Genomic DNA, 144,179 nt, shown 5'->3' with positions numbered 1-144,179 from the left:
ATTTTGGTGGCCATTTCATAGTTGGGCGGCAACTCATTATTTTCATGTAGCTCTGTATCGGTCAGCGATATGGTGTCATCGCTAAAATAGCTATCGCTAATTGCATCCATTGCCACATTATATGGCTGTCCACCATCCAGTGTTATTGTAGAAACTGTCGATTGATCTGTTTGTTGTCGTTGGTGTCGTTGTAGTGTTGGTGATATTGGTTGACAAATTTGACACGAGGACACCGACCTACCAGTGCGGTCAATAGTAGTATTAGTATCTATGGTTATTTGATGCCGGTGCCTTCGACGACAACACGATTCTGTACACTTGCAAATGTAGCGCAATTGGCATAACAATAGTTTGAATAGCATTTCGCATATTTTAAATACACATAATGTGAACAAACTTAACAATAACATTGTCATCATTATTATAAATGTTAGAAAATATAATTGCGATGCCTCGGACATTGTTTGTATTTTTTTTGTAACAAAAAAAAAATATTATGATATAATTTGTAAATAAGATTTAAATATTAAGATTATTTATCTATCAAAAAAAAACTTTGATTGATTTTTTTTATTAAAAAATTCACTCATTTATAACATAGAGATAGAAACCACTAAAACATATATACATACACACACACAAACAAACATATATTTTTATGTGTTGTAAAATATTTTTTGGTTAATAATATATAGAATATTCTTTTTTTTAAGATAAATATGCGCATGCTTAAAATTATTATTTCCAATTTTTTTTTATTTATTTATCTATATCTATAGTAGTTAAATAATTTAAGCAATAGATATATAACTTAATTTTTTGTTGGGTTGAAAAATAAGTAAGATAATAAATTGAATTGTAAAATTTCATTAATATATTAATAATATTAGTTTATCAAGTGTGTGTGTGTGTGTGTGTAATATGAGATATTAAAAGCAAAAATTAAAATTACTAATTAGAAAATATATCTGTTTTCAATTTCTAAAACTTGAACACAAATTATTAATTATTAATTTTTATTAAAAAAATTATATTAAAAAACTTAGATTAAAAAAATATTTTGATATATAACTTTTAAATATAAAAGATTTTTTTTTAAAATTTTGATCTAAAAATCATTAAATATCTAAATAACAGATTATTATTATTTAATACTAATGATAATCATTAATAAACAAAAATTTGTTAAATAAATTAGATTCAATAATATTAAAATAAATATTATTTTTTATATATAATTACTGTAAATACTTTTAATTTTTATTTTGTTTTAACTTTATATATTCGCAATAGAGTGCGCTAACAGTTTTAATAATGAAATACTTTAGTTAATAATGAAATATTTTTTATAATAAAATGATTTTTTTTAAAAATAAACTTAAAATCAAAGTCATCAATTTTCAAAAAAAAAATTTGCCTATAATTTAAAAAATGATATTTTGAAAATGTTTTGTCATCTGAGTTATTAAAAACATTTTTTATTAAACAAAGTTTTAATCCAATTTATCATTATGTTATGCAATTTTTTGCTATTAAGTTATAATACTACAATATATATGCAAATTTAATATTTTGATTTTTCTAGTATCAAATTTAATTTTAGTAAAGAAAAATTTGTCGCCAAAAAATAAATTGTTTTCTGTTTAAGTGTTAGTTGAAATAAATATATTAATCATCTAGATTATTTATCATAAAACAAATGCGTCATATAATATTTATATTTAGATAACACATTTAATTTAAGAAAAAATTTGGTGAAATGCATAAATAATTTTAATTGACAGTAATTAATGCAAATTAATTTTATATATAATATAATATAATATATAAAATGATGTGTTGTCTAAAACCTTTTTTTAAAAACATACTTAAATTATATTGCTATAACTAAACTAACTATAATATATATGTAAATAAAATATTTATATTAATTATATGATTGTTATGGGAAAAAACATAAATCTAATTTTTCTATATTTATGAAATTTGAATGCTATATAATAGATAAATAATGAAAAAAGTTTTTAATTAATTAATAAAAAAAAATATAATTTACTACTAAAAGTCATTTCATATAAAAAATTTTAGTATAACTTTTGTTAATGTCATTAATGTCTGCTTTTTATAGACAGTACAGTAAAGTATTATCTATTGGTGTACTTGAATGCAATTAAGTATTATTTAGTGTGTCATTCAATGGGTTTTTACAGTACATATTACTATTATTTTATACAGGGTTGCTAAATGGTGGAGTAGGGGTTAAGGCATCTTACCCCCCCTCCTGGCCTTAAGCCAAAAAGTTAGGGGCCCTACCAATTTTACATCTATATTAAATTTAATATTAATCGAAAAAAATAAATGCTATGTGAGTCTCAATAGAAATATACTGTATAGCTTATATATATATATATATATATATATATATATATATATATATATATACAAAATAAACTAATAAAAACTAGTAAAATAATGAAAAAAATAAATTAATTAAATCAATATAACATAATTTATAATAAATAAATGTAACAAAACAATTTTTTTAAATATTTAATTTAAAATTTAAACCAAAAATTATAGCTTATTTATTAAATAACGCAAAATATGTTTTAAAAATAATAGGAAATTAATTGAGAATTTATAGTAAAATTATATAGAACTTGTTGGGAATGTATAGAGAATTTTTAGGAAATTTACTAAAATTTAAAAATGCAGTAAAAACTGTATACCCTCTATAACCCCAATATTTTTCGATATTATTGTCATTTTACTTAACCCTTCACTAAACCCCTCCATGCGATCGAAACCCTTTAGCAAACCTTAAGATTTTATATTATATTACTATTTAGTCACAGACAGTAAAATAACTCTTTATATTTGATTTGATAATGACGTTATAGATATCTAGTATTATAAGTCCATGGATTCAGACATTATGTACTGTACTATTCAGTGACTGATTGATTGTACTATAAATACATTTATTATTATCAGTAATTGTTATTATGATAGACTTAATGATAAAAAAATGAATGAATCTAATGATTACAGTTACCATAGAATATTCTGAGAATTTTTTTTTGATAAGAGAGAGAGAGAGAGAGAGAGAAAAGAGAGAGAGAAAAGAGAAAGAGAAAGAAAGAGAGAGAGAAAAAGAGAGAGAGAGATTAAAATCAACTCATTATAAATAAAAAATTTAAGTTTTAAAAAAATTGCTATTAATATATTAAGTTAGTAAAGTATTATATAATGTATAACATTTAAAAAAAGTGTCAATAGACAAGTAATCAATTTTAGTTATATACAGTTTTTGTTAAGTTTTTTTTCATTTCACCGGTATCAGCACCGGGATCTGGGCCTACATGAGTGTGTGTGTGTGTGTGTGTGTGTGTAATGTTTCTGTACAAAAGTAAGGGAAATTAGTGTAAGTCACACAATAATTAGTATTTAATTGTAAATATTTCTATGGTAACAAAATAAAGCTAATTAGCTAGTTAATTCCCCATGTTGCAATTTATTATAGATTTATATTGTATAATGTTAGTACAGTAGTATAAGTACACTTTATTAAGTTTATCATGCATTAAAATAATTAAACTATTCAATATAAATTGTATGATTGTATATACTTTATATAATCTATAATCAAGTAATACAATACAATACAATTCAATACAATTCAATACAATTCAATACAATTCAATACAATATGCCAATTTGTCAATAAATAAACTTTCATCAATAATCAAATATATTATATATGTTATTATATATATACTATTGATATAACCAAAAAAAAACTAGATTTAGCTTATATTAATGATTTTACTAAAGCAATAATATCATCATTTGTGATTAATATTTGTGTACTAGTATATTATTTATAGTAAATATGATTAAATGTGTACAATAATACAATGAAATTCAATGCATTGGGTTATATTGATATGTACAATACAATGTCAATACTTGCACTTTTTTATGAACAAACATACAATATTATATACAGTATATATAATATATTTATATAATATCTTGCAATATATACGGTATATATATATTGATATATATATATACTAAACACTGATTTTTTTCTATCTCTTTCTCTTTTATTTGATTGTACAGTCAATCCTCATGCGATTTGTACTGTAAATGTCAAACGCTATTTTTAGTCACATTTATCGACATGTGCTTTAATAATACACAGTGTATAGTATAGTGAGAGTGTACAGTATGTAGAAATATAAACTCAGTTATATTGTATTTATCTATTTATATGATCCGGTTTTTTTCATTCAAATCTATTGTCAATTTATTTTTTTGTTGAGCACTGGTAGCTTTTTGGTGAATGACCCGGCGACATTTCCACTATTGCTTTTTATGACGCTATGTTTTAACTAGGTTAATGCTTATGCGATTGTGTGTATGTGCATGTATGTATGTATATGTGTGAGTATGTATGAGTATGTGTGTTTGTGTATGCATGCATGTATGTGTGTGTGTGTGTGTGTGTGACTTGCATTTTCTATATAGATTACTATATAAAATATACATTATACTACAGTATATATATAATATAGTATATAATATTGGAAACAGGGTTGGAAAATGCAAGGTTTTGACTTTGTATAATACTGTAAAATGCAATATAATGCATGTATTATACAAATATTAAAACTAATATACTGTATATTATGCTAAAAACTACTTTAAAATATTTAGTAAAAATATAATTTCTAGAAAATGCATTATTATTATTATAATCGTTATTTCTAAGTTGTAATAATCAAATAATTAAAAATATAAAATGAAATTCAATAAAAAAATATTAAATCTATAGTTATTATAAAACACGATTTACTTTGTTTATATCAATCCTTTTAGCAATAGGTGGCACTATTTTTTTTGTAAACCAAATTGGTCATGTATTTTATATTGTATTATACGCTTTGTATTATACAAACATTTTTTCTCTGCCAACATTGACTGAGACACTAATAAAATTTATTGCATATTCTCTTTCTCTCTCTCTCTCTCTCTCTCTCTCTCTCTCTCTCTCTCTCTCTCTCTCTCTCTCTCTCTCTCTCTCTCTCTCTCTCTCTCTCTCTCTCTCTCTCTCTCTTGACATTTTCTATTGTAAACTATATAGTTTTTTATTTTGCTATAAATTTTTTATACAACAAAAATGTGTAATTAAATTTTAAGTACAATTAAGTAATAATTAATTTAGTTTAGTTTGTGTTAATTATTTAAATAATTTTCTTTCAAAAAATGTTTGGCTATTAAAATAGCTACACATTTAATAATAAGTTTTTTTTAACAATTTATTATACTTTATATAAATTTTTGCTATTAACTTATATATATAGGTATAACTTATATATGTACAACAAACATAGATAGGGTAGATAAATGATAGTCATTTGCATTTAGCATACCAGTGCTCACTTAGAGAGTCAGTAATGGGTTGACATTAGGTGACATTTAGTACAGTTATATTTGTAATTATTTAAGTGAAAATCTCTTGACTATCATTGTTTTAAATTTATAAAAATCACTATACATTTAATGCAGTTAATGCAGTGAATTGCGAAACACATAACCATATAATCAAAATAAATGTTTCAAGAATATTCTGTATATATATACTAATTAACGCAAAATAGTAAAAATAAATAATATATTATAAAAATTATATACTGTGTGTATATAATATATAACCGATCTTTTGGTTATATATTATAGCTTAAAACATAGAGTGAGAGACTGTCGTCAAAATTGAGAGGAAAGATATTTCGTACAAAATTTATTTTTTTATTGTATTATTTGGTTTTGAAGGTCTTCCTCAATGTCTTTCTCATTACTGGATCGATACTATCCAAGCAATACACGAGTGACTATTATATTGATAAAAAAGGGACAATAAATTCAATTACTTTAGGTGATAGATATCATATCATATCTGAAAATATAAATAAAAATGTTTTGCAATATATTGTTATATTAAAAAAAAATTTAATAATGATATTGATAATGCAATCTAACAAATTGTCTAAATATTATTGCTAAACTTAATCTAATATAAATATAAATTTATTAATTGCATCAAAAAATATCTTATTTATCTATGAGTTCTATTTAATTAAATAATAATGAAAAATAATTATTAATATAAATTTATATACTTATATTTAATATCATAAATCACTACAAATAATTTAATTAATTTTTTAAATCTAAAATAAAAATTATATAAAGAATTTTTTAAATGTCTTTTTTGCTAAATAATTTTAGCAATTTATTATAATTTTAATAATTTATATTAATAATAGACATTATATAATGATTACTATTTTTTATATTTTACTGTATAATTTAAACTATAAGTTAAATAAATAAATTATTTTTTTTGTATTTATTCTAAATTACATTTTGTTATATATATATATAAAATATAATAATAATAAAAATAATTGTATTAAATTATTATACTTACAATTTATTTGTTAACAAAAACACTAGAAGTAACATAAAAATAAAAACAATAACACTTTGGACTAAAATAATACTAATAACACTATAAACATATACAATAAGTTATATAAAGTATACAAATGTTTGTAATATATTAAATATTAATAAAAATTTCGTCTATGCATAACATTAATAATTCATTAAAAAAAATTTTATATAAATATAATATAAATTATACGGTATATTGACATAGGAAACAAAAAAGTATTTTTTTAAATAATTTTATTATACTTAATTATACAATATATATACAATATATATACAAATATATACTTATATAATACTTAAAATTCTGTAAACGATTTCTTTATTTTTTTTTCTTTTTAAATTATTGTTGAAGGAAATGACACAAAATTTTTATCAACTATTTTATCAGTTTTTTAGTACTGTATTTATCTGTACAGTTTGTTTGTGCTATTTTTAAATACAATGGTCAACATTATCACTAAAAATAAGGTCAAAGGCTATGACCTGATATGACGACTGACTACCCACACATACAAAAGTTTAAATATATAACTGTATATAAATATCTATATTATTATATAACTATTTCTCCAGGGTAAACTAAATATATACTTTATATAAATTATTTGTTAGTTATATGATATTTTAATAGATACAATTTATTTTACTATAATATAATAGTATTTATTTTTTATTTATTTTTAGCTTTGGTTAGAAACCCTTATAAAAAATTAAAGGTTAAATAAAAGTTATTTTTAGTTGAAGAGTAAAAAAATATAATAATAATAAATTGCTTTAAAGATCATTTATCTATAAAAAAATTATTAAAAAATTATATATATATGTATATATTATATATTGTCAATTAAAAATACTATATTTATTCATAAATAAATTCTACAAATAACAGCATCAATAATGAAGAGTAATTAATATTTATTAAAGATTTGTCTTTTTAATTACATAATTTGATAAATTGCAAGTTTTAAAATTAATGTTAATATTATACATTATTGATTTAATAATAATAATTATAATAATAATAACAATAGATAATTTAATAAAATAATTAAATTTAGTTTACATTAACATTGTCAACATGCATAATATTTTTAATCAATATATTATTAATCAAATTTTTTTAATAATAAAAAATTTAATATTATTCCCATATATCGATTTGATTGCATATGTTATCACATATATAGAAAATATGGTAACATTTATAATTTAATAATTATTGTTTTATTTTATAAGTTAAATTTTCGTTGTACAGTATATTTTTTTATATATATTTTAGCAAACTTTGTAAATATAAAATAATATGTTTTTCATATACAGAATCTAATTAGTTTACTATACATATATAAATAATGTTTTTTTTTAAATTGAAAAACATCACGGTGGTAATTATTATATTTTAATTATCGATTTAGTATTTTGAACATTCAAGTTTTTAAATAATCAAATATTATTGAATTTATTTCTATATTTTATTTAATGATAAAATGATTATTATAATAATAAACTTAATATTTTAAAAAATAAGTTTTAAATCTATATACTATAAATTATGATATTGAAATAAATATATAAATTTATATATTCATGTAATATTTGTAAGTTATACTGAATAATAATCAGATATTCAATTTTGAGCACTCAATTGATTATATATAGGTCACAATAATAGACAATTGAAATTAATTAATAAATTAAAATAAATATTATAGTACTGAATATACAGTATTTTACATTATTTAAGTTCATTAAATTTAAACATAAATTTACTGACAAAATGTCAAATACTATATTTTGAAAGACGTTTATAGTTGTCAATAATTATTGATTAATATATATAAAATATAAAATACATATATTTATATGTTTTAATCAATAATCTATTGTAAAATAAATCGTTGATTTTAGTCAATATATATAAATACAGTATATACTGTATTAATAGTTTTATAGAAAAAAATCCAATAAATATTTTTTTAGTAGACGTAGTGAATAAAAAGGACACACACCTATACACACATTTCTATTATATATATTTAAACACAGTTATGATATATGGGAAATACAATAAATAAAACTTATATTTTTATGATTAATAATAAATAATGATATTTTTTTAATAGTAGTGTTGCACTACTAGACATATGACAGCGCCTTAAAATGATGGCGACCTCCTGGGCGGCGGTATTGTGATTGTATATACTTTTGACGGCGTCGGCGACGAACTGATGGACAACTTGTGGTCGCTATTATGAGCAGCCATTGACTGCGAGCTATGCCGGCGGACATCGTTTTTGGAGATGAAGGCAAACTCGTAGAACGGATGGTGACTACCGGTGCCCATATCGTCGGCGTGTATGTCTGGGACTGGATGTGCCAAATATTTTCGCTTAAATTGATTGAATAGTATGACTAATATGAAAACCAAGGGCAGTATGAGAAGCAATGAAAATGCTATGTAAGAGGCTTGTGGTTGTACGGAGTTGGGCGCCAATAACAGAAATACCGTCACCAGTATTATGGATGTAATGACAATGATTGAGCCGTATATTGGATTTTTGTTGACCTGACCGTATGTGTGCGGTCGCAGAAACTCACGCGTACTCACACCAAAACTATAGGTGCAAAAATGATACCAAAAAAATTAATATATGTTAATACTATTATAGCTTAGTTTAGTACTAAAACTTATAATAGACTATCTATTGTATTAAAAAAAATTTATTGATAAAATATAATTTATTGAAAATCAATAATATTCAATTACTAAAAAAATTTTACTACTGTACAATATATGCAGTTTTTTTAATTTTCTATATTTTTTATTTTTAAACTTGGCATTCATCTATTTTATTTTTAAATAAAAGATTAAAAAAAACTATAATTTAACGTTAATTTCAACAAAACTAATGTTTATGTACTGTTCAAAAATAAATTGCATTTCATATTATAAATATAGTATAAAAAATACAATCATACTTTAATCTAAACATTATAAATTGATTAATTATGTTGTTTTGCTGTTATTAAACTGTACTACAGTTTAAATAGAAAAAAGCATAAAAATTACATTTTTGTTATGTTTTTTTTGAAATATTACATACAAATGCTTTTAGTTTCGCATTACAACTAAATATTGTATATATCTATAATATAGTAAAAACAATTTAATCATTTAAATGGATGGTTAACTTTGATTGCTTACAAGCAAAATGTATAAGATTTTTATATAAATTAATGATTGTATGTAAGTAGAGGACAGTTGTATTTTTTTACTGGTTGTGTGTGTGTGTGTTGTGCTAGTGATAGGTCTTTAACTGTTTTGTCATTAACTGCTTGTTTACAAATGTTTCACTTAGACTAATGAAGTCCAGTGTGTCTATACAAACAAATCTATTATCAGTCATATTATTTAGACAACTATTAAAACAGTAGTCAAATATATATATATAATAATTTATCAATCTTTTTGGTGCTGACCTATTGTCTACATCAGTACAATTGATTAGACATATATTGTATAAAATTATATTATATAATATACTATATATGGAGGGCACGTAATGTTTACAATAGTAATATATTTTAAGTGATTTATTGGCTAAATGAAAAAGTATTTTATTATTATTAAAATCAATGGGTCATTAGCCCTATCTATACTTACTGATTGCCATTTACTCATTAATCTACTAACAAATTGTAATATTAAATAAAATCAATAAGATTTTTTAATAAATCAATAAACAGTACTATAGATTGTTAGGTATATTATTAAATATTATTGATTGTTATTATTTATTATTTAAATATTAAACTATAGTTATTTTTTGATATTTTAAATAAATAACACTAAATGTAAAACATATTTTAAATACATCAATAATAATTATAATAAAATATATTAAAATATAATAAAATTAAATTATTGTTTGAAAGTTTAAAATTCAGAAAAATATATTAAAAAAAATAATTCAGTTAATATTCTTCTATAGAAAAAAATTATTAAATAAAAAAAAAATTCTATTATAATGGAGATAAACAAAATTTAATGTAAAGAAAATAAATGTTTTGTAAATGAAAAATGACTTTTTATAAAATTTATTATTATCATTTTTTATCAAAAAATTTATTATTATTATTTTGTTATACACAGTATAAGAGATGCTCTCAATTTTACTCTCATCTCAAGACATTGAATTGTATATACAATATATTAAATATAAGTGAATGAATGAGAGAGAAGAGAGAGAGAGAGAGAGAGARAGAGAGAGAGAGAGAGAGAGAGAGAGAGAGAGAGAGAGTAAAATAAAATTCAAAACACTAGTAAAAAATTATTTTTTCTCTTTGACTATACATCACAAATAAGTTTAATCGCATTACTGTATTATTATTATTACTATAAAGTATAAATGAAATTATTATTATTATTTTGTAAATGCATAACAAAATTTTTTGACAAATAGTAACTGTTATGAATTATCAGAAAATGTTTGGTAAATGCTATTTGGACTGCAATCGCGATTTTTTTCAGTCAAATTGAAATAAATCACTGTTTAATAGATTTATCATATTTTTTTAGTTTGTAATACACAGCTATAGAATTTGTTGTAAAAGGGCCTTACATTAATCTCGCACACGCGGTTTTTGCTATAATTCTTAAACGGAGTGAGATATATTAATTTTGTAAAAAGAGTATTAAAAAGTGATTTACGCGTGATATTATAAAATATTAAATTTTTAATTTTGATCACGTGATCATTTTTATTCTTGGATCTTTGCAAACCACTATATCACAACCTAAACTATAAATGCTAGAATAAAATTTCAATGGTAAGTTTGTAATGCCTAAACTGGAAATTTATAGGAAGAAAAAAATTTTAAAATTGGTCGAAGAATAAATTTTTTATGGCTTTTAAAACTTGTGGAAAAACACATTATATAAAATTGTGGAAAATAAAATGACGTTATTTATGGACAGTAGACACTTATTAGATAGAGATTTTAATACTATTGCTTATTCTAAAAACAAAATTTTTATATGTCAAATATTTTTTTAGATAATCAAATTTAATTAAAAATTGTATTATCGAAATATAATGTTGTGTTTTTTATTGTAATTTAATTATCTAAAAAAATATTTAACATAAAAAAATTTTGTTTTCAGAATAAGCAATAGTATTAATATCTCTATCTAATAAGTGTCTACTGTCCATAAATAACGTCATTTTATTTTCCACAATTTTATATAATGTGTTTTTCCACAAGTTTTAAAAGCCATAAAAAATTTATTCTTCGACCAATTTTAAAATTTTTTTCTTCCTATAAATTTCCAGTTTAGGCATTACAAACTTACCATTGAAATTTTATTCTAGCATTTATAGTTTAGGTTGTGATATAGTGGTTTGCAAAGATCCAAGAATAAAAATGATCACGTGATCAAAATTAAAAATTTAATATTTTATAATATCACGCGTAAATCACTTTTTAATACTCTTTTTACAAAATTAATATATCTCACTCCGTTTAAGAATTATAGCAAAAACCGCGTGTGCGAGATTAATGTAAGGCCCTTTTATTTATACACAAAAAAATATTTAGTAATAATAAAATATTGTTTGATCCGTCATATAATAAATTTCTAACACTTTTTCTATACATTATTTTGTCATATAATCAAAATTTGTTACTTTTTTTAATTTTTAAATTTTATAATAATAATAAGAATAAAATATTCTTATTTTAAGAAATATATTTTGAAAATATATATTAAATAATAAAATGATATTGTATTATATATACAAAATATAGATATATATCGTTTATAATAAAATTGTAACTTATAAAAGATTATAATAAAAAATTCATATTGCAAGATATTATTTTTTAATAAAAATTTTAATGATTAAATTTAACAATAAAATATGGAATTAACTTTTTTTCGATTTTTTATAATACAATTTATAAATATTGCTAAATTAGAGTTATTATAGATTAATACGGTATTGTATATTTAGAAAAAATAATAATTTTTTATTTCTAATATTTTGTCCTATTGTTGACATTTTTTGATCATTAATTTTTGATATTTTCAATAACTATAATGATGTCTAAAATTTAAAAGTTTATTTTTATTTTAATAACTTTTAATCTCAATAAAATTATTTGACAAACTTAGTGACAATAGTTTTAAAATTTATGACTTATATCTTAAATTATTTTTAATTTATTTTTCAGTTAGTTAACAGTCAATATTTAATGTACATTATTGATCAAAATATTTTTAAAAATAATATTAATAGTTAATATATATTAATATATATATATATATTTAAAAATAATATGACATTATTTTTATTTAATGAGAAATTTTAAAAAAAAACATTGATGTTTGCATTTTTAATAAACTGAGTTATAATATTAATTTAAAAATATATTTTGTTGTACAACTATTTATTGTATTATAATTTTATAGTCTATTTGTAGACCAATAATAAATTTTTAATTATTAATTGTAATTGAATAATTATCAACTTTATAAAAACAAATAAATATTATTTGAAGTTTATTTATTTAAGTTAGTAAATAGATTATCTACTCAAGTAAAATATTTAAATATAAAACCAATTTTGACAACAAATTTTATTATAATTTACTATTAAAAAAAATTGTTGTACTATACAATTGCGGCATCCTATTGAGTTTATAATTGTAAAAGCTCCGGGATATATAAATATATTTATATTTTTTTTAATCAAAATACACAAACATGCAAACTATTTATTCAATGGCTATACTTATATAATAAATAATAAAATATATACTCACAAGAATCGGGCCCCACTACCTGAGCCACGGTATGAAATCAATGGCATTACAATGTGTATGCGTTTACAGCTGTGTATTCACATGACAATAGTCGCCAAATTTTGTCTATATTTGTCCATATAATTGAAGTCATCATATTTTGTAGTAGTAGTTGTTGTTGATGTTGTTATTTTTGTTGTTGTTGTTGTATCGATTAGATATGTCAATAGTTACAACACATATAAACAACAATACTAGTTTATTATTATACGGCAAAAAAAATTTAATGGATTTTTTACTTTTACTCTATAATAAAAAAATAAATAAGTTGTTTGAATTTGAAACTTAAGATTTTTTGTTTGTTTTTATCACAAAAATAATCTAAGATTTCTATCGATTAGAACAAATAGATTATAATATAAAATTATATATAGATTTAATTTTTATTTGATTTAGTGTTACAATCTGTATACAGCTATATATTTTCTATATATATAATGTATATCTACTACATATAATAGTAAAGTGATGTAAATCTATATGTCATTATTATATATATATATATTGTCACATTTTGTTATATCGATTTTTTTATAATAAATTATATAACAATCTGATAGATAGTTAGAAATAAATATAATTTTGTTTTTCTATCTTTTTGGACCTAAAAAGCCACAAATTTTCGTTATCGTTATATAGTTTATTGTTATAGATATATTATTTTATATATATTAAATAACTATCGTTAAATATTAGTTTATTACTGTATATTATTTACAAAAAAAACACACCACTTGATTGTTTGTTTTTTTCAAATAGTTTACACAGTATATCTTTTATAACTTATACTAATATATATATATTTTTAATAAACATTTCTAACAACAAAAAAAACAATTCAATAATTGCTTTATCTATTGGAGAAAATTACAGTACAAAATACAGTATTATATTGTATTTTATTATTATTATTATTATTATTATTGCCTTTTCCCATCAGAGACAGCACTTTAAAAATTTATTTTAACAATTAATCAAAAAACTAAAAACAATTTTGTCACATATTATATTTTTTGGTAGACTTTTTTTATAACAAAATAGATGAGATATCGCTTTACACTTTAATTTATATTGTTCAATAAATTAAAGTTGAAATAAAAGTTTTTATACTGTATTATTGCAATTATTATTATTATTATTATTTTCACTAAAGTACATAAACTGCGATAAACTTTTACTTTCAATATTTTTTTATAAGTTTTATATTTGTGATGAAAACTTGATTTTCATAAGTAATAAATTTTGAAGACAGATTTTATATATAAATTATATAGTTTATACAGTATAGTACATATAGATATAAACTAATAAATCAATAGATATCTTATTTGATACTATTTTTTTACTTGAATGCCCAAATGCAAGTACTGTAAGTAACGGTATGTGTTTGCACTAGGATTAAGTGGGGATTGGTATGAGCGACTCGATAATGATTATGTGTTTGCGATAATGACAGCAATGATGTGATGACACCATCGATGTTGGCAATGATTGTCTAGTATAGCACTGGTCAAGCATTTTAATGGCACACTCATCCACACTAGAGTACACAAAAAAAAATAGAAAGAGAGAGAGAGAGACAGAGAAAGTGAGATAAATAGATATTTAGATATTAACAAACAATACTATAACTGTTCACACAATACAATAGGACAGACAAACAATACATACATACATACAAACATATACCCTATAAACAGCTGCAAAATTAAAGTACGGTTTTGTCAGTCTATGTTTGTGTGTTAGTCAACCACCAGACCAGTTGTTGTCTGACTTTTGTGTTTATGGGTTGCAGTGATGAGCGACTAATAAAACATGGGATAAACAACATGGATAGGGGTAATATTACTCCCGGTCCTCATCTACACAAACACATGCATTAAATCTCTATCTTTCTCGCATATTATGAGCCTATTTCTCTCTCTATATATATATATTTTGTGCGCAAAATTCACATCCAATTGATTTGTTTGCGTCAAATACTAGTGCAGAAAAAATGAATTACAAGCTATGAGAGAGACACAGATATCCCATTGAATACAAAGATATGTTTTTTGAGGACTTTTTTGTTAAATCTCTCTCTCTCTCTCTCTCTCTCTCTTTATTGATTGTGTAATAAAAGGATAGAGAAATAGCTTTATGATATCGATTTAACACAGGATGCACTTTAAGTGTGAGTTAGTGAGAGAGAGAGAGAGAGAGAGAGAGAGAGAGAGAGAGAGAGAGAGAGGAGAGCTGTATAACCAAATTAAATATATATATCATTTATGCCTTTTATTTGCTTTCATTCTCCACCTCTTTCTCTTAAATTTTTATATTTAAAAAAACTTTATGTACTATTTGTTAAATATTTTATCCTCTTAAATGTATATAGTTTTTACAGTACAATAAATAGCATTTAAATTTAATGTTTAACTTTAACCTATAAACCAATATATTTTGTTTTAGCATTTTTTCCTTTATTCACATAATGTTTTCATTGACTTATTTTTCATTTGGTTTCACTGATTACTTTACAGTATTTTTCCAGTAGTTTACTATTGTTTTGGTTCAATAGTTTGCTTGTTTGATACACACATTCACCAGAATATATCATCAATTATTTTAATGAATCTTTTATATATATTATATAACAGTTAATAGTCTATGTATTTATATATTTATAATATTATAACTAAAGTTTATTTTGTATCTTATATTATATAATCAATATATTATACAATACATTGTATATATCTGTATATAGTCTACCATAAGTATAATATAAAAATTTACTGTACATTTCATTTAATACTTGATGGCTAATAAACATAATAATAGTTTTAATACAATAGGAAATCTTATTTTGCCATTAACTCCTTTTGTCAGCAAAACATATATATATATATATATATATTGCAAAAAAGTAACGGACGTACGAGAAAATATATAAAGTCATAGAAATAAATTTAATTATGATTTCCATTAATATTATTATCAATAATAATAATACTATTTAATAATACTATTATTATTATTATTATTATTATCGGTCTTTCTATTTATATTGATCTGGATTTTTGTTTTATTTTTCTATCACTTTAACTGTCCATTTCTATTAGTCAAACATAGCATAAGTCCTATTAAATCATATATATATATTTGCTATTTTATAAGATAATTATATATAAAAAATCAAATTGATCAAATTCAATTATATTTTCTAAAATAAGTATCAATATACTTTAATCAAATAAATATAAATTAATTTTATAATTTATATTTACTCAACTAATACTACTTAAAATTCAATTTGGTGTTATTTATTAAATGTTATAATGTTATCATTTTTAATATTATTAATTAAATAAATAAATTTCTAATGTTTACACGTTTACAAAAATATTAATTAATACTTCAAAATTTATTTTTAAATAATAATTTAAGTATATATATATTTATATATATACTGTGTATATTGTTAAATATTTAATAAAATGATAATATATGTGTAATTTATTTCAAGGCTATATCAATATAATAGCAAAATTGTACTTTAACCTTTTAAAAAATTATACAATGCATTCAGTAATTTATGAATTAAATTTGATTATCTGTGAATTGACTATAAAAATGTTTCAGTATTTTACAATATCTTTATATACAGTAAATAATAATATAACAATCATTATACTATACGATATACTTTATTAATAATATACAGTGAATAATAAAACATTACATTTACTGTATATTTTAGAGCAGTCATTGATAATAAGTGTTATTATAATAACTTTATTTTATTTAAAAGTCTGAAGTTTTTTTTTTTTAAATAACATTTGTAGATAAAACAATTGTATATAATATAATATAACAAATTCTTGTATAATAATACTTTTTGACAAAATATCAATTTAGGATAAAAACAAATATGGGATAAACAAGTTATCTAAGTTGTATTTTGAGTATATAAAAGCAAATTTATAAATATTACTAAAAAAATTCTCATTTTTTAATGTAAATAACTTTTGTTAAGTAGATTTTTATAAAATTCAGAAACCACTTATAAATATTTAGACTCATTTATTAAAAGTCCTATATTAACGGTTAAGATTAAAACAAAAATATATTTAAAAGATCTTATAAAACAATAAATAATTTATTAAATAAATACAATTAAATAGATTTCAATTAATTTTTTTAGTATTTAATTTATGAAAGTTTTTTTTAATGAAACTATTAGTGAAAATATTTGAAATCAAGTAATTAGAGATTAAGAAAGTTTTACATTTGTTTAAGGATTAGTAATATTTTTTTTTTGATACAAGCTATGAGTTTATAATTGGTTTCAGACTTTAAGAATTCAATTATTGTATTATAAATTTTTATATTTCAGTCTAAAATTAACGGCACTTATTAAGTATATTTGAACTAAGATTTTTTTTAAATATATAAATGTATTTTATTTCTGTAAAATATACATTACATTTGTTTAAAGTGCACTCTAAGTGTTGAACTCATTTTATATATTATTTTTTATTATTGTAAAAGTAATTTAGATTATGTACTATATTTTAATGGAGTGTACTGGTTCACTATCTTTAAGCAAAATTATATTATTATTATTTTTATATTTACAAAGCAAAAAGCTTTACATTTTTAATATACTGCTGATATAGTAATAATAAAAAAATGAAATCTTTTTATATATATATTATATATTTTATAATTTTGTATTTTGATAACAAAGTATTAAGAAGAGAGAGAGAGAGATCACTAAAAGTAAGTTAAGAGAGCACTAGTATGTGTTACAGTAGTTAATGATTTGTTTAGACAATGTTTGAGATTTAGCTCATGAGATGCCCTCGCGTTACAAGAATTTCGGAAAAATAATATAAGAATATTCTGAACACAAAAATGTATTATAATTTCTAAAATTCAAAGATTCCTAGAAATGAATACCATTTATGTGTCAGCAAATAAAAAATAAGTAAATAAAATTCAATCAACAAAAAAATATTTCTATAGTTATATCCAAAAAATATGTTTTTTTTTGTTAAAGAAAATATGATGACTAAGCAATGAATTATATATTTATTAATTTTTTTTATAAAAAATATTAGCATTATTATTGTGATGATAATAATCGTAATAAACTTTTTTATTATATATATATGTTTTACTGAATATGTTTATAAAAGAAGATTATCAGTAAATAACTTTCACTATTCAATAATAGGACTGTCATTATTATAATGATTGTAGTTTAAATTAAAATTATTTTTGCCGAAATTTTTTTTTATTAAACAAACATTGAAAGTAAATATTAATCTACATAATTATACTGTAATAATATTTCTCCGACAATACTAGTGTACTGTGCAAACACTGGCTACTCATTTGCATAGATATAATCTGGGTTTTATTTATTATGTGTACTGAATAACAACAATAATTATTTTTATTAATATTATCAAACTTTTATATATAAGTTTTAATCTATGTTTTATTCTAAATATAAAATAAATTTTGTAATAAGGCACCGTTATTATTATTATTATTATTACTTTTATTTATTTATTATTATATTTAAATCTAGCTTATTTATATTAGGCAATGTCTAGATTTAATGTTTTCATACATTATCATCAAGCAGTTACCATTTTTTATATACAACATAACAAAAACAATAAATAGCAGTTACTTTAATAATAAAACACTACTACTTTATCATAAAGTAATATAAAGAGTAAAGTAAAATAATTTAGACATTTTATCGCGTTAGTTAAAATGGTTTTTATTATTATTATTATTATAAATAATTATTGTCAGAAAAAATGATAAATATTTTTCATTTATTATAGTCGTTAACGAGACTTTATTTTTATATATAATAAATATTTATACTTTTACTAAATCTATAGACATCATATATATATTGTGTGTGACCATTAGAGTGACCTATAATTTTGACCTATCCGTCCGTATATATATATATATATATAGAGTAAATAAATAAATTATTTTTCTATTATAATATAATTATCAGGATATAAACAATAATAAGTATATGAAAACAACAAAAATTGTAAACCTGTATAGAAATACAAAAAAATATTGTATCGATTACTAGACACTAGTATTAAGGTTAATACCAGTAAATATCTTAAGCAACGTACAGACAGTTTGGACAGTTATTATTATTATTACCATTTTAAATGACAAAACACATACGTTTAAGTCGTTGCCGTCATATAGTTAATTATATATATATATATATTTGGGTCCATTTGCTAGTTAGCTCAGTGAAATTATATCCAGCTAAATAATAATAAAAAAAGAGCACTGTTTAGATTACTTATGCACAGAATACCACCAATCGGGGAATCGTAAAATATAATATAACTGTCCTAATGATAGCACCGGGAGCAGCAGCGCCTAACGATAACTAATAGTAATAAGTCATTAACAATTGTAATGATATACTATAATATATACTACTGTATTATACTATTTGTTACGATAAATAGATTGATAGTTAGTCTAGAGTTCACGCATACAGACAACATGTTTAATGGTAATGATAAAAAAACATTTTTATTTTATTTTTTCATTTATAAAATATATATACTTTATATACTGTATATATGATACTGTATATACATTTCAACACACAAACCATTAGAAAAGAGTGTGTAAATCATAAATGTAAGATATACTGTATATAAAGAATATATATATTTTTTATTTTATTTTATATATACACACATTTCTTAACACATTATATTCAATTTATTTTATTATTATATGGTTTGTTGATTAGGCAAAAATGTAGTGTCATTAGTGTATGTGTTTGTAATATATTGTTAGTACAAAAAAAAATAACTATTGGGTATTAAAGAAAAAAAAGTTTATATGTAATACAGTATAGCTTACATGTCGATTGATTTTTTGGTATTATTATTATTATTATTATATATTACTATAGAATATTCTGAATTATCTAAAAGAAAATAAATTCTTATATTACTTGTAAATGCATCAAAATTTTCGTATTTATTTAAATAACAACAACAACAAAAATATTGGAAACCCATTAGAGACGACTGTATGCTAATAACAACCCTTTAGAGAGAGAAAAAAACCAAAATAATAATAATGTCTCAAAAAACAAATTATGGCCAAACGTTAATGCATTTGCTTAATGGATATATCGGGTCTGGTATACTGGCAATGCCCCGTGCGTTTGCCGACGGCGGACTGATTATCGCCTGTATAGGTACACCTATTTTTGCCGTTTTGATGAACTACTGTATACTGTTGTTGGTATGGATTAACGCCCACCTGTGTCGTGAACTAGGCTCACAACCCATGGATTATGAGGACGTATGTATTAATAAATTATTGTTATTCACAACTAGCTATCACTTTGTTGGTATCAAATGTGATATTATTTATTTTTATTTTTTTTGAATAGGTAGCTGAAAAAGTGCTATTAAATGGACCGAAACCGTTAAAACGGTTTGCCAAAACTGCCCGTTATATTGTGATGACATTTTTGGTTATATCTCAAGTGGGCGGCTGTTCCGTATATAACGTGTTTATTGCCGATAATCTCAAAATTGTGAGTAAAATATAAAGTACATGTACTGTACTGTATCTAAATTGATTAGTTAACTAATAGTTTATAAATTAAATGCACAAATACATACATATAATACATACATATAATACATACATACAACACACACACATATATATTAATTTATATGAATTGTGTGCACCGGCAGTAGTATTATTGTGCAACTAATATACAGTATAAGTGCTTATCCGGCTTAGACATAATGATTAAACCGCTGCTACCGACAGCATTGCCAGTATATTAATAACAATTTACTGTTACTTTTATATATATAAGCTGTTGTAAAAATGTATATAAAACTTATATCTAATAATACATATTACTATAATTACTGTAGACAAAAAATAAACAAAACAAGGCTGTAGTTTTAAAATTAAAGTAAATTTATTAATATTATGTTTATCACATATTTGCACACATTTTGCTAATATACTGTATATGCATTTGTTGTATACAATTTTGATGATATTTTTTTATAATAATAAATTGAATATCCTGATTGATAAAATCAAAAATTAAAAAAAAATAAAACTAAAATAATATTAAAGAAAATACTAAAATTTTGCTATATTTCTGGTGAAAAAAATTATATTTTAAAAGTAAAATTTTGACTGTGTTTTTTTTGAAAATGACAAAATTTAATTGATAATATTAGTATAAATGATTTATACATATTTTTCTATATCTCAAACAGAAATACAAATAGATTTCAGTAATAAATAAATAAATTACTAAAAAAAATTGTTTTAATATCATTGAAAAATTAAATTAACTTTTTGTTGATTGAAAATAGCTTAAAATTTTTATTCCTAAAAGTATTCATCATCAGAAAAATAGTGATTTTAGTATTATAAATGTGTAATATATATTTTTTAGTTTTTATTTTTTAAAAAAATTTTCATTTATAATCAATCGGGGTATTCAACCTATTAATATGTAAAAAATCATCAATATTCAATACATGGTTTAAGATATATTTAATTTTAAAGTGATAAAGTTAGACATGCTATCGCAATACACACTGTTTATACATATATTAATAATTAATGTACTTGATAAATTACTGTAAAACATAATTTCCTAAACATTATTAACAAAAAAAAATGTTAGTTTATTTTTGTTGTTGACTAATATTATTATTATTACACATTTTTTTTAATTGATATAACATTTGTTAGTTTTTGATTCGTGTCAACTCAGACCAGAATACTACTGCTCCGGCACTTATCGGTGCCAACTATGATGGCTTCTGGTCCATGTCCATCGAGTACTACCTACTAATTATACTACCGATTCTTGTAGTGTTGACCTATGTCCGCAACATACGTACCCTATCGATAGCCAGTCTATTGGCCAATCTCTTACAAGTGGTAGCACTATGTATGCTATTATACAATCTGTTACGCGATATACCCGATCCGGTAACCATACATACTGTTCCCGTTGGCAACAAAATACCATTCTTTTTCACTACCAGTGTGTTTGCCTTCGAAGTAGTCAAAGTGGTATGCATTTCATAATCAGATAGAATCGACTGTACTTTAAAATAATCTAACAAACAGTAATTGGGGGGGTTTTCAGGCCATCCCATTGTACAAGAATATGGAAAAACCGGAACAAATGAGCCAAACGTTTGGTGTCCTCAACGTCGCTATAGTCATAGTATTGGCCTTTTATTTTACAATCGGTTTTCTCGGTTATGTCAAATACGGTTCATCAGTCGAGGCCAGCCTTACGCTATCACTGCCAGCAGAGATACTCTACTATTGTGTTCAGTTTATATATGCCGTAGCAGTGGTACTCACGTATCCCATACTGTTGTTCGGTGCCATCGAGATGTTGTGGCCATTGATTGACAAACGGTTGATCGACAATAAGGCCAGTTATTGCAAACGTGAGATATCTAACTATTTATTCAGAACTCTTATGGTTTTACTCACGTGTAAGTAATTTATTTACAATATTTATTATTTGTTTTTAGTGTGTGTGTGTGTGTGTGTGTGTGTGTGTGTGTGTATGTATGTATGTATGTGTGTGTGTGTGTGTGTGTGTGTGTGTGTGTGTGTGTGTGTGTGTGTGTGTGTGTGTGAATGAGTGAGTGAGTACTTTATATTTTTGTAAGAATTTACAAAATGAACTATTTTTGTTTTGTTTTTAACTAACTGTATATAATATACTATGAATACTACTACTACTCTAAAATTTTATCTAATTTGTGATTTAATGAGAAATGTTATTAGTGTTATCAGTAAACCCAGTAATGAAAAACAATAAGAAATCATAAAATCTTAAACTTAACTATTTTATTATACTGTACTACTCATATCATTGCTTACCTAATTTTATTTGTTATATTTATTTATTATATGTTTCATCGGTTGGTTGGATTTTGTGTGTGTGTGTGTGTGTGTTGGGTCTAACCAAAAAAATGTCTACAATAACAACAAAAACAAAATAAATGATTTCAGTTGCTTTTGCCGCACTCATACCTGAACTGGAGCTCATAATCTCATTATTTGCCGCTATAAGCATGAGGTAAGGTATATACGATACGATAAGGTTTAGTATATAAAATGTATATCATATGATTGCATTATAACCCAAATCAAAAATTTATCTTTACCTTATAGTCTATAGACTATCAATTTACTAAACTAGAAAAAATGTGATTTATATTATTCAAATTTAAAAAAAACAAATAATTGTTAATTTTCTATTAATAATAGATAATTCAATGATATACAGATGCAAAACAATAATTAAATTAAAATAGTTTAAATATGACAATTGTTGGCTATATTTAGCTCAAATTTTTATATTATTTAATGAAATATTTTTTTAATATGAATTTTTTTATTTCGGTTATTTTGCACATATATTATATGTAATTTATATTCTATATGTTATATTAAATAATATAAACTATAAGTTATAGTAAATATATAAAACAATACATAAAATATTACAAAACTAATACATAATAAATATAAAGTATACAATATATTTTTTTTTAGTATACATTATCTGAAAAAAAACATTTTTTGATACATTTATACAAATAAAAATTTATTATTTATTTAAGTTATAATTTATTTACGTGAATTCAATGCATTCAAAAAAAAATAATAATATTTATTTTTTTTCATTTGACACAAAAATAGTTTCATAGCCATCATATTCCCACCGATTCTACATTTGTTGACATTTAGCTCTCAAAAGCAAAGTAAGAGATTTTTGTCTTTAATTTTATTATTTTGCTTAACCAATAATAATAATATTAATACATTAATAATTTATTTATACATTTTCTAATATAATTTTAGCATAAATATTGTTTATTAAATGTAGTGAAATAGAAAATTCTATACAATATTAATAATTTATATTCATATTTTACAAACACCACAGTTTTTTTCACTAACATATAGTATATACAAAAATTAATGCATTATTTATACTATTAAACATATTTAATGTGATTTTTTGTCAATATATAAATGTCATATATTTTATATGTGTATACATAAATGACACATACAATACACAAATATAATATGTATAAAATGTATATATAGTATAGCATAAAATGTATGACAAAAAATATTTTATATATTAATATATTATTATATATAATTTTACTTTATATGAAATATTATATATATATATTGATATACTAAGATACTAAGTATATATATGATGAAAAAAATCAATGTTTTAGTGGCTAAAAATACATAGGCATTGAATGTTTTTGATTACTTATTGAAATATCACATATATTATAGATATAATGTATAAAACTAAATAAATCTCTCAAAACATACATGATATACCATATATACATGTATATATATATATATATATATATATATATATGGTTTCATATACATATAGTTTTTATATATAATATTTTATGTATTTTGTAGGTCGGTTCACATTTATTTGGATGAATGCAATGAATGGTATACTTATAGTGTTTGGTCTCATTGGGTTTGGTTTTGGCACATATTATAGCATTAGTGATATTATTAATGAATTCTCCAAAGAGGATATACATATTGAAGGATAGTTAGATAAATAGATAGATAAACAAGTGTTAAAAATCCATAGTCATCCAATAATAGACATATATCAAAATGTTAGATACAAATTTTATTTTAATAATACTATAATAAAATTTTTTATGTTATTCTATAATACATTATATCTTAAGGATAAGTTAAAAATAACAAAATAATAGTGCCTTACATTAAAAAATTTCGTTATCTATTTATTTTTTTAACTAAATTTTAATGTTGTATATAACATAAAAATAATTTAGCAATTTGCATAATAAAATTATTACATTATTATTTTACATAAATACTAGTATATATTTGTTTCTAGTATTATATTAATGCGATGTGTTTTTTTATATAAAAATTATCGATAAAACATATAATTTGACTAATATTATGTAAAATACGCTAATATCCGATATTTTTTTATCAATATTATTGTCAAATAACAGAGTGAATGTAGTGAAACAAATTTGTTTCAAATAAAAACTATTATTTTCAGACATAGAAAGAAAAATTAGAGAAAAAAGAGTTTTATTTAATCAAATTATATAAACCGATGATTTGTATTTCATTAAAGTCTTTTATCATAAGTTATATATCGGTTTTTTGCTACTTTTATTTGTAAAGTATGGGTATATCTGACATATTAAATGATAGTCTTGTTTGAGTAAATCGATAGTCAAAAACCAAGAAAAACTGATTTCCTGTCGTTTCCATAAAATACTAGTAATTTTCAATCCTTTGCTCTCTCTCTCTCTCTCTCTCTCTCTCTCTCTCTCTCTYTCTCTTTCTTTCTCAACCATTAATCAATAAATGCAGCCATAAGTAGTGTGTCATTTGACAACAAATAAATAATGCCATCGACTTGAAGTACCAAATCTTATATTAGTTGCACATCCAGTTGTGTGTATGTGTGTTAAAAAGTTAAGAAAAATTTGGTATATTTCCTAAAACTAATGTGAATATCTCTCTAACGGTTGTATCGATTTTTTTTGTTGGTATTTATGTTCATTCAAACAACACACACCACTGTTTCTACTCTCACTACTTATATGTCAAGTATTTTTAGTATTTAAATAATAGCCTCTACTTTGTGTTGTTATTTGGATATATTATATTATATATATATAATATGTGTGTTTGTTATATATATATATATATATAAATTTATATATAGATTTAAGTAAACTAAACTATACTTAAACTCAATTACTGGCAAACTTCTGTTACATTATATATTGTACTTTATATACAGTATTTATACCTTTATATTATATACAGTATATTACAGTATATTTAATGTTTAGTCTTTTCTCTATATTGTTATCGTTGTATATGTCGTTAATTTTCTTATAGTATTTTATATTGTTTTCGTCCATATCTTATATTCAATAAGTTAGTGACAATTCTGTTAATTTTTTTATGCATTAACCCCTTGACATTTGATATAAAATAAAAATAATAAAATCAATGGTTAAATAAAATAACAGGAAAAACATATTTATTAATAAATACTATTATTATTTAATAATAAATCAATGAAAACACATATTATTATAAATTTATAAATCAATTTTGTAGATGTGTTTACTATATTTGTTAAATAAAATATTTCAAATATTTATTGTTTTATTATTATAATAACACATTAATAAATGTAACATAATATTATTGTATGATAAATTATTTATATTAGTTAAATTTTGCATACTATTTGATAAACATTTTTTTAAACTAAACAACCTATTATTAGGTTTATTAAATTATAATTTATTTATCAATATTCATATTTTAATTCAATGTCAAACATTTCATAATACCATTAAACTATTTTTCAAAAAATAAAAATAAAATAAAATAAATTACAATTAACATTTACATAAAATGTGAATATAATAAACATTACAATTTTAAATGTTTATTTAGCTGAAAATTAATTTATATTAATTTTTGTTGCATATCATTATAGTTAGATGTCATCAATAATACAGTATATATATATATACCTGTATTAATATATATATATATATATAAGATTATATACTGTATATTTTAGTTTTTAATGATCTTTAAATTTTTCATTTATTGTATTATATATTACTGTAAATTACAAACATTGCTGTAAATAAAAATAATATTTATAATTATGTGTAAATATTTTACACTAAATTTGACATAAATTATAGTTTATTTGTAGTAAATATTGTTGTTATTTTATAATATGAATTTATGTTTAATATAATTGTGAACTCTAGACTTTACAAAAAAATTATTTTTAAAACAATTATTGACAATACTATTTGTTCATATGTTAATTAATTAATATAATTAAAAAAACAATTATTTAATAAAACTAAATATTCATATATTAATTGTCATAAGTAACAGATTGTTTTTTATAAGTTTTTTTGTAAGCAATAAATTCTACAATTAATTTTATTTTAATTATCAATAGTCCATTAAAATAAACATTAGACATGCGTTGAAACTACAATATTATAATCATTATTATAAATTATAGTTTTTTAAATGTATATATTTAGTAATAATTTGCATAGTATTTTAATATAAAATTTATTTTTAATCTGTATTATTATTATTAATATAACCATTGATATCAATTGAAGGTAATCAACAAAATTTTATTTATGTCTATTTATTTATTTGTACCTGTATATTATTTTGAATTACATTTGTATACAAAATTATGGTAATTATTAATTGTATGCAAATTATAATAGAAATATAAAATTATGTGCCAATAATACAAATATCGTAAACAGTATATTTATAATATCAGTATATTAATGAACCACAAATATAAATATAATAATTACATATTATAATATTAATTTATTTTTCTTATAAAAAAACATCAACCATAATAATAATATACAGTAATAACACTAATATAAACAATAAGAAAAGTTATTTTATTTTATTGATATTTAAATAGAATAAATCATTTGGTTGGGAATATATTTTATTTTATTTATAAATAAATTGTTTTTATTTAAATTTATACAGACAAATATATCTACTAATATATATATATATATATATATATACTCATACACATACATACATACATAAATATTATACATATACTATTTGTTAACTGTTTTATTATTTAATACATAATATTTTTATATAGTTATTTTAATTTAGCATTTTTAAATATATAAATATATAAAAACCAAAAACAAAATGCCAAAACATGAATTACTATTGCAAAATAATAATATCTATACATATCTTAAAAAATAATGTCTATTTTTAGAAAACAATTTGTTGATTTCAATTACATACTGTATATAATAGTAATTTTAATTATTTTTCTTAGTATTATGTATTTAATTTTAAATAAAAATTAAATGTCACATAAAAATAGTAATTGAATTTTCAAAAAAAAAAAATTTATTAATAAGTTTTTATTTGCAAATTTGAGTTTTAACATTAAATATAAATTTTAAGATTTTGTTAATAATATTAGATATAAATAATAAGAAAAAATAACTCATATTTATAAATGTCAATAAATGATATTACAGTATAATATTATATTAATATTATAAATTTTGTTTCATCAAATAAATGTGCAAATAAAAAGACAATTAATTATAACACAGAATCTGATTATAATAATTATTTAATATACAGTAAAATATGCATTAGATTATAACTTTTACAATATAATTTGAAACTAACATTTTTTTAAAAAAAAATTTAAATTATTCAATTGGACTTTTCTATAATAAAATCTAAGCATCTAAAAATTAATAGCTTATAATTTATAGCGTTCATAAATAATTATATTTAACACATAATTATGTGCCGTTAATGTGATAAGCATAAAATATAATGTGTGTTTACTTAAATTATTAAAATTATATGATAATTTATGTATTTATTGCTTAAAAAGTAAGCACTAAAACTTTAATTTAATAATAATATTATTTATATTTATTGATATAATCAGAGATTAATTATAATATATTAGTTTGAATATTTTTTTTAAAACAAAACTAATATTATATTAATACATACTATGAAATACACAAATATTTTGCTTTATATATATATAAATTTAACATTATAATTGGTAAAAAATAAAATTCAAAAAAAATAATTTCATTAATTAAGTTCATTCATTGAAATATTTTCTAAATTATGTCAATTGTAGATATTTCTAAATATCTTTATGCACTAAAATTATATATTAAAAGTTTAAATAAACATATTATTATTATTATTATTATTTTATAATTAGATATTTGCCCTAATTTTTACATTAGAAAATATTTTCTACAAATTTGTTTAAATTAATAATACTGTAAATGTTGTAATAACTGTATTTAGTATATACTATTTAAATATAAATCTAAAATCTGTTATTAGTAGATTTCAAGAAAATGTATATATACTGTACAGTATATAAATATAATAAATAATTTCATATACTGTAAGTTTGAGAGATATATCATATTATATTAAAAATAAATTTTTAATTTCAAAATATTTTGTTAAGCATCATAAGCAATAATTAATGTATTTTAAAAATTGTCTATACAGTACATTACGCTAACATTTATCATAATTAGAAATTTAGATTTTATACGATATAAGCATATATACTGTAAATATATTATTCATTAAATATTTAAAATTAATTTTAAAAATAATCAATATCTTACTTTTGAAAATCTAATTATTAATAGTATATAATGTATTATATAAAATTAATATTTAATTAACTTAATATATTATATTAATAATATAAATAAAGTAGAATAGACCAAAGTTATAACAACAATAACGAGATATTTTATTTCATTACTAAAAAATTTAATTTTATTTCCAAATAAATCAATTTTATTTATTATCATAATAGTAATTGAATTAGTTTTTTTATGTTTATGTAATTGTGATGCGTTTTCAAAATTTATTTTAAATATAAATGAATAATTACGTGTTTTATTTTGATGTTTGTTTTGGTAATTTTATCATTAACTGAAAAAATTATTTTATTTTGAAAACATACGTGTACGTATGTATGTATGTGTGTATGTGTGTGTGTGTGTGTGTGTGTGTGTGTGTAAATGTGTAAGTGTGTGTGTGTGTATGTAGTTAGTTATCTATGAATTTTATTATAATCTATACTAGTATGTGTAATACCTATTTTAAATTATATAGTAATATACTAGAACTACTAATTTAATAACTAATCTACAGTAAATATTCAATGAAAATAAAAATTTTTGCTAAAAAATAAAAATAATTATTGGATGAATGACTTTTCATTATCAATTATAAAACTATACACCATTAAACACACCAAATTTATTAATGATAATATTAATAATAATGATAATATTTTAGTATTTTAATAATAATACTCTTACTTATAATAATTTTTCTACTACTAGTTGTATTACCGTATAGTTATCGAAATAAACAATTTAATTTAATAAACAACACCACAAAAAAAAATAAAATATTAATAGTAATGCAATTTTACTTGAAAAATATTTTTCAAGTTTGAATGTTGTATTTTATCGCATTGTTTGTTTGTATATGCGATTTGTTTTTGTGAATCCATGTATTATATTTTGTAATCAATCACTAGTTTTTATTTTTATTTTATATATATATTTTTAGTTTTTGTATTTTTCATTGTAATACAAATAACTAGTATTTTCTATTTTGTGGATTAATTTATTTTATTATTTACATATACAGAGTACACACATATACAGTACTTTGTTTTTTAAGTGGTTTTCAATAAATTTTTATTTATTGTATTTCTTTGAAAATATTTTATTTTTATTTGTGTTTGTTGTGCAATGTAAAATCAATTTAAAAATAAATAATAAATATATTTATATATATAAATTATTTTTACAGCTAACTAAATAAAATACAGTACATATGTATTTATAATTATCAATATATATTTTTAAAGTATTTTTATTTTATTTTTTAAAAAAACATTGCATCGATATTTAATTTTAAATATCTAATTTTTCTTAATAGATATTCATTTTGTTTAATTTAAATTATTTCTAAAATGATTAAATTTAAGAATTTTTAAGTTTATTGATTATTAATTAAAATAAAAAGTTTTATAATATTTTAATCTTATTTATATAATTTAATTATTTTCACAATAAAATAATTATAATTATAATAATAATTAATAAATGATTTTATTTTATAATTTAATTATCATCATCATAATTCAATTTTAAAATTACTAAAACTATTTATATATTAATATTTTTTAATTAATTTAATTATAATTATATATAATTTTTTTTAATTAGTTAATGTATATATTTATATTTAGATAATTGTTTTGTGCTAGATAATTTGTTATTTTTAAAAATTTGATATTTGTTTATATATTAGATTATATAATTAAATTATTGTTAATAAAAATGAACTAGCTGCAATTATATATAATATATAATCATTTAATACATATGAGAGACAGAGAAATAGAAAGAAAGAAAGAAAGAAAGAGAGAAAGAAAGTTGTTTAGTGTTTGGTTTGTTTGTGTTGGTATCGGTGACGGTATGTTGAATCGCTAGGATCAGGTAATGTGTTAATGTATGTGAGTGTTTGTGTGTGTGTGTGACCAACAATCGTAATAATAATAATAATAATAATAAAATCAATAATATGTCTCCAATTCAACCCAACCGCCCGGATTTCGGCGCAAAATGAAACGTCTGGCCTCGTCATAGAAGAATATTAACAGTGAAAAAGGCAATGCTGGGAACCACCACGAAAACCTACATAAGCGTAAAGATATTTATATTTATATATATATATATATATATATGGTTAGGGCATCGAAAGTCTTTTTTTCTAATTTTCTCTAATATAGCGCAATCAATGACAACAAAAAAGACATTGAATATCGCTAAATGTCAAATAATCTTAACACACGTTTTTGTGGTAATCATATATATTGTAGTTTTTTTTGTAGTTATCGGTTTTGTTGTCTACTATCTATAAAAAAAAATACATTACCACTACTGGTATGTACCAGTGATAGAATTTATATATATATATAATGTATATACTATATATATATATATATATATATATGATTTATATAAATTTATATTATGTTATAATACGATACTATGCTATGCTATCGATGATAATATTGTTCAAAGCTTTTAGTAGCTAAAAACTTGTAGTAGTTTTTCAGTGACTACAAAACTATATATATATACATATATATTACTATGATATAACTGTGAGTAAAAAAATACATCAATTCATTGCTATTATATTAAACTTTTTTATATAAGATAGAAGAGATAAATGTGAAAAGCAGTCTATCCGTGAACTTTAACACACCGTTCCCATTAAATACAGTGTCTAATGACGCACAGCTGCCTGAATGTCCCACAACTTAATATATATATTTTCAAAGTTTACTTAAATTTTTGTTGTTTAAAAGCAAAATGCATTACTATATTCTATATATAATATTATATCAATACTTATTATCTATTAAATATCTGTTTATAACGCTAAAGTAAATAACTGACAAACTAAAGTATAGTATATTTACAAAATGAAAAAAATGTACTAAAAAAATGATATAATAAATAATATGAGTAAAAAATAACATTTATAAAAAAAATTATATTTACTTTAATGGATATAGTCTGAGAAGTACAGGCATTCCCGGACAGTACGATAAAAACGCTGCTAAACATGTCTCAAATAGTAGACCAATATTCAATACATGATTCCTATATGTGTGTAAAGATAGGTATAATTTAGTATCGGTGCCATTGGTTTGTAGTTGTTGTTGTTGTCGTCGTTGTCAATGGTGTCGACACAAATATCCAGTTTATTAGTCGTATGTGATGTCCATTAAAATGTAAATTAAGCGAAACATAAAAACAGACGGAGAGAGAGAGAGAGAGAGAGAGAGAGATAAAGAGTTAGTGTCGATAAAAACATAAATAAAAAAAAGTTATTACATACTAATACTAGGGATTACTATAGATAACTAGTACAGGGAATTCAGTATATTTATATATGTAGTTTCCAAATGTAAAGTAAATGGGAGTTTTTTTTATTAAAAATAAAGATACTTTTCTCTAAGCTTAATATGTGTTATTTGTAATTAAATTACAGTCTACCCCAAAATCATCAGGGACATTGACGAGTCTTATCGTATCATCATTTGGACAGTTAGATTCAGAGATAGATTAAGAGAGAGATAGTTGGGCCGCGAAATTAAAAACTACATTTAATTTGTTTGTTAGTTTGTTTTATCTCTATCACTGATACAGTATGTACTCTATTTGATGTGTGTGTGTGTGTGTGTATAGGGAATGGCATATCAGTTGAAATGAAGTAATTTTAATGATGTAAAGAGTATATTATATAAAGTATATATATATATATATAAATATTGATATATTTGTAGGACAAACCTCATTCCTTGATGTATAATAGAGTTGCGTCGGGTTTTACATACGATAAGATCGGCCCATTGGACCACCACTATGGACACGAAGAAGGCCGTGTGACACGTATACTCTACTTGTTTACGAGCTTTATATGTCTGTCCACATCAACCATAGCAAACACACACACAGTTCAGACATATGTATGACAGATATACACACATGTGATAGGAATGGGTAACATATTTAGAGGAAAAAAAGAGATAGATATAAAAGTTTTTATATTGAATTAGATAATAGTACCATAAATATGATTTAATACAAAATAATAATAATTAATAATCACTACAATTAAAACTCAAACTAACCCATTCCTGTCCGTACGAATCGGTCAAATCGTTGACACCCTTTGAGTCCCAGTCCTTCCTGAGTCCGAACAGTAGGTCCGATTTGAAGCCATACTCAGCCATAATGACAAAGTATGCGTAAAAACCGGCGGCCGCCTGAATCATACCGATCTGGCCGTACGATACCGATATGAGCCGTTCGTTGACCAGCTTATCCTTTGTGGGATCTCTGGGCTGTCGTTTCATTATATCACTTTCGGCCTAACCATTATTTACACAGCAAAACACATATATATTAATAAGCATAATCTAAATAAGTACTACCCGAGTACTGACCTGTTCGTAGGCCAATGAGATGGCGGGCACCATATCAGTGCCCAAATCGATGCACAAGATGGTAACCGTTCCCAATGGTAACGGTACGTTGAATATGATAAAGAACAGGAAGGGCGATATTTCAGGTATGTTTGAGGTCAGTGTGTATGCGATTGACTTTTTCAAGTTGTCAAATATAAGTCGGCCCTCCTCGACACCCGTCACAATGGACGCAAAGTTGTCGTCCAACAATATCATATCGGCCGCCTGTTTACTGACATCGCTGCCGGCGATACCCATCGCCACACCGATGTCGGCCTTCTTGAGCGCCGGCGAGTCATTGACGCCGTCACCGGTGACGGCAACAATGGCTCCCTGTCGTTGACAACCTTCCACAATGATTAGCTTCTGTTGGGGTGACGTACGGGCAAAACTATCTCTGTATGATATCTGAGCAACTCATCCAACTGGTCGGAGTTCATGTCCTTTAGATCCTGGCCGTGAATCACCGCCGCTTTGGCGTCGCGCGGGTTCACGTCCTCAATGGGTATGTTTAGTCGTAGCGCAATGTCTTCAACCGTTTCGGTGCCTGCAATCAGTAGACAAAAGTGAATTATTTTTATTATTRGACAATAGGTATAGTTAGGTYGACTTTCATTAGGCAATAATAATAGATAATAAAAGTAGATGTAGGGGTAAAATTGCCCGGGTAGTTTSATACATAATTATACTCAATAAAATAACAAACAAAAGCACATATAGAGTAAAAGTATAGATACATAATATAATTATACAATATATCAAATTGCCTGTTATAAAGTAGAGTAATTGGCCCCCAAAAAATATATTTGATATTGAATTACCAAAGCACCGGGAGTAAAGTTATGAAGTACAGCATTTTTTTCTATACGTAGCTATTATATAATGTATTACAATTACTGTGTATAAAATATAAATATACAATATATTAATAATTGTATAGTTTAATATAAGTAAACATTAAATGTAATGATTGCTTAAGAGTTATGCAAACAATATATTATTGTAATATATTTATTAAATAATAGTTATTTCATATATAATATATCATAAAAGCATGATTTTGTGTTATATTAAACAAACTTTTTAGTGAGCTCTCTCTCTCTCTCTCTCTCTCTCTCTCTCTCTCTCTCTCTCTCTCTCTCTCTCTCTTTCTCTCTTTCTTTCTTCTATGCAAATAAATTACATTTTTATGTTATAAAATAATTAAAGTTTTTTATATTTACTAATAATATAACAATAACAACGCAAAAATTTTGCATTTATTATTCACATACATAAGCAAAAATCATGTTTGCGATTTATGTTATGGTATTTGCTGTTAGCTTCAATAAATTAAACTTTTTTTAMTGTATATTATATATTATTATAATTTATACCTATGGTTGGGAGGTAAGGTTAGAGGACATTTTGATATGAAATAGAGGACAATTAGAGGACTAATTTTGTTTAATAAACTATTAAAATATTTTATTAGTATATTTGAAGTCATGTAAAATATTATTTTTTTAATTTCATTATTTTAGATAATATAAATAATTTTTATATTAATAGCAAACAGTATACTATTACAGAKGATTAAAATAATATTAAAATATTATTTTAATTAAATGTACTTGTATTATATATGTGTATAATAATATTTATATATAAGAAAATTAAATAAATTTATTTTTAAAAAATAAAAATCTTAATATTAGAAAAATCGTGTATTTCTGATATTTATGTTTTTTCTAATAAATCATAAATTTCTAGACAGACACTAAAATTGGATGACAATATTATTTTTTTWAAATTAATATCTTTCAACCCTAGACAAAACAAATATTTATTTATATAGTAAAGTTAAATTTATTAATATTTTTAATGTTATAGATAAAATTATATCATATATTGTATTTTTATACCCTATATAATATATTATCAATACTGTAGTTGACTGTAAGCTATTTTTATTATAAATATGCAAATCAATGAACGCATAGATAGATATAATGAAATATTGAATTGAAACACAACAGCTAATAATAATAATAATAATAATAATAAATAATAATAATAATAATAATAATAATAATAATAATAATAATAATAATACATTAATATAACTGTATATACTGTATACTAATATATTACAGTATAATAGTTTTGACATGTACATTGTTATACTAAAATGCAAATGTATTGGGGCATATTTTTTTTTGGAGCACATATACTATCATCTACCAGTGCCAATATTAATATATAAAATTATATAATATTTAATGCAGTATAAGTAAAAATATATATCAATATTATTGATGATAAAATATAAAAATTATTTTATTGAATATAGGATAAATTTTTTTGTATTTTATTTTTTTTTTGTTATTATAAATTAATATTCAATTATTCTCTGGGAGTCAGACATAATTCCCAGCAATTCACATATAATTAGTAATTTGTTTTATTTTATTTCAAATGCTTTTTTTGCAACGTTATACTGAATTGTATTAAAATAGAAAAATTTATATATTTTTCCATTGCATTCAACAAAAATTAGTTATAATTCAATTGTCACTTAAACTTTGATATTTAGCCATTTTTTTGCTCCATAACTAATATTATTAATTTTTATAGACGAAAATGAAAAGACAAAAATCTAATTATTTTATAATTAAATAATCAATTGGTGCTGAAAATGCCATTATATTAGTTCACTGAGGAATGTCTTGACTTTTAAGAAAAAGAGAGACAATGAGAGAGAGAGAGAGAGAGAGAGAGAGAGAGAGAGAGAGAGAAAGCAACAAAAATCTAAGACAATACAAATATATATATCGTATAACAGTGTATATACAGTACAGTACTACTATTACTATACTAATACACATATACAGTATAATAATACATATATAATTTAATATAAATTTATATATAAATAGACAACAATTGAAAATGCAATAAAACAGAGCTTCAAACCATTCTTCAACTTCAACTTATTATAAGAGGAAAAAATTTAATTAAAAAAATTATTTTTTTAATATAAACTACAATTTTAACTAACAATAATAATTGTAATCTATATATTGAATAAATTTCAATCTATATTTATTAAAATAAAACATTGGGTGTATACTAAAAAACAGCATAGTTGGCCTAATAATAAATATACTAATTATTATTTAGAAATTTATTATAAAATAATGTTTTGCCATAATTGAAGATAAAGTATAAATTAAAAATTATCAAATATTTCTCTAACATTTATAAGCTATACCGCAGTAATGTAATTAAATCGACTTTTATAATATCTATGAAATATAAAATTGTAAAACTATTATTATCATCATTGCTGCTGCTATTGCATTAAACAACTACTACTGAATAATTTAATATGTTTTAAATAGTTTGAGTGTAATTAGCTTTTTTACAGTGAAAACTCACTGTTAAATGATTGCCAAAACCCATAATTAGTTTTTCGGGACCTTCACTATAAAATAGATACAGTACATAACTGTCCAACCCTTTTTGCTTATGTWTATAATACTCCAGTACAGCATACATACAATTTCGTAAATGATAATAATTTTATCATAACATCATTATAGTTTATATAACTACATATTGTATATATATATATATATATATATATATATATATATATATATATGTATACCGTATTATATATATATGTGATATGAACAAAAATTATTATTTGTTTCATCAATTTATTAATGGCAATACTAATGTATTTTGTCAGCAGTGAGAGTCAAAGAAAATCTATATTTATTTAATTGCATCCAATAATATGCCGCACCGGGCTATGGTTTATATCAATATATCGTACAAAAATATAGATATATTCAACATATATATATATATAAAGCCCTAAAAACTAATTGTTTTCAGGGTTGCACTCGTTATCGTTAACCAGCCATATATAATATAATGTATAATAAAAATAGAAATTAATTTAAATTAATTTTAAATTATTTAATTTATTTCATTGTTTGCTATTGCTTTTATTATCTCATTTCACAGCTATAATATAATATAATAAAATATAATAAAATGAATAATACAAAAAAGCGCTGTAATTATAGCACCGGTAGAAAATTACAAAACACATGCAATAATACTGTAGTTAAAATGTATGTGTATTTATGTCTATAAATATAAAAATCTAGAGTTGAAAATACCTACTAAAACGATTACTTATATAATAATAGCACATATAATAAAACTTGTTATTTACAATATTATTAATTAATTAATTAATTAGGAAATTTTTATAACTTTATCTATAAATAAAAATACGGGATTTTAAAAGATATAAAACAAATGATATATTTATACAGTATATATAAATTTATATATACATTATATATATATACACTGTATATATGAGTTCAATAGATAAATGAAAAAATTTATAATAATAATAATAATCAAAACTTCAAATTCCTATGAAAAACTAGGATTTATTAGAGTGAAAATAAAAATAAATAAATAATAATAATTACTAATACGAGTACACCATAAATAGTCTATTAATTGTAAGGAATGTCATAAAATATTCAGAGCACCGGGCAGTCAATGTAATAATGACGATAATAATAATAATAATAATATTTGATGATAAAAATAAAACAATTTAATAGTTTACACATACCTTCCGATATGATGCCGACAGCTTTGGCAATGGCTTTGGCTGTAATCGGATGGTCGCCGGTAACCATAATGACTTTGATGCCGGCACTGCGACACTTGGCCACAGCGTCGGGTACGGCAGCGCGTGGCGGATCAATCATCGATACGAGTCCCAAGAATCGCAAATTGTCCAACGGAAAGTTGGCCTCATCGGCGTCAAATGGATAGCCGGGCGGATACTTATCGGCCGGCAATTTCAGATCACACATTCCGATAACCCGTTCGCCGAGACCGCCCAACTCGAGATAAGCCGCATTGAAGGCGTCCTTCATGTCTTCGTCGAGTATTTTTTCTTCGCCGTTGATGAATATGGTTCCCGATCGGTCCAGTATGCGTTCGGGCGCTCCTTTCATACACACCAAATAGCTCGGGTCGTTCGGGTCTTCCGTTTCATGAATGGTCACATGATATTTGTTGGTCGAGTTAAAGGGTATTTCGCACACTTTGTTGTTACGTTTMCGATAAGCGGTCACATTTCCGATTGCTATTTCCATACACTTGAGTATTGCCGACTCGGAGGCGTCACCCGCGCACTCACTGAATGATTGATAGACAGATGGAGAGAGAGAGAGAGAGAGAGAGAGAGAGAGAGAGAGAGATGATATGAATTAAACAAATATATTCAATAAAATTAATCGCGAAACAGACAGGTTAGACAAACAGTACATACATATAGCATAGATCAGCACAATATACAGTATACAGTATATAATATATATATATATATATGTATAAAAAATATATATAAATCAAATATTTTTTTGTTGTTAATTTTTTTCAGTTGACTTAAGCCTATAAAGTATATCCAATAATAATATATATATCTTATCTGTCTATCTATTTGTTTCATATGATATATACAAATATAAATTTATAACTTATATATCGATATACTATTTGATTGATTAGTCATGTGTAATAGGATATATCATTTTACTATTATTATTATATTCTTTGTATTGTCAAAAAATATGATCACAAAATGGACTAACCGTTTCAAAATGGGAATGTTATCCTGGCCACCCTTGAACTCAGCCCGTGAGCATAGCATACATGCCCGGCTCAGTGCACGCCATCCATCTGAACTTTTGTCGTATTGGACACCCGACTGATCTTCAGTAGTGTCGGCCTCAATGATATGATTGTCAAACCACATGTGCGCGACAGTCATCCGATTCTGTGTCAATGTTCCCGTCTTATCTGAGCATATGGTCGATGTCGAGCCCAATGTCTCGACGGCCTCCAAGTTCTTTACCAAACAGTTCTTACTGGCCATACGTTTGGCAGTCAATGTCAGACATACAGTTACTGTAGCCAATAATCCTGTATTTAATTTATTAATACAATTATTGTCATTATTATCGACTCGTCAACTCATTGAAACATAATAGTGCTAATATACTGTATATATCGTACCTTCGGGAACGTTAGCCACAATAATGCCAATGAGGAAAATGACGGCATCTAACCAATGGTAGCCCAATACGAATGCAATGAGAAAGAAGGTAATGCCCAGAAATACGGCGACACCAGTGATAATATGGATGAAATGCTCGATCTCTCTGGCGATCGGTGTTTCACCCATAGCCAGACCCGACGCCAAATTGGCGATTCGACCCATTATTGTACGATCGCCTGTGTTAATGACGATGCCGGTGGCGGCGCCCTCCACACAATTGGTCGAGAAAAATGCCAAATTGCGGGTCTCGAGCGGGTTATCACTGGACATATCGAATGACCGTGTTTGAGGTTCGGACTCGCCGGTCAACGATGAGTTGTCAACTTTGCATCCGTGAGCTAATGGTTAAGTAGAAACAGACATTAAATTTTATATAATATATTTAACATTGATTTAAAAAAATAAAAACAATTGTTTCTTACATTTAATAATACGAATATCGGCCGGAATTCTGTCGCCGCCCTTGACTTCAACAATATCTCCGACCACTACTTCTTCAGCCGTAATGGTGTGCTTTTGACCATCTCTGACGATTGTGGCGTATTGGGGAACCATATTCTTGAATGACTCCATAATGGCTGATGACTTGGCCTCTTGATAGTAGGAGAAGCAGCCGGTAATGATGACCACAGCGGCTAACACTATACCTAAATATAACTGTTTGACACAATAAAACACATCCCAAATGAGAAAATAATACCAGATTATATATATATATTGTTTTATGTGGTGAAACCTACATTATCCGGTGCCGGTTCTTCGAAACTACCGGCCTGTATACCATAGGCCAGGAAACACAATATGGCACCAATCCATAGTAATAGTGCAAAACCACCGAATAGTTGTTTGCAAAACTTGACCCATTCGGGTGTCTGCTTTGGCGGTGTCAGCGCATTAGGTCCGTCCCTTTCTAGCACCTTCTTGGCCTGTTCAGCGGTCAGACCAACCTCGGGATCCACAGTCAACCGTTGGTACAGTTCGTCAATCGGTATCTTGTGTTCATCCATCGAGACCTCCTGTTTGAGGTCTTCGAGGTTGTCTTTTTTCGCCTGTTTTGCATCTTTACTCTTACCCTTATTTAGAGGAGGTATTTGTGAGTATAATATAAAGCACAGAGAAGTTAATTTTATTTAATGGATTTTTATTAGTAAATATGTAATGATCGCAAATGAGTATTCCGTATGCATTATATAATATATAATAAAATATAATTATATGAAATATGAGAGGAAAACTCATATATCGATATATGAATATATATATATAYAAGAAAATATATATATTAAATGTAGGAGAAGTCGATTTTATATATATATATATCCATTATGAATATATACTATATATACACACAAAATGCATTTATACAATATATTGTACATAAAAAACACTAACACATTGACTAATGAAATACAATGTTGTTAAGTATTATATAAAACAAAATGAGAGTTAAAAAACAAACGATTTTTTTCTCATTTAAACATAATATGTGTAAATACGGTATATATTTAATACGATATATATATATATATGTATTGTATTTTTTAATAATATCTCAAATTTCATACCATTTCTGATAATAAAAAATTTCAATTTAGTAGCACTTGTATTGTGTATGTACACACACACACACACACAAACACCGATAGATTGAATTTCAACAATTTTCAAGTATTTTAATATATAATACACAGTTTTTTTTAATATATATATATATATATATATATTACAAAAAAATAGAGATTTAATTTTAAAATACACTTTGAATTTCACAATTCATTGAATGATGAAAAATGGGAAACACTGTAAAATATATATATATATTCTCACTCTCTATCATTACAATACATACACACACTATATTCAAGTAACGGTGCTCTCAGTGTTCACTCTCCAGCTATCTCTCCAAACTCATTCATTCACACAACTCAGAGCTCAATCCAACTATCACTGATGACTGTGCTGGTTATGGCACACATACACACACTCACTAACTTTATACACTCAATGGTATGTGTGTCTCTCTTTCTCTCTTACTATCTACCAGTGCTCAGACATATACACACATTTCTGATATGAATTTATAGTTCAGTAGAGAGGTTTGTGAGAGCAAGAGAGAGGGAGCGAGAGTGAGTGAGTGAGAGCGAAATGCATCAGTGCTTCGCCTGATTTTTCAGCCGTGCCTTACATCTAACACGTGAGAGGAAGAGAGAGAGAGAGAGAGAGAGAGAGAGAGAGAGAGAGAGAGAGAGAGAGAGAGAGAGAATATTCTGTATGCTGTAATACAAGTGCTGCCGGTGCTGTTGATGGTGTCGGCGCAGACACACAAATACACGTTGGCAAATGTCATTGAGTTTGCGTCACCAGCTCTCCCATGGCCAGGCATCAGGATTCAGTTTCCCATACTATATGAACACAGTTATCTAAACTCTCTTTAAATCATTCATAGTCTAACTCTGACAATCAGTCTATCCATCTATTTTACTCTCTCTCTCTCTCTCTCTCTCTCTCTCTCTCTCTCTCTCTCTCTCCAATCATCAAATATATCTTTGTGTGTAACTCAATAGATAAATGCAATATATTATATATATCTATAAATGATTTTCGTTGTCTTTATGTTAAAAATAGCAGAATTCCTATTGTATGGATCTCTACACACCATAGAGCACTAGTATTGTATTTTTAGATGACATATACGCCTCATAGACTATAATCAATAGTCATAAAGGCATACATAGAGAGAGTGAGAGAGAGAGAGAGAGAGAGAGAGAGAGAGAGAGAGAGAGAGAGAGAGAGAGAGAGTTAAGTAAATGTGTGACGAGTTTATTATATTTTTATTATGTTAAATAATATAAACTAAAAATATAAATATCAAAAGTAAAAGTTTACATTTTTAGATCATAGTTTGCATTGTGTTTGCAAATTGCAAACGTGAGTAGACGCTTTGGCACACACACACACAAACACATAGTGGCGCTCACCCACTCCATTGGCACCCGACCACTACTACCCATCCCTATCTTACCCGTGTTAGGCAAAACGCCCGCTAATCTCTCTCTCTCTCTCTTAGTCACTCACTCACACACACACACACACACACACACACACACACACACACACACACACACACACACACACACACACACACACACACACACACACACACACACACACACACACACACACACACACACACACACACACACACACACTCAGTATTACATTTRTTTTTTCATTTTTYACATAACTGTCCCACCAATGAAATCCATTTCCGTACATTACTACTAACACACATTTACTAACATTAAAAACTAAACTAAATAAATCTTGAATATCATGTTTCTGACGGCAAACAMACGTAGAAAGTATACCCACAACACATAGACAAAGATTTTTTACTGTTTTATAATAACTTCAATTACTTTACACTACATCTACTAAACAGTATAATATGAAACTCATATTTTGCTATTTAGTTTGTAAATTATTTTTGTGCTAATTTTCATGACTCTTGAAAATAAAAAAAAATTTATATATATTAATGTTTTTCATTAGTAGAGAAAATCTCTGATAAGTATCCAAACTTAAAAATAGGTTTAATTTTCAAATTTTTTCTATAATTATTTTTCTATCTATTTTCTCACTTAACTCTATCTATCTATTAATCCAATCTTAATAGTAGTGTGTCTGGGTGTCATAAAAATGCACAGTTAGACTTTTTATTACTAACTTTCCTCTCTCTCTCTCTCTCTCTCTCTCTCTCTCTCTCTCTCTCTCTCTCTCTTTCTTTCTCTCTCTCTCTGTTTTTGATTGCGTGTATGTTTTTGGCGTAATTCACTCTCTTTTTTCTTTTCTTTTTTCATTTACTCTTTCAATCACTGTTTGGCAAACATTATAATCATTAATACATAGAGAGAAAGAGATAATATATAATATTAGCGACAAAAAAATCACTAGTTTTTTGTCAATATATTTGAAGAATTCATATTTTCTTAGCTAATGGCTTTACATCACACACACAAACAGACATATATTTACAGTGACTGTACATAAAAAACTAGAGAGAGAGAGAGAGAGATTATTTATATGACATCCTATTATTTGAAGGTCCAGTCATTTGTTTTATTATATTTGTCGCTTTCAATTCATATATACAATAATAATACAGTAATTTGTATGAATAAAAGCCTTTCAAACTAAAAGGGCAATCGATTAATCAAACATTTAATAATATTAAACATTCAATTTGAAGATATTTTTATCATTACTATTATATGTTAATTAAATTTTATACGCAATATATGATACTATATATTATTATATATACAGTAGTAGTATTTTATATATTTTTATTATTATATATATTAATATTATGATAATTGATTATAATATATATATAAGCTATATGTATGTATTTATATTTATATGTAATATATTCATAGTATATACTATATTAGGAATAATTGCTGTAAGATTGATGAATATTAAAATATTTTTTAAAAATAATATTTAAACACATCTAACTAAATGGGAGACACATTACCGTACGGGTAATAAATTTCAATTTCAATAAAAAAATAGTTTAACAAAACAAAATTAAACAGAAGTAAAAATAATATGAGTATTACAAACAAAATAAAAACATAAATATGATACAAAAAAATCATAGAAAAAAATAATAGAAAAAAATTTTGATTAAATTATTACAAATATAAAATAAATTATTGTTATACAGTATATATATACACACAAAATGAGACTACTGTGTAAAGACAATCAATTGGTGGCAATAATAATAAACAAATAAATAAGAGACTCCAGTGGTGGCTAACATAGAGTGATATTAAATATAATGTCAACGATAATGGCATAAAAATATGATTCAATGAAGAGATGAGTGACAACATTAGGCAATACTGTTTAATGACAGATAGTATGGATAAGACAGGTAGTAGTATGAGGTAATAGGTAACCATTTGGCAATCAAATAGGTATTAATAAATAATGACAAATAAAATTATTTTCTCTTCTTTCGTTTGGATGGTGCCGTATGTGGTGATAGTGTTTCTTTTTCAACAGTTCTTGCACGTGCCTGTGCACGGGTACGTACACCTGCACTGGGACCTGACGGGATCGTAGGTTGCGATGCTTGTCTTGTAGTGCGTGCACGCTTATGTGTTGTTGCACTGGACTTTTCTGGCGGCGGCGGCGATGACTGTTTGTTTGCATTTTGATCATCGGTAGCCACGACGGCGCTACGCCGTCCAACCTTTGCTCGCTGTAACACTTCACGAGGCCCGCAATCAACGGCACTAACAGCAGCTGTTTCATCATGTTTTTCCTTACGGCGCGCGACACCACCTGCTTGACCTCTAAGTGTTCGTCGGGTCTTACTTTGAGTCTCTACTTTTTGTTGACGTGCGGCCCGACGAGTGCGCGGTCGGGTGTTATCTTCATGTTCAGAGTCCTAGTATTGAATCAAACAAATTAAAAAAAAWATATAATTAATTTTTTAGTTATAATTTATAACTCATATTATGGAAAACAAGACATACATCTCGATTCTCTTGTAATATCTCCTCTTCGACAATAAGCTTATTCTCATTGACAACAGCCGTGGCAGACATCGACGGCTGTTCACTAGTTTTCATCGCTGATTCATTAGGTTTGTCGACATTTGGGATGTTATTATCATTGATCGACAACTCCTCGTCAGTATTTTTACTACCGGTAATTGTTTGTATTGATTGGTTTTCATCGACATCGACAACAACGTCAACTACCACTGCATTAGATTGTTGTTCAGTGTTTTCAACAGCTGATTCATTAAGTTTGTCGACATTTTGATTGTTATGATCTTTGGTCGACAACTCCTCGACAATGTTTTTACTATTTGTTTGTATTGGTTGATCTTCGTCGACATTGACAACAACCGCCAATGGATTAGATTGTTGTTCAGTGATTTTAACCGCTGAATCATTAAGTTTGTCGACATTTTGATTGTTATTATCATTGATCGACAACTCCTCGTCAGTATTTTTATTACCGGTAATTGTTTGTATTGATTGGTTTTCATCGACATCGACAACAACGTCAACTACCACTGCATTAGATTGTTGTTCAGTGTTTTCAACAGCTGATTCATTAAGTTTGTCGACATTTTGATTGTTATGATCTTTGGTCGACAACTCCTCGACAATGTTTTTACTATTTGTTTGTATTGATTGGTCTTCATCGACAGCGACAATAACGTCAACTACCAATTCATCAGATTGTTGTTCAGTGTTTTTAACATTTGATTCATTAAGTTTGTCGACATTTTGTATGTTATTATCATTGATCGACAACTCCTTGTCAGTATTTTTACTAATTGTTTGTATTGATTGGTCTTCATCGACATCGACAACAACGTCAACTACCAMTWCTACATCAGATTGTTGTTCAGTGATTTTAACCGCTGAATCATTAAGTTTGTCGACATTTTGATTGTTATGATCTTTGGTCGACAACTCCTCGACAATGTTTTTACTATTTGTTTGTATTGGTTGATCTTCGTCGACATTGACAACAACCGCCAATGGATTAGATTGTTGTTCAGTGATTTTAACCGCTGAATCATTAAGTTTGTCGACATTTTGATTGTTATTATCGTTGGTCGACAATTCCCCGTCAGTCTTCTTAGTAATTGTTTGTATCGTTTGATTTTCATCGACAACAACGTCAACCTCCACAGTAATAGATTGTTGTTCACAAGTTTTAACATCTGATTCATTAAGTTTGTCGACAATTAGGATGTTATTATCATTGGTCGACAACTCCTCGACAATGTTTTTACTATTTGTTTGTATTGATTGGTCTTCATCGACATCGACAATAACATCAACTACMAATTCATCAGATTGTTGTTCAGTGTTTTTAACATCTGATTCATTAAGTTTGTCGACAATTAGGATGTTATACAACTCCTCGTCAGTCTTCTTAGTAATTGTTTGTATCGTTTGATTTTCATCGACAACAACGTCAACCGTCACTTCATTAGATAGTTGTTCAGTAGTTATAACCTCTGGTTCAGATGGTTTGCATTTCCGAAATAATACAGTTTTGGCGCCGAGTGTTAGCCGATCGTTGTTCTTGAGCTCCAACTTTCTCGTACCGTTCATCAGTTGGCCATTCAATTGTAACGGTTTGCCTAAACAGATGATAATAAATAAAAGACACATAATTAAAAAGATGTCATAATTGGTGACCAATTAGTGTTTTATTAACCGTTTAGTGATCGCACAAAAAACTGGTTTAGGTTTCGGTGATCACCAACAGTAGTGTTGCCAATGTTTTTATCGTTCAAAACACTGATCTCAACGAAAAACTGATCGTCTGATTTAGCCAGTCGTCGACCAAATGGTCGAATATCGGCCTCAAGAGTGCTACCAATGGTCACCCGATTAGTGGTTATTGGAAAAGCAGGTCGTTTGGCAAGTTTCGGTACAGCAGATGCTCGTCGTTGTGTTGTTTGCGATGAAGTCGGCGACTGATCACTGTTGGGTTTCACCGATGTTAATGAGTGGCCACCGATAGTGTGTCGGCGGTATTGTTGTTGTTGTTGTTGAGCTTCAGTTTTACGGGACGACCGTCTCAACTGTCGGCGGTCACTGTTTTCACGGTTGTCGTTGTCGTCATCATCAGTAATAATCAGTCGACCCATAATTGGCGGATCCATTCGTCTCTTAGATTTGTGTCCACAGTTTAATCGTGTGATTATTGTTTTATTRTATGTTTGTATCAGTTATTAATTGGTAATCAAATGATTACATCATTTGCTATCAAAAAACATCAATAGATTTACAGTTTTATTGTTATTATTATTATTATTACAATATTTTGTTTCAAACGTTTATTTCCCACACAAAACACCATTCAAAGTGTGATCCATGCAATGTGATTGGATACAAACATATTTGGTACGTTTTATGACAACAAATACTTACGTTTAATTATATATAAATAGATGAACTGTATAAGAGTCCAAATGTTCGGTTTATTATAATTAAAAATTTATTTTTGTGATGGAATTTTTWAAAAATTTTAGCATGCTAAGTTTATGAATCAACAAAAAATAAATGTAATAATCTAGATATTTATATTGAATTTGTATAAATTAATTAAGAGTTAAAATAGATTTTTTAAAATAAATAAATTATGTATTTTTTAATAAAATTATTTTTACATTTTTATTACAATTAAATAATAAATCAATTAAAACTATTTTTTGTTGTGAAAATTTAGTATTTTTATTATACCTGTTTCATTAACTACAAAGTTAATAATAAAATAAAATTTTAAATTTAATTAAGAAAAATTAAGTTTTTTTAATAAATTTATTTCTATTATTTATTCAATATATATACAGTTATAAATTATTTTTAATTTTTAATAGATATTTTTTCATAATTAGCTTAAAATACGTTAATTAAAATTTTGATGTTTTTAATAAAAAATTATGAAAAAATTTACTGTATTTTACATTTATAAATGATTTTGTATAATTCAAATAAAACAAAAATTATTTTTAGTTATCCATTGAATCTTATTAAAAAAAAAAAAAATTTCAAATCATAATAATTAGCATATTATTTAAAATTTAAAAATAAATACAATTATCAAACATTTTTTTCGGTTCGCAAATATTTTTTTATTAATAGTTATACTAAAAGTTAAATTAGAAATAATTTTTTTTTTCAAAAGTTGGAATCGATTCAAATTTATATACAGAGAGGGAGTTTCTCCACATAATATTCAATGATAATAATCAATGATATTATTAATACTGTAATATTGTATAGTGTTATGTGTATTATGTCATTATACTGTACTGTAGGGCCCCTTAAATACATGGTATACCTCTAAAAATAGTGGCAAATGATTTGTCGATAAAAATTCAAAAATAATTTCAAACACACTGTCAGTACTACAGTATTTTGGAAGTATTTACCAAAATATTATACTATTATAACATACAATACGTTTCCTTTTATCACTGGACACAGGCATAGAATTTAAGARAGAGAGAGAGAGAGAGAGAGGCTGACTGTAGGCGCCGGGGGCTATCCGTATCGATGCCCAACACTGTATAGTTATAATACTAGTACACTCTCAATACATACAGTTTAGGTAACACACAAATTATTTGACACGTTATTTAAGGGAAGGGCCCTCACATATGGTTTTATAATACAATTTTCAACCGTCACCAGTATTTTCAAACTACTTAATACAGTAGGACAAGTTACCATGGACAAATTATGTTATCAAATAAGATTTATCTAGTTAATCCAAACAATTTTTTTCATTAGCTAGATAAAATCATTAATTAACATGAACAAATATTTAATTTATATATATAACAAAATCTAATCATGCTAAATATATAATATATATTTGTACTATACATATATTGTACACTATAGTGAGCACATGGGTGTATGTGGAAAGATAGCGCGCCATACATAACAGTGCGCTTAACGTAATACATACACACACACACACACACACTGTAATAAATGTATGGGATTTTTATAGTATGAAAACATTGCCAACCATTTTGTTTGTCCCGCAATATGTTTATGTACTGTTGTTTTGTATGCCGTTTTATCCCCAAATAATAATACAAAATACATAGTAAACTACTGTACAGTATATATACATACAGTATATATATATGATATGTATTTGAATTGAATTGAATGCACACACAGTATAACACATACAGTAATTTTTCCCGCTTTTTGTTTAATCAACTGTTTGTGTGTTAATCACTATTTTGATTGACCACTACTATCGGTAACACTTACTACGGGCTTATAGTGTTTTTTTTGTGTGACCAGTGATTTATCGTCTCCCGTTAAAAGTTTTTTTCAAAGTTTTATTTTTTTGTGGTAACTGTCCCGCAAAAAATTAAACGGTGTGTGTCTGTGACCAGTGTATCGGTCACAAAGAAAGAGAGAAAAAAAAGCGGTCAACTATTTATACTTATTGTTTGCCTCTGTGTGTGTATATATTGGCCACAGCCCTCACCCGAACCCATATTATTATCACCGATAATGGCATCAAAGCGTGAGTTGGAATCACTATTGGACACCGACTTAAAGGAGTTTAAAATTACCGATAAAAAGGGCGAAAGTAAGCGGTCGCGCGTTATTTGACCGCCAATTTATCGGTAAACTTATGCATATTTTTTATCTGTTATTAGATTTAAGTCGCGGAAGATCGCGATCCCGTTCGAGAAGCCGGACGCCCACCCGTAAGCCCGCCTCGCGTACGGTAACGCCTCGCATCAAGCCGTCAAAGTCCAGTACAATTAACAAGAAACAGTTGTCGGCCAAAAAACAGACCCCAAAAACGCCGAAATCGGCTCAAAAAACACCGAAATCTGCGTTGAAGACACCAAAGTCGGCCTCGAAAACTAAGTTATCGCCGCCCAATAAGTCGGCCAAACGGAAATCGCTGTCCAACGACACGAGTGCAACCAAAAAGAGTAGACAGACGCCCAAAGAGACAGCCAGAACGCCGGGTACGCGGCGATCGCTTCGGTTGGCCCAATCGCCCCGTTCGGACATCAAACACCGTAATTCTACGGCCTCTCGTAACGTATCATTTGACGCCAACTCGTCCCGAAGCTCGCGGGACAGCCAACAAAGCAAAGGATGGCTGTCTTACTGTTCAATTATGTAGTTCAATGATGTGTGTTGAGTGTTGGCCAGTGGCCATATATATACACACACTCATAGTGACCAATATATTTATATATAGTTAGGACACAATTATGTGTGAATTTCGTGTTTGCATTTAAATGATTGAGTGAATGATTTTTTTAAAAAATAATTTTAATGTAAGACAACTAACCATTTATTTCATCAATTATTCAATTTTTTATATCTATCGTTAATCAACTATCTATTGATTTGTCTATTATATCATCTCATTATTTCCTAATTTAATTTAGTATTATTATTATATAATTGCATCACATTTATATTTAATTATTTTTATCATCAACATTATTATTACTATTATTATGAGTTAAGAATTATTTTAAATGTATGACTAAATCAATTACAATACTCATTGACAGCACAAGTAGTTAATGATTTTTCACATTTAACTAATGGGTAACCAACTGACTGGTAATCATTGGTACAAAAAAAACATTTGATTACTTAAAAACATAATATAATTTAAATTTTATTTATATAATTTATAAAAGAAAATATAATGGATTTTAATAACTACCTATAACTTAATATGTATTTTAAACTAATTGAATTATATAATTATATTTTAATGAAATTTGTAAATCACTGTTTGGTCTCATAAGTGATATTTTCTATAATAATATTATCAAAACATTTAACTAAACGAAACAAATTATTGTTACAAAACATTAACAATTATTATATATATATATATACAGTATATGTAGAAATTATTTTATTTATATAGCAACTCACAAGTATTGTTGTAATGAAATAATTTTCTCATGTAATAGAGGACAGTTAGCTCTCCAAATAGCTATCACTGCTCTATTGTTTTTTTATGGATGCAAATACAGTAATAACTTTAAAAAAGTTTGTTTTATTTTATATATATATATATATGAGTATTAGTATAAAAGTAAAAGTATTAATCAAACAATTGTAAAATACAGTATTACATTATATTATGAGCACAATATGTATACTAAGGATATAATATAATTAATAACTATTGAATTGTAATTTAGTCTAATTTTTATATAAATTAATTGTCACAAACAAAAAACTTTTTTTTATAAATAATTGTTACTAAAAAATTATAATCAAATTTATATTTCCTATAAAAAGAAAAAATTATTTTCTCATTAATTCTGGTGAAGGCCTTAATTGTTGTCAAAATTGTTGTAATTTTTATGATAAAAAAAGTAATAATTGCCATCTCATAGAGCATACCATATAAATTGTATACATAATGAATACCACAACACATTAAAGATCATTGAAATTTTTTTCATTGAATACAAGAAAAAAACTCATTAGTTATTAATTTTATTATTTGATAATAAATTATATATATATATATTGAATACATATAAGATATATTTATGTTATCGACAAAAATGTCAAATTTTTTATTTGTGTATTACTGTCATGTCATAATGTAAAACTACTACTACAACAACATCTACTACATTATAGAAATCATTTGAAAATGACATATTTATATTGAAATTGTATACTTTTAAATTTATATAATAAAACAAATAAATAAACATTATTTTAAATCTTAGTAGTAATTTTATATAAAATTATTTTTAGTATTTCAAATATATATGTATTACTTATTAATTACCTGGTACTGTAATATCATTTTTAAAAATAAAATTCAACTACAGATAATTAAAAAATAAAGTTAATATTTATAATTTATTACTAATGGTTTTTATACACAATTATAAGTTCATAGTTCATTAAATTTGACATAAAAATAATCATTATTGGTAATTAGATTATAATTTATAAATGGTTTAGTATAAATATAAATTATATAATATAAATTGAATTTTAATTACCGTATACTAATTGATTTATAATAATTTTTAATGATAATATCATTATATATAAATTAAATTCAATATATATTAATTGTATAATATCATTATAATTAAATATAATGCTATAATAGTATATTGCAATAAAAATAAAATTTAAAAACTTACCGTAATCTAATAAATTAAATATATTTTTTTAATAAAATACTATTATATCATATAATTTTTGAAAAATAAACAAGTTAGTTATTGATTTATTGACAAATATATAGTATTTGTTATATAATATAACTTATATTGTAGCCTACAATTTATAGTACATTTAGTTTTAGTTTAACATTTATTTACTGTATATACCGGTAGATTGATTATATTATTTGTATTTATAACTGAATTATTTTATTTTTTTTATTAATCTTATATTTGTTGCTATAAAAATATAGACATATACTGTATATATAAAATATATATCAATAAATATCAGTTTCCTGATTATATAGATATAACATTATTGATTTAATCTGAGATATAAATTTAATATTTAATATATCTATCAATAAAATATTTTTTCTCTAATAGTTGTGTAATAAGTTTACTCTGTGTTTAAAATATAAGATATAATTTTTACTGTATATAATGAATTTATTTTAATGTTAAAAACAAATAATAAATTTAATTCTTGCATAAATTAATAAACTTAAAAAGTTAAAAACACAATTTTAGTTTAAAATTAAATTATTAAAAATAAATAATTACATTAAAGAGAATATTTTGTTAAATTTTAAATTACATATGCTAGTGTCATATAACTTGATAAGTTATGTAATTAAATATAACATTTTAACTATTATATGAATAAAATTCGATTCAATTGGGTCTAGATATTTGAAAAATTATATATTAATATAATAGAAAATTATATATATATTTTGTTAAATATTGAAACCCTATTATATTAGCTTATATTATATTGTATTATATAGTTTCTCAAATTTCTAAAAAATATATTTTAAAAATTAATAAAAAAAATAAAATAGTGCATTGAAAATCAACTTTAAAACCCACTCTATTTACTTAGTATAAAATTTATCAATAGTCAAAACTAATTTTTATTATTTTTTCTCATATTTATGTGATATTTAAAACCTTAGATAAGTCTTTTAAAAAATATATAAATTTTAAATATTTAAAATAAATCACTGTCAGCAATATAACTGAATATTGTTTGCAGTGATGAAATCGATGACATTGTTTCATCAGTAAAAGATTGAGAAACAATTGGTTAACACATAATACAAACTAATAAATACAAAAATGGGATTATTAGCAGACATAATAAGAAATTAATTAATTAATTCAATAGATATTAAAGATTACAGCACTAGTTAATTAATTTAACACTAGATTATATCAAATATATATTATTTATACTTTTACTTAAATAATATATTAGGCTTAGATAATATTTGGGCAATATTTAATAGTATGCTTCAATTAATTTTTGATAAACTAGTTCATTTTCTAATCGATCAATAACATTATTTAACATAGTGTATAAAATATTATTATAAATTTTATATACAGTACTATATGTATAGTATACAGTGTTTATATGATCATTATATTAATAAATCGTTATCAAAATGATTAAATCTCAAAAAAAACTATCGAAAATTATTTTCAAATCTCAAATGTCTAATATAAAATATGAACTTTTATTTAATAAAATTTTCAAACTATTTAAAGATTCAATTTAAATAGCATAAAAAATCCACTATTTTTATGTACAATTTATTGGAAAAGTACAGTTTTGTTAAATTCAATAAATATCATCTTTTTATTTTTTGTTTGCTAATAACCATTACTAATGCTTTTAAATTTAAAATATACAGTAAAATTTAATTGATAGGTCACTTAAATGTCAAATTTTGTACTAAATAAAATATTAAATACTATATATCTATACTATTAATATATGAGACTAAAAATCCATTATATATTTTTCTGAAATCATACGACATTTATTAACAAGTATACTGTATATCGTAAAAAGTTAGCTATCTATTGAAATATCAAATAATCAACTAAATAATATAATGGCATTTATTTGGACGATAAAATTTTGCCCATTAGTTTCGGTCATATTAATCATTATATGTCTATTGATCGGCAACTCCAGTGCTGTAACCGCCGATCTCTGGTCTCGAGTGACCGATCTGTCATCTGTGAGTCCAATTCAAAGCATACAGACAGCGCTATCCCTACAAAATACTGTCAACTTTTCCTGTCTGGATCTCATTAACTACTATTCAATGGTTTTCAATGAATACTTTCTGAACCCGATGAACATACTGGCCCGACAGTCAATAAACATTCCCTTAGTCGGTGTCGACATGAGAGCCGTCTACTCATCATTGGTGTCGGTGTTTAACTTCATACAGATAATGTTGAACGACATGCGGACACAGTATTCAAAAGGCGCCGATTGTTTGGCGGAACGGCATCTCATATGTCGTACAATTGACAATCATGTTATCAATTCAGTTCCCTATCAAAAGTTTATGGACCAACTCATCAATCAATTGAACTTTTATTTTGGATCATATTATGCGTTTAATCCATGGTTTGCCTCTTGGAATATGGGATATCTGTCCTATAAGTGTATGTGCCGTAGTTGTTAATCTAGAAGCATCCATTTGTTAAAATAGTTATTTTTTAGTAAATTATATATATATATTTGTTCATATATTTGTTATTATTAGTTTTTATAATTATTAATTATTATAATTATATTTTTTATTAATTATTTTTTAATTAAATGCTATATTTTATGTTGCTATTATTAATATTCTTATCTGTAAATGTAATTTTTTTCATGTAAAAGTTTTATATTGTAATTAATTTGAAAAAAATAGTTATTTATGGAAAAACATGTACTAAAATATGAATTATTATTATTATTATTATATATTTATTTATTTAGATTCTTTTAGAATAATATACTTATATTTCAATAAATATTATTTTTAGCAAATATTTAATTACCACAATTGGTAAACATGTTTCATAATATAACTTACATCTATAATAATCCATTACACATACACAGACTACTCAATCATAATATAATTTAATGGTTTTATTTTTTCTTCTATATATATTCAATATATATATATATATATATATATATATATATACTCTATAATATTTCAATGTCACGGCTCAGTTAGATTAGCATAACAGCACACAATTGTATAACTATTATACTGCATATGCAAAGTTATTGCAAATTATTTTTCTACCAGTTATTTAATCATATACTGTATTTTTTACAAGTGGTTGTATTATTTTATTTTACAGTAAAATAATAATTATATATATTTTTAATTGCTAATAAATTAGCCTTGATATTACTATTAAATAAACTATCATTTATTTATGAACAAAATACGGTATTTTATATGTAAAATATTTTATTTTGTTTACTCATGTTGTTTCTAATATGTTGTTTAAAAATTTTGATTAAAAAAATACATAATAATAATAATAGTAATAATACTGTATTTATATAACACACCAATAAAATATGTTAAAATTTATTTGTCATACAATCTATGATTTGTGATATAACAGAAAAAAAAGTTTTTTTAACAAAAAAAATATATTATTCCGACTCATGTTTTGACTGCTTTCTCTCGTTTACCAACTCTACAGCTCATGTCTGTAGTCATGTAGACATACATGACATAACTGTGTCCTCACATATTACACAATATTGTTATATTTGCAATACTTGGTCTGGTATTGCGCTCCGGCGACTGGTGTTCGTWGTCTACCCGTTCCCTATTAATTGCGTGTTTACCATCTAAAACATACATCTACTACACAACCAGTGCTACTTATTGAATAATATTATATATAGTTTGCAATTGAATTCAAGTTTTGCATCAGTTTGTCAACAGTCATAATACTAAAGTTATATACAGTATATATAATTTATATACTATATATCAATATATATATAACATTGTTTACAACTAAACAGCTATTTATTGTTAAATACCTCAAAACACTTGCTGTAAATTGTACTGTATTTTTTATTATAAAGTTTATGCTAAAATAATCAAAAGATTTTACAGGTTTAATAAATATTCAATGAATTATATTTGTTGAAACAGAATATTCTGTTAAAAATAAACTAAAAGTAATATATTTTTTGTTGTTTTTTTCGTCAAATAACTTTCAATTATTGTTTTTCTCTTTTTTTAGAGCTACTCTTTCTTTACTTAAATATAATATATTTTGTGAGCTATATAAGTGACTCCAAATAAAACATTTATTTTTTGTTGTTGCTATTATTGATTTCTCAGCAAAAAAAACTGTGACCTAATATATATATATATATAWTTTTGTCAATACATTTACAATACAGTATATATCAATCGTCTCGTCTTAACAGTTATAAAATTCATAATATTATATATATATATATATAAAATATTATACAAGTATATTGTGTTAACAACAGTTCTGAAAAAATAGTTATATATTTGTGAGAGAAAGAGAGAGAAAAAATAAAGTAATAAAAGTTAGTCTCATTAATATTTTTGTTGTTGATGTTTTGTTGTCAATAACTATCTATTTTTATATACAGTAATAATTTTTTTTCTATATATATATATAATAAAGAAAAAGGAAAAGTAGTCTTAAAGCACAGTCATGTCAGCCCATCCATTGACCGGTGATCACGAAGACGACTACGAAGATGTCGAGGAAACGGTATAAATAAATTTTTTTTATCTTTTAATAATATCTCTATTTATATTTTTTATGTGTAAATATTTTCTAAACAAACATATATTCAATTTATTACTGTATATTTATTTTATTTATGAAAATTTCAGGTTATTTTTATATAAATATATTTACAGAATATTTATTTCATTCAATGACGTTTATTTTCTTTTATATACAAATATGTATATACTGTATATATTCAATATATATATATATATATATATATATATATATATATTATTAACTAAAAACTTTGTTTATTTAGTTTACATTTAGTAGATCCATATATTCTGAGAGAAATAAAAAATCAATTGTTTATTTATATTTAATATACTAGCAATATATATTATTATCCAGTATTATCATTATTATATATATATTTTTATTGGTATAATTTCTACTGTTAATTTTATTGATATAATATTAATTATTATACCTTAATGTCATCTAATAATTTACCCATTTTTTAACCTTTTATTTTGACAAATTTACAATATAATAGTGTTAACAAACAATTATCGTCATCATTATTATTATTATTATTATTATTATAAGCACATTATATTATTTTTATACAATAGATAATACTTTTGCTATACTATTATTAGTCTTTTTTATATATCTTTATTTTATTATTATTATTACTATTATTATTYAAATACCCGTATTTTCAATGTCGTGAACTACACCATCAGTTATATTGTATAACTGTCTGATAGTAAAACGTTTCGTTAAACAACGGGTTCATTGATTTTCTACATAAAATGTCAACATATTTAAGAAAATTAGTGATAAAAAAATATCTCTTATTCTTTCATTCAGTCAATGGCTTTACTGTAAATAAATGTCAAATAGTGTTAACTGAAAATAATGCACTTTTTTTTATTTAATATACATTTTATGAATAATATATATATATATAATTTTATATTTTATACTCTATATAATGATATATATATAATATCATATTTACTCTTTTTTTGCTTATATGTATCTTTTTTATTGATATCGATGATAAAGACATTTATATTAGTAATACATTTTTTGAAAAAAACAAATAAAAAATAAAATTGATATTTACTTGTAGGGGATTACTTTAAATATTTTTGTTTATCTTTACATTATATTACAATATTTTACATTTATTTTTGTTGTTGTTTTTGTTGTCTACAAATTTGTTATTTTATTTATGTCACTTCACACTTGTTTTTTAAATTATTATTTATTATTATTTTTATTTTTATTATTGTACCCTTAATATTTTATTACTGATTATTAATTAATATTCATAATGAATTTTATTTGCTCAATACATATTTAGACAAATAAAAAGTGTTTGATTGATTGATAACTAGTTTTTTTTGTTTTACTGTATAATAATAAAGTTTTCAATAATTATTATTGTTGTTGATGTTGGAGATGCCCTTCAATAACATTGAATCTATTAATAAATAATAATAAAAAACTAATCAATTTTTCATGTCATCGTCTATTAATTTTATGTTAATTTTCATTAATACACAAAAATTGTGTTTTACTATGTGTTCACTGAATTTCTTGCTTGAGATTCATTAATACAGAATATTCAATATAAATACTGTATAATAATATAYGTGTATAAAAAAACTTAATTTTATTATTTATGGCATTTGTTTTTAATATACATTAGTTGATTACAGACCTCATCTATAGATTTATTATAATATATTTATTCATTCTCTAAATTAAGTGAATAAAGAAAAATAATAATAAATTTGATATAATGAATAAATAGATAAATAGTAAATATATGAGTTAGTGAGTGAGTRAGTGAGTGAGTGAGTGAGTAAGTGAGTGAGTGAGTGAGTGAGTGAGTGAGTGAGTGAGTGAGTGAGTGAGTGAGTGAGTGAGTGAGTGAGTGAGTGAGTGAGTGAGTGAGTGAGTTAGTGAGTGAGTAAGTGAGTGAGTGAGTGAGTRAGTGAGTGAGTGAGTGAGTGAAAAAGAGAGTAAAAAAAGTTAAGCTACAAAAGTTGATTATAGCAACAATTTAATCAAATAATAATAATAAAATTATATAAAATAAAAATATCATCCCATGCATAATTGCAATCAATGAGTTAGCATTTTTAGTTTGACATTATTGTGTGTGTTGTTTCATGATTTGTGTAATTTTACTGTAATTAAATTTTTATTTTAGTTTTTTTTATATATTGATAATAACTTATTTTGTAATCTAAAACTAAATACTGAGAATTTTCAGTTATATTAATAACATAATGTTTGCTAAATAAAAAGTAATTTAGCGATTAAATTATTTTTCATTATTAAACACATATATAGAAAGTATGTGAAATGAGAGAGAGAGAGAGAGAGAGAGAGAGAGAGAGAGAGAGAGAGAGAGAGAGAGAGAGAGAGAGAGAGAGAGAGTCACTTCAATTGTTTTAATTGTTATTTACATTTATGGCTAAATAGACACTATATACTAATGTTTGATACAAATAACAATTATCTAACAAACTGTTTACATCTGACTTTTGTTTGACATTTAAATTATGTGTATTTTTATTTCAAAGAAATGTAATATTTATTTTTTTAATTTTAATTTTTGAAACAAAATTATTTGTAGAAAACATTTATTATAATCTTTTTTTAGTATATGTTTTGTTTCTAAGATTAAATTTCCATTTATTCTTATGACATGTAATTAAATAGATTTGAAAATAATAATAAATATTATAAAAAAAAATTTTAGCATAAAATAATATWTTATAGTTTGAAAAAACTACATTAAAACCAAAAATCATCAGTATATTAATGCAGAATAAAACTTTTATGTTATTATTATATATTTATATAAGATATAAATATATATGTATATTTATATATAATATATTATTTTATTATAAATAATGTAATGTATAATATAGTATTATAACTTTGAAAATGAAATATTAGACTTTTTACTTTTGCAATATATTATACAATTCAAAAATCAATACTAAAAGAAATATTTTACGATTTATAATATAGATAATGTAATTTTTATAGTAGACATTAAACACATTTTAAATGTCAGTAAAAAATTATTTTAATGTACAGTACTATACTATGGAAATGTTTTAAACAATTTGTTAATAACACATTTTATTGAATAATATTTATATGATTTATAATAATAAAAAATATGCATTTTTATTATTAATAAGTTTTTATTTAAAACACAGAGATATCGTTAAAATAAAATTTTTTATGCCATTGAAATATAAAACTATTACTGCCTTATACTGTAATTAATAATAATTTTGTAGAATAAAAATAAAACAAAAACTAATTAGAATTTTTAGTATAAATATAATAATATATAATTTAAGAAAAAATAAAAATATAATTAATTTATAGTAAACATTTAAAACATTTAAAACAATTAAATAAATTATTAATTAAAAAATAAATTTATTTGATATTTTGTGAAAAAAATAATTATAAATAAACTACAATCATATATGCATTATATAGATTTATTAAATATAGATTTTTTTAAAATTATATAATGTTATGTAATACAAAAAATTACATTTAAAAAAATACTTTTATTTTTTTATCAATAACTAGAAAAACGATATTAAGACAAACAAATGTGGTCCAATCAGCGTATATGTCCAGGGCAACATTAATAATATTACATTAACCACTCCCGTTTTTATGACTGTCCACGATCTGGGAACTAATCGTAAGCTACTTTATACTGTTTTTTATTATTGTATAAAATTAAATTATATTGTCATATGTTATATTTAATAAAAAATTTATATAAAAACAAAAACAATATTGCACAGTACTGTATGTTTTTKGTTATATATCAAATATATTGTGTTAAGTATTTTATTTGACACAACAACAGTTTATATAYTACCGTATAGTACAGTAGTTATACCGTATAAGCAATTTTTATTTTTAAAATTAACTTTTCACTAATATATTGTATTCCTTTAATAACTTATATATTGCATTAATTTATTATTATTATTATTTGTTGTTTTTTTTTTAATCGATGCAATTTTTATGTTTTTCATTATTCCCAATAGACTATAGTATGCTTTTTWAAAATTTGTCGCATAATTTTGAAAATATAGTAATTAACGTAATTGCATGTTTTTAAACTTAAAATAAATAAAATTATTATTATTATTATTAGTTTGTATCTTAATTAATTAAAAAAACAGATACCGAGTTTCACAAGCTTGTTGAGCACCCATGTATGGCCAAATTGAAGGCCCGTTCCGTTTGGTTGCACGTGGAGATACCCGGCCAAGAGTTTGACGCACCCGATCTGCCCGAGTCGTTGGAATTTCCGTCGATGGACACACTGGCCGAGGAACTGGTTAATGTCCTCAACTATTTCAAGTATGACAAACTTGTTTGTTGTTTTTGTTGTCCAATTTATTCATAAATCTTAATATTTATATTTTAGTGTATTAATATTAATATTAATATTATAGTAATTATAAATAATTATTGAAAATTTATAGAATACTATATAACGTATGATTTGCATGTAATAGTAAATTATTTGCATTTTTAATGTAAATTTAATAGTGAATACTATAATGCATTTGCATTTTGAGTGCCATTAGTATTATTATCATTATGTAATAATTATACAAAAATGATAATTTGTTTAAAAATCTTATAATTAACATATTCTGTGTGTAATATATTAAATAGTGCAGTATATAAATTATATAATATTATGAATTTTATGCACATATTTTTGTACAGAAAAAATATATTTACAGTATATTCATAATTATAACAATATGTACAGTAGATAATTATTATGTATTTTATTTTTACTTTTATTGTAATAATGAATAAGTATTACAATATTTTATTGTAATTTATTTGAATACAATAGATGATAAATGTATAGTTGATATTTTATGTGAGGAATATAAAATACTTAAACATAATACTCGAAATATTAATWTATATTTATATCATATATAGAATATTCTGTTATTTATTTTTATTTATTTTCATTTATTATTTTCAATGAAAGATCAAACATGTAATACATATTTTCCTTAAATGAATAACAAAAATTCCGATTACATATAAAAAATATATAGCTATTTGTGTGTTATTTTAATTAAATGTATTATTATTCTGTATCAATTTTTATTAACAATTTATGATAGTAATAACAAAAATAAAACAAAAATATTTATTTTATAAAATCTAATGAATCGACACGTAATTCAATATATAGAATACTTTACAAAATAAATAGCAATACCATAAATAAATGTTTAATAATAACATATTATAGTAAACATAACATTATATTAATAATATTTTCATTTATTTAGTATTAAATATTGCGTGACGTTGGGTGAGGGCGCCGGTGCCAACATAATAGCCCGTTTTGCGGTAAAAACACTCACAATAATATTTAATATTTTCAACAACAAAAAAACTATATTTAGATACCTGATTAACTTAATACCTATATAAATTATTTATTGTTTGAAAAACGCCCTTTTTTGTTTATTTTTGTTTGTATTTATAAAAAAAATAATCATAGCATTTAATTAATTAAATAAACTGGAATAAAATATAGTTTTTATCTCAAAATTAAAAAATTGACAAATAAAAAAGACTAATAAGCTATGTATTAAAATTTGAAAACTATGTTTCTTATAATTTATTTAATTAATCAATCTATCAAAATGATATTACTATATTATAATAATTAATATATATATTATGCTAATTAATTTAATTAGATAGCACATCCCGATCGAGTATTGGGCAACATATTGATTCACCCGACACCAAATGTCGAGGGTGTTATGCAATACTTTCACGATAAGGTATGTGAATGTCTATATAACTAATGCAATCAATCAATTGATAAAATCACTACATTGTTTATATACAGTACTGCATATATCATACATATCATTGAAAAGCAATAGTTATTTGTCTTATTTATTTTGTACAGTATATACATTGTATTACAGTATATAAATTATTATCCATCAGTTTCTTATACTTATTTAATATGACTGCAATTTTATTATTGAAATACACAAGTATTGCAAATATAATATTATATACTGTATATATTGTTTTAGATACAAATACTATATAATAGTTATTTTTTTAAATACCAGAATATATCTTATTAATTGTTAGTTAAGAGTTTTTAAAAAATTTTAATAACTATATATTTATTAGCTAATAAAAAATTATTATTGTATTTTTGATGACTATTTTTTTGATTAGATGATGACCTGGCGCTTGAACACACTGGGCATGAACTCGGCAGCGGAACAGTATCTGGTTTTCCACAAGTTTGGAGCGGTATATATATATATCTCTTTTATTTTTTAAAACTAATTATAATAATGAATAAAACTTTTTTAGGAATAATATATCAATTTAGTTAATTAGGTTATTAATTAGGCGTAGTTCATTTATTATAATTATAATTATTAAAACTACATTTAGTGTTTTATTAGTAAATTATTTAGATTTATTATATTTATAAAAAAAATAATTTAATATACTAAATTAATATTTTTTTAAAAATTTCTTTTCACAAATATGAAATAAACAAACTATACAAAAATTAACACTAATAATTGCATGTAAATTGTTGTATTGTTGTGTCTATAATTTATATGTGTGCTGTTTGTATAAACTAATTACTGCATTGAATTTAAATTTGTGAAAACTAATAATAATAATAACAATAATATTTATAATTGTAAAATTAAAAATTATCTACTTTTCTACTGATATAAAATTCTATATATATATATATATATACAATTTATTAATATAAATATAATAATTATTTTTTAAATTAAAAATATTACACAACAACAACAACATTTACAACAACAACAACGACAACACCAAATGATAATAATATATAAATAATAATAATGTTATGATATTAATCATTGAAAATAATCATATTAATATTGATTTTCAATAATATTGAATAACGCAAAAAAACTATTGTTCAATAAATCGCTGTCCTATTTTTTTCTCTTTTTTTATATACTACATATATATATATATCATATGTTTGTATTACAATCACTGCAATTGAAACTCTCAGGCATTGGAGGTTTGCATTTTTGATTGAATGGCTGTATATCACCCTTTATTATCTATATTCCCAATACCACCAGTTCCTTCTCCTCCTCCCGAGTCGATAAATATAGCTAAATATAGCTCATGTAGATTATAGATTATATTTATATAGTTCATAGATATCCTACAATTGCTATTAGAATCCTCTTTGATTATTAAAAAAATATGAATTATTAAAGAATATTCTATTTTTTATTTGTATAAATAAGAAAACAAAAATAAATTTATTAATTTTGAAAATAAACAATATTTTCCTATTTGTTTGGATAATGGTTTGGCACCGGCTATAGCACGAAAACATACAAAACAGAGACCACGTTATTAAAGACTACATACAGAAGCTTTACAGTCGTATGAATCCCAAGAATCTAAGACTTTATGTCGAGTCGTTTCTGGCGTAAGAATAGCTTTTTATTTAATTATTATTATTTTTATTACTATTATTATAATATTTGTTGAATAAATATTTACATAATATATTTTAATAATAATATTGATAATACATTAGAATTTAAAATATTATATTTAATAGTTTATTATACAAATAAAAAATCATTTACATTCTTTGCATATTTTATGATTTTTAAAATATATATATATATATATATACCGTATTATGTATATATCATACATACATCATATATGTATATATCATTTTACATTTTAATTTTGTAATAAATAATATATATATATTTGCTGCTATAAAATTTATTTAATTTAATTTCAGTAATACGATATTATATTGTACAATACTATAATTTTTTAAGTTCARATTTTTATGTACAATAATTTTACATAAATTTATAGATATATTAATAATACTAATGAAAATATGCAAATAATGTAATGTTTTGTTTTTAAATTATTATTGTTATTGTTTTTYTAAAACTAATTTATTATTTATTTTTAACGTTAAAAAGTCGTACCGATTTGACACCGCAATTGAAGGACAAGATGAAAGTGGACACAATGTTGTGCTCCGGTTCCCGTAACTCTCACTCCCATCAAGTCGATCAAATGCAGGCGGCTATGGACCCAAAGTTGACTACACGGGTCAAATTGGACGACTGCGGTGATGTCCTACAGGACACACCCGAGGCTTTTGCCTATGATTTGCTGCTCTTTTGCCAGGGATTAGGACTCTGTAAGCAACTAATAAAACCTATTGATTAGCAACCAATTGTGTCAAATGCTATTGTTTCTAATGTATGTGTGTATGTATGTGTGTGTGTGTGTGTGTGTGTGTGTGTAGTTGCCACACAACTGTTTAGATAACAATTTATTGATTTTGTTACTTTTTGTATTGATTAAATTCTTAATAAAATAAGTGAATGATTTAGAGAGAGAGAGAGAGAGAGAGAGAGAGAGAGAGAGAGAGAGAGAGAGAAAGAAAAGAGAGAGAGAGAGAGAGAGAGAGAGAGAGAGAGAGAGAGAGAGAGAGAGAGAGAGAGAGAGAGAGAGAGAGAGAGAGAGAGAGAGAGAGAGAAAGAAAGAAGAGAGAGAGAGAGAGAGAGAGAGAGAGAGAGAGAGATTAGACTGAGATAAGTATTGAATGGATAAAACTGTTTCCTTGTATTATAAGTCTATAAGTGTAACATATATTGAATTGAATTTTAATTTTTTTTTATTTATTCAAACAGTTTCGGCTCTTCCAGTGTCACGTCACGGATCTATCTGTGCCTAAACTACTGGTGCTGTGCTTTATTGTCTGTTCTGTACTGTTCACTGACTAATTGTATTAGACAATTGATGTGATGAACACAATATATATATTTATGAAGAAATTCAATCACTTAAAAAAAGTGTGATTTAAATTAGAGTAAATTAAGCCATGTTTTATTTTCTATTAGTTTGCTAACAATTTATATACAATACCTGGCTAATTATATTGATTTTTTAGTTATATTACCAATGTACTATTTGATAGTTATCTAAATATAAGTAGCTAAATAGTCATATAATACAATTTTCTAATAATGACACAATATTTTACAAATATAAATATATATATACTTATTGATATTTAATAAGTTTAGATATTAAAATGTTTTAAAACATTATACAATTAAAATGACCACAATTTATTTAAAATGACAAAAATATATTACACTTAACACAATCAAAATATAATTTAATAAACAACACTAACTACAATAATAATAATAATATTTATAATTTTCTATATAATTTATCAACGGTTATAAAAATATAATAAAATAATCTAATAACGAGTTATAAAAAGAGATTGCATATATATATATATTGAATATAATATTAATAATTTAAGTTTAGAAACTTTATTTTTATTATAAATATATATTTTTAATTATTTTTCTTTAATTTATTATACATTATATTACTGAATATTTAAATAGTATGTAGTTTCACTATAATATTATTGTTAATATGATTATTATTTTTGTTGCACAAATGTAATAATTTAAAACGTATATAAAACATATGTATACAATTAGTATGTATAAAATATATATTTTAAGAATATATAGTATTATAAATATATGAAGTATATTATATTACATTTATGTTAAAAATTAATAAATTATTTTAATAAATAGTTAATGTTGTATAATTCATGTAATAATTTAGATAATATACTGTAGTCTCTATATAATAGAGTATATATGAAAATGTAAATTTATATAAAAATATAATTTGTTGTTAAGTTTATAATTGTAATAATATTGTTATTTATAAAAAATATATTAATAGTTATTGTTAATTATGAATAAACTAATTTTATTGACTATCATCTTATTTTGTAAATTTTTTATATCTAAAATCAATTAGTTATTCTCTATAACCTCAAAAAAAATAAATCATTCAGTTTTTAGTTGTTTATAAAATTATTAACTAATATTAACTATGAATTATTTTTTATAGTTATAGGTATATACACATASTTGAATTAATTTATATAAAAATGATTATGCTATTTTTATAAATTGCAATAATAATTTACTTATATTTTATTATTATTTAAATATATTAGTCATTACTATTATAGATACATTGAAATAAGTAATTAAAATTATAACAATATTATTTTGAAATATTAAACAAATATATTTTTTAATAATAATGATAATATAATAATACAAATTGTTAAAATGTTGAAATATTTACTTGCTAATTGTTATTTAAAAAATAAACATATTTTTACAAACAAAAAATGCATGTCAATAGTTTTAATATTGTATTTTTATAGTTGAATTGTCATAAAATTTCAAAAATCCCGCAATCATTCAATAATAAAAAAATAGTGTTGCGCAATCAAGGTTAAATTTGTTACGTTGTCTATGAATTATTTTTGTAAAAAATTTATTTTAAAAATTAACATATTCATTTATTTTTTAATAATTATTTAAATTATAGTTTCTTTTGTTATAATTTATTTAAAAATAATATTTATAAACTATTGTATTAGTATGAATAATGTAAAATATTATATTTTACTGAATAAAAAAGTTTTTAAAAAATATTACCAGCACACAATTTTATATAAATAGTATTATTTGATTACTTATAAACCCTATAACTAAGTTATTTTATAAATAAATATCAAACTTATTTATAAAAAGTTTAACAAACATAATCTAAAAGTTTATATATTAAGTTAAATTTATTATTTTTAAATTTAAAAAATTTACATGTACAGTTTATTTGTATGGGAATTTTGGTATCTAACCAACACATAGTACACACACACACACACACAATATGGTAATACTTACACACAGWCGCATAGTGTTTAAACCCGATATCATATGTGTGAGTAAATACTGTATTATGTACACACACATTATACAGAGTGTATACTGTATATTGCAAACGTAAAACAATTTTCAACTAAAAATACATACATTTATATTATTTTCACAATATATACAGTATATACAGTACAGTAGTAATAATATAATATTAGTTAAAATATATTGAACGCTACAGTTATATACTGTATTAGCCATAAGCTGTATGGGCATACATACACTTGTATAGTGTAGTATAACTGTAATATACAGTATTAATAACTTATAACGTGGTTGTAATGTATTAGCAGTTTTAAAAAAAAATGATAATATATTAGTAGTTATTCTATTAAATCAAATTAATTAAATTAATTATTTTTTTAATATTAATTTTTTATTAAAACTATTAGATTTTTAATATATATATAGTAATTATGACATTAATAATAATAATCACATTTTGTTAGACAATCGCTTTGTATGGATGTGTAGATACAGACTGTGTGTGTGTGTAGTACTGTATATACAGTGGTATACGATATATGATAAGTGAAATGTTATGTTTTAATAATAATAATAATAATAACATTTGACAAACATTTCACCAAAAAATAAAAAAATTAATTTGCATTTAATTTTTTTTTAACGACTAAATAAATAACTTAACAAAAAATAATTTGTATTATTATTATATTATTTGATTAAAAGACATTCACAATGTGTTTGCATTTGATTTACACAAAATAAAAACACATTGAAAGTCAATATAATATAATATATACGACAACAACAAACATCATATCAATTATATCAATGAAACCATAATTAAACCATCGATGAAGTGATAAGCAAATCAAATGATGATAACAACAACAACAACAACGACAATATCGCCGTACAATTGGTGATAACTGCCGCACACAAACACACACCCACTCACTCACCCGACCGATAAAACAGTGGTGAGTGTGTGTGTGTCTGTCTGTCTGTCCAAACACAATATCGGTGTGCAATATAAACCATTAGCCGATCTCATAGTAGTAGTGGTGGACGTGTTTTAGTGATCATAATTACCGTACAGTCTGTGTCTTAACGATAACAGTTGCGATAATCATCGTTACAATCGGACAGTGAAGATAACAGTTTAGACAATAAGATTTAGTCTGTGGTTTGTCCACAACAATGGAGTCATTAGGTTCGGCCCGTTTTCTTCGTCATCACAGCGGTTCCGTACGCGGTGTGGCCTTCAGTCCGACCGATCGCTATCTGTTCTGTTCGGGCGCTTACGACGGCAATGTTTGTCTGTATCACGCATTAAGGTGTGAACTGATCCGCAGTTTTCACGTAACGACAATGGGTTTGGCCCGCAATGTCAATGCCGTCCGATTTACAAATGATGGACGCAGGGTATGCTATGATTGCAAGATTGACCACTTAAACTCTGGTCAATATATGGGGATTGTTATATAAATAGTCCCCGATATTAGACATTTTAACTATAAATTGTTATATTTTGTGTCAATAGATATTGGCGGCCACAACTGCACGCCGACTGTCAGTGCTGGACGTAGAGACTGGCCAACAGTTGATGTGCTACGACAACTGTGCCTTCAACGGTCGCGAACGGGCCGCGTTGGCCACTGACCCGGCGTGTCCTCATCTGGCCGTGTGTTCGTGCGTTAACGGCAAAGGACTTACCTTCTTTGACCTACGAATGCCACTGCCTTTAGATTTTATATTTGATGTGAGTTATTGTCGTTGTTGTCGTCTATCTGTCCACTGTTGTGATCGCCATTTCCTTGTGCTCTCAATTAAGATATTTTTTTGTTTAGTTATTAAATTAATTTTTGTTTCTTTTAATTATCAACAGTTACATCCAGACGTGATCCGCGACATAACATTCCTGCACAATAGCTGGCCATTTGTCAAGTCGACCCATCAACAGGCCGTCCTATCGGTCTCAGCCCAGGGCATTGTCAAAGTATGGCTAATTAAAACTGTTCAAAAGCTAACTATTTTATACTATTACCGTAATCTTAATATATTTATCTATAAGACTATGATTTAATTATCAAACTTGTAATCAAATCTTTAATTGTTGTTTTTCACTATATTTATCATTATATCTAAACGAGTTTTTGTACATTAATTTTGTTAATCAACTTATTTATTATCTAGATTTAGTTAAATGTTGTTTCATTTTTTATATAATTATTAACATCCCTGTCCTCTTCATAACTAAATAGGCCACAGCAGTGGACGGTCGATTCCTGCACTGTTTCGAAGTGGGTCACGCCTCCAATACTGTCGCCCTGACTCCCGAGGAGTACGGTTCGGCACTGGACGATGGTTTTTCGTCCGTCATGATGGTCGGCGGTGCTTCCATATCCAGTTACGTACCCGAGTCGGGCATTCAAGAGCGCCAATGTTTACCCGATTTTGGCAAACAACAGATCTGGAAGTTACGGTACTCGAGCAATGGTAGTCTATTGTACGCGGCCGGCGATGGCGGTGTCATACGCAGGTATCGACGCTATCCAAACTATCACAAATGTCTCGGCGAACTGTTTCGGCACAAAGGCGACGTCCAAGACATGGATATATCACCCTATGATGAGTGTATGTTAAAACCGATTGCTATAATATATATCAAATTTTGTTGATTATTGTATAAAATAAGATTATTTATATTTAACTATAATATTGTTTATTAATATAATGAAATTTTTACAACAGTTTTGGTCACCGCTTCCAAAGATAAAACAGTTGGTCTCATATGTTTAGGTAATATTTCGATTGTTGTGATTTGATTTATGATAAAAATTTTATTTTTAATTTTATTTTTTATAAACTACAGGTGCTCCCAATCACGGTTGGACACAATACTGTGAGTTGTCGTGACACTACATTATATCATAGTCATTATCATCTACTTTATCATTACCATCACACAGTCTTAATGTCGATAAAAATAGTGTAAATTAATTATATTATTATTATTATGAATGATAATTATTGCGATATAAACTATTTGAAAACATTGATTAATTCAAATATTTGAAAGTGAAAGGAAAATTACGGTACAATATGTGCAGATATTATCATTATTTCTACAGCAAATCATTATTACCGTAAAATCGTATATATAATCTATATTTATTGATAATTTATTTGTTGAAAATAATAATAATAATAATAATAATTTGCTTGATTTGATAAATTGCTTAGAAAAATCATATTTAATACAAACTAAAGTAAACTATTAATATACTGTATATATATTTATTGAATCAAAGCTCAAATTTAACAGTAATAATGATAAAAATAATTGAAGGCTAATATGTTTAAGAAAGGATTGAGAGAAAGTATTGTACAAATTATTGTTTGGGTATTATTACTATTATTACTATTATTATTATTATTAATACTATTGTTAATTTGATTTATTGATTATTATTATTATTAATAATTATTATTTTTAGTTTTTGTAAAATGTTTTTTTATATGTATAAAATTGTAAGTTATCTATTTTTCTCTCGATTTATCAATTGTTAATTTTTGTTTGTTTTTGTTTTTTCTAAACAAGTAATACAGTAACTGGTAATTGTTTTGACACTAAAAATGTTGACACATTGAATATTTATTTATAAAAAAAAATCATTGAATTGTTAATATTTAATTAATTTAAATTTAAGACAAAACTATTGCAAACAATTTTTTTTAAAAGAAACAATATTTTCATATATTAATCTAATTAATCGCACACTTTTATTTATATCTATGTTTTTTGTTGATTTAGTAGTTATTTTATTTTAAAACTAAAAAATATATTTAAATGTTTCTAAAAAAATCAAACACTGATACATTTACCGGTAATATTATATATATATATTCTGATTAATTGTAAATTATTTTTTATTGTTTAAATTGATTTGTATCTCAATTTCCATATAAACCATATCTAATGTCAAATTCATTTTGGGTTGAATTATACCACAAAACATTAATTATTATTATTATAAATGTAAAATTTTTAATAGTTATATAGTTTAGTTGATTATTATTAAGTTATTGTTAATTAAACTTATTATTAGTTTTATTATTTGCAGTTATTAGTTGATGTATGTGTATTAATTATCTAATTGTTTGATAGGAGTGCTATTTAAATAACAAAGTTATATTTATATATATATATATCAATATATTGTAAGAAAATTATATCAAAATAACATATTTTTCTGTTTAAAAATATTAATGATTATAAAAAAGACTATTATTTTGAAAAAAAACATTTAAATTATATACAACATTAAAATCATTTACAAAAATACATAATAAATAAATAAATATATATATATTTATTTATATGCAAAACAACAAAACATACAAATTATGTGTAAATTATACAATAAATAATATACAACAACAAAAATATAATGTATTAATAAAACTGTTTTTTGATATACAAATATAATAAATAAAAATAAATATATATTTAAATTATTAATAACATTAATAAAAATATAAATTATGAATAAAATATGAATAATTTTTTCATTATAAAAGTTTTTATTTGTTTAGTTTTTTAAAGTAATATTTACATTACATTTTGTTAATTTTAAAATATAATTCTATAGTTTATATTTTATTTACTGGTCATTATTTGTAAATTATCAATAAATGGATTACATTATTAAATAATTATAAATATTAAATATAATGTATAAATTCTATAGTATACTAATTATAATATTATATTAAAAATTAAAATATTTGATATAATTATTTAATACACATTTAAGGTACAGTACTTTATATTATACAATTTAAATGTATGTCATTTTTATTGTTGCGATGTCTATATATGGTAAAAATCAAGTAAAACAAAAACAATTAATTATATCTATTGTGAAAATTTTATATTATTTCTTATTATAATATACAGTATTTGTTATTATAATTAGAAATTAAATATATACATACTTGAAAAAATATGTTAAATTAATGTTGAATGATATTTAATATTAATATATATAAACTCAACAAATGATATACATTGTCAGTCTCATCCTAATAATAATAACCAATATATTAGGGCTGTTAGGGCTAAACATGTTGCGGGTGAGCACCGGTAGCACCAGCAGCAGCTAAATCACGGTTTCGTTGTTTGCGTTTCTTCATGAAATACCAGACCACTACCACTATGACAATCAATATGATGATCAGCAAAAGCCATGCCTTTCCCATTGTTTTATCCGTATTGATGGACAACTAACTTATATAGACTKACTCACACACACTCACTCACTAACTCACACACAACCTCACCAACAAAAGTGAAATATAAAAATTTCAAAACAAGTTTTTGCTGCAAATTATACTGAATACTATTTTGTATATATATATTAAATTATATAAACTATGGTATATACTAGTGGTAACAATATTATTATACTGTATACACTATAATGACTATTATATATGATAATTAACAAATGTGTTGAATAGTGTTCAACACAAACACACAATCACTAAAAATAAATTTAAATATTGTTTAGTTTAGTTGTGTGACTTGAAGATAATTATCCAAAACAATAACAATTGTCAAATGAAATAACTTTTTTTTTTTATAAATATTTTGATATAATATTATATTATATTAAAACACTGGGATAGGCATCAATTTTTTAAAATAACTAACACTGAGATAAACTTTATTTTGTTGAGAGTTTCACTCATTAAATCAGTAGTGTCTATAAAAATGACTTTTCCAACTGTACCCACACTTACTGACTGACTGTAAAAATAGTTTTTTATTTACTAAAAAAGTTTTTTACTTTGAGTAATWATCTTCTAGTGATATATTATCGACACATATTTTTTGTGGAGTATTTCTAGTAATAGTTAGTAATAGTAGTAGTAGTAGTACTAGTATTAGTCAAAAAAAAGACAGTACCGACAGTTTACAAATAYGTAACAAAATAGGCTTATATACAAAAATTTGTTATGTATTTAAATAATAATAAAAAAATATTTTTAGTTTCGAGTCTTACTATTTATGAAAACTAGTTTATCGGTATTGTGTGTATGTATGTGTACTGTACTGTATATGATATGTACTTTTAATACTGTATGTGTAACATAAAAATAATATTTTAAATTTAATAAATTTAAAAAATTTTATTTTTGTTTTCAATGCCTATAAATATATACAGTATTTTCTCCTAACATATAAATATATCTCATATAGTATTACCTGATTTTAATTTTAATTTCTGGGCATATTGTCAGCACAGGGATGCGTTAATATATTTTTTTAAAAAGAGAGAATTTTAAAGTATCATATGCTCAATTATGTTTTAAAAAAATTAATAAATATAATTTTGTTTATTTTTAAGTAAATAATTAATATTTAAAGTATAAACTTGTTTTTTTATTGTTATTATTAAAGTCAAATGAGTGAACTAAAAAAATAGATAAATAATTAAAATATCAACAAAAATGTCTTTTTATATATATCCACAAAATATAAATAKWATARTAATTAATAAGMTTCGAGAAAAAAATGGCAATWATGTGTTGAATTAAATTAATATTATTAACAAATATGTAGTTAATATGTTTTTATTTTATAAATTTACATTAATTAATAMATATTTTATAATTTATGAGAAYTTAAAGATAAATAGTTGAATTTTTTTTGCGGAATCAATAGTAAAACTAAATATAGGATTGTATTAACAAATATAATGTTTTAATTTAATCTTTTATTACTTTATCCGTTTTTGACATTTTGTTTTGTTTTATGAATTTTATCAAAATATAGTTTCAAACAATCAATTAATCAAAAAAATAAAAACATGTTAAYTACAATTATATAATTATTTTTAATTATATATCTCGTATTTGTTTATATTATTATAATACATTGCGCAACACATTATAGCCCTTCTTCCCGAAACTTACTAATTATGATATTTATAAATATATTACACTTTATATATATATATATATATATATATATATATATAACATATTTATGTTTAGATATTTTATTAAATTCATAAAACATTTTATATTATACTTGAAATCGAAAAATTAAGGACAAAATGATAATATAATATTTGTCTGTCAATAATACCGGAATATCTATAAGACAAATGAAATTAATTATTTATTTAATGAGTTTTTTTAATTTCATTAACATTATAATATTGATTGTGCTTTTCTTATAATTTTTTCCAATAAATAAATCAATTGTAACTAGTATTACAAATATTAAAATATATAATATTAAATTTATTACCGATAAATAATGTTTATATGTTTTTGTGTCACAGTCAAAATTTTTGTTTTTTTTGTTCTAATAAACAAATTTATATAATAGATATAATAAACATTATTGAAAATTGTTATTTGACGACAACATATTATAATTTTTATTATRCTTTTAKAATCTATTTTATTTTATTAAATATATTTATATAATTTATAAAAATATATTTATGTTTTGTTAAAACATAACTGATATGCTAAACTAGTAGTAAAGCATTTATAAAAAAATACATTATTTTGCATAAATGAATGAAATTATCACAGCATTTAACAAAATTAAATGATAATATTTTATTATTAAATTTATTATTATTATTAGTATTATTAAAACATAAAAAAACAAAAATTGTGTGCAATATAACAATATATTATATTTATAATTTAATAACAATATTGTAGAATTGCCAAAAATATTATATTATATATTAGTCAATTGTATTATATTATTATTATTTATATAATAATATGTATATAATATACTGAATCAGTTCTACAAAACTGATATTTTGCATAAATTTATATTAGACTCAATTTTTACGTGACATTATAGYAAATTATTTAAACATTTATTTGATAATAATAATAGTTTATCAAAAAATGGAAAATTTAATAAATCCATAGTTTATTATCATTGACTATCAGTTAATGAGTTGAATAAAATATAACACTGTACTGTATAATACAATTTATCGAGTAATTGTCATTATTTTAAAAAATAAAGTTTTTAGTTAATAATAGAAATATTAATTAACAGTTAAATTTAAAACTTGTGAAAACTTATAAAAATAAATTTATTTAAATTATACAAAATGCAAATTTTATATACAGTTGCAAAATTGAAAAGTGTTTCAAAAATTAGCTTGATGTTTTATTGTCTATTATTGGTTATAGTGTACGAAATCATAATTTTCAAGATTACGACAAATACTACAACAAAATCACRAATTGTTTCCAGTGGTCAACAGTTATTGTTATTATTATTATCAAAACCGACTGAATCATTATCACCAACATTACTACCATCACCTCTATCGTCACCAAAAACTACTATTTATGTGATAACACCGACCTATACTCGGCCAACACAAATGCCTGATATGACTCGGTTGGCACAGACACTGATGCACATACAGAATATATTGTGGATAGTTGTCGAAGACTCTACTATACCATCGATAGGTGTCATTGATTTACTAAACAGATCGGGAATAACTTATGTTCATATGTTGGCCGCACATCCGAAAAATCACAGTAATACCAAAAAAGATGGTCGAGGAGTGTCCAACAGGAATAGGGCTCTTGAATGGCTTCGGGAGAAATACTTGGGTAGCGACCAGAAAGGTGTCATCTATTTTGCAGACGACGACAATGCCTACGATATCCGACTGTTTGATGAAATACGCCAAACACGTAAAGTGTCTGTCTTTCCCGTTGGCCTAATAGCCGGTACKGGTTTGTCGACCCCTATAGTTAACAAAACAACAGGAATGGTAATTGGCTGGTGGGATCCCTGTCCGGATCGTAAGTTTGGCGTAGATATGGCAGGTTTTGCCGTAAACTTACAGTATTTTCTCGGCCATCCAAATGCGTCGATGATCTATAAAGCGGGAGAATTGGAAACAATATTTATAGAAAGTCTAAAAATAAATAGGCATGAGCTGGAACCGTTGGCCAACAATTGTACACAAATACTTGTATGGCATACAAAAACTGTATACAATAGTAAACCACCCAATTATAGTAATGTAAAGAAAAAAGTTAAAAATTACAACAAAACTAATCTACCGGCACTTTATAGCAATGTTAACAAAAGTTTATCAGTATTTAGATAATAGTCAAAAGTGATAACATTGTCTTATTGTAAATTGAATAGTAAATTATTTTAATAAATTAATATTACAAATTATTCTATTAAATTTTTTTAATGTATATAAATGTTTTATTAATTTTTAATTATTTAATAATTTAATTTTATAATTAAAAAAAATTATTTACTTATAAATTAGATGAAAAACAATTGTACATGCATGTTTTTTAAATACTAATAATATTTTTAAAAACAATAAAATGAATGAATTGACAAATAAATTAACAAATCATGATAAACATTAATTAACTGATAGTCAATTAAATATCATATATATATATATATTAACAGATACATGAATAATGTAATTATTAATAATTCTCTGAAAGTTAATTAAAAAAACACTAATAAAATTTATTATCATTTAGTAAAATAACTAATTATTTTATAATAGAAAAAAATTATTTTTATTTTTTTATATAATATGAAACAATTATATTTAGTACCAAGATCTAAATGTGTACAAAAAATTATCTTGATGTTTTGTTTGTTATTATTGGTTATATTATATAATATAATAATTATCAAAATCACGACAACAATAATATCAGTACAAACTGATTGCAATGTTCATCCATTATCACGATTTTTATTATTATTAAAACCAACCGAATCATTACAGCCAACATTACTGCCGCCGCCGATACCGTCACCAGAAATCACTATTTATGTGATAACCCCGACCTATACTCGGCCAACACAAATGCCGGACATGACTCGGTTGGCACAGACACTGATGCACATACAGAATATATTGTGGATAGTTGTCGAGGACTCTACTGTTGCCAATATCGGAATCATTGATCTACTAAACCGATCTAAAGTACCATATGTTCATATGTTGGCCGCCCGACCAACAAATCATAATAATACGATAAAAGATGGCCGCGGGGTCTCCAATAGGAACAAAGCTCTTGAATGGCTTGTGATGTCGTATTCGGCTAATAATCAAAAGGGTGTCATTTATTTTGCAGACGACGACAATACCTACGATACCCGACTATTTGATGAAATACGCCAAACACGTAAAGTGTCTGTCTTTCCCGTTGGCCTAATAGCCGGTACGGGTTTGTCGACMCCAATAGTTAACAAAACAACAGGAATGGTAATTGGCTGGTGGGACCCCTGTCCGGGTCGTAAGTTTGCCGTAGATATGGCAGGTTTTGCGGTAAATTTACAGTATTTTCTCGCTCATCCAAATGCGTCGATGATCTATAAAGCGGGATATTTGGAAACAATATTTATTGAAAGCCTAAAAATAAGTAGGCATGAGCTGGAACCGTTGGCCAACAATTGTAGTACTATACTAGTATGGCATACAAAAACCATATATAAAAGTAAACTACCTAATTATAATAACGTGAAGCAAAAAGTAGAAAACTATATCGACACTAATCTACCGGCGCTTTACGACAATGTTAATCAAAGTTTACCAGTTTTTAGATAATATAGTTTTAAAAAAATACTAAATTTTTAAAAAGTAAATTAATTAGTAAATATTTAGAGACTAATTATTTTGTAATTTAATGTAAAAATATACGGTATTAAACAGTAGGATAGTATTGAACTAGGCTTAATAGTATAATTTTAGGGTTATCCTTTTATCTAGTACAATTTATGTTTTATTTTCCTATTAAAATAAGTATAATTAAATCTTAAAAATAAAAATTATTTTTAAATATTCCTACTAAAATGTTACATATTTAACCAAGATATAAGCGTAAAATTAAGCCATTAAACCTATYTGCCATTGCCTGGAATATATAAATATAAGATATTAATTTAGAGTTAATATTTTTTTATTTAATTGTAAAATAGATTAAAAACAAAAGTATTATACATGTTTGCTTAAATATTGYAATGAGTTGACATAAAAATTGAAAATTCATTTTCAATATTCATTAACAAATAAGTTAACTTTTTGAAGATCATATAAATATTGTAATATGTAATGTAATATATATACGTAAATATTAAATTAATTAAAATAAACACATTTACAATAATTGTAATCTAAAAACAACCTAAARTGTTTGTTTTTCCTATTRGATWAATAGGAGGTACAGATTTATCAACGCCTATACCTAACAAAATGATAATAATAGTAATTGTCTGGTGAAGTCCCTCTCGGGAACGTAAGTTTGGTGTAGATATGGCAGGTTTTTTCCGGTAAACTTACCAGTATTTTCTCGTCAAATTCAAATGTGTGAACGACATATAAAACGGGACAATTTGAACAACAATTTATAAATAGAAACATGAGCTGGAACCATTTGTCATATCACTATACTAGTATGACAAACCAACAAAACGATATATCATATAAAAAAGTAAATTACCTAATTATAGCAATAGTAAGCAAAAAAATAAAATAAAAAAAACACTACTACTACATCGACTATACTATTGTATATCGACAATAACCTACTGGCGCTTTACGAGGCATTATCTTACTATCAGACTTACGACTCGTGATTTTTTTTGTGAATATCTAATAAACCATATTTTGAAAATATTAAAATTGATAATTGCAGAAAATATGACTGATGCTATTATCTGGCCAATAATAATAGTAAATAAAAAAAAGATCAATTATAAACATATTAAGTATAAAATTGTCTATAACATTGCCATTTTTTAGTTTTATATTCAAAATATGGATTATTAGATATTCACAAAAAAATCATGAGTCGTGAGTCTGATTTTATGATAGAGCCCTTTACGACAATGTTGATCAAAGTTTGCCAGTTTTTGACTAATAGTAAAAAATACTAAATTTTTAAAAAGTAAATTAATTACTAAAGGAGATTAATTATTTTATAATATAATATTAAAATTATTTAYTCTTATTTAGATTTTATCCACACATTACACATTAAATACTCATTTAATATATTGAATATTAATTGAGTGTATTTTCAATTAATTTTGATTTATTGATTAAAGATATGTATTTACATYATAATTAGGGTTAGGCTGCGAGGCGTTACCTAAGTTGGTGTAGGCTTCACAATATGACCCTAATTATTATTTTTTAAAATTAAAAATTAATATTATATTTTAAATAAAAAAATGAGTTGGCACWAAAATTGAAAAATCACTATCAATATTCAGTAAATCTTTAAAATATCATATAAATATTGTATACTGTAATCGTAAAATAAATATTAATTTGTAAAATAATAATTATAAATTATAATATGAAAACATCACAACATATTTTAACCAAATATAAAAATATCTCAAATGTTAAATTCATAATATGTTTGCTATTATTGGTTATAGTCTACGAAATTATATTTTTTAAGATCACAACAACAAAACCACAATTGCCGCTATCGTCACCAAAATCTACTATTTATGTGATAACCCCGACCTATACTCGGCCAACACAAATGCCKGAYATGACTCGGTTGGCACAGACACTGATGCACATACAGAATATATTGTGGATAGTTGTCGAAGACTCTACWATACCATCGATAGGTGTCATTGATTTATTAAACAGATCGGGAATAACTTATGTCCATATGTTGGCCGCACATCCCAAAAATTACAGCAATACTAACAAATATGGTCGCGGAGTGTCCAACAGGAAAAGGGCTCTTGAATGGCTTCGGGAGAAATACTTGGGTAGCGACCAGAAAGGTGTCATCTATTTTGCAGACGACGACAATGCCTACGATATCCGACTGTTTGATGAAATACGCCAAACACGTAAAGTGTCTGTCTTTCCCGTTGGATTAATACGTAATATCGGATTATCATCGCCTTTAGTCAACAAAACAACTGGAATAGTGATCGGTTGGTGGGACCCATATCCGCACCGGAAGTTTTCTATAGATATGGCTGGTTTTGCTGTAAATYTACAGTATTTTCTTGTCCATCCAAATGCGTCGATGATCTATAAAGGAGGACAGTTAGAAACAAGCTTTTTAGATGGTCTACATATAGCCATGGATGAGCTGGAACCTTTAGCCAACAATTGTACCATTATACTAGTATGGCATACTAAAACGGTATATAAAAGTAGACCACCTAAATATAGTAGTGTTAAACAAAAAGTAAACAATTATATTCAGACTAATCTACCGGCACTTTACAGAAATGTTAACCAAAGTTTTCCTGTTTTTAGATAATACTGAATAATAGTAGAAAATATCAATATTAAGATAATGTTATAATTTATTATTATATTTATTTTATTAAATTATTATAATAAGTTAAAATAATAAATTCTTTATKTTATTAAAGACATTATAATTGTTAAATAATTAATTTGAATTATTATTACACAACATAACAATAATTTTCTATTTTAAAACAATAATTAATTAAATTTAAAAATCATACTTAATTTTTGTAACAATCATTGAATTAATTAAGTGTTATATTACTATACTTTATAAAAATAATTATTTTATTTATTTGTAATAATTAATAATCAATTATAATGGAATTTAATATTTTTAAAGATTTTATTCACAACTAAAAAATAAATAAATATTTTATACAATTATTATATCAATGTATTTTGTTTTTTATATAAAAATTAGCTTGATATTTAATTGTTATTGATATTATTTATTTATATTTTATAACATCATAACTTTTATAACACTAATAATAGCCATTCAATTACAAAAATATGAATTAAAAACATATTTTTATTAATATATTGATTATATTATTTATAGTTTATATTATACACTGTATATTAGAATTTATTTTTAATTTATATTTTTAAAAATAATTTTTAATTCTTATATTTTTTTACAGATTTTGATTAAATAATACATAGTTTAGTAATATATAAASAAAATAAAACTTATTTTTGTAGTTTGAGTGGTAAATATCATAAATGTTTCACAAATAAGTTTTGTTACACAAACAGAGTAATTGCGTGCAAATGATATATCAATATAATGATGATTAATAAAAAAATTGTTATAAGATTCAAATATTATTCAAATAAATGAAAAATAAAAGCAATTACTTAAATTAAAATTATAATATGAATATTCTGTTTTCCAAATTAATTACATTTTTTTTATTTATGAAAATTTAAACTTATATTTGATAACTAATATTTTGTCTATATTTTTAACTTTCGTTTTGTAATAACTATGATATTTATGACAACTTTATACGTGATAAGTGATAATTGATAGTTAAAATTACTTATATTATTTAGCGTACTGTACTGTACTGTACTAATACTAATATTTTCAATTTACTTATATTAACAAAATTAAATTTACAATTTTCAAACTAATAAATTATTAGATTTTATTACAATAAATTTAATAAGTTTTTATTTTAAAAATAAACAATTTAATTATAATTTCTATTATATACTATTATAGTAATATGTTAAAAGGTATTATACTTTAAAAAAAACATATAATACAGTATTATTACATATAATTTTCTATTTAGTATAGTTACACATGTAGTAACTGTAATATAATAAATAAAACCATTATTCAATTAAAGTAAGTTTTGTGTAAAATCTTGTTTAAACTTTCTAAACAACAATTTAGTTATTTAATAACAAAATTTAATTTCCTCGAAATAGATTTTATTATATTACACACAATATGCAAGTAAAGTATATTACAATTATTATTGTAAAACATGTTACAGTATTTCGATACAATACTACTGTAAGTAACTGACAGTAAATACCATACTATCTATCCCTGTGCTGACAGTGAACTCGTCCTGAGCAAGAAATGGGCAAATAGAAATTTCTAATAAATTTCCATAAGAAAATTTATAGTAAATTTCTCAATAATAAATTTCTATAGAATTTACTAATGTAYTATGTGATTCCCATATCTATAACTATTGTAATACTATATAAGTGAGAAATGAGACATAAAAATACTGTAATTTACGTTATATATTATATATATACCGATACTATACACTACTCTACAATACAAATGAAATCCATATATATATATATATATATATATTATAATTATAATTTTTGTAAATATTTTATTTATTATTTAAATATATTTTAAATTTAATGTAATTAAATAGATTAATTTTTAAAATTTAATTGCTAACTAAAAATACTAATAATAATATTTAACAATATTTCTTGTAATTATTATGTATAATGTATTAATTATGTATTGTTACAAGAATAACAAAAAAACAAACAAAATTAACATGGACATCCCATAGACAGAAATTTCTTTTAGAAACTTTCTAGAAATTTTTTAGTTATTTTAGAAATTTCTCTTTTTTTGCCAACACTACACTGAACTCAGTGTCTGTTTATGTCTTCAAAACAAAATATCATATAATACTAAACAAATACTTTGCTATTGTTGTTGTTGTTGTTTAGACTGACACAACTGATTAGTGTTAAATCAGTCAAAAATTTGAGTTAACTAACAATTATTGATAATAATGTTTTAATACAAGAATTTTAATACAAATATATTCATTAAATTAKCAAATATATAGACAACAAATAGATTATACGATGATTTCTGTTTCTTATCAATTATCAAGAATATTCTGATTGTATTAACATTTAAAATTAAATTTATAATATAAAACAATTAATTTATATATTAAARCAAATGTGAATATTTATTTTGGTTTGGACTAACAATTATTTGGGACCACATTTACATACAAATGTCTGCTAATTATATTTAATATATATATTATTAATTTGTATCTAAATATCATATAAAGAGATTATTTCTACTCAATGTTTTTGTAAGTATATAAATACCAATTTGTAAGTGATATATCATATATATAWATATATACAAGCTGTATAAGCTAGCAAAAAATTATTATTATCTAATTTATATTTGAACATATTATTGGAAACAAATATTAATTTAGTAATAGAAAATGGATTGAAAATATCTACCCTGGTAAAAGGGGTGGCGTACAGCACCAGGAAAGTCAACAAGATCAATTATACAATGATAGACCTAAATCATTGTTGAATGGATCTAAACTACATAATCCATCGGAATGTAATCGATTTTATCGTAAGTCATAATTTATATTATAATTATAATAATAATAATAAATTCAGAGAATATATATATATATATATTAGTAAAATTATTCTTGAGATTAGAAATAAATTGATTTATAAAATTAATGTTTTTTTCTATCATTTCATAAATTGATTATTACTGTATTATTTTAACAATAGTATTATTATTAATAACATGATTATCAATATACTGATATTATTATTATTATTATGAATATTATGATTCATTGAATATTGTTTTTTCTTTCTTATAAATATAATTACAGAGATTTCAGTTGTCATTGCAATCCTATTGTTGATCTCATTTTATTTCATACCGTTCCCCATCAATTTGGCCCTGTTCATCCTATCGTTGATAGCATTCCTGTCGACATCCTATTGGCTATACCGGCGCCAACAGTCTCGTTTGAATTTATCATCCCGTGACTGGTCTACTGCCATATACTCACCCAATCATCCGAGCAATGGTATAGACGATGCAGACCATCAACTCGTTGACGTACCTCTCGAACCAATTACTATATCGCCGGACGACTCGGAACGTCATTTTGAGAAAATTTGATAAAATAATGAAAATATAATAATAATAATAATGACAATGAAAACAATAATGAAAAACAATTTTTTCTTTTGGTTAAATAACTAGTTTATTATTTTATACATATATATATATATATATATATAATATTATATGATATATATACTATGATTTTTGTTATATGATATAAATATTGTATGTTTATTAATTTTTAAATTTATTTATTAACATATTTTTTTATATACTTATCCAAGTCTTTCATGTATATAAATTTAATATTAATATATTAATTACTTGATGTGTGCTTATTATAGGCTGTTGTGTAACATGTGATACATTAGAATATGTACTGTATATGAAAAATATTGTTTTAATTTGTGTTTTTTWWTAAAAAATATTTTCTCTCTCCAAACATTTAGTTATTTTAATTAAATCAATACTCACAGATAAATACATATTTAACAACATATTCAGTACATTTATGTATAATGTTTTACAAACATAACAGGGTTATATACTGTTTTTATAAAAAAACAGATAAAAAACAAAACTTTTCTGTTTTTTTTTTTTGAATATTAATTATAATTTAAGTTTTAATAATTTAAAATATAATACATAATTGACAAAAGTAACTATTTACTGTAAATTCATATGAATTAATGGTTTTTTATTTTGAAAAAACAAAATTTTTATATTTTTGCTATAATATAATTACAATAAATTATTTGCATTTATTAGTACTATTATTACTGTATTGTAATATAAATTATTGTGAATAAAAAATCAATTGGTATTATGATTGTTTGTTCAAGTATGATTGTAATGTATTCAATAGTATAATAATTATTAAAATATTGTATTATTATATTATATATTATTAATGATTGTAATAAAATCATTAGTATTTACAAGAAAAAATAACAAATATMAATTTATTAAAAATTTATTATGTTATTTTAATGGTTACAATAATTTATACATTAAAAACAGATATTATTTATATATATATTATAACTATATACTGTATATTAAAGTAAATTTTCAATTTTTATATCATTATACAGATATACTGTATGTATGTCATATGATATAAAATATGTATTAAAACTAAAAATAGTCATGTTTAAAATTTACATGTAAACAAGCTTATATTTTTACATGTCAAACAATCTGGTATATTTAGTCAACAATTTATGTTTCACATAWACATTGACACACACACACACACACACACACACACACACACACACACACACACACACACACACACACACACACACACACACACACACACACACACACACACACACACACACACATTTATAGATCAAAAAATCACATAAAATTAATTTATTTAACAATAGATTGCCAGATACTAGATGGCAATCCCATTGTCAATTGACTTATGGTTTATTAGGTATATATATACAGTATATTAGAGATATATTAGAGATAAAAACTAGGAAATTATTTTTTAGTGATCCGATCCGATATTTTAACACTTTTATATTTATATGATCCAACAAATTAGTTTCCACCCTAATCAATTTAATAAAATAATTTTCATAATAATATTTATTTATCGCGATAACAATTCTATATTAGACTTACTTAAAATAACTAACAGTTAAACATTTATTACACAAATATTAATTAAGTATAAACTTTTTAGAAATATTTTTTTTGTCAATTTGTAATTTATCTATTTTTACAGTATATTTACAGTATACTAAAGTAATATAAAACACAAATAGTTAGTTAATTAAAAAAATAATAAATTCTAGTAAAAGATTCTCTAAAGTTATGACTTGAAAACCGATCCAAACCGAGAACCGAAAATCTAATATTTTACATCACAACTAAAATACAATCAAAAATATTATATATACTAGTATTATACTGTTATGTCTGAGAGCGCAATATTGAATCTAAAGCACTGGTACACAATTGTCTGGCTATGGTGTGCTGTAATGGGGAGGGGGAGAGAAAAACAACATACATAAGCCGTGTGAGTTTTATATATACTGCACTGTACATCATATATAGTTCAATATATATATATTTATATATATATATATAAGAGATAAAGCAGATTGTATTGTATGTGTGTATAGTTTATGTATACCAGTAGTACTGTATATACAGTATACAGCAATGTGTGAATATGTGCTTATAGTATAGTCAACATAATATGAGTCACGATTTTTAGTTCATAGAATTTAGTGCACAGAATATTCTGTAATTTGTGTATATATTTTAAATTTTTAGTTTTTTTATATTTATTATTTTTTATTAGTAATTTATCACAAAAAAATATATAACTATATGATATATTTTTATGATTACTGGTATTAGTGATAGTGGTAGTAGTATTAATATCATTGCATTATATATTAGTATGTGTCGTCGGCACTAAAATTATAAAACATAATATTTAAATGTTAACTTAAATAACATTATATAACAACATTTTATAGTATTATTATTATTCTTATTATATACATCTAGAATTTGTTTTGTTAATATAATTATATAACAGTATTGTGTGTGATATTAACAAATTTAGATATATATATATAATATATATTATTTATTGTATATATTGATTAAACAACAACATAAGTGATTTATATCAAGATGATGACCAATAGGTATTTCTATGACAGGTATGTTTATTATTTATTTATAATACTAATAATATTAGATATTAACAAAATATAAATACATTATATAAAATACAGTATTACAGTATAACAAGTCTTATATCTATGGATAAACATGTTGCTCATTGAGTATATACGGTATATATGATATAACTGTAATATATATCGTATATATGTATTATATGCCACTTGCCATATGATAACTTAATTCGTGAAATCTATAATTTTAAAAATAGATAATTTTTATGTAATAGTTATGTAATACAATAAAATAAAATATATATATCTCTAATAAGACTGCTATTATTTTGTTTTATTATAATTATAATAATTAATATTATTATGCTTTCAACTAATCTTAACATCTAATTTTATTGATTTTTTTCTTGAATACAAATATCACTGTAAATATATAAAATCTTTGAATATAGAGTGACTAGAATCTAAACAGTAGTATCATATGTAAAGTCAATAAATTAATTATTTATAAATACAGAAAATAATATTAACATATAAACTTTAATTCATTTTGATATTAAGTTTTATATATAAAAAACATAACAATACACTATTAACATTGTATGTATAGTTTACTATCATAAAAAACATCAATACAGTCAATATTAATTTTAATAATTCACTTACAATATTATAATTAAGTCTGATATACAATATATAAATGTTTAAACTTAATGACTAAATCAATAAATATTTATGATTTACTGTCTTACATATGTTTATGTTAATAATAACATGAAATGTTGTCAATAAATATATATATATTTTTAAAAATAGCTCCAAAAGAGGAGGTCGTGCGGATGACACCGGCGGAGGTGATGGGTTTGGTCGCACCCGTAGCTCTATAAACACATCGCTCGGTAAACACGAAACTGGAGTTCACGAGTGGGTGTTCAGTAAGTATTCGTTAATTTATTTTTTATCGATAACTGTCTTTTCAACCGCTAATAAAAGGCAGTAAATATTGACATAAAATAACAATAGTTTTTAACACACATCACATATACACACAAATATATATAGACATACACACACACACACACACACACACACACACACACACACACACACACACACACACACACACACACACACACACACACACACACACACACACACACACACACACACACACACACACACACACACTGTGAGTCAATAATTCATTGCAAGAATAATCTCTTAATTATATTAAATCACTACAAAAAGCAAAATAAAATGTAACATAATATTTTTTATAGTATAAATATACTAATATATATATTTATTTATAAATAAATTTATATATTTTCATTTGCAGGAATCTCCATAATTGTGGCCATACTGTTATGTGTGTCGTTATACTTCATACCGTTCCCATTCAATCTGATATTATTCATCATATCGTTGATCTCATTCCTAGTCATCTCATTTTGGGTTCACATACAAAGCAAACGCCAATCATCATCGGCTCAGGACTCGTCTTCCAACTCGTATCAGTTGTCGCCGAACCTGTTGTCGTCAGCACCGGTAGGTGTGGTCGGCGGTGGTTGTGAACCACAGTTTGTCGACGTACCACTCGAGCCCATTGCCATTACAGTAGACCAACATAATGGCCTAAAACAGCCACAGTTTACTAGAATATAACATCTCATTGGATACATATATATATATATAAATATACATATATTCATATAACGTTTGTATAATATATATATATATATATAAGATTAATGACCATGTTTATTTTGGTAAATTACCAAGTCCATTTCCCTATAGATTTACTAAATGTAGTGTTTATTTTAGATTAGTTTACGCTAAATTGCTTTTACCAATTATTTTCTTTCAATCTATCAAAACATACAAAGATATCTGTAAAGTATATGTTTAATATATTATGTATTACTACTTAATTATACATATCGTTAAACTACATCCCGTTCCTTCACCACAGATACATAATAATAATATATATATAAACCCTACATTAAATTAAATAATTTCTGTACAAATCATAGACATACTGAATAGTACAGTAAATTGACGCTAAATGTTGTGCTGATAACCATAAAATACTGGGAAAAAGCCTTCAATACTTAATGTGATTTAATTTGTATATAAATATTAAAGATATTTCAAGATTATATAAAAATGAATCATTTCTCACTCAAAAAAAATGATTAATTATTTTACATATTTTATATGATTTGTGATCTCAACAATTATACACTTAATAAACATTATATTTATGTGGTTACTCATGAGCTTATATCATATTTTTAAATATACATTAAATTTTACACACACACACACACTCACACGCATACACACTTACAATTACAAACATACATACAAAAACAGTTATCAATTAAATATTTATACAAACAATACTGTATTAATATTTTAATATTGTAAGATACTGTATATGTTTTTGAATTTATTTAATTAAGTTAGTTTTGATTTTTATTTTTTTTTTGAATTTGATATTTTGCATCTAAAATATCATTTTTAGTAGAGATTATAGCTATTAGATCAGTAAAATATAATCTTAATTGCATTAGTATCACATAACGGTAATAAGTATCCGAAAAGTTAAGTAAGATTAACCTTGGATATTTTATTAAGTAATTAACTTAAATACAGATTTGTTTAAAAACACCGCTAGAAATGCTGTATTTTATATGTTATAAAATATATTAACGCATATAAATAACATATACTGTATATAATATACARTATATACATATTTTTTTGTGTCAATAATCCTAATGTGTTTCTATTTCTATATTGAATTTATTACATTATATAATACCACAAAAATATTTAACATAAATTTTGAATTCAACAAACATAKCTAACACAAGTTAAAAAAACTAAATCTAAAAATTATATAAAAAGTATTACACAATTAGATATTAGAGTACATACAAGTATACTGTTAGTGATTGAATCTCATGGGGATTCTATACTTGTATATCTTGATTATTATTTTTTACACATACATAGATATATATATTATATAATATACAGTATATAATCAAATAAATATTATATATCCGTATACTATATATATATATATATATTTCAAATTAACTTAATTATACAGAAAAAATAGTTTTTTTATTTACAATCCACATTGCATTACATGTACTCCCGGATTAAAAAAAATAATAATAAATTAAACTTAAAAAATAAAAACAAAACACATGAAAATAATTTATATATTGATATAACCTTTTGCTTATTTTCTGCAGTATTTTTCCGAAGTATTCTTCAAAATTGAGTTTTATTTCAAACTATTTAGTCTTTATTATTATTATTACAGTATTATCATAATTACAATATCAAGAAAATTTTAAAAAAATGAAACTACACTCAAAATAATAACAACAAAAATTTACATTTAATTATATTCTCTTTTTTTCTTTCTCTTTATTTTTTCATATAAATTCTGTGATTTATATTATTTTAAATATTTGGTTTGTATTTTATAAACTTATTATAAGTTACATCACATATATATATATATAATTTATATATAATATAAGCTATTAAATGTCAAAAGGCTATGACTGATGTCAAATATGTATTATTGTGTTTATATACGGTATATACTGGCCTATTCATTGACCATCAATAAAAAATATACAATGCTTAACATTGTTTATTACTTTAGCATATCATTTTTAATACTGTATATTGTTATATATAGGTATACATATTTATGATATACAATATATACTCTAATAGCTTATGTTTATATATAAAAATATAAATTAAATATAAATATTAATTCTGTGCCATTTATTTTGATTATTTTTCATGAAATCGCTAAAATTATTATTATTTTTATTAAGATTACAATTTTTCTATTAAATAAAGCCTCAAAAAAAACTTATACTAACATTACTATTAAATAATTAATTTAGTTTAATTTGTTAAGCGCTTCTCATTTAAAACTAAAATAGTATTAACGCAAACAGCAAACTTGATTATTATTGGTTAATAATTTATTATATAACCTTAAATTATTTATATAAAGTATACTGTATTATTAAAATAAAGCTATCAGTAAAGTTAATTTTTACCAACATAATTTATCATGTTTAATTTTAAAAGTCTACTATAAAATTAATAGCATTTAGAAATAATAAAAATTAAATATTTAATATATTTCATTTATATTTTCTTATTWAATATTTTTAATTTTAATTAACTTTATCATTTATATTTATATAATTTTATATGTAATTTTTAATATATTTGTTAATATTTTTAAATAACATTTAATTTACTAATATTATCAATTAAGTTATCTATAATTTTATCAACAAAAACATATTTTATTAAATATTTTACTAAATATTTACATACAAAACATTATTTATCAAATTAACTTGTTAATTTTCTAATTGTAAATACACACACATATATATATATAAATACTTTAAATTTATTATATTATGATGATTTCTATTAAATGTGATTTTTWAAAAAAATGCTATACTGATACATTGAAAAAAGTAAATTTATAATAATTAAATGTGATGTCCACAATGTAATTGCACAATTTAATTTAATTGTTAAAAATTTATACATATAAATTATATACTTATTACTTAATTAATTAATTTTTATCAAAAAATTTAATGTAAATTTTGACTATACTTGTATATCTATTGTACCATGCTCCAAAAGTTAACTTAAATATCAATTTTATTTAATTATCATGCTTTGTATAAACTGTGAACATTAATTATTATTATTATTATTATTATYATTATTAATATGATATGAAAATTATTAAAAATGATGTTTTCAAACATTGTTAAAACACATCTATATATTTATTAATAATATAATATTTTATAAATGTATTCATATTATAATCGTTAATAAATAAAAATCAAATTAATAAATAAATATTTCAGTCATTTTATATATTTTTTTGCATTTTAAAAACTAATTAGCATTATATAGTTATGAATAATATTATTATAAAATGTTTTTGTTCATAAATGATAACAATATACTAATAACAAGCAATTATTATATAAAAAAATGTTATTAAACTATATTTTTTTAAATAAATTCAGTAAATACAGTAAATTAACAAAATTAATGTTTATTTACAGTATTTTATAATTTTTATATTACCGTAATTTATAAATTATGTTATATTTTATTCAATATATATTATAATAATAATATTTAGTGTTGGCAAAAGATAAATTTCTAGAAAGTTTCTAAAAAATTCTATTATATGATCCCCATGGTTAATTTTGTTTTCTCTATATTTATTATCTTGTATGATAAATATATAATAAAAAATGAATAAAATTTTATAAAATTGATTATTATTAAATAATTATAATTATTTTATATATAGGTATCCCATTTTGTATAGTAGTGTTGTACATGTAGTATAATATTGTATCTATATTATTGTCTCATTAATATAGTATTATAATGACTATAATGATTATATGACAGTATGGAGAATATAGAAATTTATTCTTGAAAAATTTTCTAGAAACTTTTGCAGTGAAATTTATTAGAAACTTTCTATTTGCTCATCTCTAATAATATTATATATTTAAATATTTTCAAAAAATATTATTACTTTTTTTAGATAAAAACTAATTRCCAAGAGATTCATATAATTATGTGATTATTATTTGATAATTTATAGTATATAATATATTTTTCATYAATACAATAAAGCACATATACATACATACATACAGTACAAACAGAGATAAACAAATAAAACAATTATTTTTTTATTTTAATATATAATAATGGTATTTATACAGCATTTATTAAATATAGAGTACAACAATAATATTTTATTTTGGAAAATATACACATATATCTTATCAAATAACAAAAAAAAAATTTGTTTACGATTAATTTACAAATATTATTAATAATAAATATTATCAATTAATACCAACAAAATATTTATTTAAAAAAAACATTAATCATAATTTTCATTCATAAGCAATAAATTTAATGTTATAAAGGACTGTGCATTTTGGGTATATGATTATCACTCATGGGATCATCCGGTTTTGGAGCACTGGTAGCTATTTTATTATTGTTTGCACACGTTATAAACTGTTTAACATTTCTGAAATATATGTGAGCCGGCATCTGATACTCGGGTCCCGCTTTATACATGTTATTGCCGATGAATCGTGAGTACGGCGACTTAACCATTACTACAAACTGTACGGTGGCCAACATAGTGGTCACAGTGGCCGTCACCGAGGCCAGTATCATACACATTCGGGTGGCCGCCAATAGCCATAACAATGCCACTATTATTGCCAGTGCTAGTAAAAAATATATGTAATATAATAGTTATTATTAAGATTATTATTAATGTATAATTATTATAAATTTATCTATTGGTTTATATAATAAACTTTATAAGCTATTAAAATTACATACAAATAGAAAAATTAAATTTATGGTTTTATCTTTGATATCATATGTTTTTTTAAATAATAATAATAAWAACTCAATATATAAAGTCTATAATATAGAGTCTATATTATGGATTATAAATATTAGTTTTTATTTAATTAACTCTCTATATTTTCAATATTTTTCTTTATATATATATAAATAACAATATTATCTTATTTAAAGTACACTTTAAATATATATATATTAATTATAAAGTATTTCATATTATATATAAAATATCTATTTTAATGAGAAATATTTTTTTTTTGGTTTCATCAAACATGATATTTCTGATAAGTTTATATTAAAAAGTTTAAATTGTGTACTTTTTTTTATTTTGCTTGAAGGCATGTTTTCATCATATAAGTGTCGCAAACAGTAATGAACTTTTGTTTTTTACTGTTTAAAAAAACTTTATTTTTTAAAAACGATAAAATTGTGTGCCTTTATTAATAATATACACAAACTGTTTAATGGTTTAAAGATATAAACCGATAGTATTAGTGAAATCTAAAAAGAAAAGTATGATTTTTTAAAGGTTTAGGCGTGGTTCACATATTACGTTCGCACTTTTTAAGAAATCTAGACCCCTCCCTCCCCTATGTTCGCATGTAGTGATTAAAAAAAATTACGTTCGCTTATCCTTAACCACTACCCCCCCCCCCACCACAAGAAATAAGATATATCTAAATGCGAACTTTCTTAAAGTCTCTACGCCTCCCCTCCCCTCGTTCGCAAAAGTTCGCTTTGGCTAACCCCCCTCCCCTAAAGTGCGAACGTAATATGTGAACAACGCCTTATCAGAAAATAAAATGCTTTAACATTAAGAAACCTTTTAAAAATCAATTTTATTTTATATAAAAGTTATTTTTAGTAAGATTTTTATAGTAATAAATATTGGGTTCTTTATTGACATATCAAACAATATTTGTAGATTTTATCCTAAAATTTAGCAAATAGTAATTTTAAGATTATCATTTTTTTCAAATAGATTATAATAGTTATTAAATATTTAATCAWYAAATTAAGTTTATTTATAATTGATCTTAATATATAGTTATAATCAATAATTTATAGTATTATAAATTTTGTTTAATTCATTAAAAGTTTAAAATATTAATAAGAAAATAATATATTTTATTTAATAATATTTTTTTAAATAAAAAATACTAACAATTTATATTATTTGAAAATTATATTTTATTAAAAAAATAACTAAATAAAATAATAATAATAATAAAATTAATGATAGCACCCACCTGACCAATCTTTAATTTCATTGTTACGTAATTTGCGTTTAAGCACCGGGTCTTCATCGATGTCGGTCACTATGATTTTTGGCGGTCTAATCATTTAAATAGTTGACAACAATACTACTACTACACATAAAATTAGACATGATGATTCAAATAATTTAACAATTTAAAAAAAAAATTTATTTCAAAACGTTTAAAAAAACAAAAACAGTTACAAATTAGCGACAATAAAAAATAACTAAAAAAATTTTTTTTATAACAACATTTGTATCGATATGAATATCGCTATCTTCTATCGCACTCTATTTCACTGTCTAATAGTTAATGTCTAGCAAAGCGAAAGCAACTAATTAAACAAAAAATTAGATAAAAATTTATTGCCATTTATTTTTTTTATATATATATAAATATTATTTTTTATGCATTTAATGTCTGGTTATATATTTATAAATGTAAGCCTAGTCTATGGCTACTGTATGGACAAAAATGCATTGCATTTCAATGAGAGACACAAACACAACTAATAATATAATATCCAAATGGTCAGGTCATTAGATACCGTTACCTGGTATACCACAGCTCATCCACTCAAATGGTTAATTACTTTATGCTCATTAATAATGTGTGTGAGTGTGTCTGTATACATATATGATACATATAGATATACATACAGTATATTAATTATAAGATATATATACATATAAATTTTGTATGTATGAATTTTATTATGCATAGTATATTGTATAGAAATATATGGACATCTATAAAACTGATAAACTATCTCTCTCTCTCTCTATCTATCTATCTCTGTGTATGTATGTATGTGTGTGTGTGTGTGTGTGTGTGTGTGTGTGTGTGTGTGTGTGTGTGTGTGTGGCTATTATTTATTAAATACTATAATATATATAAAAAGGTCAAGGATTGGGTGTGCGCTTAATATATATATATATAATAATAATAGTCTTTTTCCAGGCACTGGACAGCCAATTGTAAATTGATTTGAAATATAGCGGCAAATTTCTCACCACAAAAATAAAAACAATAACAATAGTGTTTGTTAATAATAAATAGATGTAAAATATTATTATTATGATTATTTAATATCATATAATAAACTTGTAAAATCAATTATAAAAATATTTATATAATTAATATTTATGGACAATTTATTTGCCAATTAATATTCTACAGTTGATATTGTTTTTATAGAAAAATATAAAAAAAATTGTAATTTTGTTTTATGAAACCTAATATCATATTTATAATACAACTAACAATGTGTTATAATTAATACTTTGTTTCAAATTTTATTAGAGTATTATTTTTTTTATTTAAGGTTTTCTGATATATGCATGTTTGCATGTTATTTAATATACAGTACTAATATACAGCATATAGTATATGCCATATACTGTATTGTACTGTATTTAAGATATAAAATACAACTACCAATAATTTTGGTGCTGTTTTTCTCATTTTATTACTTAAAGCTCATTGCATGTGATATTTGATTAAATACTTTTTTCATTTATTATTTATAAAAGCATAGTATCGATTGATAAATGAAGCCAAAAATAAATACATTATCTAAACGTTTTTCATTATACAGTATTTTCAATAACAAATAATAACACTTTAAGTACTAGTCTATTAAAAAAATAGAAAGAAAAAAATTATAATTTGATTTATAATATAAATTCAGTCGAATTGCTTTCAATGGATAAAACAATTTTGATAAAATTCCTTTCAATTTAGTCGCGTTTTTTTATTTATTAAATATAATCATAGATTATATTAAAGAATATTTCTTATAATCTATGCGTTTATATAAAAACATAAACACACACATACATACATACAWACAYACAMACACACACACACACACACACACACAAAACACACACAACATACAAACACATACATACAACACACACAAACACATACACACATACAAATACATACATACAAACAAACATATTATTATTATTATTATTATTATTATTATTATTATTATTATTATTATTATTATTATTATTATTATTATTATTATTATTATTATTATTATTATTATTATTATTATTATTATTATTATTATTATTATTATTATTATTATTATTATTATTATTATTATTATTATTATTATTATTATTATTATTATTATTATTATTATTATTATTATTATTATTATTATTATTATTATTATTATTATTATTATTATTATTATTATTATTATTATTATTATTATTATTATTATTATTATTATTATTATTATTATTATTATTATTATTATTATTATTATTATTATTATTATTATTATTATTATTATTATTATTATTATTATTATTATTATTATTATTATTATTATTATTATTATTATTATTATTATTATTATTATTATTATTATTATTATTATTATTATTATTATTATTATTATTATTATTATTATTATTATTATTATTATTATTATTATTATTATTATTATTATTATTATTATTATTATTATTATTATTATTATTATTATTATTATTATTATTATTATTATTATTATTATTATTATTATTATTATTATTATTATTATTATTATTATTATTATTATTATTATTATTATTATTATTATTATTATTATTATTATTATTATTATTATTATTATTATTATTATTATTATTATTATTATTATTATTATTATTATTATTATTATTATTATTATTATTATTATTATTATTATTATTATTATTATTATTATTATTATTATTATTATTATTATTATTATTATTATTATTATTATTATTATTATTATTATTATTATTATTATCATACATACATACACACGCACACATATACACATAAAACACATACATTGTTTGTAAGTCCATTATAAAAACTATTGGCACAAAATTTTTTGATGTATTGTATAATATATTGGTATTGTGCAATGAAAGTGACCCTTGATATAAAATTTTTTTTAACTAATTTTATAAAAAAGTTAATTAAGTTAGATTAATTTTATTTTCACTCTATAATACTATAACATCTCCTCATTTGTCATGAAAATTTTTAATACATTTGATAAACAACTTCCTGTGGTTTTTAATCGAAAAGCACATCGACTACCATTTAGACATCATCTGGAATTTTGATTTTTTCGATGTTAAAGGAGTGTTGTATTGATCGAAACAAATAACATTTTGACAAAGCAATATTTGATCAATATGATAATTCATAAACCGTTTTAATCAATCTTATAAATCCATTCGAATTTACTAATAAAAAAAGTTCTGGCATATTTGCACTTAATTAGCCTATTGTGTAAGAGCAAGATTATATAGTAGTTAAATAAATGACAGATATTTTTAGTAAAATGAGGTCAAATCTGTTTTAATGGTTAATAAAATCAATGACCAATATATCTCGAATTAATTTAAATTAAAACATCAAATTTATCACTTATAATTTATATATTAATTTCATTTAAACCTTTGATGTCAGTCACGGACTTTCTTTATCTTCCACATTAACACCTTTTGTTTTTAATTTCTTTAACTAACGCTGATATGCTCTCTTAGTGACGGCTTCAAGATAAGTATAACTAAAATTTATTGCGGGTTTCAATAGATTAGTTTTGCAATGATATTCATATTCTATCTCATATTTTAATTGGATGTCATGCGAGTTCAAGCCGTCTAACTATTTTATTTTAAGTTATATTACAATTCTTTAATATCAAAATTAAAGACTAGTAATCAATGTATTTGTATGTGAACAAATCATTTTTTAAACATTACATGGGGTCACACAAAAATAAAGTTACTTTTTGTTATTTGATTTAGCTCAATTTCTATACACGGCACCAATATATATATATATATATAAGATATATATTAATATATAGATAAAAAATTTTTATATATACGTCATATGACAAGAAAATATGTTTAATAATATTTTTTGTTATGGTCTTCAATATATGAATTATATTATTATTATTATTATTATTATTATTATTATTATTATTATTATTATTATTATTATTATTATTATTATTATTATGTTGTTGTTGTTGTTATGAGTTTTGTCAAGCATAGTATATTTTTATATATTTTATTTAAATATATCAATAATAAACAACAAAAACTTCAATAATAATAATAATAAACTATTTTATTTTATACAAATGTCTCGATATGTTTCAAATAAATTTATAATAAATATTTTATTTTGTATTGAAAAATTTAAAAATGTTATAATAAAACTTGAATTTTATCAAATATGACATCTAGTATATTATGTTAATATCAAAAGTTGATACATTGGTATTTATTCAAAGCATATCTATAATAGGTATTTTCAAATTTATAAATATTTGTATTTATTTATTTTTATATTATATAGTTTACATTTAATATGTCATGCGTGCATACAGTATAAACGTAATAGTTATTTAATATATACTTATTTTTTAGATTTTTTATTTAATTCTAAACTATAATCAAATTACAAAATATTTTCAATGATTTCAATGGTATTTATTAAAATTATAATTTCTCAATAGTATTTAACATTATAATAAATTTATTATTATAATAATTATTTTCAAAATTCAACAAAATTAGTTTTATTATAGTTATACTGTCTATTGCTTGCAATATGCAAATAAAATTTATATAATATTTTTATATATTTATATTGCGAAATTATCTTTATATAGTAAATATATATATATATATATATATATACATATCTGTATAAAGTGTTAATTGTTGGCCTCAAACCAATTTCAAATTAAGAAAAAATTTCAAAAATAAAATAAAATTTATAATTATAAGCTAATTTTAGTTTATCTACAAAAATAATTGCATTTGAATTGACTGTTCAAAAAAAAAATTATATTATAGTAATCTTTATGATAATATGTATTATTCTGTTTAAATAATTTATTATACTTTATTATAAGTAAACATAATTTTAAATGGTATCTACTTTTATAACTGTTTATATAATTAAAATTAATACAGTTTATCTAGATAATATTTCAATGTCCATTATTGGCCTAATTCACGTATTGCTTTTAAAATAATTTGCTATAATCTATTTTTATAATATTCATATATAGATAAATATACTGTAAATGTACATTAAATTTATTGTGGCCCTAAATTTTTATAACACACATACAAACTTTAATACAGTTTAGAATATTAAATTATTATAAAATATTTTTTTGTATGCAGCAACTGTATAGTATTGTATATTTATTTTCATGTATATATAATGGGTTATATCATATAAACGTTATAAACATATATATGGACTGCATTTTTAATACTATTTGTGTGTGTTATTGAGTGTGTGTTAGTATTAGCTTTAATTATGTTACACAAATTGAATACTAAATTAAACACTTATAGCAAAAAAAATATAACGCAAATTATATTGTTGCTAACTAAATAAATTTATATGCTATAATATATTGTAATAATGTAATATATAAATTGTACAGTTGATTGATTAAATTTTGGTTATTTTTGTCGGCACTTTAATAACACTTATAAAATGTTGTAATAATTTTTTTGTGATCAAAGCTTATAAATCAAATTGAAAACATTATATAATAATAACTGTTCAACTATATTAATACATTACTGTATTATTTGTTATTATAAAAAGTTTGTATTTGTATGCAATTAAAAAAAACTTTATTAAATTAAACAAAATTTTAAGTTTTGTTAAATATATTTACAATATTTGTTGAATACTATTATATTTACAATATATTTAGTAATTTTAAACGTTTTGTTTATAGAATATTTTAATTAATCTCAATTATTACAATCACCTTAATATAAACAATTTTATTTTTAGCATATTAATAAAAATTATTATTGTTAAGTATACTACAATATTATACATCATTTTATTATTATTATCTAACAATATTATTTTAAAATTTACATAAATATAATTGAACAATAGATATTATTTGCATATTTAATTGCACTATATAATAAATTTTATGCATAATATTTGCATCATAATAAAAATAAGCATAATATATAGGTTATCATTATAAAACTTAGTCAATGTTATCAATTTATTTTTTTTTAAATAATAATATTAATGTATTAATTAACAAATGATTATTAATAATTAATTAACGCTAGAAATTAATAGTTTATTACTAGAAATATTATGATTATCATTGCTAAACACTTTTAAATTTTTATATATACAGTATTTAAATATTCAATATACATGTACGGTATTTGCCACACATTTAATAAATCAATAAAATAATTGTTTTTAATAATAGCTAATATCTTGGAAGTTATATACAGTATATGATACTAATTATAATATAATAATAAACTTAATAAGCCACTATTGGTATATACAGTATTATGTATAATACTAATAATTATTATTATTTTACACGGATAAGTTATAATTAAGTATAATTTTGCATAGATTTTAATATTTATATATTTAAAAAAATAACATTATATATAAAATTCAAAATTAATGAAATTAAAAATTAATTTTTCAATTAAAAAAAACACTGAATATTTTATATGTTTTCTCTTAATTGTTGTGCAATATCCTTGTGTCTCTTCCCCAACCAATAGCCAATTTAAATGATAATCAATGCATCGATTGATTGATTGATTCATATAATTGATTGCAATTACAGTAAATTTTTTYAATTGCCAAAACTGTATGCATTCACATAAATATGACTTTTTCTCTCTGGAAAATGGTTTTACACCAAAATGATTGCCATTTTAACCAACAAAAAAAATCATAACTACGGTACTATTTGTGCGCCCAAAACGGTTCATTACTATCGGTGGCCACAACCGGCTGATTGCTAACTAAATCTTTTTGCTTAAACGATTGTTTATGATCTCCTCCTTTGCGACCCTTAATCAAAAAGGCACTCAATTCATCTGTACTGTCCTCCCGTTTTTTGCCATTCCGATGGTCATCTCCATCGCCCGAGAGCTCCCGTTCCAGTTTCAGTACTCTGAATCTCAGAAACAACATCAGACACGACCCGTATGTTATTGTAAGCCATAAAATAATTATCAGTTCAGTGGATGTAATGTTTTTAACAAATTGACTCTTGTTTTCATCGTTGTCGTCCTTGTTTTTAATTTTAGCTACCGATGCTCTATAATCAATGTCAACTGTCTCATTGATATTATTATTATAAACCATATTATTGTTGTCAGTGTCTGCTAATTGTGTTACCATTAGTAGAGATGTATTGTTTTGGCTGTCATTGTTGGCGTTGATATTGTTGTTGTTATTATTGTTGTCGTGAATTAATAGATTACTTAATAGACTACCAAAATAGCCATAGATTACAATGAATACCATAATAAAATAGCCTAAAACTTTGTTTAAAAAAAATAAATATAAATATAGAAGAATAATATTAACATTAGAAAAAATTTAATTAATTTATATTATTTAATTAAAAAACAAAACAATTACATTGGCAAACAAATAATAAATTCATAAGCACAATGATAATAATAATAATAAAATATATTACTTAATTTATATTTATTAGATATTTATTTTAACATTTATTATTAATAATCATCCATTATTTAAAAATATTATTATTTATATACATGTATGTAAAATAAGGTATATATACTGTATATATGTTTTAATTGATAAATACCCAGAAAATTGATGACATTTCTATCGGAAGACTTCTTTACTTTTGTATTATTTTCATTATTATTATTAATTTTATTCGCACTTTCTTTGATTGTTAAATGTTTTGTTAATATTTTTGGTTTAATTTTGACGGCATTATTATTATCGTTATTATTATCATTATTATTATTGTTCTCATTGTTAACAGTATCGTTAATCGTTATAAAACTTTCCTCATTATAGACAACTAGATTATCATTATTAGTAATATCACTATTATTATTATTATTATTATTATTATTATTGAATAAACTATTAATTGCAATATCATCTCTGGCCAGACATTTGCTCATATCTTTATTGTCGGTATTATCGTTAGATTTCATAATTTACTGTATATTTATTATTATTGTTGTATTGTTTTTCGACTAAACTGTATATATATACAGAATATATATATATATTGGTCTCTTGAGATACTAATACTCCAATTGTAAGACAAGGACTGTTAGTTTTAAAATCTATGTTTGTCTGTTTGTATAATTGTATATATATATTGTGTAATTTTTATACATTAAACCAGAGGATAATTAGTGGGACAGTTATTTAATATCATGATTAAAACACACACACAAAGAGAGACACACTCACAACAAACATAAATGTATTGGAGAGACAAACATAACAATAATAATAACAATAAAATATTACAAATGCATAGAAATAATAGAATTTTCAAACAATTTATTCACTAAAAAACAATACATTTGATAGTAAAAAAAATAACATGAATTCAATTATAAGATAAATTTTTGAATACAAATTCTTAAGACAACAAAAAAATTATTATTTCTATAGACTTTAAATGAAAAACTTGTGACTTAAGCAATATATAAATATATGTGATATAAAACAATTTATTATTTGCTGTATAATACTAAAATACAAACACATAGTGTACTATATTTATATATTTATATATAAATAAATATATATATATATATATATATATATACAGATATGCATATAAAACAGTATATGATATACACACTTGAGCTATACATACAGTAAAATAATAATAATAAACTGCATTTTATATATTTTTGTAATTCAAACACAACAAAAAACATTTGTTTCTACAATAACAACACAACACTTATTTTAGGACCTACTGTATTGTTGGATCGATTCCAGAAGTACTGTTCCCGTTAATAGAGTGCACCAGATTTTGCATACATAAGCGTAAAAATGTCTATAAAATACAAATAGACAGATAAATTGAAAGATAAGGAGAGAAAGAGAGAGAGAGAGAGAGAGAGAGAGAGAGAGAGAGAGAGAGAGAGAATATTCTCAATGTCACGAATACTAAGTTTATTTTAATTTTTATATTTAACAAAAATTCTTTAATCTCTTGGGTTTTAATGATATTTATAAAAATTATAAAATTTATAAGTAAAAATTAATTAATTAAATCTATTAATTATTTATTAAATTAAATTTTAATATATAAATTACTTTTATTAATTTAGTTTAAGAAAAAAATAGTTTTTTATCATTTAATATTACTCGATTGAGATTATTGTATATTTAAATAAAGTAAAAATTACTAACAAAAACACTGACTATTAAAACAATAATAACAACATTTTACAGACAGTATGTCTAAGCAAAATGATTTTGTTATACATTATATAATATTATTAATATTGACTCTGACTCTGTAAATGTGCTATATTTAGATAAATTATAAATAATTGATAATTTATATTTTCAATAAAATTTTAATTAAATAAAAATATAAAATTATATATTATATAATTTATTGATTAAACAACAATTTATGATTTTTATATTATTAGTAATATATACAGTATATATACTACGTATATTACGTACATGTATATTATTATTATTTACAAATGATTATTTAATTATAGATTTTATTTTTGAAAAGTAATTAAACTTTTCATTTTATTTTTATCTATTAGTATATTAAGTAAATGCTAGACAAGTCTTTTAAAAGTAAAAAAAAATAATTTCGTAATTGTTATATAAAATAAAAATTTATTTTAATTAATTTTATTACTTATATATTTAATAACAACATAAAATGTTGCCATGGTAGTTTTGTGTACTTATTAGATATTCTAATATAATAACAAATAATTTTTTTCTCATTATTATTAGTATTATTTAGTTTATTATAGAATAATATAAGAAAAATTCTTTAAGATTTTTGTTAATAATTATTACTTAAAAATTTAGTAAATTTGTCTAAACATTTGTAAATTTTTTGAATTAATTGTTTTATAAAGTATGTATAAAACATAATGTAATTATTAACAGTTTTTTTAATTAAATTTTAATTTGTATTTAATATTTGTATTAATACATTTTAACATAAATATAAAGTCAAAAACTTATCCTTAATTAACATTTGTTTTGTTAGTATAAAACATAATCAAAAAAAATTCCTTTTAATTAAATAATAATTTTAATAACAGATAAGTTTTGATTAATACATAATAGTTTAGAAATGGATGTAATCTTTATTGATAATAATAATAATACAGAAAAAGGCGACAAAAGTGGCTATAATTTTAAACAACAAAATATCTGCGAGAAAACTGTCACCGATAGGATGGGTCACCGAACCGGTGACGATATGACTGTCAAAATAGATGAACAGTCGACCGTTAACAGTACAGAGACTAACGGTGCGTATAAGAAATTGGATGAAACAAATGAGGACAAACTTAAGTCAGCGGAAACAATACCGACACCATTGCCTACAGCAGCAGCAGCTGTGGGCATATTATCAACGCGTAGACAGACATCTATAGGGACAGACTTTGCCTGTAAGTGTCATATTATATATAATATATTACATTTTAAAAAATCTATTTATACTAATTAAACTAATTAGATAATTGTCTATTTGTATTACATTTTGAATTAAATAACATTTTTATACTTAAATGGAAAGGCATACTCTTTTATATAATGGTAGCGGTACTGGTGTTTACAATGATGACCCGTACCTACACTTCATACCATACCGGTTACGGTTATGGACACAACAGCACTTTGACTGCTATCCAACCTTTATTGGCTTATCTATGCGTAGGACTTGCCTGTGCTATCATTAGAAGTTTACGCAAACAACTTAAAGGTATTAAACAGTTAACTATTATTTGTAATATTTGCTAAATATTTGTAAGAAAGAGATTAAAAATTTTTATTGGAAAAGTCATGTATTTTTTGAGAAACAGATATTTGCTTTGAAAATCAAAATCTGATAAAATTATAGTTTAATATTAATATACAATTATTTAAATATACTTTTTAATATTAAAAAAACATTTTTATATTATCAAAATATTATGAATTGATTTCGAAAAAAATATTTATATTATAATTTTGATAACAATTATTATTATTATTAAATATCTCAATATATGATTAAAGATCAACAGATATCAGCATTTGATGACACTATTACTGAATCTGAAGTTGAGATCAAAGACTATAATCTATTGAATGGCTATAAGATGTTTGAAAATAACAATAACAACACTATTGTTGCCACCAAAGTGTCCTATAATGAAGGATCGGGAGGTTTACTGCCTTACAAGTCGTCGTCATATATTGAAGACTATGCCGACCAGGAGCTGGTATTGCCATCGATGGCGCCGGAGTCCAGCAAAACAATCAGTTCTACAGTGCCCTACAATATGGATAAACTGTCGGCACAATTGGTAATACCATCTATTCCACCGCCGCCTTCAGTAGTATCACGAAGACAACAACAAAGTACCGAATCAGACAAACAGCAGACCAATGATAATAAAACAGTTAATGATTTGGAAACTAATCGTTTAAGTCAACTATCGGCTCATGACTTGAAGACAATGGACATCAAACAATCAACTAATGGCAAACAGGTGGTCAACGGTGAACAACAATCGGATACATTGGTAACCACTGATGACGATTACAATGAATTGCAATTTGATTTCAAAAGCTATAACGAAGATAACGTCTACAATATTAAAGACTATTATAATAATTGGCTGAATGATAGTCTGAGATATGAAAGAAATAAATATTAAATTAACCAAAAAAATTATCCTATTTTTTGTTGTTTGTTGTTTGCAATCATGTTTGCCATAATCTTAATGATAATAATAATAATAATGTTAATTATAATTATCATGATAATGATGATGAATTAGCTAATATAATAATTACATTTTTTTTAATCTATGACATATAAACACAAATACACTATATTATTGATTAATTTCTGAATAAAATACTGTACATATGTACAGTAAAATATTTAATTATATTAATATAAAGTTTGCTTACACTGTATGGTTATTATTAATTATAATTTATCATAAATTTAATATAATTAATATAAGTATGGACATTTATAATGTGTCTCTATAATCACAAAAAAATATTTTTCAAAAATGGTATTTTTATAATTGTTAATCTTTATAAATTGATAAAATATTAAACAACTAATGTAATGTTATTTTTTAATTTATGCTATTTGTTTACGTAATATAAATGTTCAATTGATGTATTATACTATTAATTTTTAATTATTTTTTTAATAATATAATGTGCAAAATATAATAAAATGAACAAAACTTATGTTAAAATATATTAAAACTTATATAATGTATGTTAATATTATTTAAAAATTTTTATAATAATCAAAAATAAAGCATAATATTATATTTACTTCACAACAACAAAAAATAAAATGACATTTAATTATTATAATGTATAACTTGTAGAAACATATCTATTATTTAGTATTAATAATATAATAATTTTACGTTTTAAGTTTTTTAAATTTTCTAATAATTAAAAATTATAACTTCTAGCATAATTAAAACAAAATTAACGATAATCCTAAAAATATACTATTATTATTTTATTTGACTACAATACGCTTATACAGTACTTACTTTTACATCTACTATTGTAAATGTCATTTATTGAATCAATATATTGAAAAATTGATAATAAATTTAATTATGACAAATTCTATTTATATATCAATATATATATATTTTATTTAATTATTTAAAAAAAAATATTTTTTACATTAATTATAATACAAATATCACGTAAAAACATTCAACAACTATGACATCAACAAAACATTTGACTAATAAAACAGTACACAAAATGAATGTATTTATTATAGTGGAAAAGGACTTCAACACAACCGGTAATAGAGATTAAAAAAAACAGACGGTTCTCAATATAAATGCTAATTATTATTACTAACAATTTGTAAGTATAGTCTTAAGTATTAAATTTAGTAGTCTATAAAAAACACACACAAATTAATGTATATAAATGCTATTATTTTCTTAATTAACACACACATACACACACAAAATAAAATTTAAAAAAAAAATGGACAGTCATTATATATCAGACACACATATTTTTATGTTGTGCTGATATTTGTAAACTACCGGTGCTGTCTATTTTTTCTATATACCGAAGCCATTCCATCCAAAACCACTGCGAGATATTTTTTTCTTTGGCTTTTGTTTAACTTCGATGGGAATAAATTCAATATGTTTATGAATACTAAAGGAAACCAAAGGAAAGGTATTTGAAGGGAAGGGGTAGGAGTCTATATAGAGTCAACTGCTGACTAAAAAAAGGGCTAATACTTACTGTATGGGTGGCGGCGGTGCCGGACAGTGGCCTCTGTGCTGGTGATGCCGTTCAATGCGTATGGGAATAGGTATGGGCATTGGCATCGGTAACGGATGAGGCATCAAACCGGCCAATAATAGTCCAGCCTATTATCAGTTGACGATAATTTGATAAATAAGAAATTAATAGATACTTATAAATAATTTGTTTTAAACAAAATATTTCACAAAAATAGTGTCAAACATAACACCATTATGTATGCCCTGATCGACGTATACCTCGAGCAGTCCTTTCTTTTTGGCTGAGCTTAGCTCCGGCTGTAATACCAGTGCCGCCGATATTAACAGTGATATAATTGTTAATTTCTTCATTGTATTGTTAAATTGATAAAAAATCAAAGACTAACAAAAATGATTTTAAATGATATAAATCAGATCACAAATGAAAGTAAACAAAATATTTAAACAAACAAACATGAAATTCAAATGAAAGTGAAAAATATTGGGAAAAGTTGTCGAATTTATATTAAAAAATAAGTATAAAAAAGATATTTATAAAATTTAAAGTTATTTTATATTATTAAAAATAAACCGGTATCTATTATTGTTATTATTATTATTATTATTATTATTATTATTATTGTTAGTATTATTATTTACCTAATCGGGCATAAAATAAAAAAAAATAAATGAAATCTTTTTTAGCCCATTAAGTACATTCATTTACTTGTATTTTTGTAGTCTATGTTTAGTATACAGTATAGTTTATTTAACGAAATTATTGTGCACTATAGTTGACAAATATATTTTTAAATGATAAATGACACTATCTATACTATCAATCAATGCATTATAATATTATATAGATTTATAATATATCAATCTATTTTATTTTATTTACACACACACATATATATATATATATATATAATTTATTGTATGTATACTACATAATCCTTATACTTATTTATAGTTATATATATATATATATATATACTGTACAGTATATTATTTTTATATAAAGTGATAAAATCAAATGATAATCATTAGTACAGTATTTTTTAGACACCTGTTATTACAAATTTTTCATTAACTAATTGTTTTTTGTTTCAAAATTGACACAATGATATAATGATATATATATAGCCAGTATTTAAGTAATTATCTAACATTTCTTAAAATTAGTAAGTCGTGTTGTAATACACATAATGTAATAAATATATTGGTATATAATGTAATTAATTTTGTAATGTGTGTGTATCTCAGTATATATATATATAAGTAAATAAATGGTGCTATCATTAGGATTATCGCCGATAATTTATCGGTAAGATTGAGACCCAATTTTATTTGAGTACAATATCTTAATAGGTCTATAATGTAAAGACTCTATAATAATAATAATATTGTACTCCAATGTTAAATGTACTACAAATAAAAAATTACAGACATTCACTCATTTAGATTTAAGGCACACATAAAAAACCAAATAATAATAATAAAAAAATATATAAGACTATTGTAAAGGTTTTACTCTAACAATTTTATATATATAGTATATATGCTATTAGTAGCTCAAGTAGCTAAAAGGAATGGGTATTAGAAAAAATATACTATTTTCTTTAGCTATTACTATTTAGTTGTATTTTTATTACCCTACACAGTGTTGTATTCATTTTCTGTATATTTAATTCAAGTGAAACATACCAATCTCTGAGTTAATTAAACTCAAACACTAAATATCATATCATATATAGTACTATAGTGTATATATAAAAGATAGTTATGTATACTTTATATACAATATTGTTTCATATACTGTCTTAAGGCTCACACATAGATAATGATGTTAAACACGACATATAATAAAGTATAATGAAATTATAAGTTAAACATATTTTCTTTATATATATCAATAAATAACCGGAAAAAATCTATAAACTAATGGATGGTTAGACCGCTATGAGAGGCACTGATAGAAATATTATTATTATTTTATTTCGTGTTTTACTAATGCAACCTAAATAGGACAACAATAATACCAAATATATATTATATTTGTGATTAGTATTAAAACTATTGGATTATAATCCATAGTGAGCAGTGGTAGCTGATGATAGTGGCACCAGTATTATTGGTGTTAAATTCATATATATCCTATATATAATAAGTATTATATATCTGATTTAACTTATGAAACTAACTTCACTCACCCGCTAACTCTTACCCACTCTGTGTCGACGTGCGATGGATAGAGTTGTTTGGCATCGGTAGTCATGATGTGAGAGCATGACTATTGTGTGTCCAACTTATAAAAAACTACACACACATACACACATACACACATACACACACACACACATACATATATATACAAATAATAAATGATATATATATATAATAAATATATACAAAATCAATGTGCAAAAATTTTAGCAGTCTAAATGCTACATTGTAAAAGTATATTATTGTATCAAATGTATAAAATGATTTTTTTTATTATATAAATCTAGTATATAAACAATGAATATTTTTAGATGATATAGCAATTTACAGTCCATCAATGTTATAAATTAAGTGTCTGTATGTGTGTGTAATTTTCGTAAATGGTTTTATCTACCATTACTGCTGACCTGAGTGTTAGGTATGTGCAAAAAATTATTATTACAATAAACATTAAAATTAACTACAAAACAATTTAGTTAAAAACAACTATTAGATAATAATAATAATAATAATTTAATACAATATATTTTTGCTCACTTTATATTATGTACAGTACGAGTAGTAATAATAAGATATAATATGAGATTTTCTATGCGATTCTCTATGAGATTCTGTTAGTACCACTCAGAGTCGCTTTTATACATTCATATATACTGTACTGAATATATATATACACCAACACATACAGAATATTCTGTGAATAGCTGTATATATATATATATATATATATATATATATATATATATATATTGTGTGTGTGTCTGTGCTTTTGATAAAATTGTCTTACCATTCCCTGCTAGTATTATAGTATAGTAGTACTAGTAGTGTAGTTGTTTTAATGTAAAGCACTGGTAGATAGATAAAAGTATGTATTTGTGTATGGTATGACCGTGTGTTTGTAATGTGTACAATGATTTTAAGTGCTATTAGAAAAATAGAGAAAAAGAGAGAGTGCTTTCTGAAAGATAAGAAAATAAAATGAATTTTTATGGGTTGTGTTGTTTTAAATTATTAAACAAAATCGTAAAAAACAGTTGAAATAATATAATAATAAAATTAAAATAAAAAAAACAACAACAACAACAACAATAGTGAAGAACCAAAATAAAAAAAATGTTTTATTATTATATTATTCTACACTATAATAATACAATCAACAACATCATCATCGACCAGTGCTTTAAAAAAAATACAATACACTCAAATAAATTTGTAATTTAAATGATGTTTCGCTATTTTTATGGCAATATTGTTTATAATCTATTATTATTATTATTTTTACTGCTACTTGTGCCAAACATAGCAAATAGCCAGCAGTGGTAGATAATTTTTTAGCGACAATGCCTAGAGATAAAGGTTTGTATTGTATATTATGTTTTGTGTGTATGTGTGAGTATATGTATTGTCTGTATGTGCATGAAATGTATTTCACTATACAATATGTGTGCGTGTATTGTAAAAAAAATAAATACAATTTTTTTATTTGCTGTTGAAAATGTTAAATTCAAATGTCAACCCGTTTTAGACTATTATTTACTTCAAATCTCTTTCTCTTTATTTATTTATTTTTTTGTTGCATTCATTTATATATATTTTTTTGCATCCATTTATTCATTTTTTGCATTTAAAAACAATTACTATTATTTTTATTACTGTATTTTGTGTGCACAGTATTTGCATAGTAAATGTTTTTCTGAGTTATTTTTTAGTTGAATTTTTTATTTATTTATTTATATTTTATATAATAGACACCTAAATATACTGTATTAATAATAGATGAAAATTTATCTAAATGTATGCAAATCAACTAATAAAAACATGCTATTATTTTAATCTTTAAAAAAATATATTATATAATATAAAATTATAGATTCCATAAATATTATTTTACATTTTTAAAACATATTTTGTAAATTTATTCAATAGCATTTATTTCAAATACTCAATTGAAACTTATTATTCATAGCAATTATGTATTTTATATAAATATATATTTTAACATATATTTTACAAAGATTTTTATCATATATATAATTTTGATATCTTTATATAGTATCGATATAATCTTATGTAGGGTTGATATACAATATAAAGTTTTACATTTAATAGAGTAAATCTAGAATTAAATAAAAAAAATAGTTTTAATCAGTTACTATATTTTTTAATAAATTATATTTAATTTTCATTATAAATTATTGATAAATTATTGGTTTTAAATGACAAAAAACTCAGTTAAAACAAATTCAATTGTATAGTAAAACATAAATTTATTTAATCATTAAATAATATTCTTAACAGAAAAAATTAAATTTTTTATAAATATTACTACCGGCCAACCCTACAATGTCTTTAAAATATTCAAATAAAAAAAATTATTTATATAAAAATTGATATTTGCTCAACAAATGCACTTAATTTATATATATATGTATAAATTTAGAAGCCATTGGCAAAATAGGTGGCGGTATGTTTATACTGATTCTGGTGATACTGTTTTTTGCGGCTCATGGAGGTTCAAATGAAATGATGTACATCACACTGACGTTTGTATTTATAATAATTGCATTATTTTCCTATGGTTTCTGGTCATCGGTATCTAAAGGCGAAGGTATGTCAAACGGAAAAAAATTCAAGTGCCAAATCTCATATATAATATATATATATATATATATATATATATATATATATATATATAATACATATATTAATATATATATAAATTTTTATCTATAACTACAAAGACATATCAATATAAAAAATTACATTAAATTTATATACAAAAATCTATATGATTGCACAAAAATACAACATTTAATGTTATATCGAAAATATAGCTATAAATAAATACTTAATAGTATGTGTGGATACATAAACGGAAATTTAATGATATTTGAATTAATTATGTGTTCACAAACACATACACACATAAATATACACACACCATATATACAATAAATAATCATATACTATATATATATATATATATATATATATATATATATATATATATATATATATATATTTAATGTGAATATTTAACTATATCTAACATTTACATTATAATACACTATTTGTTTTGATGAGAAAAATATTATAAGTAGTAGTTACACATTATGTTTCAAATCACAAATACAATATCATTACAACAATGTTACTATTGAATATTTTTTTTGAAAATTTATATCTAAATGTTGATCTGAATTATTGAAAGAGATTATAGATATGATATTATGTAGAATACATGAAATATACAATAAAATATATTTATAAATAATATAATATCATAAAATATAATCATAAAAAAGATATGAAACATAATACAAACATTATATATAGTTTAGTTTTTGCAGAGATTTTTTTAAAAATAAATATTATTATTAATAAAATATTGTTACCGAAAATAAGGTACACTGTGTGTATGTAGACTACATATACGTAAAGGACTGATACCTGTAATAACTTTAGTAGTATCGTAGGAATAAATTATTTACAATACGATTATATACTAATATATAATACAGATAGATATAAAAAAAACTGTTGCAAACAAATTGCATGAAACTTATTACATCATCGTAGCGTATAATCATCAATCGCCTACACAATGCATAAATATAGTATTAATAATATCAATAATAATAATATATACAGTAGTACTTATGCATGACTTATGATTGAATAGACATAAGTCAAATAAAATACCTAAATAATCATATATCATGTCATGCCATATATAATATACTTAAGAGTATATTCAATACTTATACACTAATATAGAGTATATACTGTATAATATAATTTTTATAAATTGCACAATAAATATATAATATATATATATAAATAATTTATATGATTTATATTTACAATCTTTAATAACAATTCTATAACTATATGTTGATATTTGATTCTCGTTTGCCTTTCAATCAACAACCATAACATGTGTGAAGGCATTTGGCAATACGTGGGAAAGCATAATCTACAGCACCAGCAGATCTCGAACCCGAACTATCATTTCGGATCGTTTCGTACGAACAACTATAAGGAAAATCCTAACAAAAATGTACACCTCTGTGCACCGCCTAAAATGGGCGGCGCGAGACTCAACATATACACTATACCGTTAAACAATTCTCAGTCATCTCTATCGCGTAGTCCATCGGTACGGTCACCGGTAGATAATCAGCACCATCAGCGCACTCAATCGGTGAGGCGATCGCCATCCAATCAGCAGCAGCAACAACATCACCACCACCACCATCGGCAAATCGGCAGAACCCAGTCATCCATTCACCACTCAATGCATAGTCATCATAATCATCACCGGAGCAGTAGTTTTAGGCGATCTCCAAAACCTAATGAACCGATTAATGGCGGACGCGGTAATGGTGGAGAGGTTAATGTAGAAATACATGACAGTGCCGCCCATAACGCTACTGTAACTACCGCTTCTTCTTCTTCTACTACTACTACTACTACTACAACTGGCGCCAGTAATACTGGCGGCAATCCGACAGTCGCATTGAAAGACAGGCCAAATGAAGTGAAATTAACGGTTCCCGAGCCATGAAGTGTCGATTATTAAGTAATTACAAAAAAAATTGTTGCCAATCATCTAAAATGTGTACCCAATTATGTCCATCCATTGACTGTCAACTGAGAGCTCTTTATGTGACTGAGAGGAGTAAGTGAGTGATAGAGAGTAAAAGCGAGAGAAAGAGAGAGAGGGTGTGTATGTGAGTGGAGTGTATTGTTTCCGACAACTTATCACATAATTGGGTTGTTATTCAATATACAAATATTGCAATTTCTTATATAAAATAATATACAGTATTATAATATGCTATAAGACATAATTGTAATAATGATAATAATGTTGTATAATATGTGAACCAATTTATATGTCTCGTCGATCCAAAAATTAATTATTTATTAATACTAGCTATATATACAATATATTAAGTCATATATCATATTTGATTCAACGCTCTCCTCGAGTCTATATGTGCTGTACATGTGATGTTCATCGTCATCAGCCCTGTCCTTAAAAAACAACAAAAACTATAAAACAAAAATTATTGTGAATTTGTGATCAATTGTGAGCTCAAACAAACAAAAACATTAAAATTTGATTTTAATATATTTATCAATATTACCCAAAAATAACAAATTGTTTTTTAATTTTAAATTGAAAATCTGTTTTTCTATATATATATACTGTTATATTAATAATTTATTGAATAAATGTTTAAATAATAATATATAAAATAAATTCTTAACTTTATATATATTTTGTTAAACAATTTATCATTAGTTTTTTGTGTAATAAAACATTATCGCAAATAATGGTTGTCTATTGTTATATGTTTTTATTTTTTTAATAAAAAAAACACTGACTTGTTTTCTACTTTAATATACAGTATATATACAACGATAATTTTGTATATTTGTTAAGTTATTGTATTATTATTAATATTATAATATTTTATAATTACAAATAATATAACACAAAAAAAACAATACAATGTCTTTCCTATGGTTTCTCTATTAATTTTTCTCCCTTTTTTAATGTGATATTCTATGTTATATAATGTTTAACAATATTATATAATACTGTATAATAATAATTATTATTATGTATTCTAACATATTTAGTAATACTGGTAATAAAATATGAGCCATAATTAAAAACATATTCAATTATCTGTCTTTTTTTATAATTATATACTGCATAAATCCAATGTGTAAAATGCTAAATATTGTATTATATAATATTAATAAATAAATAAAGTCTATTAATCTAACATACATTCATAAATGCTTTTTTTAATTAAATTTTTTATATTCAAAGAAAGTCAAGTATATTATTATTTTTTATTTTTTTTAGTCAACAACTAAATTAATTTAAATCCAAGACACACACAAACACACTATTTTTAACACAATATTATTATTATTGTATTATCCAGAAAAATGTTATTAAAATTTTAAGAGTCAATTAAAAAATTTTTAGACTATTTCTTAAAGAGTTTATATAAACAATTTATTGAGTACATTATTATGTTAGAAAATCATATAACAAACCAAAAATCTTTTTTTTTATTAATATCATTTTAAACAACAAAATACTTTACATTATTTGTTATTTATAATGACATTTGAAACGCTGGGCAAACAAACACAATAGTGTTCAGAGAAATTATAACACAAAACTATTGAATCTATTTTTTATTTATTAATAAATGTCTTAAGTTTTATGTGTTTTAACAATATATACTCTATATATATATAGCAACATATGTAATATATACTGTATATTGTATATAAAAATAATAGAATTCAATATTATAAATATTTTAGTTTTAAATGTAATATCAGTGAAATAGTAAATATATTAAACTAATACAAATAAAAAAAACCCAAAACAAAAATCAATTTTTTTACTACTAAATAATCTTTAAAAATCTTATCTTAAAATTGAATTTTCTTTTTGCACGTATTTTCTAGTTTTATTTTTATTAATTTATATGTGAATATTTATTTATGTATAAAATGATTTTAATGTTGAGTTTTTCGATGACAAAATAATATAAACATATAATGTGTTTTATTATTTAAAAATAGAAATAATTTTGATATTTGTATATTGAAAACTGCATAATATTTATTTAATTATTTTTATTTTTTCTTAATATAGTTAAAAATTATTTAAAATTAAGTTATATTATTTAAAATCTATATATTTATATTTATTAGTTTAAATAATAATAATAATATAAAAAGCTATCAATATCTTTTAAAATAATTTTTATATAATTATATTTTTAATATATATTTTACATATTAGATACTAGTAATATTATATTACTTAATAAATAAATATTATTAATTGAATAAAAACTTAATTAAATTTAACTTATAATAAGAAACTAAAAAGACATATATTATGTGTTTTAGAGATTTATTTAATTCAATATACAGTACTATTAGTGTAAACTTTATATATTATATTACATGTCATAATAATTTAAAGATTAAGTATTTTTGACATGAAATGTCACAAACATACATACATACAAATATATGCTGTAAGTAAAAATATATAAGCAAACTATATACTATATTTATGATTATAACATTATTTTATGATAAAATACCTGTATATCTATTATTAATACAATATAATATTAGTAACATTACATTTACTGAGTTTACATTTATATATATATATATATACGTATATAGTTGTGTGTGGGGGTTATGTACAGTCAATTGACCTTTATATGTTTACACGACTGTCTTTTATTTGCTTATAAATTATACAACAAATAAATTAACAAAACTTACAGTACTATACAAGTGTAATGTCAGTCATTGAATTTTCACAAATTACTATTTTTTAAATATACAACAAAAGTTTTATTCAAATGTCTAACGCTTTTTTTTTGTTTTGGAAAAAATATTTAATTAAAAAAATACTTTTTTTATTATTAAATTTTGCAATTTATTTGTACTATATTTTATTTTGTGAATTTAAGGTATTTTATAATTTTTCTATGTTTGAAAATACGAGATATGTTGTTGACAGTAAATATAGTTAAAATAAAAATAATTTCTATAAACTGTATAAATTGACATTTCAAATACATATACTGTATATATATATATATAGGTTTACTTTAAGTTAAGTATATTTTTGTTATGAATATCTTTTTGATAAATCTTTTTTTTCTATATTTTAAATGCTAAAGTTTTTTTTAACAAATAAATAAAATATTTTTTTTTGGTAAATGTATTGTTGTATTCATAATTAACTAAAGAAATATCATATTTAATCTCATTAAAAAATTTTGTAAAAAAATGTTAAAATACTTATTGTTTACTCAATACAAAAACAAGTTATACCAATAAATTTTAAGTTACTTAAAAACATTATATTGTCATTACTATTGCAAACATGTAATTTATCTAGATAAATAAAATAACTCTAGATAAGTTATTGACATGTCTAAGCTATTAGCAATTATATTTATTTTATTTTAACACAAAAATCAATATTTTAAATAATAAAATCTACTATTTTATTCAATTTTTTATTATAAAAAACAAATTTTATTTTAATTTATTGAAAATATTTATACTATAAAAATTATTCTGTTGTATATTAATTTTGTTTGCAAAAATAATTTTATTCTTAAATATTTAATATTTTCAAAAATTTTTATTTGATTTTTATAGAGAATTTAAAGCTTATGCAACACTATTGTAAATAAATTTACAAATAATTTAATTATAATTATTAAGCATATTTTGCATATTTTTAACACATATTGTGACATTTGCTTAACATTATAAATAATATTAAAAATTAATGAAATCATATTTTATTTTAAGCTAATTTGGCACTTATTTAATAATATTAGCAATTTATATGTTGACATTTAGCATAAAATTTTATGAAATTTACTTTAAGTAAATAAATTAATTAGATTCTAAAATTATTAAATAAGATTAAAATATTAGTATATTTGTTTATCATTTATAATTTAATAATGATGATTAATATATGCTAATTTTAAGCTAGTTTATTATAAATAATAATAGTATTTAAATTTTATTAATGTTTGTTTGCTTTTATTATATTATGATTAAAGTAGTTATATTATTTGAAATATAATTTAAAAAGGTTACTATATATTAATTATTCAATAATAGTACAAAATAAATATATACTATATAAATCACGTAATAATTTTTATAAATTTAAAAATTATAGTTTTTATTAGCATTTTATTTTGATTGCAAATAAAAAATATACTAAATTTAATACAATACTGTATAGTCATTAATTTATTAAATATTATTATCTTTTATAGATTAAACTTACAATGATATATAAATTATTATATTTTTTGACTAAAATACATTAAATTTAACTTATTATTATATGATTTATAACAATAAAATCAATAAACATTGAACGGTACAGTAATTTAACTAAAAACCTATTATTATATTAATTATATAGCTATTGTATTTTTTTTGAAAAGATAACTCAATTTTATGAACTCAAATTATACAAACTTTGATATTTATTTTTTTTTTAAATAATAAATACAAACACTATATTTGTCTAAATCATAAAATTTTTATTTGTTTAAATTTGAATAATTATATTAACATCTAAAAAAATTTTCCGTCAATTATAGATATATATTTTATCTATACTTAATTTTAGTTTTTTAAAAATAAATTTATTAATATAAAATTTTACTAAATATTATACAATGCAATATATATTGTACTATATATATACTGTATATATATATAATAAACATAATATTTATGTAGAAAAATGATGAGATATACAGTTTAAGGAAATATAATGTTCACTAAAAATATTAAACACATTAAAACAGTATATAGTACATTGTATTATATTTGCCATCCCTGTGCTCACTCTCGTACATACACTCATAGATATAGACACACATACTGTACATACCATGTGCTTGAATATGTGTGAGCATGTCTTAACCATAGCCACTACTATCTACCGTTAGGTATTGTATTATGTTTTTAGTGGGGAAATCAATCGATAAAATCATGTAAACACTGATAAACCTAACAATTTTTATACACCAATCTTCATATATACTGTATATAAATATATTTATGTCTATCGAGAGTTATCCATATAAGAGATGGTTGAAGAATATTCTGTGTTTACAAACGATTGAATGAAAATAACAAAATAACAGTTCAGCAAAAAAATTCTGTGTTTAGATTCTGTGAAATAATATTTTTTAATAAATAAATAAATAAAAGTTTATTATTAATCTTTATTTATAATTCTATTTTATTTATTAGCTAATGATTTGATTATGTCTATAATTTATAGATTTATATACAGTAAATAAATATATGTAATAAGTTATAAATTTATGTCCAAAAAAATTCATTACAGGAATTAATAACTATTCTATGTTTTATTATTTACGGTGTTTAATAAAATAATAATAATAATAATAATAATAATAATAAAATCATTCAATTGTCATTACCCAAAATAATGATGTTTAATGTAAACAATATAAATAAATAATTACTCAAAAAAAAACTAATATTAAAAAAAATATTTGTATATTTTGTACATTATTTAATATGAAAATATTGTAATATGATTTGCAAGATTATTATTATTATTATGTATACTAATATGATATATTAAGATTTAAATCACATACAAATTTGTTGTATGTGTACTCTACATATATCATATATGTTTTTGATTAAATTGTAATACAATATGTGTGTCAAACGCGAAGGTAAATACTATTCAATAATATATTTTTATTTAATGATGTTATATATTTATAACAAAATATAATCTATTTAAATATATRTATATATATATATATATATATATAAATGATAAAATATATTTGCAAATTATTTATCAATATTTTTATGAGTATAAACAAGCTATGTTATTTTTGAAAATTTTTATTAAATACTTTTTWAAAAAATAATTTTTATCTAATCATTTTTCCAATAACGCACACACACACACACACATACATAAATACTGTACAATAAAACAGTGTACATATAGTATATACTCAATCACTCACATCACACACACGAAAACTTTAGTTTAAGCCTATTATAAAAATTRTTTATTAATTATAGATAATAGTATAGAATATCTTCAATAGTAGTCTCTGTTTCCATGGGATGTATGTATAGATTATTCACCACAAAATAATTAAAGCCAGTGTTAATATAATTATTTTGCAATTAGTATTTATCTATATATTCAATATTCTATGTTCTCATAAATTATGCTTAAATTATTAGCAATTTTTGTATATATGATTTTTAAATTTATTTATTAATGATTTATTTATTTTTATTAATAATTGATAATATCTAATAAATATATATAAACAAAACAWMAAAAAAACAYACACAAAYACATACATACAAAAAATCTATGTAATGCAATATAAAGCATTTAAATTTTTAATGACAAACACTCATTAAAATGTAATTTATATTAATAATTTATATAATGCACTAATGCTAGCAATTTTCCTATGTCTATAGATAATAATTAATTAACAACTAAAATAAATAAATTAAACTATTGCATTCAACCAACTAACTAACCATTTAACTGATTGTTGTCTTATTTGATTTTATTATTATTATTGCTATTATATTCCCGGCACAGGTATTGGCAATCTATGTGGCGGTCTATTCACAATATTGATGCTCATCATAATGTTCAGTGTAGCGCACCGTAGGTTCCAGGAACTGGTCTATATTAGTCTGGCATTTATAGCCATTACACTGACACTGTGCATCATATTTGCCATATTCAACACACTGTGCAAAGGGGATCTACAGTTTGATATGTGGGATACGGCTAATATCAGTAGTTCCCGCTATACACCGACCCGACATCATAGTCGCAGACAGTCGAGTAGATATCATAGACATTATAGTAATAATAATAATAATAGCAGTTCTGCTAATAACGCATACAATCAACAAAGGGTTCACGTGTGTGCACCCCCTTCAATGGGAGGCGCCCGACTCAATATTATTTACACAATAGGTACATGGTTAATCTAATAGACTTAAGTTTAATTATTAAAATATTTACTATAAAATAGTAATAAGGGATTTAAAAGAGCAATTTTTCCACAAAATAAAATAAATATAATTTAACAAAAAATTTATTCAATGTTTAGTCATCAATACAGTATATAGAGTACTAACTTTGTCCTAATTTTCCGAATAAATTTATAGTTTAAATTATATTTTACAGTAAATTTTTTTAAGCATATTATAACTTATAAATAACATTTAATTCCTAGTATTTTTATATGAAGTTATTTATAATTTATTAAAAAATCAAATGTTAAAATTAAAATTTTTTATACTACAGGTCAACAAAGCAATCACACACCGCGAATGAGTAGGTCATTGGGCGGTCAGCCATTGGACAGACACTCGGTGGCCATCAATATCGATGACAACAGTAACTATAGCGCACAATTATGGCCACCCGGTGCTGGTGGCGTTGGCCGAAGTCCAACATCTCGTGCATCATCTCCGCGTGCCGGCGGCGCCGCCGCCAACTGTCCGCCACAATATCTGCAGTTTTCACCGATTATTACGGTTATCGGCGCCAATGAGGCCAACGACGACTTGCAGCAGTTGATCAGTACCTACGGACCCGCCGGCGAAGCCATTGATACAAGACTTCCCATTAACAGTGATATATTATCCGACTTTGACTATCAATACCCTGATATGCCGCCACTGTATCATCAGTTGGATGTCATACCCACCGATGGACCACCGAGTTATGAGGACGCCATCAAACAGAAGACGTCCGCATCGCCGACACCGCAGTCGCCGACTGTACCGTCAACTCATGACAAGAGGTCGCCGTCTTCGTCGTCAATACCGCACGACTGCAGCGACTATAAGAGTGACCAAAGAGGAGATGATAGCAGTGATAGACGTAGTGATGATAATCGAGATAATGATGATAAGGGATAAGGATTCATACATTTATATGATATATATTTGCTGTTATTTATTATTATAATTATTATTAATAATAATAATATAAAATATAAAATATTTATAGTTACCAAATAGCGGGTGCGTGAGTTCGAATCCAAGTGAAATCTTCCAAACAATTTTTTAAATAGTATTTCTCTCCACTGATGTCTATATTTTTTAATAAAAATTGTTAATAATTAACTACAAGTGCTTTCCAATATAGAGTTGATAGTGTTATTTAATAGTTTTAATATATGATGATATATAATAAATATATAAATTATATTATATAATAATTATATAATAGTTACCATTTTATTATAATAGTTATAATAACTAATGTTTATATAATTAAATAATTTAAATATAATGCCAAATTTTTATATATATTATACCAATTGTAGTATTATAGATACAAATAAAAAATAAATATTGCAAATAAATACTGTTTAATGATATTTTAATTTATTATTATTATTTTTTTAATTAATTAGTTACGTTAAAATAAAACTTATATCAAAAATAATAAAAATAAAATTTAATTTAGTTAAAAAATAATATTTTTAAAATGTATAGTGTATGAGATAATTGATCAATATAGTGTGTAAAATTTATTAGCCACTAAATGATAATTTGAATAATTTTTTGATATCATAGACTATAATTATAATTTAATGTCATAGTTCATAAATTATTTATAATATTACATATATTAGTGTTTTGATATATTTATAAACTATTTCTACTTAATTATGATATTTTATTTAAACACTAACTAATAATTATAAGATACAAAAATTATTATATTTAAATATATTTATAAATAAATTGCTACTAAAAATATCTTTTTTAAAATTGTAAATTTAATTTTCAAAAAAAAATTAATTCTAGTATAAATAGATAGTATTATTTTATAAATATAAAAAATGTTAATTACTTTAATGGGAGGATTTTTTTATTATAAAAAATAAATGACAAATCTAATGATATTAGTATTATTAATAATACAAAAACATTTTAATACATTTTATAAATTTGTTAAACATTTTTTGCATAATAATCACATTAATATAATAATAATAATAATAAGACCAACAAAAATTTTATATATAAAATAACTAAATTTATAATAACTTATTAAATATTTATAATATAGTTTTTAATACTAAATAATGTATTATGCATAAATAATTAAAAAATAAATTAATATTTATAACAGTATTAAACACAAAAAATGATATAAAATTTTAATGATAAATTAAGTGACAAACAATTTGATACAAATATTATATAAATTATAAGTTAAATCTAAATAATAATGATTTCAAATATTTATATTTGATAAGTATATCAAATATATTTGAGATTAAATTAATTATACATTTATACATATAGTATGTAAAATACCTGTAGTTTAAAAGTTATTATCTTTATAAAGTGTTATGTTATAAATGTTATATATTTATTGTAATATACTTTGTAAATATTTATGTAACATTTTTTATGATATCATTATTAAATATATTATTTAAATATTTATGTATAAATATAATGAAATGCTAAGTTAACAAAATAAGTTTATAAGATATTTAATCAATACAACATAAAAATCATATGCTATTGATTTTTATAATTTTGAATTGAATAATAACATTTGCTGAAATTAAATGATACCATTACATGTATTAGTGATTAATTAATAATATATAATAATTTTTAAAAAATAATTATTTCTTTTAAATAATATATATATACTATAAAAATTATGAAAGTTATATAAAGTACATTAATAGATTTATTTTAAAAATCAATTAAATTAATAATGTTATATTTAATAATATTGTAACGTCCTGCGTCGCTACTTCGACGTAAGGGTGAATCGGCTTTAAGTCGCCAGTGTCGTAGGCACCATATAGGTCTCGCACCGACTTGTATCTGTTATATTCGCTCGCTTTCGCTCGCCAGCGCTATGCAGACTTTACGACTCTGCACTTGCAGACTCGTTTACGATTCCCCAACGCTGCACTAGGTTACCCTGCGGTGGCTACTCTACGACGCCGTAGCCCGACCGTGGCCGATCCTAACCATACCCATGAAGTACGTAACGTTACCTCGTCTACTCGGATTGTCGTCTATGAAGTTTGTCTGTCTATGGGTTAATCGCATCGCGAAGTTATACGTTGTCTAGGGGTTGTTGTATCGCGTAGTCATAAAATGTCTAGGGGTTCTCGACGGCCATCCGATAACCGCCTTCCGGTCGCTCCCGATGTGGCGATGGTATTACACTGTCGGCCCTTTGGCCTGATCTGATCGAGACCTCATCTCGAGCCTCAACCGTCTGGCGACGGGAAGCGAGACGATACCAATGGTCTCGACTACCTACCAAAATGAAGATCAGAGATTCCCTAGCCTCGACCGAACGACTCGGGAGGTGAGACTCTGTCTTAGTAAACAAATCTTACCCGATCTCTGTCCCACACTTACGCGACTACCGTCGCCGGCGAACGCAAGGCCCGAAGGCCTGCGCCTACAAACACTTTAACTTACTGTTGCTTTTGCTAACCGTCACCACTTTATTGATTAAATATATATAAGTATAATAAGGGTTACAATAATAGGTAATACACGTCCTCTCGTCTCGGCGTCTCGAACTTCACTTCTCCGTCGCTAGTCACTCAAGTGACTAGGGAACAGAATGCTCGGCACACTTCCCGAGTCGGCGCTCTAATCACACCAATCATATACTACTTATCAATGACACAACTACCTCAACTGCTCTCTTATTGGCTATTACCGTCTCGACCTAGTTAATACGTACCGGCTGTCATTAAACTAGTTATTGCCTCAAAATAATGCAATCAAGGTTTTCTAATGCTATATAGCCTATGTAGTATATTGTATGCTATAGTGTTACTTATCATTATTATATAGTGTGAATTAACACAGTAGTATTGTATTGGTGTTGTTAGTGCCGCTAACACTGAAATATACTGCTATGTATTATAATGTTATGCTACATACACCGCTGTGTATTATAAAGCTAAACTCAATACACCGCTGTGTATTATGATGCTATGCTTCGTACCTCACTATATAGCTTAAAGCTATGAAGCTATGAAGCTTTAAGGCCTCTACTGAGGCTTAATCTCCGTCAAACGTGACAACTACCCTCCCTTTCAAAGAAATCTCGTCCCGAGATTAGAGAATGTGTGCACAGGTATAAAATCAATATAAAATATTTAAACAATTGCATGCAATATTAGACAAAAATTATAAAATTAAAAATGTAAAAGTTGAAACATTAAGGCGTGAACGTTGCCCCACGTATTATAATGGTGCTTTAGATTCTTCCTTGTTCTGTACTGCTTCGGTTGTCGACTCCATATCCACTGATACGTCGTCTTCAAATTGTGGCCAAATATCGTCGTCATCAATGTTAAACTCATAATAAGGCTTTATACGATCGATTGTTGACTGTATCTCAGTACCTGTGTTTACATCCTTTAACCAATACGTGCCATTGAACTTATTTATCACTTTTAAAGGGCCCACAAAGGGATTAATAAGTCGTTCACTTAGGCCAACTTTTCTTATTTTTCTGTAGACTAAAACCAAATCTCCGATTTGATACTCCATAGATCTATGTCTTTTGTCGTAATTCTTCTTTTGTCTCATCTGTGCCTCAATCATGTTTTGTTTAACTAATACTTTTGCTTCTGCAAATTTGTTAAACACATCAATTTCATTGACTTTATTTAATTCAATGTCTAAAGTAACGTCCAGCGGAAGCTTCGGATGTCTTCCGTAAAGCATATAAAAGGGGCTAAACTGAGTAGTTTCTTGTTTTGCGGTGTTTAACGCAAACACCAAATAAGGTAAAAATATATCCCAATCTTTATAATTAGAGCTACAATATAAAGCCATCATATCTGTCAATGTTTTACATTGTTTTTCGGCTAAGCCATTACATTGTGGATGATATGGCGATGTCATAACGTGTTTTGTGTTAAAAACTTTGAGAATTTCTTCAGTCAGTTCAGAACAAAAACTAAGACCTCTGTCCGTTAAACACGTAGTGATGGCGCCGTGTCTTAATACACCAGAATGAATAAAAAATTCTGCGACCACGGCCGCTTTTGAATCGGGTACAGCTTTTGCTTCGACCCACTTAGTATAATGATCCACTAAAATAATTAAGTATTTGTTTCCATTATTTGACTTTGGTGATATTGGACCCATAAAGTCTAATCCTACCCTCTCAAAAGGTTTGCTTGTAGTTATTGAATGGAGTGTACCTTTAGGTAAACCATAATCTCTTTTACGTGATTGGCATTCGGCACATCCCCTGATAAAACGGAAAACGATTTTCTTCATGTTCGGAAAATAAAATCTATTCATAACTTTGTCGAATGTTTTATTTAGTCCTAAATGGCCAGAAGTCACGTCACTATGCAATGAATACAAGACATCATCAATCATATGCTTTGGTAAGCAGACTCTGCGTCTTTCCTGGCCAGTAATGTCCGAATCAACATAGTAGATAATGTTGTCTTTAATTATGTATTTTACAGTTTTATTTGTATTAATTTCTTTATATGTAGTTAACGACACCAACGGTCTTTTTTCTGCTCATCACCGATGTTTACTGCGGTTTGATAAAATGTCACATCAGTGTTTAGGTCTACTTCATCATTGACGGGATATCTAGAAAGCGGATCAACATTCGTATGTAGTTTACCATTTTTATATTTTATTTCCATGTAGTTTAGATATGGCTGCAAGTCAAGAGACCAGCGATGAAGTCTTCCACGTGGGTTGTCAATAGTTTTAAGCCAACACAGACCACAATGGTCGGTTCTGATTTCAAATTTTGACCCATATAAGTACTGATGAAACTTTTTGATAGCCCATACAATAGCTAGACATTCCCTTTCAGTTGTTGAATAATTAGATTCTGCTTTATTCAACGTTGCGCTTGCATAGTATAGTACCCTTTCTTTACCGTCTTGTATTTGACATAATATTCCAGAGATACCAATACCGGAAGCATCTGTGTATAAGATTAACGGTTCTCTTTGCCTATAATGTCCAAGTATCGGAGGGTTCAAAAGTCTATTTTTAATGTCGTCAAAAGCTTTTTGACATTCAGCGCTCCAAATGAATGGTATATCTTTTCGTGTAAGATTAGTTAAGGGTTTGACGATTGAAGAAAAATTCTGAACAAACTTTCTATAATAATTACACATCCCTAAAAACGACCTAATGCCAGTTAAGTTGTGAGGTACAGGAAATTGAGATATGGCTTTTGTCTTGTCTTCGTTAGGTTTAGTACCATTTCGATTGATAACAAAGCCAAGAAATTTCATCTCATTGACAACAAAGTAGCTTTTATCTGAATGTATCTTAAGGTTGTATTTTCTTATTCGGTTCAGTACGACTTCTAGATGCTGAAGATGGTCTTCAAATGTATTAGAAAATACTACGACGTCGTCTAAATAGACGCAAACAAATTTATGTAGAATGCCGTCAAAAACCTTCTGCATAAATCGTTGAAATGTCGCTGGTGCGTTCACAAGTCCAAATGGCATTACATTAAACTGATATCTTTGATGATTAGCGGTAAAAGCTGTTTTCTCTTTATCTTTTTCCTCTAATTCGATCTGCCAGTAGCCTGAACGTAGGTCAAATGAAGAGAAAATTGGCTTCCCTTCTAGTAGGTCTATTAGATCTTGAATTAATGGTAACGGAAACACGTCTTCCTTGGTTATTTTGTTAAGTTTACGATAATCAAGACAAAACCTTGTCTTCTCTTTTTGTCTAACTAATACAATCGGATTATTCCAAGGGCTAACAGATTCTGTTATTACTTTATTAGTTAACATTTCGTCAACGATTGTAGTGATCTCATCTTTTTCCCTCCATCCACGTGGATAATTCTTTTGTTTAATAGGCAAAGCATCGCCGGTGTCAATTGAATGTTTAATGCCTACGGCAGTAGTTAAATCTGAATTTTTGAAAGCAAAAACATCTGTAAACCTGTTTAATAAATTTTCTATTAATTCTTTTTCTTCTTCATCTTTAGTACCAATTATAAATTTTTCTTCAGATTTTTGAGAGATATCGTATAATAAATTTTTATTGATACCACACTGGACGAGCGATGGGAAAATTTCTTCGATGTCACCATTATTATGAAACAAAGCGTCCATGAAATAATTCATACCTAAAATCGCGTCTTCATTTAAATTATCAAACACGTAAAACGTATGATCAAAGTTTATATTTTTATATGAAAGTAAAATTTTTACTTTTTTATTTATTATTATATTGGATCCATTAACTAAACTAACTGGGATTGGGTGACATTTCGTAGTTGAAACTTTAAGTTTGATAAGTAATTTTGGATGAATATAAGAAAGATCCGACCCCGAATCGAATAAAATTTTATAATTATTATTATTAAGTTTAATATCAAAATATAGTTTATATTTAGATGGATAGCTATAATAAAATTTATCGAGTGTATGTCCATCTTTATCATCACTCGATCTAATTAGTTTTTTGAATCTTTTCGTTGTTGGGTACAGTTAATCTTAATATGCCCAATTTTTCCACAATTGAAACACCTTGGACCTAGTCTGGAAAGCTTTCCTTCTTGTAGAGGATGTTGCTGTCTGTCAGCCTTGTTTGGGTTGTTATCTACTCTCTTCGGTAATGTATTACTATCCTTGTTACTTGGTCGACTACCATCGCCAAAACTATCTCTTCGGTAACTATTTGTGTTCTCATATAACGAAGTATTATAACGTTTATTATAGTTATCGTTTTCATACGAAGGGTCTCTATATTGTTTAAAATTTCTGTTACGTAAATTTAAATTTTGCTGTCTATTTCGTGTATAGTCTCTCGAACTACGTTGATTAACTTCCTGTGATCCTCCTCTATTGAAATCCGTTTGATCGCGTCGATTAAACGTTACATGTTTAGTATTATTAATTGTTTCAATACTTTTACGTAGCAAACGTTTTAAATCATCGTCTTCAGTCTTATAACCTTTGGGATTAATCGCGTTTCTAGCTTTCTCATGATCTTTGAACTTTTTAACTATTAATTTTATCAACTCGTGTTCACTATTTATATCTGTGTTTCGAGTAATATCCAACATATCCTCATAGAACTCATATCCTTTGAAACCATCCACAATAGTTTGCTTTTTATTCTTAAGGCTCATTTCCGGAGAACACTTTTCAATCAAATTGTTTTTCTCGACAATATAAGTTTGTATCGGCTCTCGGCCGTAATCAAATTTACGATTAATCATTTCTGTCATAGAGTCTTCAGATCCACCATACAGACCCATAAGTTTCTTCTTAATCGCAACATAAGTACCATTGGTTACTTCATATCTAACATAGGTTTTCGGTTCTGATCCCAAATTGTTGATCAATAGTTTCCGTTTCTCAGCGTCAGGAATGATGTGATTGCCGAACACTAACAGCTCAAAATTGGTTATCCAATCATCGAAATCACCACTTTTACTTCCATTATAAGCATCGATTTGTGGATGCTTGTATGACTTAACAAAACGATGACTAATAAATGTATTGTCTCGTTCAGTTGGTCTTTCATGGTTATCGTTATCTCTAACGCCAAGTGAGCTTCTATCCATGACACTTCTATCGGTTAGTTGGTCATCATTAATGGAACGGTACACAGGTGCAATGGGATCTGCATTGTTAATATCCAATGCTTCGTATGATACACTACGTCTAACCTCACTTGTCATTATAAAATTTAACTTTACAACTAATTAAAAGTCTCACCAAATCAATGCTTACACAAACCGAAGTAATAATAGAATGAATGATTATTCATATAACCATTGCTTATATAGTTAATAAAACACAATTTTTTTAAATGCTTAAAACAAGTTTATTGAGTGATTAAAATATATAGGAAATATAACCGGTTTGGTAAGACAAGTTTAAAATAAAGTATTAAAGTATTATAAAAAAAATATTCAGTTTCATGTCCTTGAAAATCTGTCTCTTGTCTTATAATTGGTTAAAGTCGTTTAGGCGCTACATTCACAAACGCTACTCCATGTTCGTTAATCTTATTGAGAAACACCGGACGTCTGTTATGTGGCATTTCTGGTAAATACTTCCATTTAATAGCGCTTATTTTAATCTGAATTTGTTGCCATCCATCGATCAATGAGTCATTGTTGTCATAGATATGAACTTTCTCTCCCAACGACAATGTCTTTCCTCTACGTCCGTTCTTTATATGCCATGGTATCACTTTGTTAGCTACTCTTAAGTCAGTAATTTGTCTTCCTGCTTGTCCGATCAACACAGGTACTCGCAATTCGACGACTTCGACAAAATAAGTACATATGTTAGGTGTTTCTTTTACTATGAATACCAAAATAGTCCAATTATTTGAAGATGTTTCGATAATCCTACCAATTGAATGGGTGTAGACGGTTCTTCTTCTCCATGTAGTTATAACAATTAACGTTAAAATAAAAACTAGTAATCCGATAACTGTCAGATCTACGATTGTCTGTATATCTATTGAAAACAATTCTCGATCTAAACCAAAGATAGAGGCTTCAACCTCAGTCATAGCAATTACTTGAAAACAAGCCGTAGAACCTATTACTCTACTGTACGATAAAACACCCATTATTGCTATAGTAATCATCAACACTTGAATGATACCACTAAATGTCCCGACTAAACCTTTAACAAAATAACTTCCGGTCTTCTTTGCCGTTACCGTCTCTACTTCGCTGATAGCTTCTGCTAAATTTTGTTGCATAGTAGACAAATAATTTGTAAATTTTGTCAGAGTTTTTGTGTCCCACTCGAAGAATACGTCATCAATCGTTGAGTTATATTGTCTTATATATGGAACCGTAATGTTTGGTATTATCAAACTGTTAACCTGTTCATCACTTATTGTCGACATTTTTTGTATTTCAGTCAAAAGCTCTGAATGATATGAAAATGCTTGGTTATCCACTTCATTACGAAGAGGCCTCGCAAACGGACCCCTGAGGATCCGACCGATACTAGGGAATGAGACGTCACAACCCGGATCTAGATTGATAACTTCTATGAATTCAGTTAAGTGATGTCTCACTGGATTTTTGTTTTCGCACAATAAATCATAAACAGGTAGTGCATTTTTATGAATAACATATCGATCACCTCCGATAGCAATTGGTTGATAGTCGTCCAATTGACGTGTAATGATGTCACAATTTTGACCAATTTTTCTTTCATCCCAATCAAAGATACCTTTATAACAACTTTTTGCTTCCATAATTTGGTTAACATCAAATGTAAAGCAAATATACTGATGGTTTATGTATTGACAGTTAATAAAATTAGGTGATATGGTTCCCATTAGGTCTGTCTCATCTTCATTTACTAACCATAGCGTATCACCGTTGATGAAGCTTAATGTTTTATTTTTACTACCCTTATTGAAACAATCTTCTTTTAAACATGTAAACGGCAAAAACGTTGGCTTTATTATGGTATATTTTCTATTACTCTTCTTTCTGGTCAGCGGTATTCGAATGGAAATGTAAATTTTGTTCGTCTTTGGATCGATTGCAGTAGAAATTAGTGGAAAAGTATAGTATAACTGACGTTCAGATCTATGAATACCTAAGTCAAAATTGTTATTAAAAGATCTCTCGATGTTGCTTAATATACGGTTTAGGCGCCGCCAACTTAGCAATCCGTGACTAAGTCGCCCTGAATTAATAACACTGAAAATGTTTTCAAATGTTTGTATACCATCTAAAAGTACGACTAATTGATTTTGAAATAAATTATTTTCTGCCAATCGATAATCGTTAAAAATAGACATTATAGCTACAATGATTATTTTGCTCTCTAAGTAATCTTTATAATCATTTAGTGAATTGTAAAGATTATTAATTTCTGTGGTAGTGTAACTCTTTAGTAGATTTATTTTCTCATTAAATTTTATCATTGTTTCGGAAACTTCTTTGGAAAAACCTATGAAATTTTCGGCTACAATCTTTAAACTTTTTGCTGTCTTTTCGACAGAATCCTCCAAATCGGTAACCCTATCGTATAGTTTCTTTCGGTCGTGTTTAGCGGAGATCACTTCCGTCACCAACCAGATTGCACCGGCTCCTACAGCCACAGATATCGGATCAATGAAACGCTTATTTCTTATTTCACCTCTTGATTGTTGTCTTAAACGGAAATTTTTAAGTGTCTTAGTGGCGGTCATATCAATTTGTTCGGAGAAGGAGGCCATACTTTGTTCGAAACTTTGACATGTATTGTTTAATGTAGTCACAAAATTTTCGGCTTCGGTTATGTTTCCACTTACAGTAATTTTTGATATCATTTCTGTACACAAGTTTATATCATGTAAAGAAGATATGCGAAAATTTTCAAATGGGAAGTCAAATTTAATAAAATGTATGAATTCATCTGTGAAGGCGTATAGCTTGCCATATCTTGTAAATTGAATGCCATGGTAAGCTGCTACCGTTGTATAGTTTAGATCATCAAATTTCCTTGTAATGTTTGAAACATATATGTTTTCTAAAGGAATTACGTCGATATTATCATCTTCTTTCTCATCTTCGTATTTAATATCTTGTACTTTATTAGTTTGTTTTGGTAGTTCAAAATTTGTGATCTTTACTTTTAATCTATTATCTTCTACAGAAATAGGTACTGGAGTTACGGGTTGAGGTTTTTGAGAAGTAAATTGACGAAGTACTGCATTGCGAGTCGCAGTCGATACCAATCCTATTGATTCTAATAATTTACGTTTGGAAAATACATTATTAATGTCGTTTTTAATTATCTCTTGCGACTGACCGGTCGGTTGGCAAACTATTGTAGTAGTTGTTGTCTTTATTTGCATTACTTCAGTTGGCTGTATTTGTGTACTGGTAACTGTAGATGTATGGTGTACTGTTTCAGTTGAAGTAATAGTGGATATGTTAAGTACGGGGTTGTTAATTATGTAACTATCTTCTGTTGTCGGACACGATGGCTCTAATTTTACTGAATGACTACCAAATTTTTCTTTTGTTTTGAGATAAATTATTTTACCACTAATAGGTAATACTTCCAACGTATAAGTAGAGTCAATCTTGTAGTTATAATTAATTTTATCAATTTGACTACTGTAAAATTGCAAATGATAGCATCTGTACAAAACGGTGCTGGTATCGTAAATATAGTGAACTGTAACATACGTTGACGGTACAGGAGTTGATTCGCACTTGTCGTTGTGTATATAAATTATACCAGAAGTATGTGATCCATAGTCAGGCTCATACATTTTGTCTTTATATATTAAGACGTGATTGACTGCGTCCTTAATGTCTCTATCTACAGTGACCATTTGTCGCTTAATTATAATCCATTTTTGTATTGTTTCAATAGATGTTTCATTTTTGTCTTCGACATTGACATATCCATTGCACTTAAATCTACGGTTGACACCAACGTCAGCTGAAAATCTTTCTTTAACATCCGATGTCTTTATTTGCAAAACATCGCATTTCGAATTTCGTATGATAAGAGTGTTTCGGTCAATAACGCTAACCAATTCGTACGATTGATTTGATAAAAATTTGTCGTCTTCACCAGTATCGATCAAAGTCACATAGTCAGTATAGATACCTATACTATACGTAACCAACGTAAGTATAGTTAAACTTTGCAAAATCATGTTAATAGTAACGAAAGAAAACTTCACTTAAAATCAAAACTATTATTATTAACACAAACAATAAGAGTAGAGTAACAAACATCATTGTCAGAATGAAGTGGTTACAGTCGTATATATACCACTTTCAACCGTAGTATTTTACGTCAACCTTCATGACGTCACATGGGCGTCGCAATATAACAAATAAAAGGTTACCTCATATACCTATATATGTTTTATAATAGTAGTTATAGACTGTGTTTGTATAGAAATATTGATAAACATAAGGTATAATTGTAAACATTTCCATAGAAATAACATACAATCCCATAGACATAATGTAAAAATACTTGTATTTTTTTTTGTTGAAATTTCCATAGAAATAACATGTAAACCCATAGACTTAATGTTAAATATTTCTTCAATTATCAATTTTATAGAATAAAGTACAAAAAAAATAATTTAAAGCACAACCAAGTTTATAATGAAGTAATACCTATGAAATTCATTAATTAGATACTAAACACATAATTTTTATATGAAATCATAATTTTGGAGCAAACCATTTATATATTAAAAATTTTCAAAAAATTGAAAAATTTATGTAAAATAATTTAAAAAAATTTTAATTCAAAAACTATTACTATAAATAAAATATTTGCTAAGCAAATTAGAAGAATATATTGTAATCTTTATGTGAACCAAATTAAATAATTTTAAAAGTAATAGTTTTACGGCTATAAGACAAAATGTAGTAAAATTTTAAGATTTAATTTAAAATTTACATATCTTAATTATGGCAATAATTACGGCTAAAATTTTTAGCCCAAAATTTGTTCAGAGTTTGCTTTTTAAATAAATGAAGCAAAAACTATAGTATCGGCTTAGTAACAATGAGGCCGGTAATTTCAAAAATGAGAATGATTTTAGCCTATTTTGTTTATATGGCCTGCCTCGTGGTAAACTTTAATATTTTTAACCAATATTTTTGTAGGTAGTAAAGGACAAATAAGTTGATAAATTGCATCATTTAGAATTATTCTAGTTGTATCCATTGATTTTTAAAAAATTTAACAATAATTTTAACAAAATCATAAAATTTCTACATAAACGTCATTTATGTATTTATTATTAGGGCTAAAATTTTGTAATTAATATTATAAATATTTTATATATACATCTATCATTTTCCTTAATTTCGAGAATTTTAGACATCGTCTTCTATTTTTAATAAATTCTTAAACTCAATCTACCGAAAATAGACATAATCTTTAAAATGGTCCACCTCATTGAAAAGACAATATTTTAAGCTCAATAATTTTTATGCCAATAATTATGATCTATTTCATAATTTTATAGCAAATCGCTTCATATGAGTGTTTCATAAAGTACGTTTATTAAATAAATTATTGATTTTACAGTTGTATTAAAATTTAGAATTTTTACAAAAGTTTTATTATTTATTAAATTACAGCTCTCAGACGAAGCAAATCTCATTTATTATATACTTTATCAGTAATAGATATATTTTAAACTTAATTCGGATTTTTAAAAGAATTATATATACGAGGGCCGATTTTTTGAAAATTGTCAACTTTTTTACTATTAAAATTCTCTTATTAAGATTATTTAACAAATTTTAGACCAATTTATGCTAAGAACAACCGATCATGTTTGCTTCATCTACGTATCATAGTTTTCGAGTAATAATTTTTTTAATGCAATTTTTACAAAAAAATTTCAAAAATTCATATCTTTAATTTTAACATTACTAAAATTTTAAAAAGTTGCTTTTTATGTTTGTTGATACTGTAAGTACGTATAGTAGAAATTTTGGATTTTTAGAACTTCGATAACCAGTTGAAAATAATTTTCAACAATTGACAACCAAATAAATTATAATTAAAATTTTATATTTAAATTATTTTCTTAAAAATTACTTTAAAATTTTTAATTTTAATTTACGATATTTACAGTACTCATTTGACTGATCATCATAGCCAAGTTTGATATTTTTAGGATTAATGGTTTTTAAGATATGATTTTTTAATTAAATTTACCATTATTGAAAATTTTGGTAAAACCACTAATAATTATATATATGTTTCTTTACTAAATATAAGGTACATAGTAATATCCATTTGATTATAATATTTATAACATTATTTTATAGTTGAGCATGACGTCATAGTTAGCCATTACAACAATTGTACAAAATCAGTCTACTGTATACTACTTTTTGTAAACATCACAAATAATTTTATAAAAATTACTTCATTAATTTCGGGTGTTTTAGGTAATTTTAATTATTTTTTTTTAATGATTTTATTTATAAGACCTTTGTGGTCATTAATATATATTAGTGATTTTTTTTGACTACTTATATTTAAAGATATAAGCAAATAAATTTTTGAGGTATAATATGTATTAATAGTATATGTATATAATAAACAAACCAAATGTGTTAGTAAACACAAAGTATATTTATGTTGTATTTTTTTCGTGATGTGCTTAATAATTAGCTTAATATAGCTGGCCTACCTGTTGACGCACCGGAGCTATCTTCTCCACTGCCGAGGGTCCGATCCGATAGAGTTATCTCATACGGGTCGTGTTAAGGGTGCCTGGAAGCTCTTGCTAGGCTTGTAGCAGCTCAAGAGTGAGCCTTAAATGGCAGGACCTAAGCTTTTTAGCGGCCGGTTTCAATAGTCAAATCGCATTATTGAAACAAATTGCTGCCCGATTTTTCAATACTTAATTTACTTTATTTTATTAAAAAGTAGTATTTATCCTACCAATTAAGTTATATATAAATCAATAAATATATATAAAAATATCTATAATTATTATTTTATTTTAATAGTTACAATTAGCAGACATCATGCCCTCAGACAAAGAGTCTTACAAAGATGCGTTGGCGTTTAAGCAACACAATCTTAACAGTCTATTTGTTATAATTCAAAGTACTTTTGATCAAGTATCGGCGGATCTACCACAGTCTTCCAATGTTACGGCACTACCTACTCGTCAGTCAAACACGGCTTTTGTTTCTCCTACAGTACACCTTCCTAGTAATAACGTCACCACTGTACCGACAACAGTGAACTCAGAGCTTGTAGAAAGGTCTCCAGTTGCTACGATAACTCCACCACCACCTCCTACAACCATTGTGATAGCAGTTGATGAGGAGGCAGATCAAAATCACATGTTTTATGATTTTGATTTGCGTGAGTTTTATCCGAGGACCAATCCTAACGGTACATCTAATCGTAATAATCTTCGATATGATGTTGAGGCAGTAGTTGGTCATGATTATTCGTCAACTACAACTGGAGAAAAGCTTATGTTTAAAGTTAGGTACGCGTCCACACGTAATGATGATGACTTATTGATCCATCATCCCGAAACCTGGCAACCTGCTTCTAATTTACTACCATCATGTCTTCAATCTATTGAACACTATCGTCGCACAGCGCGAGACATATGTCGCGACCATGGACCTGAACGCTATATCTTTCCACTTCCGACGGTAGTTCAACAAAAAGCACTTAAGCGAAAATATGTTAAACGCAATACAGGATTATCTGTTAAAAATACAAAGTCTCCTGTAAAGCGCACTGTATCCTCATTGACAGTTGTTGATGAACCACTAATTCCAACGATTATATCAACGTCTTCCCGTCCATCAGCTGTTTTGACATCTCTCTTCACCGATGTCAATAGAGACTTGGCGTTGTATGATAAGGAAATTAAAAATTTATTCCTCAATGAAGGTATAACTGAAGGTTGGTGCAACGATAAGTATGAATTGAAAAGGTAAATTTGTTGTTATATATATATATTTATTAATTAAAGTTGACTTCTTATGAATTTATTATTTTTTTAAAGATTCAAAGGTTTAGAGACTCATGAGTTGATAGTTTTAATATGGCATAAAGTAATTTCTATTTTAAACGCGGATTTGATGAAAAAGGGATATTTACTCTACCGTCGTGTTGTTTCTAACAAACCAAACGGTAATAATAAAGCTCATGATTTAATTAAAGAGATTGGTGGTGAGATCGTTATAAAAGAGAACTTTTATAACCTAAATCCTCAAGAGTACGCAGATGAAGTAATCACTTTGTTGAATACTAATAAAAAGATCTTCATCTTATCTCGTGAGCTCGTATCCAGATGTATACCCGGATCCACAGCTGGTAGAGATGACAAACTTTTCAGTGTTTTACTATTAAAACCAGATATACGTAAGCAAGAGATCAAAGGTAATCAAAATTTATTAAGGTTATTTTGTTGTAATTTTAATTATATATATTTGATTTTATCATTTTAAAGGATATACTTATGAAGTGTTCTGTTTGCTTAAAAGTGATCATAAACCCGCTATATTAACTACTTTGAGAAAAGCTCTAAAGCTGCCGTTAAACCCGGAGACTGACATCGTATCGGGCCCATTCGGACAGATACCATTGGCGTTTATATCGGAGGTAATGAATGGTCAACTCTTTGCACTGTTACGTAACATTGTTCACGAGGTGTCTATTAATTTACCCTCGACAAGCCAAATCGATAATGAGCCCACCGATGATGACATAACCGATGAGGAGTGAAACTACATAATTTTAACTTCCATTTAACATTTATATTTTAAATATTATTATTTTTTTCTTATAATAATCAATTTTATTACTTTTATTATTTGTTTTTTTTACACTTTTAATGATTATAAAATACGGGTATATTGGTTTTAAGTAATTTTACTTATGTATTATTTTTTTTTTATATTAAAAAAAATAAATTGTTTACGCAGTTTAAATATTTGTATGAATTATTTAGAGTAAACTTTAGTTTATTTGATGTTATTTTCATAATATTAATCTGTGTGTATTTTTATTTCGTCGTCCAGCATTACCTCGCATGAGTCCTGTGGGGTACTCACTTTTATTGGTTTGTAGTATGCATATATCTTAACACCATCACTTCCAATGATATCTACCTCATTAATTATTGAAGTTATATTCTTTGCTTCCTTATTTGCTTCATTGCTGACTTCATTTTCTTCACATTGTAAGTTGTTGTCCTCATTGACAGCATCGTTGGCGTCATCGGAACTATTGATTTGTACATTATTGGCGATGTCAACATCTTTATTTTCTTCAATTAGGTCATCGTTTATTGAATCAAATACTGAGTCATCGTATGCTGACTCTATCTCTTCGTCCGACGTGTGAACCGTTTCATCAATAATTAGATTTAGTTCTTCACTAATTTTTGAATTATCGCTATTATAATAAATTTCTGTATCATCTGAGTCGTATTCAGTCGACATTATTTTTATATATTCACTATATGTTAGACTTATAAAATTTAGAATAAAAAAAAATTTTATATATATAATTTACATAAAAATAAACAAAGTTCAACAACTTTTAGCTTTGTAGTTTTTTAAAAAAATACATATTGTATATATACTATATTATATTTATTGTGTACGAAAAACCAGTTTAAGAAGGTCAGGTAAAACCAGTTTTTAAGGGTGTTATCTTAATGTCTGAGTGTTGTGTTATTTCAAAAACTTGTTTTATTTACTTGTTTGACTCATTTGATATCAGTCGCTTCTACTACTATTATTCAACTAAAAAATGGTAAGTCTTTGTTTAGTTATTATTTTAAACAAATATTTATTTAGAATAATTATTTTAACTAAATATTTAAATTGTGATTAGGCCGTTCGTCGATCTCTTCGTATACAACAAAGGAATCTGAGATCTCAAGAACCTGTAAATAACGTTAATGCGGTTAATAATATACCATTGATTAAAGAAATCATCGATAAACGGTATAACTTTCTATCACTGGAATACTTCGTTTGTTTCAATGACGCAAGTCGTCGCAACGGTATGTGGTTAACAAATTTTGAACTACGACTACAATGTAGACATTTATTCGTCCGTCATTTAAAAATACATTTCGAGAATTGGTATGATGAAGTGCGCGTCGGTACTCGACCACGTTATAATGACTACCCTATGGTCCTCTACTCGGAAATTCCAGTTGTAATGGAAATTCCCGAAAATTATCAGTATCTTCGTGACTCACTTGTTGGTCCAGCCGGTTTTATATTGAGGACTAAAATTTTGGAGTACATCACTAACGAAGCTTTTAATTTCAAAACTGGCTTTCAAGAACATCCGTCAGCAACACAAGGAGGTATTATTATTGATAAGCGTGTGACGATGGTAGAGTTTTTTCGTGATGTCTTGCTAACGTGGCGTCAAAGCGATTTATGTGAAGAATTCTACATATGGTCGCATATAATAGGGCAAAACTCCGTACTTAAGCAGGATATGGAAGTAGTTAATTATAACATCATACGGTAAAATTGGGGTTCTTTCACTTTCGTTGATCACAGGGAAGTGGCTACAAATTTCATTGAATTTCATCGTCACCACAAGTTTATTAACCTCTTCAGTCATCACAATGACTTCGTATTCGATAAGACTTCACTAATGTTAACTTTACTTCATGAGACAAGCACTGGCAATGAGGTTTGCTTCATATGATCTTATTTTTTATTATTATAATTAATATTATCTTATGTCTCCTCGGTCATAGGTATTGTCGTTCAACACTTATTTCCCTGGTTCTCATAGTTTCAACGACGGATACATTACTTCCAACCACGCTAAATATCGTACTTCGGTTAAGTTAAGAATGAGGCAACCGACAGAAGAATACAAAGTCTTCTCCAACAACCTTTGTCAAGTTGACTCGATGATGCAATGCTTAGAACTCATCAGTAAACTACTTGATAAACGAAGCACGGACTTTTATTTTCTTAATTAAATTACTTATTTTAATTTTTTTCATTACATTGTATTTAATCAAAGGTTATGGGATTGAATAATAAATAAATAAAATTTTTTATCTTAAAAATTTACTTAATTATTTAAATATATTTTTTTTATAAAAGTAAAATAAATATAAGTAAATTAATATGAGTGTATAAATGTTTTATTTGATTAAGACCGTCACCAAAATACAAAGTGATATAAGTAAAATAATATAAAGTATATATTATAGTAGTCTAAATTAATATTTAAGGCTTAGTATTGAAGTTGTGTCTTTGTATCCATGAACGAAGCTTTTCGATTTCACTTTCTTCCTCATCAGCTTTCCCTTGAAGTTGCTCATCCAGTCGTCTATATTTCTTCATATTCTCGAAGTAGTACATTAAATGGAAAATTATTTCCATAACTCTCGCGTAGGTTACTGTATCGGTTGGACACACGTTACATACTTTCTTATGATCCAAATAATCGACCGACCCGAAGTCAATGGGATGTTGTAATTGACTCATAATAGAAAACATTAGTTTCAATAATTTTAATAATTTCTTTTGGTCAGACCATCGACCGTTGACCCACAAGTGAATTATTTCATAGAAGTGTTTTATTGTAAACAATTTATTCAGTTCCAAGCGATCATTGTGTAGTTTACTTTCAGATACCCTTTGCTTCAGTAAGATTCCCAAATGCATAAATTGATAATAGGCAACCCTCACCTCAGGTGCCGTGTATTCACTGGCAGTTACAAGAATGTCATTATTGTTGTCGCTTCTTTCTTCGGTCTCTTCACATTCCATGTCCACGTAACAACTTTTTATTTGAATGGAAGACACATCTTCGTCAGAGTCGTCATATCTGATTGTGGCCGACTGGTCGTCATCGATACCAGTTGGAGACAACGAGAGTTTATATAGTCTTCGATCAAGTTTAAGATTAGCCATCACTTCTCGTATATATATATTAAATTTAGCAAATTTTGCAACGTTCAATGATTCATTGTGTCTGTTGTTACATTCCGCGCATTTGGTTTTATGACGTACATAATCGCCGACGAAGTGAATTAATTTTTCGTCAAAACTGTTGATCGTGTTTGCCATTAAGTCCAACTTATCGCGGATAACATTTTTCTCTCCACCATTGAGAATGAATCGTAGGGCATCATCAAAATAGCGCTTGGCGATCCGTATCAATTCAATTTCGCTGTGAAGTGTGAAATCGGATGACATCTCTCGAATATGCATCAGCAGCTGTTTCTTCCGTAGTGAAGTATACAAATGTATAAAATCATAATACAGTTGATAGTCTAGAGCTCCGACTTTGCTATTCACTCCGGCCATAATAATAGGATTAAAAATTTTTCACAAAATAAAAGCTTACTATAGTGTATTAGTTGAAAGTCCAAACACAAATAACAAAAAAATGAGATGAAATTATAATAAATAGCAATTAGTATTATGTTGTTAAACTGGTTTGCAAAAAGTATCCACCTATACAATTATAATACTAGTTTTGTTTAGTTCTCTTAGCAACCCGTTGAGCCCTCCTATTGGCTCTGATCTCATTTTTAATTTTAACAATAGCTGGATTTTTCTCTTCTTTGTCTCTCACCCATTGATATGATAACGAACCGGTTTCA

General features: G+C 24.2%; 14 protein-coding genes across 17 annotated transcripts; 10 read left to right on the top strand and 4 right to left on the bottom strand.

The window, feature by feature from the left end:
- Positions 1 to 8,677: 8,677 nt before the first annotated feature.
- On the bottom strand, positions 8,678 to 13,529 carry LOC128964472 (uncharacterized). Its single transcript, XM_054311066.1, has 2 exons — positions 13,348 to 13,529; positions 8,678 to 9,137 (listed from the first exon to the last, which is right to left on the bottom strand). Exons 1-2 carry the CDS (start codon positions 13,392 to 13,394, stop codon positions 8,678 to 8,680), a joined length of 507 nt encoding a protein of 168 aa, XP_054167041.1. The 5' UTR covers positions 13,395 to 13,529.
- A 6,978-nt stretch (positions 13,530 to 20,507) lies between these two features.
- On the top strand, positions 20,508 to 25,073 carry LOC128964462 (proton-coupled amino acid transporter 1-like). Its single transcript, XM_054311054.1, has 7 exons — positions 20,508 to 20,751; positions 20,843 to 20,989; positions 22,186 to 22,512; positions 22,589 to 22,949; positions 23,476 to 23,542; positions 24,169 to 24,230; positions 24,931 to 25,073. The coding sequence occupies exons 1-7, from the start codon at positions 20,524 to 20,526 to the stop codon at positions 25,071 to 25,073; spliced, it is 1,335 nt and encodes a 444-aa protein (XP_054167029.1). The 5' UTR covers positions 20,508 to 20,523.
- A 6,439-nt stretch (positions 25,074 to 31,512) lies between these two features.
- LOC128963886 (sodium/potassium-transporting ATPase subunit alpha-like) lies at positions 31,513 to 42,030 on the bottom strand. The gene is given in 12 exon segments (XM_054310426.1): positions 31,513 to 31,859; positions 32,736 to 32,837; positions 33,531 to 33,661; positions 33,872 to 34,111; positions 34,187 to 34,599; positions 34,602 to 34,754; positions 38,856 to 39,430; positions 39,886 to 40,216; positions 40,310 to 40,690; positions 40,775 to 41,009; positions 41,093 to 41,425; positions 41,918 to 42,030. Coding segments are annotated over 12 exon segments (3,018 nt in total). The 5' UTR covers positions 41,921 to 42,030; the 3' UTR covers positions 31,513 to 31,738.
- Positions 42,031 to 45,137: 3,107 nt separating this feature from the next.
- Positions 45,138 to 48,195, bottom strand: LOC128963096 (putative leucine-rich repeat-containing protein DDB_G0290503). The gene is made up of 3 exons (XM_054309571.1): positions 47,616 to 48,195; positions 45,905 to 47,538; positions 45,138 to 45,816 (listed from the first exon to the last, which is right to left on the bottom strand). The coding sequence occupies exons 1-3, from the start codon at positions 48,064 to 48,066 to the stop codon at positions 45,367 to 45,369; spliced, it is 2,535 nt and encodes an 844-aa protein (XP_054165546.1). The 5' UTR covers positions 48,067 to 48,195; the 3' UTR covers positions 45,138 to 45,366.
- A 1,867-nt stretch (positions 48,196 to 50,062) lies between these two features.
- Positions 50,063 to 51,334, top strand: LOC128963871 (serine/arginine repetitive matrix protein 2-like). 2 transcript variants are annotated; one of them, XM_054310413.1, is made up of 2 exons: positions 50,063 to 50,459; positions 50,596 to 51,334. In XM_054310413.1, exons 1-2 carry the CDS (start codon positions 50,447 to 50,449, stop codon positions 51,075 to 51,077), a joined length of 495 nt encoding a protein of 164 aa, XP_054166388.1. In that variant the 5' UTR covers positions 50,063 to 50,446; the 3' UTR covers positions 51,078 to 51,334. The 2 variants fall into 2 exon arrangements, with proteins under 2 accessions (XP_054166388.1, XP_054166380.1); XM_054310405.1 differs by having other exon boundaries at positions 50,063 to 50,525; positions 50,596 to 51,329.
- A 5,872-nt stretch (positions 51,335 to 57,206) lies between these two features.
- Positions 57,207 to 66,863, top strand: LOC128963057 (uncharacterized protein ZK1073.1-like). 3 transcript variants are annotated; one of them, XM_054309517.1, is made up of 10 exons: positions 57,207 to 57,517; positions 57,619 to 57,708; positions 61,318 to 61,435; positions 61,929 to 62,109; positions 63,075 to 63,135; positions 63,492 to 63,578; positions 63,994 to 64,071; positions 65,163 to 65,269; positions 65,793 to 66,016; positions 66,513 to 66,863. In XM_054309517.1, the coding sequence occupies exons 2-10, from the start codon at positions 57,649 to 57,651 to the stop codon at positions 66,554 to 66,556; spliced, it is 960 nt and encodes a 319-aa protein (XP_054165492.1). In that variant the 5' UTR covers positions 57,207 to 57,517; positions 57,619 to 57,648; the 3' UTR covers positions 66,557 to 66,863. The 3 variants fall into 3 exon arrangements, with proteins under 3 accessions (XP_054165492.1, XP_054165509.1, XP_054165501.1); XM_054309534.1 differs by having other exon boundaries at positions 57,216 to 57,508; XM_054309526.1 differs by having other exon boundaries at positions 57,216 to 57,517; positions 57,625 to 57,708.
- Positions 66,864 to 69,377: 2,514 nt separating this feature from the next.
- Positions 69,378 to 71,650, top strand: LOC128963253 (uncharacterized). The gene is made up of 6 exons (XM_054309757.1): positions 69,378 to 70,046; positions 70,165 to 70,383; positions 70,510 to 70,620; positions 70,886 to 71,258; positions 71,376 to 71,423; positions 71,497 to 71,650. Exons 1-6 carry the CDS (start codon positions 69,822 to 69,824, stop codon positions 71,538 to 71,540), a joined length of 1,020 nt encoding a protein of 339 aa, XP_054165732.1. The 5' UTR covers positions 69,378 to 69,821; the 3' UTR covers positions 71,541 to 71,650.
- Positions 71,651 to 76,837: 5,187 nt separating this feature from the next.
- Positions 76,838 to 77,806, top strand: LOC128964452 (galactosylgalactosylxylosylprotein 3-beta-glucuronosyltransferase S-like). The gene has a single exon (XM_054311042.1). It carries the CDS (start codon positions 76,838 to 76,840, stop codon positions 77,804 to 77,806), a length of 969 nt encoding a protein of 322 aa, XP_054167017.1.
- A 6,726-nt stretch (positions 77,807 to 84,532) lies between these two features.
- Positions 84,533 to 85,455, top strand: LOC128963961 (uncharacterized). The gene is made up of 3 exons (XM_054310517.1): positions 84,533 to 84,585; positions 84,718 to 84,869; positions 85,147 to 85,455. The coding sequence occupies exons 1-3, from the start codon at positions 84,578 to 84,580 to the stop codon at positions 85,440 to 85,442; spliced, it is 456 nt and encodes a 151-aa protein (XP_054166492.1). The 5' UTR covers positions 84,533 to 84,577; the 3' UTR covers positions 85,443 to 85,455.
- A 2,585-nt stretch (positions 85,456 to 88,040) lies between these two features.
- On the top strand, positions 88,041 to 89,744 carry LOC128963923 (uncharacterized). Its single transcript, XM_054310472.1, has 3 exons — positions 88,041 to 88,084; positions 88,877 to 88,995; positions 89,400 to 89,744. Exons 1-3 carry the CDS (start codon positions 88,056 to 88,058, stop codon positions 89,723 to 89,725), a joined length of 474 nt encoding a protein of 157 aa, XP_054166447.1. The 5' UTR covers positions 88,041 to 88,055; the 3' UTR covers positions 89,726 to 89,744.
- A 12,871-nt stretch (positions 89,745 to 102,615) lies between these two features.
- LOC128964440 (probable serine/threonine-protein kinase clkA) lies at positions 102,616 to 103,182 on the bottom strand. Its single transcript, XM_054311032.1, has one exon. It carries the CDS (start codon positions 103,180 to 103,182, stop codon positions 102,616 to 102,618), a length of 567 nt encoding a protein of 188 aa, XP_054167007.1.
- A 2,827-nt stretch (positions 103,183 to 106,009) lies between these two features.
- On the top strand, positions 106,010 to 107,585 carry LOC128964430 (uncharacterized). The gene is made up of 3 exons (XM_054311023.1): positions 106,010 to 106,331; positions 106,460 to 106,645; positions 106,942 to 107,585. The coding sequence occupies exons 1-3, from the start codon at positions 106,010 to 106,012 to the stop codon at positions 107,583 to 107,585; spliced, it is 1,152 nt and encodes a 383-aa protein (XP_054166998.1).
- A 5,110-nt stretch (positions 107,586 to 112,695) lies between these two features.
- LOC128964419 (probable serine/threonine-protein kinase mkcB) lies at positions 112,696 to 115,959 on the top strand. The gene is made up of 3 exons (XM_054311011.1): positions 112,696 to 112,748; positions 113,833 to 114,000; positions 115,340 to 115,959. Exons 1-3 carry the CDS (start codon positions 112,733 to 112,735, stop codon positions 115,957 to 115,959), a joined length of 804 nt encoding a protein of 267 aa, XP_054166986.1. The 5' UTR covers positions 112,696 to 112,732.
- Positions 115,960 to 116,009: 50 nt separating this feature from the next.
- On the top strand, positions 116,010 to 123,965 carry LOC128964408 (uncharacterized). Its single transcript, XM_054311000.1, has 3 exons — positions 116,010 to 116,073; positions 122,626 to 123,012; positions 123,346 to 123,965. Exons 1-3 carry the CDS (start codon positions 116,010 to 116,012, stop codon positions 123,963 to 123,965), a joined length of 1,071 nt encoding a protein of 356 aa, XP_054166975.1.
- Positions 123,966 to 144,179: the final 20,214 nt, after the last annotated feature.

This window comes from Oppia nitens, unplaced genomic scaffold (assembly GCF_028296485.1).
Source record: "Oppia nitens isolate AA-2021 unplaced genomic scaffold, nextdenovo-longstitch-racon4-pilon3 scaffold15_pilon_pilon_pilon, whole genome shotgun sequence".
Taxonomy (NCBI): Eukaryota; Metazoa; Arthropoda; class Arachnida; order Sarcoptiformes; family Oppiidae; genus Oppia; species Oppia nitens.
The sequence above is the reverse complement of the archived record's forward strand: the minus strand, read 5'-3'. Positions and strand labels throughout refer to the sequence as shown.

Excerpts from the sequence above, each read along its gene's own strand:
- LOC128963253 (XM_054309757.1), top strand. The coding sequence starts at position 69,822 with ATGGAGTCATTAGGTTCGGCCCGTTTTCTTCGTCATCACAGCGGTTCC. Across the intron at positions 71,259-71,375 it reads TATATCACCCTATGATGAGT|TTTTGGTCACCGCTTCCAAA; the intron begins GTATGTTAAAAC and ends TTTTTACAACAG. Across the intron at positions 71,424-71,496 it reads AGTTGGTCTCATATGTTTAG|GTGCTCCCAATCACGGTTGG; the intron begins GTAATATTTCGA and ends TATAAACTACAG.
- LOC128963871 (XM_054310405.1), top strand. The coding sequence starts at position 50,447 with ATGGCATCAAAGCGTGAGTTGGAATCACTATTGGACACCGACTTAAAG. Across the intron at positions 50,526-50,595 it reads TACCGATAAAAAGGGCGAAA|ATTTAAGTCGCGGAAGATCG; the intron begins GTAAGCGGTCGC and ends ATCTGTTATTAG.
- LOC128964472 (XM_054311066.1), bottom strand. The coding sequence starts at position 13,394 with ATGCCATTGATTTCATACCGTGGCTCAGGTAGTGGGGCCCGATTCTT. Across the intron at positions 9,138-13,347 it reads GGTAGTGGGGCCCGATTCTT|TTTTGGTGTGAGTACGCGTG; the intron begins GTGAGTATATAT and ends TTGCACCTATAG.
- LOC128964462 (XM_054311054.1), top strand. The coding sequence starts at position 20,524 with ATGTCTCAAAAAACAAATTATGGCCAAACGTTAATGCATTTGCTTAAT. Across the intron at positions 20,752-20,842 it reads AACCCATGGATTATGAGGAC|GTAGCTGAAAAAGTGCTATT; the intron begins GTATGTATTAAT and ends TTTTTTGAATAG. Across the intron at positions 24,231-24,930 it reads ATTTAGCTCTCAAAAGCAAA|GTCGGTTCACATTTATTTGG; the intron begins GTAAGAGATTTT and ends TGTATTTTGTAG.
- LOC128964440 (XM_054311032.1), bottom strand. The coding sequence starts at position 103,182 with ATGGTATTCATTGTAATCTATGGCTATTTTGGTAGTCTATTAAGTAAT.
- LOC128964430 (XM_054311023.1), top strand. The coding sequence starts at position 106,010 with ATGGATGTAATCTTTATTGATAATAATAATAATACAGAAAAAGGCGAC. Across the intron at positions 106,332-106,459 it reads TATAGGGACAGACTTTGCCT|GCATACTCTTTTATATAATG; the intron begins GTAAGTGTCATA and ends TTAAATGGAAAG. Across the intron at positions 106,646-106,941 it reads TTTACGCAAACAACTTAAAG|ATCAACAGATATCAGCATTT; the intron begins GTATTAAACAGT and ends ATATGATTAAAG.
- LOC128963923 (XM_054310472.1), top strand. The coding sequence starts at position 88,056 with ATGATGACCAATAGGTATTTCTATGACAG. Across the intron at positions 88,085-88,876 it reads AATAGGTATTTCTATGACAG|CTCCAAAAGAGGAGGTCGTG; the intron begins GTATGTTTATTA and ends TTTTAAAAATAG. Across the intron at positions 88,996-89,399 it reads AGTTCACGAGTGGGTGTTCA|GAATCTCCATAATTGTGGCC; the intron begins GTAAGTATTCGT and ends TTTCATTTGCAG.
- LOC128963057 (XM_054309517.1), top strand. The coding sequence starts at position 57,649 with ATGTCAGCCCATCCATTGACCGGTGATCACGAAGACGACTACGAAGAT. Across the intron at positions 57,709-61,317 it reads ACGAAGATGTCGAGGAAACG|AAAAACGATATTAAGACAAA; the intron begins GTATAAATAAAT and ends ATCAATAACTAG. Across the intron at positions 63,579-63,993 it reads TGCAATACTTTCACGATAAG|ATGATGACCTGGCGCTTGAA; the intron begins GTATGTGAATGT and ends TTTTTTGATTAG.
- LOC128964408 (XM_054311000.1), top strand. The coding sequence starts at position 116,010 with ATGTGTACCCAATTATGTCCATCCATTGACTGTCAACTGAGAGCTCTT. Across the intron at positions 116,074-122,625 it reads TCTTTATGTGACTGAGAGGA|GTATTGGCAATCTATGTGGC; the intron begins GTAAGTGAGTGA and ends TTCCCGGCACAG. Across the intron at positions 123,013-123,345 it reads CAATATTATTTACACAATAG|GTCAACAAAGCAATCACACA; the intron begins GTACATGGTTAA and ends TTTATACTACAG.
- LOC128963961 (XM_054310517.1), top strand. Across the intron at positions 84,870-85,146 it reads GGAATGTAATCGATTTTATC|AGATTTCAGTTGTCATTGCA; the intron begins GTAAGTCATAAT and ends ATATAATTACAG.
- LOC128964419 (XM_054311011.1), top strand. Across the intron at positions 114,001-115,339 it reads ATCGGTATCTAAAGGCGAAG|GCATTTGGCAATACGTGGGA; the intron begins GTATGTCAAACG and ends ACATGTGTGAAG.